This window comes from Microcebus murinus, chromosome 16, assembly GCF_040939455.1.
Source record: "Microcebus murinus isolate Inina chromosome 16, M.murinus_Inina_mat1.0, whole genome shotgun sequence".
Taxonomy (NCBI): Eukaryota; Metazoa; Chordata; class Mammalia; order Primates; family Cheirogaleidae; genus Microcebus; species Microcebus murinus.
The window spans coordinates 56,469,677-56,611,171 of record NC_134119.1 but is presented as its reverse complement, the minus strand read 5'-3'; the positions used below and the strand labels follow the sequence as shown (position 1 = coordinate 56,611,171).

Here is a 141,495-nt window from a genome sequence, read left to right as displayed (position 1 = left end):
CAGAAGGGGCGGCGCTGGACACCAGGCAGGTCACAGGAGGGGGAAGACGGAGCAGCCAGTCCGCTGCTGCTCCGCTCCAGGTGAGTCGGACAGGTGAGCTGCAATCTGCCCCTCTCTGCTCCTCCGGACCTCAGCCGGCTGACACGACCCACCGGGGAAAGGCCCGTTGTCAGCCCAGTTTGGGAAGCACCCCTCAATAACTGTCTCTCACTGAGGTTGCACCAGGGCAGGTGACAACTGCCCTGTACTGCCTCTGCCAGGTCCTCTTTGTGAGGTTTCCAAAGGTGACCTCGCCTGGGGCGACAGAATGCAAGCAGCGGGTCTGGGATTCCCGACCCCATCCTACTGCAAACTAAACCTGCGTCTCTTCTCAACCCCACAAACAAGGGCCGAGTCCGCACAGATTAAAGGCTTAGATGTCAGCACCACGACCTGAGAACCGGTCCGAGTTGTCTACTGCTGAGTGACAATTGTCCCAATACTTAACGGCTTTAAAAGCAACATGCATCTTCATGCCCAGGGCCAGGGCCGCCGTGCAGGTCCCCCCAGAGTTTCTCTCCCGAGCTGCAATCACACGGTGTCACCCGGAGCCCCGGTCATCCCAGGACCAGACTGGAGAAGGCTCCACCTCCATGCTCCGGTGATTGCGGGCAGCACTCAGCTCTCCGAAGGCCGCCGGACCTCAGTTTCCCCGAGGCCGTGGGCTCCACGGGGGCCTGTCCCGCACGGTGGCTCGCTCTGTCAAAGAGGGCGAGCTCGGAGTGGCCACGGAGTCCCTAGCAGGCTGGAAGTCACAGTCTTTCGCAGGCTACTCGTGGAGGGGACTCCCGTCATCGTGGTGTCGAGCAAGCCCTTAGGTCCCGCCTCCCCACAAGACGAGAGGATTTCACAGAACACCAGGAAGCCGGGGTCTCTGATGTCTTCCCACCCCGGGACCGTGCGACCGTAGGGAAATGAGAATTTCCATTTGATGGAAGGTACCACGGACAGTGAATAGGCAAGGGGTGTGTTTGGAGGAGACACCTGGGATATTGCAAACTGATGAGGAATCCCTAAAACTCAACATAGGGAGGTCAATAAAAAAAAAAAAAAAAAAAACCACCAGAAAGAAAAAGATATACGGAGCTATAAATAGGCAATTTACAGAAGAGATTCAGAAGGCTAATGAATGGGCACATGAAGACAGGTTCCCATTTATTATTGATTAGAAAAATGCCATCAAAACATGATAGTGGCCGGGCGCGGTGGCTCACGCCTGTAATCCTAGCACTCTGGGAGGCAGAGGCGGGCGGATTGCTCAAGGTCAGGAGTTCGAAACCAGCCTGAGCAAGAGCGAGACCCCGTCTCTAGTATAAATAGAAAGACGTTAATTGGCCAACTAATATATATAGAAAAAATTAGCCGGGCATGGTGGCGCATGCCTGTAGTCCCAGCTACTCGGGAGGAGGCTGAGGCAGGAGGATCGCTTGAGCCCAGGAGTTTGAGGTTGCTGTGAGCTAGGCTGACGCCACGGCACTCACTCTAGCCTGGGCAACAGAGTGGGACTCTGTCTCAAAAAAATAAAAATAAAAAATACAAGATAGTGCTTTATACCCTTTAGATTGGCAAAACAGATAGCAGCTGATATTAATGCCACATGTGGGCAGGGGCGTGGGGCTCTCGTCACTGCTAGTTCGAGCGTGGAGTGGACCGGGCAGCAACCCCGGGAGCACGTGGCACCGCCTGGTCACGTGTACTATACACGCATGCATGCCACGGCCGGCAGGTCTGCTCACGGACACGTGCCCCACAGAAATCCTCCTGTGTAAAAGGACGCTCCCTGCCGCATTGCCTTACCCGGATGGGGAGCAGGACACAGCCTGGGGCCCTCCCCTGGGAGAGTGGGTGGCCTTGGGGAGCACCGTGGGGGCCAGAAGCAGCAGACTGCATGCTCACATGGAGTGACAGTGCGGGCACGCGTGACAACACGGCAAAGCCACGGATTTCGTGGTCGCAGAGCGACCTGAGTACCTGTGAAAATCGCGCTGCTTCCTGAAACAAGGAAGGTGCAGAATGAAATAAATACCACAGGGTCACTGGGGCAAGTTAGAAACACGTGCAAAAAAATAAAACAGAAATGCACGTTAAACGGAACTCCACGGTGTCCTGTGGGAATGGGGGGCAGCGTGGGAGGATAGAGTGGAAGAGGCCACCCAACTAGGAAGGGGCCACGTGAGGACCGGTGACAACAGAGTCCTGAGGAATGAGCGATATGGGAACTTAGCTCTGGTCCTGAGTGGGGAAAGCTCAGGCAAAACCGCCTGCCAAATCCTGCAGTCCATGTGCTACTCTGATTCGGGCAGGCGTCCTGTCTTGTTTGGCTTAACTAGATGTCCTGCCTTTCATCCGATCACGGCACTCTTTCCACGGAAGACCCGCCACTAGCAGAGTTCCTGCTGCTCCTCACGTGCTTTGGAAAATAGAGCTTTTTTTTTTTTTTTTTTTTTTTAACGGACGCGTTCGTTTTGCAGCTCTGGGAGCTCTGCGTGTGTTTCTGCTTGTGTGAGTGTGTGCATGGGAGTCACCAAAGGGTGTTGATCTCTCCTGGGAACTGAAGATTCTGTGCATTGGTGTCTTTTTCAGAACTACTGGACGGGTTAATTCAACTAGACACAAACTCTTACCGTGGCTTAAAATGACCCGCTTGAGATGCTGGAATATTTTTCTTCTTCTTATTATTATTATTTTGCCTTTTCCCAGTTTCTCAAATAGCATCCCCCAGCGATCAGGAACTGGGCGCTCAGTAACGACACTTTCGGTCCCACTCACGAAGGGACGGTGTGGGGGCTGATGGATGGGAAGACGCACAGGCATGTGCCTTCCAGCTTCCCAAAGAGATTCCAGCTTCAAATACTATCAGCACCTGGCAGGACACGACCATTTTATGTAAATGGGTTCATCATTATTAATTTCTGCCGGTGCTGAGCGATTTATGAACTGCTTTTCGGATGCAGAAGGGCGGTTCATGAATCAGAAGGAAAAATGTTCCCCAAAAACCGGCGTCGATAAATAACGACTTTTATTCATGGATCCCGCCCGTGGTGTCTTTTAGCTTCAGGAAGGATGGAAGGAAAATTACAGAATCATTGTGGGAGGGTGGGGTGGCGGAGGGGGTGGGCAGGCACAAACAGGGAAGCCAAGGTAGGAAAATTGGAGAGGTGGCTCCCAGACAGGTGTGACCCGGCTGTGATTTTCTTCCCTGGACCCCTCCCGTCTCCCTCCCTTCTTTCATTCTTAGGTAAACACTTGCTGGATCGAAGCAGCTTCTGACTTTACCGATTGCAAATGAAGAAGTTTAGCGGGTACCTGATCTTTTTAGAAGTCTCTGTCTGCCAGTCATGCTTCAGCTCCTCATTCCAAGATGGACAGCAGCAGCTCAAAGCCCTGCAGAGGTGAGTGACAGCCAGCGCTGTTTGCCTCCAGGCCCTTTTGTCCAGAAATGCTCTTCTGGAGTAAGGACAAGAGTTTTGCGGACTCTTAGAATAAATACTGCTTGACTTCACGTTTCTAGCACCCTAAGCCACCAGCGACAGAGGCTCTTCGGTCCCAATGTGACAACGTCATTTCCAGATTCCGCCAGTTTCGAAGAGTCTTTAAATCCTGCCGCACGGCTGCCTTCGATATTTCAGGTTCGATGACCGGCAAAGCAAACGAGAATCTGGGACGGGACAAGGCATGCCCGGTGCTGGCAGAAAGCGGGGATTCTAGAATGTTCCTGAGACCTTGCCGAATGGCTGCCTCCTTCACCCTGGAGACAGATATCCGAGGGAACACTCTCCTCCGCTCCTTCCACGTGGGACCACGGCCAGAGAATCCACCCCAGGGAGTTGGAAGTCCATTGACCGTCAGCTCCAGAGACGCAAATCAGTCGCAACACGTGCCAAATAATCTGGGGCAGCCTGAAGCTGCAGGGGAGTTGGGGCTGTTGTAGGAAGGCACAGCTACCTGTGCCCACCAGGGCAGGATGGGGCCAGAGATAGGACAGCAGTGGTGGAAGTACCGTGTTTCCCCGAAAATAAGACAGGGTCTTATATTTATTTTTCCTCAAGAAGACACCCTACGGCTTATTTTCAGGGGATGTGTTGATTTCTTTCTAAGGACAGTACAACCATCTACATTGATTCAAATAGAGTGAAGTCGTCTTCCTCTGGAACATCATCCTCACTCTCCAGACCCCGAATCTCATCCTGAATGTCTTGCGACTCTGTTTCCTTTAGAACCGTCGGCCCCGATCTCTCCTGTGGAGCCACAGAGCTCTCACGGGGCGGATGAGAAGGGCTGCTCGTCTTCTTTCCCGCCCCACGACGACTCGCACGGGTCGTGCAGACCCGCTGCACAGCCACGCCCCTCGCTAGGGCTTATTTTCGGGGTGGGGCTTCTATGGCGCAAATGCCTAGAAATCCTGCCAAACTTATTTTATGGGTGGATCTTATTTTCCGGGAAACACACAGTATAGACTGCCCTACCTGCCAGCTCACTCGATCAGATTTGCCCAGAAATAAACATAAAAGGGGAACCTTGAATCACAGTCCCTTCTGGAGCTCATTCCCATGTGTGTTTCCTTGGGTGGCCGTCTCGTTGCATGTTGTTTGAGTGCTTTAAAACATTCATTTTTTAATACAACTACTTAATCTCGCCTCGTGTTCGGCTGCGGAAACAGAGATCTGTCTCAGCAGCGGAAGACAAACTAGGAAACTAGCTGTTGGAGCCCCGAAAGCCCACAAGGCCGTTTCCAAAGGTGTGCCTTGCAAACCTGGGTGTGGGCGTCTCTCCCTAGGTAAGATGCACCTCGCAGCCACGGTTAGCTGCTGTTCCACGTTTAACAAACGCTTACCTCTTCATCCCGTTGTGAAGAATCCGGGAAAAGTACTTTTAAAGCAAACAGGCATCTAGATGGCTTTATTTCGTTTTGTTCTGTCTTGTCGCACAATGAGTTCACCCGTGCACCATTTCTGGGCAGCGAACGAACACCGCTCCTCTTATTTAAAGGAAGGGGAACTAAGACACAAAGATGACAGTTACGCTGGGAAAGACCCGACGGGAAATTGGAATCGAGTCAAGACGATCGCTTTCTGTTTCTGAATCTTCCTCCCGGAAGCGCATCCACTCGGGTTATGGAGATAGCCTCCCGTGTGCCCAAACCGTGCCGGCCACAGGAATGCGCGCGCGCGCGCGCACACACACACACACACACACACACACACACACACACACACGACACGTTCACGGGACACAGGGAGCTGGCCCCGGGTGTGGCCAGGAGGAGAAGTATAGGAAGAGGTGAGCTCAGGAAAGCAAGCTGAGCTGCAACAGGTGCCTACGGCTTCTCGCAAGGAGTTTGCATTTCATTCTAAACGCCGCGAGCAACCAAGGAAGGTTCGTTTCAATTACTTTATTGCCGCGGAACTTCATCGAGGAAAACACACTTAAGAAAGAACGGGAAGAAGAAACATATTTTTCTCCGTGTATCGGCAAAGCCAGTCCTTGAGGAGAAAAGAGTGGATTGGCGGTCGTCAGGGACCGAGTAAATCACCTGTCACCTTCAAATGTCTTCTCAGGTGTCGCTGTCCAACGTAGGCCAAACCTCTTTGCTACTTAGGACCCCAAAGCCTGCTCCACTTCGAAGAAGTAGGGGTCGGAAGAAAGGGCATTTGAGAATTAAACACAGACGGCTTCCACCAGTTGAACTTTTATACAGATTGACTGCAGTGAAAAATTAAAGCTTTGTGTAATCCAATAGAGTAAAATCAAATGCCCCAAATAAATACATAGTTGTCTTTTTTTATGAGCTCTCCATCACCCCGGGATACATTTGTGTGTTACATTGTGTCACCTCTCTCTTCATTTGCAATGTCGCCTCTGAAAACTGTTCTGTTTATTTGAGCTCAGCAATCAGACTTAAACGTACCAATATATATATTGTTCTAAAGCGTATATTTCTCTGTCTACCAAAGACATAGCGGCTACTCCCTTTTATGGGAAACCGGTTATTAATCCAGTACGCCTGCATGAATCAATATCTTCGTGAAATGACACCATGTTGGAGTTATTTTACGTTATGTTGATGGTTAGCTAATTTTTTGGAATGGAGACATTTCTTTTTAGAAACAGACATAGTATAATTTAGTGGTGAAAACGTCAATCACCGTAGGGTTGTACATCTTTGTCCGGGCAGAATCGGGCAGATTTATTGGAGGAAATGCAGCTATATATATCCCTTGCCACACTCTGACCCGAAACATCCATTTCGCTTATGATTTTGTTTGGCAAGATGACATCAGCTGCAATCGCTAAGAGGAAGAAGACGGCTCGGAAAGTCATTGTTCCGGGCTTTTCTCTCTTACCGTCTCTCTGCAGGATGACAACGCTAACAACTTCAAAAAGGCACCCCGGGCATGATGGTGTTTTTCTCTGTTGATGGTGATCTACAAAGGGGAATCTGCACAAAACCAAGCAAATTTGTGAGTGTAGTCTCCAAAACCGCATTGCAGTGTAACTACTTTTCTCTCGAACCTAACAGCCCACAGGGAAGCGTGTGGTCCACGGATCCTTCAACCATCCCAAAGATGTCTTCCTCTTCCCCGGGACAGCTCTCTTTCCCCTGCCCCGCTCACCCCACTGGGGATTTAGGGCGAGGCGAGGGTACGGGAAAGAGATAAAAGGGAATCCAAGGCACACAGGGAGGGCAGGGACAGCGAGGTTAGAGAATATCAGACCCAGACGTTGTGATACCTGCAGGCGAAGGAAATACGTAGCACACCTGGACTGGCAGTCATGTTGGCACTGAGCTAGCCAAAGGGCTTTCACTGAATTACAGGTAAAACGACAACCCGGAATGAGACGAGAAAAGCACTCGCTGAGCCAACCATCAACAGCGAAATTAACAGTGGAGTAATGACAAAGGCACGTGTGGGAGATCGTTCCACGAACGGCCCCGGTGAGTCAGACTCCCCACCGTCCATGCTCCCCGGTCTTGGCCCTGGGCTTGCTGTGGCTACCAGCTCATCAGCAAACCGACACAAGCACAGATTTTTGTACCTTGAGGCTGTCCTGTTGGATCATTGCTGGGGGCTTGTAGGAAATCCATCCTGGGAAACATTTAAGCACTCTTTCTCACACAAAAGGTGACAGCTTTTTTTTTTTTTGTGGGTTATCTCGAATTAATGACTGTTATAATACCCATTTTACAGATGAGCAAACTGAGGCACAAAGGTGCAAAGAAGAAAGTGCCCCCTTGCCTGAGGTGGTCACACAGTTAGCGAGTGAACGGGCCAGAGGTGGACAGGGCTGGGATGGGGTTTGAGTCCGGCCAACCTGCCGGAAGTAACCTGGGGACACTTTGATGAGCCTTAGTTTACTCCCGGACAATTCTCCTGGCCCTATGCCACCCGGACGGGCAGGGAAACTGGAGGGCGTTTCCATCCTCCTGGACTCTGTTGTTCCCTGGGGCCGGATTCCTGCCGCCCCCAAAGAGCCGGTCACAGCGTTGTTGACGAGGGGAGACTCGGGGGGTGGGCGGGCTCGTGTGGCTGCAAAAGGCAAGGGCACGAAGGCTTGACGTCTTGCCCGGGAGTCCTGAGTTCTAAGTTCGCCCAGACTTTGTAACCGGGAGATAAAAGCTTTTCACGTTCCGCCTCACACGACCTACTCGAAAGAGGCTTGGACACATCGGAGCCATCGCCCAGAGCAAACACCTGCTCCTGGGGCGGGGGGGGGGGGCATGGCCCCCCCGGGGGACGCTGGGAATTCGGACACCCCCATCTCCTCTCCAGACAGAAGGGTCTGCTGCACCTGCTCCCCAGCCGGGCCCCGCACCGCCCACACCCCCTTTTGTAAGGCTGCCAATCAGCTCTGGGGGCTCCAGAAACTGGGGACGGCCACCTGGGGAGGGGAGACAGCAAGAAAGGCGTCCCGTGGACATGTGCGTGAGTGGGGGCATGGGGGGGATGGGACGGGGGGCACAGGGTGGCCTGTCAGCTGTCTTTTAAGCTCAGAGGGTGGACGGGGTGAGGGCACCCTCCCCACGACCGTAACCCTCACTGCCTCACGTCTTTCCTGCTGACAAAAGCCTCTCCCCGACTTCTACGGACCGGTGGTGCCCATCCCGCCAAAGAGATGCTGAGAACAAATGTCGCCTTCGGGGGGGGGGGGCGAAGCATTCACTGCCGACACCTAGCGATTGCGGGGCAGGGCGTTGGCAGGTGGTGGAAGGAGCTCAGGGAGCCACCCTGGGTGGGGGCCGGGGCCGGCTTCCCTCCTCTCCGGTCCTGTCCCTATCTGTGGGGCACAGGACACCTTCGTTCCAAGTTGTCCAGGGTCCACGGACCAAGACCGAGACCCAGGGCGAAGTCAGAGATGGAACTCGGCTGTGAGCTCTCAGCATCCCAAGAGCTTTGTCTCAAGCCCGAGCGTCTCCGGGACCCCTGACCACCTCCCCAGATGCCAACCGTGCCCTGGAGCAGGTGACGTCCCCCAGGGTGGGACGTGGAGATGCTGCCCCGGAACCGGCACTGGTGGAAGCCAGTCTCCCCTCACAGCTCCCCGCACCCCCTCCCCAGGCATCTGAAGACATCCGGCCACCCAAAGCCACCTCCGACCTGGAGCGCTGACTCCTCCACAGCCAGCAACTGGGGTTTCTTACCTGCAAAAAGGTTTCTCACCTGCAAAAAGGTTTCTCACCTGCAATAAGGTTTCTCACCTGCAAAAAGGTTTCTCACCTGCAAAAAGGTTTCTCACCTGCAAAAAGGTTTCTCACCTGCAATAAGGTTTCTCACCTGCAAAAAGGTTTCTCACCTACAAAAAGGTTTCTCACCTGCAATAAGGTTTAGTACCTGCAATAAGGTTTCTCACCTGCAAAAAGGTTTCTCACCTGCAATAAGGTTTCTCACCTGCAATAAGGTTTCTCACCTGCAAAAAGTTTTCTCACCTGCAATAAGGTTTCTCACCTGCAATAAGGTTTTGTACCTGCAATAAGGTTTCGTACCTGCAAAAAGGTTTCTCACCTGCAATAAGGTTTCTCACCTGCAATAAGGTTTCTCACCTGCAAAAAGGTTTCTCACCTGCAATAAGGTTTCTTACCTGCAATAAGGTTTCTCACCTGCAAAAAGTGTCCCCCTGGATTCTCCAGGCCACTCCGAATCCCTGCGGAGGTGGATCCCTGTGTCCCAGGAGGCCTGGCCCAGGCTCCTTGACGCCAGGCAAGGGCCCAGTTGGAGGCGGGACTGGGAGAGGCGTCTCTCGGGCGCTCGCCTGCTTCCTGCCTCACCTTTTCGTTCCTTTAATGAAACCTTCCCCGTCCCAGAAAACCATTTCCCTGCAAAATACAGAATCCGTGGCTGAGCTCTGCGACGAGAATTAACCTTGATTACTGCGCTAATTTACTAATCAAAACTGGAGACCTGCTAATCAAGCTGGAATTGCCAGCTGCTCGATTTTTTATAGTAACATAACCAAAATCGAACGTTTGGTAAACAAGGGGCGCGGAGCCCGGGACGGGGTGCGGGGGGAGGGCAGGGCCACCCGGGCTGCAGGGAGCGGACGGACGGACGGACAGACAGACGGGGGCTCTCTGCCCACCGGGCAGCGGGCACGGCGGGAACGTATGGACGGGAACGCAGAGACGTCCCGGGACGGGGACAGCCACGGAAACACACGCAAGGGTGAGTGTGTCTCACCATGCGGCTCCTCTCAGGCTGGGTTCACGGAGAAGCAACCCTCAGACTAGGAGTCTTAGCCTCTGCCTGTCTTTCCACGGAGATATCCATCTTTTTCTTATTTACTCGTAGTTTTATTATGTTTATACACACATGTTTATACAGACATACATACTCTTTCTTGGTTTTATTAGGCTGCAAGGCATGGAGATTTTATTTTTCCTCCTCCTCCATCTTTTCCTACTTTTTCTTCTTGGAAAAAACACCCAGACAATGATGAAGATAGATGCTGAAGAACCTTCCGGGAGCTTCTTTCTCATCTTACCTCCGCAAATCCCCACGACTACCAGGTGCTGCTGGCGGAGCTGGGCGGCTCTCCTACTCCGCTTTCAAGAAGGCTCACGATTCTTAAAAGCCACGAGCCCTGCTTGTCCCAAGAGGCAGGAGTGGCCACGCCCTGCACACGCCCACGCCTGGTCCCTGGTGTGCGTGGGAGGCATGGCTAACAAACAGGCCAGCAAGCTTGGGGATGCATCCTCAGAATCCTTCCTACCACTGGCGGGCCGCCGCGGCACAGCCGGAGTTGGCCTGTATAAGGAAATCCATGTGCTGCTGCTGCCTCAGCTTTAATCAACCGCATTTTAATCATCCCAGTTAACGGGTGGGGGGTGGGGGGTGGGGGTGTGTGTTTCGAAGCCTCTCCACCGTGCCATGATTATCTCATCAGAATTTTTCATTAAAAAGAAAAGCTCAGCTAATTGGTTTGACCTCCCCATTCAGGAGAATGGAAATGACGGCACGCTAACATTTATTGAGTGGTTACTATGTGCCAGCCAGCCTGCGAAACGCCTCCTGTGCATTTTCTCACTGAATCTGACCGATTCCATGAGAATGGTGAGCATGGTGCCACGTCATGGGATAAAGGCAAAAATCTGTCCCTCTCGGCCGGGCGCTGTGGCTCACGCCTGTAATCCTAGCTCTTGGGAGGCCGAGGCGGGTGGATTGCTCAAGGTCAGGAGTTCAAAACCAGCCTGAGCAAGAGCGAGACCCCGTCTCTACTATAAATAGAAAGAAATTAATTGGCCAACTGATATATATATAAAAAAAAAAATTAGCCGGGCATGGTGGCGCATGCCTGTAGTCCCAGCTACTCAGGAGGCTGAGGCAGGAGGATCGCTTGAGCCCAGGAGTTTGAGGTTGCTGTGAGCTAGGCTGACGCCACGGCACTCACTCTAGCCTGGACAACAAAGTGAGACTCTGTCTCAAAAAAAAAAAAAAAAAATCTGTCCCTCTCCCGAGATGCAAGACGCCAGCGTCCCTCCCCCTGTGCCGTTATTCCCCGAGCCAGTTTATCTTCCGATATGTTCGAAAACGTACCGAGGGGGGTGGTTCACTCAGAGAGTCACCCCATCCTCATGTCCTCGTGCTCTGGACGGGAGATCTCGGCTCAGCGGGAAAACGGTAGGATGAGGTTTCACTGGGGCAGTCCTGCCCGCCTGTCCTGTCGGTAGTAGTGCCCCGGCCGGCCGGGCCACCTCGCTGGGCTGTGGCACACCGCTCCCTCCGGCTGCTGCCGGCCGTGGGTTGCGACAGGTGCGCGAGTCTCCTGGGAACTGCCCCCCCGCTAAATCCCGGGGAGTAGCCCCCTCCCCTGAGCAGGCCCCCAGCAGGCCGGAGATGGACGCGCGCAGGGACACGGAAGCCCAGACTCCCCGCTGCAGACTCCCTAGCTCCCCACGGAGCGGGGGCCTCGAGACGAGACTCCAGCTATACCTGTGTCTTTGCCTGGCTTCTCCCTCCTCCATCCTCTGTGGCTCCCTCTTTCCCCCACCGCACAGGTTTCATCAGCGAGCCCACTCCTCCCACCCGCCCATCAATTGCACGAGGACCCCCATCTCTGGTGATCTGACCTTGGACCTGGCCCCAGAGGACCCCCCCCCTCCTCCAGCCTGGTCTGTAGCAACAGGACGGCCACCCCCTGCATCTCCGATCGATGCATCGAGTCCACCCTGGAACACCCGGTGGAAAGGAAGCAGGATCTCACCTCCCCGTTCGAATGCAAGACTCGCCAGAGGGGGTTCTTGGTCTTCTACGTATCTCCGAAATGCACTTGCTACGTTTCCATTCCTTTTCCTAAAATCAACAAAGCATATCCAAAGGGGAGCGAGCGAGACGCACACCGACTATAGGTGAAGCGAGTTGTGTCGTTTTGGCAGTGGCTTCCTCAGGAGAGTTTTGTTGCTGCTGTCTTTTTCTTGCTGCCACGGTTTAGGTTTGCAAGCACTGGGTGAGTTATCAGTGTAGGATAGATGGCGATTTGGAACGATCTTAACCCAGTGGCTTCTCTTGCCAGACTGGACGGAAGTTCCAGAGGCCACCAAACACTGGCCCCAAATTCTACGTGTCCGCCTCTCCCGGCAGCTCGGTTCGCTAGACGCCCAGCCTGCTGCCTGGCTGGGGCACTCGTGTTCTCGGATGCCTGAGTCTTTCTGCTTTTCTCTGGCAACCTCAGGCTTTACCTACACAGCATCCTGGGAAGTGGTCATCTCAGTAGAGCAGAAGCCAAACCAAACAAAAACCCGACTGCAACAACCACCGACACCCGCCTGCCGTGTTTCCCTGAAAATAAGACACGGTCTTATATTTATATTTTTCCTCCAGAAGACACCCTAGGGCTTATTTTCAGGGATCTTTTTTTTTTAAGTACGGTACAACCATCTATATTTATTCAAACAGAGTGAAGCCGTCTTCTTCTGGAACATCATCCTCACTCTCCAAACCCCGAATTCAATCCTGAATGTCTTGCAACTCTATTTCCTTTAAGAACCACTGGCCCCGATCTCTCATGTTGAGCACTGGAGCTCTCATGGGGCGGATGAGAAGGGCTGCTCGTCTTCTTTACTGCTCCACCACAAAATGCATGGGTTGTGCAGACGCGCTGCGTCACTGCAGCCACGCCCGTCACTAGGGCTTATTTTCGGGGTGGGGCTTCTATTGCGCACATGCTTAGAAATCCTGCTGGGGCTTATTTTATGGGTAGGTCTTGTTTTCGGGGAAATACGGTACTTGCGCCTAAATTATTCGGGTACTTTTTTCGTCCAGCATTGAAAAATCTGCATATCTCTGTTTTAAAAGCTATTGTGCTTTATTTTGTTATAAATTACCCAGATGACCACGCCCAGTTCTCTCCTTTTGTTTCCTGTGCATACACATAACCTTAATGCCAGAAGAAATGTTTTTCTCCATCCTCAGAAACCCCTGTTAAAAGCAGGAGGCAAAAGGCATCAATCAGAGCCCTTTGCGATATGGAAAAACCAAGTCACAGAGAAGGTCGTTGGCCAGAGAAGTCTCCGTCAAGGAAATATCACAGACCTCCTGATGTCTGAGTTGCAAATACATTTCTCAAGCTGCTCTTGAACTTCGGTCTGAGCCTTGCTCACCCCTCCCTGGCTTCCCCGGGGTCAGAAGTCAGCGCCTGCCTAGTACGACAACCGAGAACCACCCATCTCAGTTCTGTTGGGGTCATCTGGGACTTTCTGGGCCCTGCCTTTTCCTTGGGGGCTTCAATGTCCTGCACCCCAGGAGCTAGGTGAGCAGCAGGTAACTTCTGCTACCTCCCCCGTTCTTAGCTTTCGGGGTGCCTCGGGGACAAGGCTTTGTTTAACCCACCCCGCAGTCTCCGGGAAGACTGGGGAGTCTGCAGGACAACCTCAGGGCAGGGCTTGAGGTCACCTGGCCCCCATTCCTACCCCTAGCTTTGGGGCAAGGTGCCCTTTTTGGAATTTCGTCTGGAGGCTGCAAACCAGCTAGAGGTTTGCAGGTGAGAAGTCCTAACCAGAGAGCAATGGATCCAATGGAACCAAACAAAACTACAGTTGCTCTATCCCCTTGGCATCTGCATTTGGGACGATGCCTCTCTCTAGGGAGGACATCAGAAGAGCCCCAGCGGCCAGAGCTGGGGTGCCAGGCTGCAACTTCTAAACGGGAGAGCTCGGGAGGGGAGGACAGAGGGACAGTTTTCCCGTTGCAGCAGGTGGTTTGCAGGTTTGTGCCAATCTATTCCATGACAGAGGGCGCCCCGCCATCATTTTGCCAAATCGAGCACAAAGGTTCTCTGCCCTTCCTTCACCCCACAAGAGACGCGGTATAGCGAACGCCGTTTCCGCGTCACCACGAACCAGTCTCATCGGAAAAAAACGTATCGGGTTTCGGTAAAACAGAAGGATCAGACCCCCAAAGGGGAGGAAGCCAGGGGGCGGGGGGGAGAGGAGACGGCGCACCAAGATTGACTTCTGAGTGCTACAAAACACCGGACTAAAAATAACATTAAAGATGAAATTCGTAATGAATCTCTAGCTGCTGAATTCCCCAAGGCTGAGTCTGCCAAAGGCTTCGCTGCAATCCTCTGTTCTTGCCTGTCTTTATTTAAATATTTTATACAGTTGTCTATGCTTCTGTGCGGGGCGAACTGTCATTTATATTTCAGTCCACTCTAAAATGGATCTCAGGCCGCCTCAAGCTGAGCGCCGCCCGCCGCGGGTCCGGGCTGAGAGGTAGGTTGGAATAGGGGGGGCTGCAAATGAAGACGGATGTTTAATGTACTTTTTTGTGTACTTATAGCCGGCTGTCATGTTTTCCGCCTTAAACCTGATTTGTAATTCTATGGGTTTTGTGACGTTATGATAAGATGCGATGCGCGGAAGGCTCCCATTTAGCGGGGACCTTGATGGGCATTTGAGTTAGAGAGAGTGGCTGGCGGGGAGAGAGGCAGGGTTCGGACCCCGAGGCTTAATGCTCCTCAGAGCAAATCGGAGCCGTCCGGAGCCCCAGTATTTCATGCTTTCCTCTACATTAGACTTTTGCCAAAGTGAACTTTTGCAGGAATAAAACATTTCCAGGATAAATTCAATTTTCCCCGGCTTTGGACTGAACTTCCTCCGTCACTTCGTGATTTACGGGGGTTTGGGCGGGAGAGCTAGTGAATTTGCTCCTTTGCACACCAAGGGGGGAGGGGCGGGAGGGGCCGGGGAGGCCAGGTGTGGCGGGGATAAAAGGGGGGGAAGTGGGAAGTGTGGACGCCTCAAGGGGGGGACCCCCTCCGCCTCACGCTTGTCACAAAAAGGCCTTGCGTGTGCAGAGCATGAGGATGGGTCCCGGATAAGCCTTGCATTTGGAGGTCACGGCAGGGCAGAGGTGCGTGGCCCAGGTCGTGCGGAGTGGGGGTGCACACACAATTCTGGGGTGACTGGAGTGCAGTGGGGACGGGGCTGTCCGAGGCCCCTGCTCCTTGCCCAGACCTCCCACCCGTTGGCGCCAGGACTCAGGCACGCCGGCCTGGCACCTGGTTCTAGGCGTGGAGATGGGGTGAGATGGGGGGATGGGCAGGGCCCCCTCCTTCCTCCCCTCGGATTCCAGCCCCCAGAGCCTGATTGATGGGTCTTCCTGGGGTAACCGGGCCTGGCCAGGCCCGTGCCCAGCAGGCCCCCGAGGTCTCTGCTTCTCTGCAGTGACTCGAAGACTCCACAGATAACAGAGAGGGCTGTGTGGTTGGGGTGGCGGGAAGGGTCTTGGATTGAAACTTCAACACCCTGTGTGTGTATGAAACTCTCCCCCCAGGCCCCTGATGCCCAGGGAGCCCCACCAGTGTGCCCTGAGCCTGCTGGCACGGTGAGCCCTCTGGGTGTCCGGACCCTCAAGCCCCCTGGCACCCCGAAGGAGGCCAAGGCTTGATGTACCGTGTTTCCCCCAAAATAAGACAGGGTCTTCTATTTATGTTTCCTCAAGAAGACACCCTAGGGCTTATTGTCAGGGCATGTGTTATTATTTTTTTTTAAGTACGGTACAACCATCTCCATTGATTCAAATGCAGTGAAGCTGTCTTCTTCTGGAACATCATCCTCACTCTCCAAACTCCGAATCCCATCCTGAATGTCTTGTGACTCTGTTTCCTTTAGAACCATCAGCCCCGATCTCTCCTGCCGAGCCACAGAGCTCTCACGGGGTGGATGAGAAGGGCTGCTCATCTTCTTTCCCGCTCCGCGACGACACGCACGGGTTGTGCAGACGCGCTGCGCAGCCACGCCCGCCACTAGGGCTTATTTTTGGGGTGGGGCTTGCAAATGCTCAGAAATCCTGCTAGGGCTTATTCTATGGGTAGGTCTTATTTTCTGGGAAATCCTGGTATCCAGGAAGACTAGGGCGGCCTTCCTCTCCCTTCCAGGCATAGCCAGGCTCCGCCCAAGCCCAGGTCATCAGGCCCAGCTCCCAGCCCGGCAAGGCGGCACCTCACGGCACCTCACCGCCGGGAACCCCTCAGCCGGGCTCCCGCGGCGCCTTCCGCACCCTCTCCCCGCCTGCATGCTCTCTGGGGCCACTTCTCCTCTCTGGACCTCAGTCTCTCCATGCGGGAAATGGGCATCGTCCAGCCAGGCCATGGGTGGCCCTGGGCCTCCCGTGGGGGCCGTGAAAACAGGAGTCTGCAGGCGCTGCAGCCGGAATCCGGTCACGACGCGGGGTCCTTTGGTTTGCTCGTTCTGAAAGCAGAGGTTCCACAGGTGGGTGTGGCGTGGAGCCGCTGGAACGCATGAGGGGGGGACTCTGGGAATGGCCCCCCATCCCCCGTGCCCCCCAGCCCCTCCCGCCCCCCAGCCCCCAGGCCCCCTCTCCCCCAGCGCCCCCCGCGCCCCCCAGCCCCTCCAGCCCCCTCGCCCCCCGCGCCCCCCAGCCCCCTCGCCCCCCGCGCCCCCCAGCCCCCACGCCTTCCGCGCCCACAAGCCCCCCCCAGCCCACGCGCCCCCCGCACCCCCGCGCAGGGCGGAGTCGGCACCGGGCGGGCTGCAGGCCGGGGCAGCCTGCGAGTGTGGCTGGAGCTCCCCGGGTTAGCTCCCCGAGGGACGGGCCCGCCCTGCCCCCTTTGTCCGGTCACCCCTTTGTGTTTCTGCAGTGACCCCGCGCGCGCGCGCTTGACTTGTGACCCTCCTTCTGTTCGCAGAACACAGGCGTGAGTCCGGCCGCGGATCAGGCCTCAGGCTGCGGAGCTGCACGGTGACGGCTAGCGCCGGGAGGGGGGGGCGGGGCCCTGCCTCCCGGGAGGCCACAAAGCCGCAGCCCGATCCCTGCGTGACCCGGGGCTTTCCCCGACCAAGGAGGGCACGTGTCCCGAGAAGGCCGCCAAACAGTGGCAGGAAGCGTTCAAGTGATCCTGCGTGTGTGGGGCGAATGTGAAGGTGACGTCTGCAAGGCCAGCCCCGACAGGACCGAGGAAACCTTGTGTGGTGGGCGGAACACCGCCCGGAGACGTGGGGTCCTAATTCCTGGAACTGTGACCGTCACCTGTGGGGAAAAGGTAGATGTGACTAAGACAAGGATCGAGATGGAACGATTGTCCTGGTGGGGCCTAAATGGGATCCCAACTCCCCTTGCAAGAGGGAAGCAGCGGGAATTTCACACTCATGCACACACACGCACACATGCGTGCAAATGCATACACACATGCACACATGTGCACACACATGCAGACACATGTACACACACATGCACACACCTGCATGCAAATGCATACACACACGCACACATGTGCACACACATGCAGACACACGTACACACACATGCACACACGCACACCTGCATGCAAATGCATACACACATGCACACATGTGTGCAAATGCATACACGCATGTACACATGTGTGCATGCACACACACGCACACACGCATGCAAATGCATACACACACGCACACACGTGTGCATGCCTGCAGACACATGCACACACGTACACACACATGCACACATGCATGCAAATGCAGACACATGCACACAGACACACACACACATACACATGCATGCACTCGTGTATACACATGCACATACATATATGTACATGTGTGCGCCTGCACAGAGACCCATGCACATGCACGCACATGCATGCACACACATGTATGCATGCACACATGCACACACATACACATGTTTATACACACACAGAGGTGAAGGCCGTGTGAACATGGAGCACAAGGAGACGTGAAGATGCTGTTCTTGAAGAACGGAGTGACCCAGCCATGGCCCAGGAAGGCCAGCAGCCACCAGGAGCTGGAAGGGGCAGGAAGTGGATTGTCCCCGGGATGCCCCGAGGGACTGAGGTGACACAGCCCTGCCCTGGGGCCCAGTGATGCTCGCTGGCTGCGGATCGCCAGCCCCCAGCACCGGCAGCGAGGAAGCGTGACGTCAAGCTGGTGCGGCAGCCACCGGGGACCGCAGCCCCCCGTGGGGTGGACCCGTCTCCCGAGAGAGGTAGTGACGGCATTGCCCGCACAGCACCTGTCCCCGAGCACTTGGGGGGCCCTGTGCTCCCACGTTGCGGGGACTGGGGTCACACCGAGACTTGCATCGCTCCCTGCGTCTCTTCCAAGCGTCGTTTGTTCTCCCAGCTGGATGTGACCTCCGGAGGCACCACGGCCACACGCCGGGCACCGCCGTCCCCTTGACTCGGCCCAGCGCCTGGCACAGAGGAACCGCCAGGCGGGATTATTCGGGAGCCCTCGGCACGCCGAGGGCGCTAATGATCAGGGAGTCGGGAAATGAACAGAGCAGGGTCTGCCATATGGAATGCAGATGTCTCCTTGCATCGTCTTAGATTATTATGTTTCCTGCATCTGATAAGCCTTTTCAGATATGCACCTTGCTTCCCCAACAAGCCTCCCACTCCTTGAGGGGGGACCTGCCCCCTCACGGCAGAGACCTGCACAGGGCTCGGCCAGCAGTAAATGCTCCTCCAGGGCCCGCTGACGGAGTGGCCGGCGGGTGGACGGATGTCTGGTAGAGAAGGGACAATCGTCTAACAAAGACTAGCATCCACCATGTGGCCTCGAGCGGACAGGACGGTGAGTCTTATCTATTTTATTTTATTATTTTATTTTATTTTTTGAGACAGAGTCTCACTGTGTTGCCCAGGCTAGAGTGTCGTGGCATCACTAGCTCACAGCAACCTCCAACTCCTGGGCTCAAGCAATCCTGCTGCCTCAGCCGCCCAAGTAGCTGGGACTACAGGCATGCGCCACCATGCCCGGCTAATTTTTTCTATCTATATAGATTTTTAATTTCTTTCTCCTTTTTAGTAGAGACAGGGTCTCGCTCTTGCTCAGGCTGGTTTCGAACTCCTGACCTCGAGCAATCCTCCTGCCTCGGCCTCCCAGAGTGCTAGGATCACAGGCAGGAGCCACCTCACCCGGCCAAGTCTTATTTTAAAAGGTAGCGTACACGCGTCTCCAACTCCGGGCTCCGTGACCCTGGGGAGGTCCGGGCAGGTGCATTTTCATTAGGGTCCGAAACAAGGGTCAGGGTGCAAGGCTGCCCACGGGAGGGGCTGGCAGGGACACCTGAGGTCGGACAGCTTCCCCGTGGGCCAGCTGTTGGCGTGGAGAATTTGCTCTCCGCGTGAGCATAGAAGATGTCGTGATTCGAAGCATGCGGGAGGGCAGACACAGAATCACCCAGCTCCGTGTGCGGGGAGGAGCCCAGCCGCACACCACGCGGGGGCTGTCTGCCTGTGATGACACCCCACAGCAAAACCGACGGCTCAAGATCAGGCTTGGGCCACAGCGAGGAGAAAATCGCAGCTAGGCACGGAGGGGACTCGGGGCGGACACACGGAGGAGTTTGGGTGCAAACGCATCGTTTCCGAGGGGGGCTGGCGATTATTTCTGAAAATCACAGATTCCCAGCGTTTGCTTTGGTGGAAGCAGCTGCCATTCCAAGAGCCAAGCTCCGAGCCAGAAAATGCTATGCTTTGGGCCGAGTGTTCCCATCTCTCTGAGACAGAGCGGGGCTTCCCCCCGGCGGCCCAGCACCTGCCCGGCGCGCCTCGCCTGAGCCTCTCGGGTTTCCGGCGTGAGCACCTTGCAGTGGAGCCTTTGGGCTCACGGCGCCTCTTCCTCCAGGGCAGGGCAGCGACGGCCCTGATTGATCTGGGACAGGCTGCAACACCGCATGTCGGCGGGGTTGGGCACACCGTTCGCCTAAGAGCTGACGGGGTGGACGGCAGAAATACTGACATCACCGAGGGAAGGCGTGGGCGTGGGAGTCAGCAGGCTACCCCAGCTGCAGGACGGCTCCTTCTCCTCCCCGGCCCATCAGCCTCCCATCTGCTAAGTGGAGAAGCTTGACTCCCTCCGTCCGGGACACTTAACGTAGCACATGAGCAAACTGGCCCCATTGCAGTAAACACCGTGTCAGACATTTGCCCATTGTTTCATTCTCTCTCTCCGATCCCATCCAGGTAGAAGTCAAGTCGCATTTTGGTGCTAGAATATCTTTTTTTTTTTTTTTTTTTTTTGAGACAGAGTTGTACTCCGTTGCCGGGGCTAGAGCGAGTGCCGTGGCGTCAGCCTAGCTCACAGCAACCTCAGACTTCTGGGCTCAAGCGATCCTCCTGCCTCAGCCTCCCGAGTAGCTGGGACTAGAGGCACGCGCCACCTCGCCCGGCTCATTTTTTTCTATTTTCAGTTATTTGGCTAATTTTCTTTCTATTTTTTTTAGTAGAGACTGGGTCTCGCTCTTGCTCAGGCTGGTCTCGAACTCCTGAGCTCGAGCAATCCTCCCGCCTCGGCCTCCCAGAGTGCTGGGATGACAGGCATGAGCCACTACGCCTGGCCAGTGCTAGAATATCTTTAACGTCTTTCTCACATTCTGCTCATCTTTTTCCCCCAGAAAAGGAATGGACCTAAGGCTCAGTGCTGCGGGCAAGCACAAGTACCCAGCTAGCATCTAATAATGCTTTCTTTTTTCCTTTTTCTTTCTTTCTTTTTTTTTTTTGAGACAGAGTCTCGCTTTGTTCCCCAGGCTAGAGTGAGTGCCGTGGCGTCAGCCTAGCTCACAGCAACCTCAAACTCCTAGGCTCAAGCGATCCTCCTGCCTCAGCCTCCCGAGTAGCTGGGACCACAGGCATGCGCCACCATGCCCGGCTAATTTTTTCTATATATATATATATTAGTTGGCCAATGAATTTCTTTCTATTTATAGCAGAGACGAGGTCTCACTCTTGCTCAGGTTGGTTTCGAACTCCTGACCTTGAGCGATCCTCCCGCCTCGGCCTCCCAGAGTGCTGGGATGACAGACAGGTGTGAGCCACCGCGCCCGGCTGCTTTCTTGTTTTCATTGTAGTCGAAGCAAGTGATGGTGGTCTCACATCCATGGGAGCGATAGAAAGGCTCCTTTCTAATAAATGTGGCTGAGTGACAAGAACAAGCCCAATGGAATTGGAATAAATGCGTTAGGTAAATACATACACAGCTGTTAGGTAGAGGAGAGTGTTATCGGATGCCTGGTGTTTGAGGGGGCTCCTCTACCCCCCTAACCCTAAGACCCCTTCCAGCACACCTTTCCGTAAGTTTTTATAAAGAGCCGTCACAGCGATCTCACCTGTGCCTGATTCCCATCTCAGAGCTAGACCTGCAGTGACCGGGGACCGGCAAGCACAGTGGCCGCCTCTCCATTCTCTCTCCAAACCTCCGCCCTGCAGCTGCGGAACATACCTCGTTAATTCCCGCCACCGACGGCTGCGGCATCTCAGCCTCCCTCGACACTTTCAGATTTCCATCAAAGGAAATATATTTGGGTGTGTGTGCTACATTAGAACCTAGCGAGTTTCTCCTGCTGCCTGTTTACATTAAAAAAAAAAAAAAAGCACACTCATTACAATTCAAATTACTTTCAAATTATGCTCATCTGGATTTCCGCACTTTATAAAGACTCCCGTGCCTGTCTCTTTCTGGGGTTATAAGTTAAAATATTTTTTATTATGATAGAAACCGCTTTAAAGGTTCCACAGACATTTGCTAAAGTGTGGATAGTACAGCTTCCTGCTTGAACAAGTCCTCTCCCACAGCCCCCTCCAAGGGAAGGGAAACTGAGGACAAGGGGAATGCAAATGAATGCCGCTTCTAACATTAACTCGGGGTTCTCTGCGACAGTTCTGGTGGTGCATGAAGTGCCTGCGCGCACACCACAATCACGGGTCAGCTCGACTCATCATTAGCAGCGTGGAGGAAACCTCGAGCATTGGTCGCCCTCAGTAGGAATGCCTGCCTTCTCCAATGTGCACCAGCAAATAAAAGGCATGGGGGAAAATGCATTTTAGGGACACTCAGATTCTCCCGCAGGGAGATGGGCTGACTTCAAAGGCAGTGGACCTCAAGCCTCCACAGGAGGACTCCAATCAGAGACTCGATGGCCACACCTGTCTCTGTAAAAGAGATGTGAGCGTTGGATTGCAGCCCCGTTCAGCCTAGTGTGTGTGTGCACCGCATGCTTGCGTCGGACACCTGGTCTGGTGGCAGGTGGGAGACACCCAGCTCAAACCGGATCAGACCAACTATATCGGCAGGCAAAGGGACGGTAAGCCCAGGTATAGCTGGACCCGGGTATTCCAATGACATCGAAAAGCTGTCTCTCCTCTCCCTCCTCCCTGATGTCTCAGTAGCTTCATTCTGCAGGAAGCAGCAGAGGAGGCTTCCAGATGCTTCCAGCTAACATCCTGCCAGCCGGGCAGCCTGACCCGGAAAGAGGTTCTTTCCCAACTGGTCCGACAAAGGTCTCAAAGTTGTCCTAAGAAAATGATCAGAGATTCACAAAAACCTACCTAGAAGAGCATTCACTTGCATATACTTTCTTTTTTCTTTTTTTTTTTGAGACAGAGTCTCGCTTTGTTGCCCAGGCTAGAGTGAGTGCCGTGGCGTCAGCCTCGCTCACAGCAACCTCAAACTCCTGGGCTCAAGCGATCCTCCTGCCTCAGCCTCCTCCCGAGTAGCTGGGACTACAGGCATGCGCCACCATGCCCGGCTAATTTTCTATATATATATTAGTTGGCCAATGAATTTCTTTCTATTTATAGTAGAGACGGGGTCTCGCTCTTGCTCAGGCTGGTTTCGAACTCCTGACCTCGAGCGATCCGCCCGCCTCAGCCTCCCAGAGAGCTAGGATTACAGGCGTGAGCCTCCGCGCCCGGCCTGCATATACTTTCTATTGCAAAATAACTGAAACAACTTAAGTGTTCAATGATGAAGAACTGGTGAAATAAATAGTATAAATCCAAATAGTGGAATACTATGTAGCCATTACTTTGAGAGACTAGCAATGATACAAAAATATTCTTGATACAGAAGCAAACAAATAATGTCACAATAACAAGGTAGTATTCCATGAGAAAGTTGGAGGAAAAAAATAATAAGGTCATAACAATGTTGTGACAAAATATTTATTAATAAATAAACCGGGTGCAAATACACCAGTATATCTTCTCTAAGTAGAGTGATTACAGATGGTATTATTTTTAAATAGATTTCTTTAATTTTTAAGTTTCTGATGATGAATATGTATTATATTACTTTATATACTTGGACAAAGGTAACCAAATATGGTTTGAAAACCTAGAGAGCTGGGTAGTACCTGTGTTTCCCTGAAAATAAGACCTCCCCATAAAAAAAAAAGCCCTAGCAGGATGTCTAAGCATTTGCACAATAGAAGCCCCACCCCAAAAATGAGCCCTAGCGACGGGCGTGGCTGCGCAGCGCATCTGCACAACCCGTGCGTGTCGTCGCGGAGCGGGAAAGAAGACGAGCAGCCCTTCTCATCCGCCCCGTGAGAGCTCTGTGGCTCGACATCAGAGATCTGGGCCGATGGTTCTAAAGGAAACAGAGTCGCAAGAAATCCAGGATGGGATTCGGGATTTGGAGAGTGAGGATGATGTTCCAGAAGAAGATGACTTCACTCTATTCGAATAAGTGTAGGTTATTTTACTGTACTTAAAAAAAATAATAATAAATAACACGATCCCCTGAAAATAAGCCCTAGGGTGTCTTCTTGAGGAAAGCTAAATAGAAGACCCTGTCTTATTTTCGGGGGAACACGGTAGCCAAGAAGAGGATCCTCAAAGTGAGGCAGCAGAAGGGATCTTAGAAGCTGCTCTTCTCTGACCTACAACTGCGGTAATCCTTATGGAATGTAAGGGCCAAGTCAGGAAGGGGGCAGGGCTCCGCTTGCTTCTTAGGTGAGACAACAGAGAGAGCTGGGCCTGCAGGCGTGCCGGGAGTGCATGCCTGAGGGCCTGCAGGTGTGCTGGGGCCCAGCCCCAGGTACTCCCGCCACCAGTTGCTGTATCAGCTTGGGGGTGCTTGTACCCTACCCAAGAGACGCCATGCTAGGCCACAGTCAAAGGTCTCTCTTTTTTTTTTTTTTTTGAGACAGAGTCTCACTTTGTTGTCTGGGCTAGAGTGAGTGCCGTGGCGTCAGCCTAGCTCACAGCAACCTCAAACTCCTGGGCTCAAGCAATCCTCCTGCCTCAGCCTCCCGAGTAGCTGGGACTACAGGCATGAGCCACCATGCCCGGCTAATTATTTTTATATATATATCAGTTGGCCAATTAATTTATTTCTATTTATAGTAGAGACGGGGTCTCGCTCTTGCTCAGGCTGGTTTTGAACTCCTGACCTTGAGCAATCCGCCCGCCTCGGCCTCCCAAGAGCTAGGATTACAGGCGTGAGCCACCGCGCCCGGCGAAGGTCTCTTAAATGTGGTCATTCCAGATAAGTAATGAGATTCTCGTATATCCTTGTATGTGCACATGCGTGCACACACACACACACACACACACACACATACAGCTGTTCCTCCCGGCTACACTGTTAAACCAGGTCGTACATTCAATACAGATTTATGCACAGGCACTTAGACCCTTGCAGGCCTCCTAGGTGTCTCTGAGAATGCCCTCCGTCCATTTGACATCAGGGCTCCCTAGGAAAAATCTATATTCCCCTCTCCTGGTATAAATCAAAATGCATCAGTGCGTCGTTTTCTGCCCAGCCCAGGAGGCGCGTGGGTGACAGGGGCTCATAGTACCCAACCTGCCGCAGGGCGAACCCCAGTACCGACTGCTCCTGACTGCAGCCAGGGTCCTGGGGCCGGGAGGAAACCCCTCCATTGCAAGAGGGCCCGGGGCTGCCATCATTCCTATCCCTGCCTCCGAGGAGACAGAGCTTAGCAATGCTGAGGTCATCTGGGAACGGCGTCTAGGAGGATGTGAGTCGTGGCCACGTATCTGAGGCCAAGACTTGGCATCAACAATGGAAGAAAAAAGTGCATGAGAGGGCCGGGCGCGGTGGCTCACGCCTGTCATCGTAGCACTCTGGGAGGCTGAGGCAGGCGGATCGCTCAAGGTCAGGAGTTCGAAACCAGCCTGAACAAGAGCCAGACCCCCATCTCTACTATAAACAGAAAGAAATTAATTGCCCAACTAAAAATATATACAAAAAAATTAGCCGGGCGTGGTGGCGCATGCCTGTAGTCCCAGCTACTGGGGAGGCTGAGGCAGGAGGATCGCTTGAGCCCAGGAGTGTGAGGTTGCTGTGAGCTAGGCTCACACCATTGCACTCTAGCCCGGGCAACAGAGTGAGACTCTGTCTCAAAAAATAATAATAATAGTAAATAAATAATGACAATGCACTTCAAAAAAATTCACCTGTGAAGTGAGACTTGAGATTTTTCCCATCCTTCGTGCTCACATTTAGCCTCTGCTCGCGTTTGCTGTAGGAACAGCTGCTGGCCTGCTCAGCGCCGTGTTGGTTGGCTTCCCCGCCGGTGCCTGCCTGCCCTGTGACTTCAGTCGCACCCCCGGAGGGTCCGACATTAGAGATTCTCATCAGAAGCGAGGGCCTTTGGGGGGGGGGCCTCTACCCTGTGTTCCTCCTCCCGACTCTTTGCCGAGGACAGTCTGATCAGTCTCTCACGAAAACAGGGCATTCCTCTCTCTTTTTGGCTCCGATACCGGGTGATATAATCTGGCTCTTCTCCCTTCTTATAGAAATATTTATGATATGTCTGCTAAATAATGTATTTGAGGAAGACGGTAGGAGTGCACGCTACGTCTGCGTGGCACCGGGCTGCGAGATCTTAAACGACGGAAACATAATTAGACTGAAAACCCTACTCAGCGGCCCCAGTTTCAGGTTCCGCGCTGGAGGTACGTGTTTCTCGGGTGGGTCCGGCCAGGTGAAGTCCGTCCACGCCTAAGAGTGAAAGGTGTTAGGTAAGGTGGGCTTTTGGATTTTGTGAGCTTTCCTTTCATGCGCGCGCACACACACACACACACACACACACACACACACACACACACCTATTCAATGTTTAATTTCTGAACGCGTAAAAAACTGTTAGTAGAGGCCGGGCGCTGTGGCTCACGCCTGCCATCCTAGCACTCTGGGAGGCCGAGGCGGGCGGATTGCTCAAGGTCAGGAGTTCAAAACCAGCCTGAGCAAGAGCGAGACCCCGTCTCTACTATAAATAGAAAGAAATTAATTGGCCAACTGATATATATAGAAAAAATTAGCCGGGCATGGTGGCACATGCCTGTAGTCCCAGCTACTCGGGAGGCTGAGGCAGGAGGATCGCTCGAGCCTAGGAGTTTGAGGTTGCTGTGAGCTAGGCTGACGCCACGGCACTCACTCTAGCCTGGACAACAAAGCGAGACTCTGTCAAAAAAAAAAACAACAAAAAAAAACTGTTAGTAGGTTTGAGAGGCACCAGGCACGTGTGGGTAAAATACCCCCCTTTGGGCTGGCGAGCTCTGGGGTATGGAACCCGGAAGCAAGCGGTCGGGGAGCGTTACCTTTGCAGGTTGAGAGTGGCTATGAGGTGGTCAGGGCAAACCTTCCCCTGTGTGCTCCCTCTGCCCACCTCCTCCGGGGAGGCCACCTGTCTCTCGGCCCCTCCGCCCTCTGCCTCCGGCCCAAAGGCCCGGCTGGCCGGTGGTGACTCATTCAGACTCACTGCCACGGATCGAATGGCAGCAAACTGTTTCCGGTCGCCAGTCTCCTGTTTTCCGCCCATCTTTCCGTCACGCGTCTCCGCAGACATTTGTTCTGCGGTTCACTTTCCGAGCAAAGGCATGGATCCCTTGCCTAGAAGCCACCCCAGAGGCAGCTGTTTGCCCGTGGGAAGCCAACATCCGGGGACTGAGCCCGCGGGACGGGGACTCCGGAATCCCAGTTTGCCTTTGGTCTGCCCTCGTTCTAGAAGGAGAAGCCCCAGGGCGTCCGTCCTGCTGGACTGGGAGCCAGTTCTGCGCTACCATTTCTGTGGCAGGTCACTCTGGACAAGCAAAAGGGCCTCCTGCTAAGAAATCTGTCCTCCACTGGCTTGCCAAGGTGCCCGGAATGCCAACCCTGTGGCTCTGCTTTGGCTGAAGATGCTGCCATCGGAGGCTCCAGGGAAAGTTCCCTTGTGTTGCTTGGGGGCAGCCGTGCGTGAGCCAGCTTGCTCTCATTAAACCCCCTTAGAGAGCCCTTCTAGAGCAGGTTCCTCAAATGGGATTACAGGGAACCTTAAATGGATGGGCTCTCAGGATTTGGGGACTTACCTGATTTTGCAACAACTTGCAAAAAAGAACATAATTTCCAATAGGCCCTGTGCTGGGCATTTCTATATGCCTCATATTATTTAATCCTCAAGACCCTACCAGGAAGGCAGAAAAGAGGACACAATCAAAGAAGGTCATCGTGAGGCAGACACTTTGGGCTGGGGAAGGCTTCAGGCTTGATGGATCAACCCCGCTGGGCTTTGCAAGACCGGCAGGGTTAACCTAAGCGGGGAGGAAGAGGCCAGTGCTAAGGGGGAGGGAACAACGTATAGGAGGGTGGGGGAGACTGGAATCCTGGGGTGTGATTCTAATGCATGGGTCTGAAGTTGAGAAGAGTCGGAGATGTGAAACCCAAGTGAGTCCCAAGCCTTTCTCGGGGCTCTGGGGTCTAAACCAGATACCTCCTCCCCCGGGGGAAGGGCAGTGACCTCAACAGATGGGCACCAGGCGTCTCGTAAAGCCCAGTGCCTAAGAGGGACCCTGCATACCGTAGGTGCTCAAAGATGCATGTAAATAGAGGTGGGAATAAGTTTGAAGATGATATCCGTGATCAAAATTCAAACATTTTGCTTTATTAAAAAAAAATCAGTTAGGCTGGGTGCGGTGGCTCACACCTGTCATCCTAGCACTCTGGGATGCCGAGGCTGGAGGATCGCTGGAGCTCAGGAGTTCGAGACCAGCCTGAGCAAGAGCGAGACCCCGTCTCTACTAAAAATAGAAAAAAAACAATTGGCCATTCAACTAAAAATAGAAACAAAAAATTACCCGGGCGTGGTGGCGCATGCCTGTAGTCCCAGCTACTTGGGAGGCTGAGGTAGGAGGATCGCTTGAGCCCAAGACTTTGAGGTTGCTGTGAGCTAGGCTGATGCCATGGCACTCTAGCCCAGGCAACAGAGTGAGACTCTGTCTCAAAACAAACAAACAAACAAACAAGCAAACAAACAAAACCAGTTAAAGGCGTGAAAAGACAAGGTCTAGATTGAGAGAAACTCTTTGTAAATCCCCGATTCATTGAAGGACGTGCATCTTTAATATGTAAAGAACAAACTTCAACAGTAAGAAAACAAACAGCCTAATTTTAAAAACGGGCAAAAGACGAGGAGGGACACTCTTCAAAAGCTTGTAAGGACGGCAGAGGAGCCCGAGGAGAGTGTGCGGCACAGCCGGCCGTTAGGGAAAGGCAGCTCTGAGCACGGACACCTCTGTGCGCCTTCTGGGAACCCGCAGGCCTCCTGGCCGAGGCAGGCCCCGCGGCAGCTGCGGCTGCGTCAGGAACCAGGCGGGACGCTGGTCTTCCCAGCCTCACACGCCTCACCCCGACCTCTGCCCACGGCGGTCACATCCGTGCAGAAATCCGCCCCATGGCGCCGGGCGGGTGGGCGGGCGTCCTGTGTCATGGAAACTCATGCACCCGGTGCCTCAGTCCCGGAGCAGGGCCGCCGGTCCCGGGCTGGGCGGTGCAGGGGTGGGCCGCGGCGGTGAGCACGGGTCTCAGCAGGAGTGGCAGAGACGGAGCCCGGAGGGGAGGAGCTTCAGGAAGGAACAGAGGCCGGGTGAGCTGGAGGTTACTCGGAAAACAGCTCTGCAGATGATGACGTAGTCACGGGTGGCACGCACATGCACCCCCACACACACGTGCACATGCACGCACACACGTGCACACACGTGCACACACATGCACACATGTGCACATGCACACACACACATGCACACATGTGCACATGCACGCACACACATGCACACGTGTGCATGTGCACATACAGACACACGTGCACACAGTGAACACACATATACAGGTGGACACACATGCACACATGTGCACATGCACCCCCCCACATGCACATGCATGCACACACGTGCACACACATGCACACATGTGCACGTGCACATACAGACACACGTGCACACAGTGAACACACATATATACAGGTGGACACACATGCACACCCACACGCACATGCACACGTGCACACATGTGCAATGCACACGTGCACACGCACACGTGCACACATGTGCACATGCACATGTGCACACATGTGCGCATACACACATGCACACGCACACGCACACGCACGTGCACACCCAGGACCAGGAGCCCTCCTCCCCGGGACCCCTGCCTCCTGCCCGCGCTGTCTTGCCACCCAGACACCTCCCAACTTTGTTCCCTTCAGAGGAGCAGCTTGCTCAGGATTCCCATCCCCTGATGTCAGGCGGCGGCTGCTCCAGTGTGGCACATCCCAGTGGGGTAGCACAGAGACCCCTTCTAGATCTGTCCTCAAAACAGGTCGAGGCTCCTCACCTGCCACCGCCGTTGTCACCACCCTGGCCAAGCCACTGCAGTGCTTTGCCCCGATGACAAGCACAGCTACTCACTGCGCCCCCCAATCCTGCCCTCCGTCCCCCCAGGTTAATTCCCCACCCAGCAGCCTTTGCTACCTTTTGAAAATGTAAACACGATGGTGTTGATTCCCTCCTTAAGGTTCTCCCTCTGCTTCCCGTTCCCCCGTTTCTCTAGTCCCTTATCCTACCGTGTTTCCCCGAAAATAAGACAGGGTCTTCTATTTATTTTTCCTCAAGAAGACACCCCAGGGCTTATTTTCAGGGGATGTGTTATTCTTTCTAAGTACGGCACAACCATCTACGTTTATTCAAATAGAGTGAAGCCGTCTTCTTCTGGAACATCATCCTCACTCTCCAAACCCCGAGTCCCATCCCGAATGTCTTGCGACTCTGTTTCCTTTAGAACCGTCGGCCCCGATCTCTCCTGTCGAGCCACAGAGCTCTCACGGGGCGGATGAGAAGGGCTGCTCGTCTTCTTTCCCGCCCCGCTACGACGACACGCACGGGTTGTGCAGACGCGCTGCGCAGCCACGCCCGTCACTAGGGCTTATTTTCCAGGTGGGGCTGCTATGGCGCACATGCTCAGACATCCTGCCGGGGCTTATTTTAAGGGTAGGTCTTGTTTTCGGGGAAACACGGTACGCCCTCTCCTTCCCATCAGCGATTTCGGCCCATAATCACACTGTACCCTCAGCCATGCTACGTCATTATTTGCTCTGTCACTGGAAGGTGGGGTCTCTCGGGGAGGTCGCTTGCCCCCCTCCCTCCTGCGTCCCAGAGCCCAGCAGGCATGCTCATATTTACCGATGACACGCGGTCTCTTTAAGCCTCAGTTTCCCCAGCTGGCAAAAGGGGACAATGAATTCCGTGCATTTCGTCCCCTAGAGCTTTGGGGAGGATTAAACCAGAAAACGAGGTGAATCGCACCCCGCAGTCTGGGCTCCTCATTAGCACGGCTGCCCGGAGATTCCAGCTTTGCAAGATGCTTCTCCCGCCATTGCAGTCCACAGTTTAGGTCGAACTGCGGCATCTCCGCTAGAAACCATCGCCACGGCGCTTCTCCCGGTTGAGAGACCTGGGAGTCCACTGAAAATAAATTAGTGATGCCTTATTCTCGATGAAAAAAGTCCCGGGGATATTTATACTTTTATTTTTTCCATGGAATAGCATTCATCGAAGGGAGCAATAGTGCACCTTGCGTTGTGACTACCCTGACCCTCCTCAACCTCTGCCGATGTTTATCTCATTTTCGTTTAACTTTATACACCGGAGTTTAATTGGAGAGCTGGTGGAGCAGACAGGGATGTACAGGACACATCAGGTGCAGCCGAAATTACCCTGTCCCTCGTGGGGGGGGGGGGGCTGGAGGCTGCAAGGGGAGTCCCGGTCCTGTTTCAGGGGGTAGGAGAGAAATGGTGCAATTTGCTCCTTGCACCCCTTTGCTCCTTGCACCTGGGCTCTCCCCACGCATCTGCCTCTCCTTTGGGCCAGGTTCGAGGCGCTCCCGAGATTTTTGTCCACAGAAAGCTCGTGTGTCCCCCAAAGTATCGGCCGCTGTGGACAGCATCATTTTTGGAACCAGAAAAGAGTTCTCTTAGCATTGATTTTTTTCCCTACTCTCTCCATGGGGCTGTCTTCTCTGGGGGGGAGGGTGCCCAGTTGGCGCGGTCGTCTGGCCCCAGAGAACGCTAGCCCTGCCTCCCTGACCGTCCACATCAGAGCCCGAGATGCCCCGGGGCACTCAGTGAGGACCGATGCATGAACGCATGCATGCATGCATGAATGAATGAATGAATGAATGAGTCACCCTCTGTGTCCTCATTACTTCGATGCTCTGCTGGCCTCCTGTCTTTTTTGGAGACTGTAAACACCAACCGACACACTGAACCCAAGACAGGACACCTGGTCCATCCCCGAAATTCCCCAAATGCATCTTACAGACACTTGGTACCAGAAGGGGCCGTGAGACCTTCTTATCCCGCCCTCACCTGTCCCATGGATGTCCCCCAGGACAGCTGGCCAGAGACTGGACCACCTGTGTTCAATACCGGAACGGGGTGTTGAACACCTGTTCAACAGGTATTGAACACCTGTTCGGGGCAGCCAGGCAACCCGTGAGCTGGAGTTAGTGTTTTTAAATGTGTATTTAAATGTGCGTTTTCCTCGTAGCGCTTAGCCACGGTTTGAAACTGCGGACTCGCGCGACGATCTGATTAGAGTCTGCGTCCCCCACTAGACCCTAAGAATTGCCCACAAGTTCTGTAATTAAATGTTACGAGAAAGTCCTGTTTGTTCACCTGTATCTCCAGGGCTTAACACGTAGGAAGCGCTTGGTAAATATCTCTGAATGAAGGAGCAGCAAACAAACCTGGCTGGAGGGAATGTCCGTGACTTGCTACTATCAAGGCAGGAAGGAGGAGGACAGGTGAAAACGCCCAGTATGGAAGTCAGGTTACACCTGGCCGCCTGGTCCACTAGCAGCCCAGAAAGCCAGGAATGGGGTTTGGGGAGGCATTAGGAGCTGGCTGGATTTGGGGGCTAGGTGAAGATGCCAACAGTGGCATCTATTTCTGGTAGTTTCTGGCAAATGTTTCTGGTAGTTTCCTTGCTCTAGGCTTCCACTGGCCAACGCGTGTGTGGCCACTGAGCGCTGAAAACATGGCTGGTCTGAATTTGAGATATGTCGTGAGTGTCAAATATATACCAGATTTCAAAGGCTTCTATGGAAAAAAAACAATATCCAATATCTTATTAATAATTTTGCATTGATCACATAAAAAAATTGAAATGATAACATTTTAGACACGATCAGTTAAAGGACATGTAGTATTAAACTTAATTTCACCAGTTTCTTCTGCTTTTTTAAAATGTGGTTACAATATAGCATTTAGAGCTGCCTGGCTTGGGGGCTGGGCATGGAGGCTCACACCTGTAATCTCAGCGCTTTGGGAGGCCAAGCGGTGGGGACTTCCTGAGGTTAGGAGTTGGAAACCAACCTGGGCAGAAGAGTGAGACCCTCACCTCTATAAAAAAATGTTTTAAAAATTAGCCACTCGAGGTGGCACATGCCCGTAATCCTAGTTACTTGGGAGACTGAGGCAGGAGGATTGCTTGAGTCCAGGAGTTCGAGGCTACAGTGAGCGGAGATCATGCCACTGCATCCCAGCCTGGGTGGCAGAGGGAGGCCTTATCTGGAAAGAAATAGAAAGAAAAAAAAAGAAAGGAAGAGAGGGAGAGAGGGAGGGAGGGAGGAAGGAAGGAAAAAAGGAAGGAAGGAAGGAAGAAGGGAGGGAGGGAGGGAAGGAAGGAAGGAAGGAAGGAAGGAAGGAAGGAAGGAAGAAGGAAGGAAGGAAGGAAGGAAGGAAGGAAGGAAGGAAGGAAGGAAGGAGGAAGGAAGGAAGGAAGGAAGGAAGGAAGAAGGAAGGAAGGAAGGAAGGAAGGAAGGAAGGAAGGAAGGAAGAAGGAAGGAAGGAAGGAGGAAGGAAGGAAGGAAGGAAGGAAGGAAGGAAGGAAGGAAGGAAGGAAGGAAGGAAGGAAGGGAGGGAAAGAAAGAATTGTATGTCTTGCACTGTATTCTAGTGCTGTTCTAGAGGAGATCTAGATCTTGGGGGCAGTCATAAACTGGGGGACACCCTCGTATGAACACTCACCACCGCACATCAACAGCAGTACCTGAAGTCGTGTCTAGTCCATCCAGGCTTGCACGGTGCTAGGGATTTTACTCACTGCCTCCTCGCTTTACTTTGGAGCATCACTCTAAAGAAATAACCTGAAATATGGAAAAAATCCCTCATACACAAAGCGACTAATTATGGCATCCTAGAATACGAATGAAAACCAGACGATTACCTAAACATCTAAACCATAGAAGAATGGTAAGATAAACTATGCTGGCGTGCATGCAACAAAATATTATGCAACCGTCCAGAGCTCCGTTTGCCAAAGATTCGTTATAACATGGCAAAGTGCTAGGACCACGCTCAATCAAAAACTCAAAATTCACAACTGTGTACATGGTGTCACCTAATTCCAGGGGGAAAGCTCGGAGGAGGGTGGCTGGGAGGAGTTCACAGTTGTTGTGGTTGGAGAATGAGATGACAAACCAGTTATCTTTTCTTCTTTCTATTTGTTCAGCTAGATTTTATTTACTACGCATTTTTTTTGAGACAGGGTCTCACTCAGTTACCTGGGCTAGAGTGCCGTGGCGTCAGCAATGCTCACAGCAACCTCAAACTCCTGGGCTCAAGCGATCCTCTTGCCTCAGCCTCCCGAGTAGCTGGGACTACAGGCATGCGCCACCATGCCCGGCTAACTTTTCTATATATTTTTAGTTAGCTGATTAATTTCTTTCTATTTTTTAGCAGACACAGGGTCTCGCTCTTGCTCAAGCTGGTCTCGAACTCCTGACCTCGAGCGATCCTCCCGCCTCGGCCTCCCAGAGTGCTGGGATGACAGGTGTGAGCCACCTCGCCCTGCCCAGTTCTACCCCTTCTAATGGCCAGGATACCCATCGTGTGTTCCTTCACCTCCCAGACATTGCCTTCCTCATCTTCAACTCGGGGCAAGAACACCTACATTTCCTGAGTATTGTGAGGATTAAATGAGAGAAGATGCCGGAACTTCTTGGTGTGAGGCCTGGCGTGAAGCATGAGCTGTCACTGCCATTGCTGTCATCGCTGGGGCTGCCTCACGAGTGAAAATGCACCCCCTGCAGACCAGGACTTCTGGGGACACACGGGAGGGGGCCCTAAATCCTCCCTGCACCGTCCCCCACGGGGGCTGCAGAGACTGCAGGGAAGGCCCCTACCCCCAGCCCACGCTGTGCCTGCAGGCACTCTGTGCACCCCGGCACACAGGAGCGGGCTGTTCACTGAGCAAGTGCAAGGATAAGAAGCAGCAGGAGATGAAGTGCACTTTGAGAAAATCACTTGTTTATTTAAATATCGCACTTATGAAAAATACCAGAATGAGAAAGAAACACGAGCATTTGTGGTAATCATCAAACAAGGGAGAGATGAAAAAAAAAAAAAAACCCAGAAATACATTATCCGAAAATACAGGAAAAGGATCATCACAAGGCATTTGAAATAAAAAAAAAAAAAATCTGCACCTTTAAAATATCTGTGTTGTAGCCTCAGAACGCGTGTGCATCTCTTAAAAGCTCTTGGAAAAACACTTCCCCACTCCTCTCTCTCTCTCTCTCTTTGTGTCTTTTCTCTTATAAACGCGTCTTCTCTTTAAGTCCCTCTGGGAAACTTCTTATAAATGAGGATTTGGGTCTCAAGGGATTCCTCCGGTTAGGAAAGTGTTTTATTAAAAAATATATGTTTGCCACAGAATGCGGAGCGATATAATTAGCTGGTCCCTTCTGTTTTGTTTAAAAAGGCTGCACGGCCGGGTTCTAATTAAACACATTCTCAGGACGTTGGAGACGCGAAGGTGCCCAGCAGCGGGTACCGGAATGGGAAAAGCGGGAGCTCAGGGAAACGCACGCCCAGAAAGCCACATCTCTGGCCGCCGCCACTCCTGTGTCATAGAGCATGACTGCCGTGGACTGACACTCCTGTGCCCGGGGCCACCAGACCGTGGCGAGCCGCCCTGCGTTCTGGGCGGCCACGCACGGGAACGAGCTGATCTCGTTCCGCCCAGGGAGGGTGGGGCGGGGGGAAAAGGGGGCGCCAGAAACTCGGAAAGAGCCCTGGGCCGGGGTTTCTGGGCACCTGGATATGCCACAGGTCATTGCCAAGGTCACCCCCAGCCAGCCCACGCGGCATTCGGGTCGCGTGATCCGTTCGGATGTATCCGTTTGCCTCGCTCTTGCCGCAGAGCGTAAAGGTGCTCCAAAGGCTCACGTTTCCGTTTCACTCTACCGACTCAGGGACAGAACACGGGGTTGTGCAGCCCCGCTAGCGATCGTGCTACGCAAGGCCAGGCTGGCTCGACCCCACGGAGGCGGTGCTGGGCCCTCCTTTGCACAAGGGGTACAGCGATGCTGACCCGGCTCCCCTTTGGAGAAGCAAATGGCCCGGAAATTGGGGGTCTTCTGGTTCCCATTCGGAAGCATGCTCTGGGACCCCACACAGGAGTCAGGAGTGTGGACAGATGCCTGGCTTTGGAATCAAGGCGAGAGTGGCTTCGCAGAATGAGTCAGAAGAAGGACACCATCCTTCCTCCCAATGCTGTGGAATAATTTCTGTAGTAGAGGTGTGGGTTCACTTTTGTGTGTTTGGTAAAGACTCTGAGGTGTTAGCCATCTGGTCCGGGACTTTTCCCGTTTGGGGAGGTTGTTAATTACTGCTCCAATTTCTGCGCTCGAGATGGGTCTATTTAGGAATTCTGTTCCCTCCTGGGTGAACGTAGGGAGGGTGTATGAATCCAGGAGTTGGTCCATTTCTTCCCCGTTATGTAACCACAGAGTTAAAACAAAAACAAAAGCAAAAACAAACATTTATTGGGGTGTCGGGCAGGTGGGAGGAGGAAGGAGGGGATGGGTGTTTACATGCATAGTGAGTGCCGTGTGCACCGTCTTGGGGATGGACACGCTTGAGCTCTATTTCGAGGGGGAGGGGAGGCAAGGGACATGCACGTAACCTTAACGATTGCACCCCCATACTATGCTGAAATAATAATAATAATAATAATAAAAAGAATGAATAAAAGGGCAAACACAGAAAAAAATAAATAAAAGAGTTTAGAAAGACCCCCAGAGAATTCTCTCACCTGGGCCCCTCACTGGGCACCTTTGATCTTGACAAAGCACTTTCCTACCCATCCATTAGAACGTGGGAGCAAGCAGAACTCCGGTTCCCTGCCGGTGGGGACACAAGACAGTAACACCTACTTTGGCAGCTTCTGGCAGAACGAGGCATGCTTTTCCCATGTGACTCAGCCATCACACCCCTAGGTACGGAAACCCAGGGGAGGGGATGGAAACTTATGTTCCCACAGAGCCCGCTGTGCACGTAGATAGCGGCTTTGGCGATAACTGCTCCGCACTGGGAATAACCCCATTTGTGTCTTTCAACTGGTGAAGGGACACACAGACGTTGGCACAGCCACAGAAAGGACTGCCTCCCCGCAGTGATCAGAGACAAACTCACTGGTGCACTCAGCCATGGGGCTAGACCCCAGACAGGTGCTATGTGCCAGGTGAAAGACACCAGACTCCGCAAAAAGGTGGCGTGCTATGTAGTTCCTCCCATGCTACATCCTGGAATAGGCAAAACGGCAGGAAGCCGCAGGGATGGAGACCAGAGCCGGTGGTTCCCTGGCTGCTGCTGGCGTGTTAACTCGGAAGTTAAAAGCAGGTGGACAGTTTGACTACCAAATGGCAGCACACAGGAGTTTGGGGGAGGAGGGGGCGCGGGGGTCATGGAACGGTTCCAGATCTTGGTGGCAGCGGTAAGCTGCAATTGCTTTGTATATCTGACAAAACTCAGAGAACTGTGCAGCAAAAGAATGCATTTTACTCTGTGCAAAGTAAAAAGTAAATTAAAAACACACACACACACACACACACACACACACACATACCTACAGGCTTGGTGGCGTTTGAGGCTGACCTCTCCTCCCCATGCATACTCATTTTATCCTGCTAGGGTGCCGAGTTAGCCACAGGGCAGGGTGGACCCTGAAAACTGAAGGGGTGACCTAGATCCCATGGACCAACGACGAATTGTTCTATTATTCTCTTCCCTGTTGGGTTCGGACAAAGAAGGAACGAGTGGCACTCACCACTTGTGTGGCCCCCTGCAAACCAGGAGATAAAACACCTCGAGGACGAGATGTCCCTGGGCACAGAGGGAAGAGGGAGGACAGAGAAGACTGCTTTCCTGCTGATGTAACTAAGCCGGCACCCACCCCGGCCCCTCTCCTTAAGCCCGCGCAAGAGCGGGTTGCATGGCTCACAGGCTACGGCATCCCCGGAGATGCTGTCTGGGGTCTCTCTCGGAAACATTTCTGATTTGACCCACGGTCCCGAACCCAGATCGGAACAGACTGGGCGATAAAGGACTTTAGGGCACTCATATGAAGCATCTGTCCAGCAGATAAGGGCAGAAGGACCTGGCCAGGCCCCTCACAAAGAAGGAAACCTGAATGACCACAGGCAAAATCCAAAGGTGCTCAAACTCCCCAGTCATCCTGGAAATGCAGACTAAACACAGCAGGAGGCAGCAACCACAACCGCTAGATGAGGAAACGTTAAAAAGAAAAAAAAGGAAAAAAAAGAAAAAAAGCAAACCATACCAAATGCTGACCAGGACGTGGAACGATGGGAACTTCAAAAACTTTAAAAAATCACTTTGGAAAACAATCAAGAGTTGTGGATATGCACACTCTACAACAGAGCAATTTCCTCTCTACGTATAATAGAGGAGATCTTTGGCATGTGCACTAAGGCCCACAAACAAGCATGTTCACGGTGGCATTTTTCATAATAGCCACAAACCTAGAAAAACAGAGAAACCTAATATATTGCAATGCATTCGTCGTCCGGGGCTTTGGAAATGAGCCAACTACACACGCCCGCGTCCTTAAGTCTCACACACGAGAGGCTGAGCAGAAGAAACAGGACATCAAATCGTTTATCCAATATCGTTTCGCTGATGAACATGTACAGGGATGCATGTCTGAGTATTAAAACCACAAAGCAAGGCAAGGAAGGGATCTCTATAAAGATTAAGGATAGAGGTGGTCTAAAGAGAGGCACCTTGGATTTGGGAGGTGTCAGGGGGGGCTTTTGGTGATCGAGTGGCATGTCTGCAGGTGTTGGCTTATAATTATCCTTCAAACCATACACACATGGTTTACACATTCTTCTGTGGTTTTGAAGAAATACAGGGAGACAAAAATCGGATCCCAGCGGGATGCAGAAAACCCAGCCTGAGCCGGGCGCGGTGACTCACGCCTGTAATCCTAGCACTCTGGGAGGCTGAGGCGGGCGGATTGCTCAAGGTCAGGAGTTCGAAAGCAGCCTGAGCAGGAGCGAGACCCCGTCTCTACTATAAATAGAAAGAAATTAATTGGCCAACTAATATATATATAAAATTAGCCGGGCATGGTGGCGCATGCCTGTAGTCCCAGCTACTCGGGAGGCTGAGGCAGCAGGATCGCTTGAGCCCAGGAGTTTGAGGTTGCTGTGAGCTAGGCTGACGCCACGGCACTCACTCTAGCCTGGGCAACAAGCGAGACTCTGTCTCAAAAAAAAAAAAAAAAAGAAAACCCAGCCTGGAGGTCGAAATGTGCAAATGAATGAATCTAGAAACAACACCGATTCCAGAGGCCAATTTAGAGGATTCGGGCCCCAAAGAAAGACTATCCGGATGGTTCTGTATAATGGTCGCAAGCTTCCCCATTTATTAATACTCTGACCAGAGACCTCGTAAAGGCGTTTCCTTTTAAGTAAAAGTTGTACCCTTTCAGAAGTGTCACTTCTGTCTCAAGTTCAACGTGAGTGTTACTCTTAGAGAGAGTACTCACTGATTGTCACACAGCGTAGGCCAGATTTATTCCTTACACGAGCCTGCTGAGACTGGCGGGGAGCTATTCCACCCAGCTTCCTCCTTATTTGCCTGGACATATTTCAATCTGAAAATCTCCATCACCAGAGCAAGAGATCCAGGGCACACCACTCCAAACGCCTCTTGAACAAGTAAAAATGCGTGTCGTGGGGTCCAGGCACAAACTTCACGCAGTTTCCTTGCAGAAAATTCCTTCGTGTTCTTATCTGAACCTATTAACTCCACTTCCGCTTTAAATACACATCGAACATGCCCAGCCATCTATTTTCCGAGAGCACATCAGCTGAGAAAAGTGAAAATGAGGGAGGAAGAAGGGCCGTGCTAGCCAGGCACAGTTAAGAAGCTGGCGCTGTATAAGAAGACAAGGAAGAAAAAAAAAATCTCAACGCTGCTAGGCTTCTGGAAGCTTTTATTGCAGGTAGGTACAGGAAGGAAATGTTAAACCTGAAACCGGCTGAAAAATCAGGAATGTTTAGCAAAACTTCTCATCCAAAAGGATAAGCTATACAACTGTATTAACTCCCCTAAAAAAAAAAAAAAAAAAAAAAAAAAAAAAAAAAAAAAAAAAAAAAAAAAAAAGGATAAGCTATATATCTCTTTTCCTGTAAAGAAGTTGTAAGAAAGCTAGAGAGGTTCATCGAAATCCACGTCCCCGTGTGCCTAGATACACGTATGTAAGTAAATACACGTGACCATGCGGGATGGGTGCATGGATGTACATAGGAAACATTCATCTATATTGTGTGCGTGCGTGTGTGTGTGTGTGCGCGTGCGTGCGTGCACCAGTGTGGTCTGGCTCCCATTAAGGAATTCAGGATTTTGGACGGGATTTCACCCTGATAGTCGAACAATTACGGAACAGCTGCATCTTCCGAACGAAATGACCTTTTCATCAAGTTACAAAACATTAAAGGTTAAAGAACGTTTGAAAGGAAGTTAATACTTTTTAAAACATCGGGGAAATTGCCATCCTTTCAAAGTCCTCACCAACAAAAAAAAAAAAACACGAGAGGGACCTGCCGGGCGGCCTTTCCGAGCGGCACAGGTGGCAGCGCCGGGTCCGCTCAGAACCGGGAAGGGACCCACCTCCACCTCCTCCTCCTCCTCCTCCTCCTCCTCCTCCTCCTCCTCCTCCTCCTCCTCCTCCTCCTTCTAGGGAAGCACCACCAGGCGGGGGACCCGAGACGGGCGCAGAGCACGGAGCTCAGGAGAGGAGAGGAACCCTTTAGCAGGCTGGCTCCTAATTGCAATTTTGAAGTCGAATTTCTTCCTCTCAAGAGTGGCGGCGGTGACAAAGAGAGCAAATCAATGAGAGTGTCAGATTTTTCCCAGCTTCTATTTTCCATCTGACCCGGACGGCGGTGCCAGTTCCAGCCACCGCCACTAACAGGGAAAATAGAAATAGCAGCGCGGCTCCTCACCCTACTACCCCTTCCGCTAACGAGCCCGCAGAAGGGCCTGCAGGAACCGGCCTAATCAGCCCCGCAAACGCCCCGCTCCTCCGGGGAAGGCAGGAGGCCCGTGCCTTCCGTACCTTCTGCGACTCTCCCCTTTCTTCCTTGGTTGGTCTCTTCCAGGCACCTGCTTGTACCCGGCCTCACACACACACGCACACACACACACGTGTGCCTTCACCTTCCGTGAGGTCTGAGCCTGTAGCCACCCTCACACCGGCTTGAGGGAGGACCCTTGATCGCACGGCTGCTGGGTACCAAACGCTTCCCAGGGCACCGACGCCCATCACCCAGGTAACCCTGGGACGCGGACTCTCCTAGGACTTGACCGCAGGCACACAGATGGGCCCGGCGGTAGTGCCCCTTCCAGACCCTGGCCTAACTCTGCAAGCTCCCGGGAGGGAGGCCAAAGAACCAAAGGTTTCAAAGAGCATCTCCAACTGCGATGGACTGTTTCCTTGCTGAGGCCCTCCTGGGTGAGACGGACACAGCTGTCCTGTTTTGGAGACGGGGACCACATTTCGCTGTCTCCAATGGCCAGAAATGCAAGTTGCTCTCTCTGTCTGTCTCTCTCTATCTCTCTCGGAGGCTGTCTGTCACCACAGCCCAAGCTCGCATCTCCTGCAATGTTACTGCTAGACGTGTACGAGCGCGGAGCGGACCCACTGCGCGCAGAGCAGACCTACTGTGTGCGGACCCTTAGCGTTCCTCCTCGATACTCATCGGCTCAGACACACTGACCGGCCTCACTCCCTCATTCCTTCCCGAATCATTCACTCCCTCATTCTCCACGTGCAGTTCGGTCCAGGTAGGAGCAGGTGCCGGGCGGGAGGGGCCTCCCTCTGCCCTCAGTCCGTCTCCCTGGGGGCTCCAGACACAGCCTCCCTAACAGAGAGCAGCCAGCAGCTTGCATTTCAGGCCGATGGAGACAGCAGTGTCTCCTCGCCAAATTCTACCCGTGGAGGATGACTCTGGCCCATTTTCAAGTTGCATTTTTCCTGGCCGACAGGGGAGGCCAGGGCAGGAAGAGGAGGGAGGGCAGCTCGACTCGGCCAGAGAGGAAGGGCCTGCTCCCTTCTCAGCCTTCTCTCCTGGTGGGCCCCCACCCCCAGGCCCTCAAGCCAACGGGGACAGAGGCTCCTGTAGAAACCAGGGAAGCCCCTTTTGCACCTGAACCTACGTTTGTCACCAGCTGATTCCCAGGTGCATTCCCAGACCCTTTCTTTCGGCCAACACACTCCCAAGAACCCTAAATGATACAAAAGGCTTCTTATGAATTAATCCTCCCAATCGGGCAATGCACTCTGAAAGCATTGGTGGTATCTATAAAGTGATGGAAAGTCAAAATTCACTCTCTGTCCGATCTGTATTCAGTGCCTCTGACTTTTGCTGCGTGCATTCACAAGCAGTTGGTGGGCCAGGCTGCAGCAGGCTCTGGGAGGTCCTGCCCCCCCACCCCCCCCCGGGGGGGTGTCCCTTGTGGACAGGCAGGGAAGGGCGGCTGCAGATGACTGACTTGCCTTGAGTGTGTGGGCCGGGGTCGAAGGCCCGGAGGGCTGCAGGACTGGCGCTCAGACCACCTCCTTCAGAGCCTTCTGGCTGGGAAGAGGGGTGGGGATGGAGCACCCCGAGGGGCAGTTAGCTGGGACCCCACTTTAAGCCCTGATGAGCCAGGGAAGGAACAAGGTGCTCCCTGCTCTGCAGCAGAATGGACTGGAGACACAGGACGCTTAACCTGCAGGGGTGGTCCAGCCGCTGTCTACAAGGTGCAGCCTTGGGGTATCTGGGACGAGATGGAAGATGCGGGGTGAGGGAAGAGATACTCACTGGGCCAGAGATGTCCCCTGTTCCTTGGCTCCTGTGCAGAAGTGCCTGCTGTGAGGACCTCCAGGAGCTGGCCGGGTGCCGGTGGATTCGGAAGAGGCACCATCCCAGAGCCCGTCCCCTCCCTGTGCACTGGCTCAGCATCTACACCCCAGCTGGTGCCTTACACATGTCTCTCCTCGCCCACACTGTGTGTGCAGTCTCCTCTGGAAAGCACTCTCCCGGGGCAGAGGTTCTGCCTGCTGAGGCTCAGGGCGGGCACACTGGCGCTGCCCGCTCTGGCCTTCCCCATGGTCCAGGCTTTGGCCTTCCCCATGGTCCAGGCTTTGGCCTTTCCCATGGTCCAGGCTCACTGGGCTCAGCCGGCGGGTTTGAGACTCCAGGCAGGCGGGGTGCACACCCCGGAGACCTCCCCCACCCCCAGCCTAGCGCCAGTCCTGAGCATGCCGGCCTGTGGGTGCTCCGGCAAAATTGGACACATCTGCTGCAGAATTTCAATATTATCGGACGGGTATCATGGTCTGGGGTGGGCAAGGGTCTTGGCGTTAAGTCAACAAGAGCAAACACACTATTTTAACTTAACGACTGGGTTTGTTGCGGAGCCTAGACAAGGGGTTTGGGAGCAGGAGGCTAGAGCCTTCCCTGATTACCTCCTTGGAGTCTCCACGTGCTTCTGCAGGCCACCAAGGCTCCCCTCAGGTGCAAGACGCATTTAGGCAGAGACCCTGCAAAGCGCCTGGGGGCCTGGGCCAGCCAAAGCCTCCTCCTCCTCCTCAAGCATTCAGAGCCCAAACCAAACCCCTTCCCCCGCCCAGCCCCTACCTCGCCTGCGGGGCCAGAGCTGCCGCCCCGCGCCGTCCCGCCTCTAGGGGGTGCTGACGGAGAGGTGGCACCGCCAGATCCCGCCGCCAGCTCAAAGGGGGGAGCCCCAAGGACCGCACCCCTACCCTCCCTGGCCTCATTTGAATATTTCATTGGCTGCCGCCAGTCTGGTCAATTTATCATGCAAATGCGGGTGCCCTGCGCGCCGGCGAGGAGCCACCGCCCGCGCTGCAGAGTGGCGCCCGATTGGTGGCCGAGACAGCGGCATTTGTAATATTTTTCTTTGGGCATTAGAGCCATTTACCAATGCCATCCCCGCCACTCCAGGCACTGAATCACAAGCCACTTAGAGGGTTTTATTGGCAGCTTTGAAACTTCTTAACATGCTCTTTTGTTTTCGACCCGTTTCTGACCTCCCTCCCCATCCCCCTCTACCCCCCAAAAGCTGCAGAAACTACAAACTACTTTCCCCCCCAGGAGACCTGGGCGCGCAGGTAACCTCCCTGCCTCATCCCAGGGAGGATGCAAGCTCTCTGGGGCTGGCACTTGGTAGACCCAACATAAATGACGCTTGGGAATTGGAGGAGGGACTGGGAGCACAGAGAGACCACAAAAAGAAAGCCGAGAGGAGGAGGAAGGAGAAACATCGGAAGTGAAAAAGGTAGGGAAAGAGAAGGGGCAGCAGAAAGGCAAAGAGAAGGGCTTCCCTGCAGGGAGGAAATCCTTGGGGTTTTCAAAGCCCGGGGAGATCAGAGACTACCTGCATGTCATATAATCTGACCCTTGGGGTCACCGCGTCCCCAGCAACCCTGACCCACCTCTGGTCGAACTGCAGGTGACATTCAGTCCAGTGTCAAGAAATAAAAATGAGAAAGAATGAGTCTCCAGCCCTGGTTGTACCTGTCTCATATCTGCCCTCCTGAGCCTCGGACTTAGGGGTTCCGCGCCTGTAAATTTAGAGACAAACATAAACCCCTAACGCCCAGGCAGATGAGCCAGCGAGGTAGGAAAAAGGAACATGGAAGCGGGATTCTTCACGGTCAGTTAATGAGGTCACCGGCCGCCGCGGAGAGCCGGAGAGCCGGGCTGTCTGGGCTGGCAGGACCTGGTGGTTTGGTTCCTGGGACCTCCTCCTCCTGCTGCTGCGGGGTTCCTGCATTCGAAGAGCCGGGGTTCCCAGCGCCCCACGCAGCGACGCAGACACTTGCGGGCGCCGGGCAGCCGCGCACCACGGCCGCGGGAACCCATGCGCGCCAGCCGGCCACGCGCTTCGCCAGGGGCAGAGCCTGCCGCGTCTACCTTTCTTGCAATTTTTTTTTTTTTATCTCTGTCCAAATGGTTTCCAAAATTTCACCCCAAATGGGTTGGGGCTGGGAGGACCGCGCCACCTTGGAGCGAGGAATTCAGGACATTCCCCGCGCAACCCGAGCTGGGCGCGTGGGACTTGATCGAAGGGCATTTGGACGGTAGCTGGGCCTTCCGAAATGACTTTAATGTGCATTCGTCCTCGTTAGACCGAAATACAAGGACTTTTAATTTTCTTTATTAAAAATGCGGTCTCTTAAAAAAAAAGTTTTTTGAAAGTTCGGCAAATGATTTGAACGAAGGAGGATGAAGAAAAAAGGACGCGTAAAGACCAGCGACCTCCGGCGCAGGGTAGTGGGGGAGGGGAGCCGGGCAAGGACATCCGGGACCTGTCTTGGGAAACCCTAGAAAGTGGCGGGTAGGAATCGCCCAGCCAGCGAGCAGGCACCTGGGTAGACCGTGTTTCCCTCCCCGCCCTCTCCCGGGATAACTGCATTCCCTCCCTCCTTCCCTCTGCTAAATGTATATATTTGTTTGTCTTTTTTTTTTAAAGATGTTATAACTGCCTGGAAATCCTGAATCAGAAAAAAAAATTAGGCATTGGAGAGGGGCACTTGCGGGCCCTGGCTCCCTTGGGGGTTAGACGACCAGGTAGGTCTGCTTCCACCCCAAATTCTCCTGCGCCCAGTTACGCCCAGGAGTTAGGAGGGTGGCGGGCCCAGCTCCGCTCCGCCCGCCCGTGCAGACTGAGGCCTCCTTGGTCTCTGCTTTCCACCTTGTCTTCCCCGTGTCTCCCCCGGGGAAGATCGCTAACCCTGTCCTAGTACTCCTTGGCCTTTGGAGTCGCGTGGTCCTGGCGAAAAACGGCGGGCGTGCCATGGGCACAGTCCGCAAAGTTGGGCCACACCTCTGCGCCCCAAGCCACAATCCATTTGCAAAGTGGGAAGCCCAGCCTGGCGGGGGAAGGTTGGGAGGGCGCGCGCGCGCACGTGTGTGCATATGCGTTGGGAACGTGGGTGGCGCATGACACTTCCAAAACCCAAGTCTTGACCTTGCGCTTAGAGAAGCCCCTGCTCTCCTTCAAGGTGCGCGCTCCCGCCCCCCAGCTCGCACCCAGGCGCGCCCCTTCGCAACTCTCCCACCCGAGGCCCCACAGAAGTGGCGTTGATATACCGCTCCGACTTCCAAGGTTTATTTCACGTCAAAACTGTAAAAGTTCTTGGGAGAATTTACAGACAAAACATCTGGTTCGTTCAAACAAAGCTAGGGGAGAAAGAGAAACAAACTTAGCTACCGTGCGAATGCACTTTTAGCAAACAGTTGACCGCCTGCGGGGAGGGCCTGGCCCCAGGGCTCCAACCCTGTGCGCTGTGGCGAGGCCAGTTTGGGGTCCAATTCCTGGTGGAGGTGAGAGCAGATGGCAGGATTCTTGGCTTCCAGCACACTTCCTCACCGCTGCATAGACCACACCGCGGGCGTGGGGAGGAGCGAGGAAGGCTACAAGCCGCCATCAGCCGTCCAGGTGAGCCCAGGCAGGAGGACACCTGGTGCCACCTCCCCCGCCCTAACCCGGCCCTGGGCTCCCTAACAGCCCACACCTCAGGCAGAAGCCCGCACACTGTGAAATGGGATGATGCTTGCAAGCTTCCAGAGAATGCTACCTGGCACGCCCTGTCCCTCCAGGTGGTCCATGGGTCCCTTGGGAACAAAAGGCAAACCCTCTCCAAAGTCAAGGCTTAGGCCCTGGATGCCTGGGAGGGGAGCCCACCCTCACCCCGCCACCACCATCCTGGAATGGCAGGCTGGAAGAGGCCTTATTCCCCCCAAATCATTTCTCTCGGTGGTGGCCACTCCAGACAAGGACACAGCTCGGCCTTCTCCGGGGCCAGGTGGGTTGTCACCCATTGCCCCTAGTCTCCACCTTGAACGGCAACCTCGGCCGCCTCCCAGTGGTGGCCCGGCTACGCCTTGCCCACAGGGACTTCACGACTCCTGGGTGGTGTGCAGCCGCTGGTCAAGCCCCTGTCCCTTGCCCCCTGCACACCTGTTCCTAGACACACCTGCATGTGACTTCTTTTCTTCTTCCTTTTCTCTGACACAAACTCATCCAAGTGGGGCTCAGGTTAGCCAAGGTCACTAATGTTGGGGGAGGGGATAGACCCCCACAGGTAGGCCAGGGCTCCTTGAGTTGGGAAAGCTAGAGTCGGATTTCTAACCCCTAACGGGAAGAGGCGGCATTTGGTGGGAGCTTTTCTACTGAATACGCCAGGCCGCGGAGGAGTTAGGTCCCCTTGGGCCTGCGGTGCGATCTTGGGAGGTCAGTGGGATCTTGGGAGGTCGAGATCGCAGTTCATGACCCCTGGGAATGCTACTACCACCCAGCCACTAGGTGAGCCACCCGGCCCGCTGTGTGAGTTGCCACCTTTCACTTATGAGCGTTCGCCACTGGATGTTGTTGTTGTTTTTTTTTTTCTTCGTGAGTGGTCCACTGCCCTCAGCCCATTTTTTTCCTCCTCCTATTTTTAGGGGTCTGAAACATTATTCCCGGAAACGCGGCACCTCCCAGAGGCGGGTGCATCTCACTAGCCGGGGAGTTTACTTTTCAGCGCGAGACTCACGCCGATGAGAAGTTACCAGGAGCGCGCGCGCGCGCGCGGGGCCGAAGCCTATTGCTGGTCTGCGGAGATAGCCGCCGCAACTCTTTGAAGAGTGGGGTGAAAAGATTTCAATGATGCGGTGTAATCTTCTGCAGAACCCCAGCTCCTCCGCCGCCGCCGCCGGGCGCGGGCTTTTCCGCCCTCTAGTCTAGCTCGCAGACAGTTCGGCCACTGGATGCGGGTTGCGAAAGCCCGCGCCCCCTGGACTGCGGTCCTTCCTCCCAGCAGGAAGGAGCCCCGGTAGGCGCCGCGCAGCCCTCCTCTGGCCTCCTGGGGACCCGAACTAGCTCCTCTGCGCTCGCCTGAAAGCAGCTTCTTGACCCTTCCAACTCGCGAAACGCAGAGGAAGCGCCGCTGCGCGGGTTTCCACCCGCGTGGGCAGCTCTGAGAGGGCAGGGCTCACCAGGCATGGGGACAGGAGTCTGTGCAGTAAGAGTAGGGTCGGGCTAAACGCCAGGCGCAGCCGCCTCGCGCTGGAGCAAGGGTCCAGTCCCTTCCCTCAAGTTCTTAGGGAGAGGACCGGAGAGGCCCTTTGGGCCCAGCAGGACGGATCAGGGACCTAAGTGCAATCCTTTACCCTCACGGACAGTTGGGGAGGGGTAGGGGGGAGGGGATGCACGAGGCAAAAAGCAAGAACTTGCAGGCCCCCCGCCCGAGGCCAAGGTCATCCCACTCTGAAGATGGGTGCGGGGACTCTCCGAAAGCTCTGGCTTCTCCAACACGTGGCCTTGCCCTTTCTCACCAAGTCGACAAGGTGAATGGCAGACTCAGTGCCACCCAGACACCACTTCTCCCTAAATAGCGCTGAGTTCTCACTGGGACCTGCGCCTCCTCCTTAGGCCGGTGCCTCGCAGGGCCCCCCCTCACCCAACCCCAGGCGTGGCTGGAGAAGTTTCAGCTTTGAGACCTGCCCGGCGACCTCGGTTATTCAGCCTAGGCCCCGGGTGACCCGGGTGAAGCCCCTGCACTCAGACAGCTTCCTGGTCTACAGTGTGCTCTGTGCGAATTGGGGACGCCTCCCTTCCTGCTCCCAGCCACACCTAGCCCGCAGAAGGGGCAGAGGACCTCCTGAGTGGAATAAAAGGACCAGGTCCACACCGCCCCTTTCCCTCCACCTGTCCCATCCCTGCCCCGGCCTGCAAAACTATTCACGTTTTGGGGTCCCGATACTAGGGTCTGGGGAGAGTGCGCGTGGCTAAACGAACGGAGAAGAGCAGGGGGCCAGACTGTGTCAAGCCGGGCAGGAACTCTGTTGGCGCGTCCCGGGCACGGCAGTGCGGTGGCGGCGCGCACTCCGCACAGCCCGTGTTGTGCGTGACGGGCTGTCGCCGCAATGTGCAGCCCAGTGACACTGATGGATGCGCCAATGGCTGGACGGACAGATGTTGGGGCGGATCGCACAGCGCCAGGCGCCCGAGCGGGGGAGGGCTAGGCAAGGATCCAGCGGCGGCGGGCGATGCGGGACCCGAGCTCAGGCCACTGCCCGGCCCGCAGGAGGAGGGGGCAGAGGGACCGGGGTTGCGAGAGCTTCCAGGGAAAGGAAAGGAGGAGGGAGGCACCACTAGGGCAAACTCCCAGCCTGGTGTGCGCGGCGCCCCGGGCTGTCGTGCGCACCCGCATCCCGCGCGCTAAGCGGGCGCCCGGCCGCTGGAAGGTGACCAGAGGCCGGCAGGAGCCGACCACGCGCGGCTAGACCCTCCTCCGGGCGACAGGAGCGACCAGGGCGCCCGCGGCATCTGCCGACTCACGGTTTCCTCGTTCGCGAGAAGCGTTTCCTGCCCCACGGCCGCGTCTCCCCGGCCTGGAGGGGTCGCCAAGCGCGCGGCCACCCGCCCCCGAGCGCCGCACGCACCGCCGGCCCCGCGCCCAGCCGCAGCCCGCCTCCGGCTCCGGCCCGCGCCCGCAACTCTGAGCGCCCCTGCGCGGGAAGGCGCTGGGGGCGGCCTCGTGGCCGGGGGACCGCGGGGCGCATCTGTACCGGGGACACGTCGGGCCGCGCCCAGCCCGCAGGCCGGGGGCGAGCGAGACTTGATCTTACCGTCAGGGTGAGACCACGGTCTCCAGGTCTAAAAGGAAAGAGAGCGTGCTGTGAACTTCTGAAACAAACTTGCAGAAACAAGCAGGAAAAATAAAAAGGAAGCAGGGCAGAAGAGGAGGGAGAAAGTGAGTGGAGAAGAGAGGACCTAACGAGAAGGACAGGAGGGAGACGAGGAGAGAGCTGGCTGCCGCCCGGGCTCTCGGGCAGCCGGGCCGGGGCGGGGGCGCACGCCCTGCCGGGTCTGCGGCCCAGGGGCGCGCGAGCCTCGGCCCAGGGGCGCGCCCGGGCGCAGCGCCGCCTGGGGGACCGCGGCCCGGCGGCCGCCCCCGCCCCGCCACCGCCGCCCGCAGCGCCCGGAGCCGGCCCCGCCGCGGCCGCCCCGCTCCCGGCCCAGGGAGACGCAATCGAGCCCGCAGCGCATCGATGCGCCGCCGCCCGCGCCGCTCGGGCTCGGGCTCTCGCGCCGCCGCCGCCGCCCGGGGGTCGCCCCCCTGAGTCCCAGCCCACCGCACTGCCGCCGCCGCCCGTGAGTGACCCGCGTCGCCCCGCCGCCGACGCAGCCCGGCCAGCGCCCCCTCCCTGCGGCCCGCCCGGCGCCTTGGCGACCCCAATCACCCAATCAATAATCAATCCCCCAGTCCAGTGCTGCCGGCGGGCTGGGCGCGGGGCGCGGCGCGGTGGCCCCTCCTGGGGGCGCCCTGGGCGGGGGATGGGCAGGGGAGCCCGATTTCCTCCTCCCGCCCCCGTCCCGCCCTCGCCCGTGTCGCGCCGCGGGTGGGGGTCGCGGCCCTGAGCCCGGGGGCGAGGGGCGGGGTGGAGGGACCCTGATCGTCCCAAAGTCGGGAGAGGAAACTTGGAGACGCCTCCTCCCGCACCGACCCCCTGGACCAGCCCAGGAAAGTTTGCCCCGGGAAAGAAATCCGGGGAAGTGGCGGCGGCGGGTCCCGGGGGAGGAGCCCGAGCGGCGGGGGGTCCGGGGGTGCCCCCGCCGCCCCAGCTCGCGGCCGCCTCCCCCTCGGAGGGCGCGGGCTCCCGTCTGCCGGCCTGGCATCCCCTCCCCGGGGGGCGCGGGCCGGCCCGGGGCTGCGCCCGGGGCTTCGGACGCGCGGGCGGAGAGGAGTGCGGGCCGAGCGGGCAGCGGGGGGCGGCCGGGGGCGCACGCGGGTCGAGAAGGGGGTGGGTGGGGGGAGCGCGCGCCCGGGACAGGCTCGGCGGGACCGGCGCCGCTCCCCTGCATGTGCGCTCGGGGCGGGGGCTTAGGGGCGGCACCCGCGTCCCCGGACTGGGCGGGGGTCCTGGGCCGGCCCGGGGCTGGGGGCGGGGGCGCGGCGCCCCCGCGGGCGGGCGACTGACACGATCATCTCCTTTTCCTTTAAGCTTGCCTGTTGCCGTAGCCGCCGCTCCAGCCGCGCCGCGGGCAGAAGACTGGACCGCTGCGCCCCGGGCCGCGGCAGCGGCTGCGCGTACCCCCGGGTGCCGTGACCCCCCAGCCTGGGGGCGGGGGCCGGGGCAAGACCAGCCCGGGCCGCTCCCGCGCTCCTCCCCCCACGCCTCTGCCCGCCCTCTCCGCCTCTCCCCACCCCCAGCCCCGAACCCCGCGCACCTCGTCTGGGGACGGGGCGGGGGGGGGCAGGGCCGCCGCTCCTCCCCGCCCCCTCCTCCTCCGGCCTCTGGAGCGATTTGTCAAACTTCCCATTCCGCCGGCAGCGCGGTCCTCCTCCTCCTCCTCCTCCTCTGCTTCCTCCTCCCCCCGCGCTCCTCCCTCCCCGCGCCTCCCTCGCCCGCCCTCCTTCTTCCCTCCGCACGTTCGGGGCTCGCGGCGGAGCGCGGCGAGGGGGGGACGCGAGAGTCGGGGCGCAGCAGCATCCTGCGGGCGGCCGCTCTCCGGGGGGGAGGCTGAGAGCAGGCCCGCCTCGCCCCCCCGCGGCCCGCCGCCCCTCCCTCCCTCCCTCTGCTCGGCCGGCAGCGGCGGCGGCGGCGGCGGCGGTGGCAGTCGCCGGAGGAGCATCATGCCGAGGAGGAAGCAGCAGGCGCCCCGGCGCGCAGCAGGTACGAACCGCTTCCCCTTCCTCCTCTCCTCCTCCTCCTCCTCTTCCTCTCCTCGCCCTGCGCCTCTGGCAGGCGGCGACCCGGCTCGCCGCCCCACTCCTTGCCCCTCTCCCGGCGCCCGCGCAGAGTAACTCCCGGCGCCCGGCTCGGGCGCTGCTCCCCTGTTTGGGTGCGTGCGCCCGGCTCGGGCACCGGCGCCCCCGGACGCCCCGCCGCGCTCTGCCCTCTCCGCTCTCGCGCCCACTCGGGGAACCGCTCTCGGGCGGACAGAGCCGGGCTGCCGGGTCCCTGCCGGCTCAGTGCTCTGGCCCCAGCGGGGATGGGAGGCAGCCCTCGCCTGCCTCTTTCCGTGGGGGGCAGGCGGGGTCACCTGAGTTCCCCGGGACACCTTCCGTGTCCTCCCGCGGCCGGCCGGCGGGGACAGCCCGGTGTCCGCCCGGGGAGGCGAGAGTGAGCGAGCCAGCGAGCAAGACTCTACTATGGCCACCTTGCTGCTAATCCGATCGAGTCTTTATTTATTGGGCCCAAACTGGGCACAGCGGTGGAAACCAGAGCGCATGGGGTCTGGGCATTGTCAGATGACTGTCAAGTCAGTGCAGGATGCTGGCGTCGCCTTCACCCCTGTTCGAGCTCTCTGGCCCTCACCCCTCCTTCTGCTGCGCCCACCCGCATCTCCTCCTAGCACTTAGTTGTGGGACATGTCTGAGTACTTTTTTGTTCCTCCTTTTTTTCTTTTTTCTTTCTTTCTTTTTTTTTTTTAACCAGGAGTGTCAACTCCTTTTAAGACTGAGCCAGTTTTTTTTTGTTGTTGTTGTTGTTGTTTTGTTTTGTTTTTTGGAAAAGGCATCACAAAAACCACACACACAACATTATTTTGCAATAATGTCGGTTGGGGGCATGTTGCCTTGAAGAAGGGTTTCTGGCCCGTTGCCACCCTTGATTTGATGACTGATTGATCGCCCGTCATGCTGCTGCCTTTGATCTATTCATTCCCAATAAACATCAATAAATCACTTGCAGTGGTGAGGCCGAGCTCTGTGACGTCAGGAGGGCCCTGTCAGTGCAACTTCGGAGATCTGGGGCAGCCTGCAGGGAGGACCACATATGGACTGTGATGTATTTTGATATAAGTAACACTCAGATGTGCAGAGGTTCAGATGCTGCCTGAAGGCGAAGGTTACTGGGGAGTTCATGTCTTCTCTTCTCTGCACTTCCTTTCTCTCACTTCTCTTCTTCTCTTCGGATGTCCCTCCCAGGGGAGGGCAGAGGGCAGGGTCAGGGCATTGGCTGGTGCCCTTTTTTGGGTCAAGGTGCACCCGTGGTTCCCCGGGTGCCCTTAATCTCCATCGTGCCAGCGGGCACCTCGGCCAGTGGACCTCACACAGTGGCCGCATTCTGGGCTCTAGACCCCTTTGCCCAGGGTCACAGACAGGGGATGCTATTTATTCTTCCTTCTCCCAGAAATGTACCTGCCTGCTAGTGTCTGAAGAAAAACCTCAGAGGCAAACAGGCTTGGCGGAGGGCTTGTGATGCAGGTTTTGCTGTGTTCTCTCAGTGTTGCCTAAATTTAGAAAGTTTGAGGATCCCAGTAGTGATTGTAGGGAGAGTGCCGCCTCCCAGCTCACCTCCTGGCTGGTGCTGTTTGCCCATCCCACCTTCTACTTTAAATTCCAAGCTCCAGCAATGAGCTTATCTACCCAAAATAAACTCTGAAACTTTGGAGGAATCCTTCACAAAGTTGGGTAGTAGGAATGTCTTGGGCTTCTTCCAGACTTTGAAAAAAAAAATTTTTTTTTTCCCTTTCCTTTTTGGATACACATTTTAAGGTATCTGTACGCCTCAATCAAACGGACCATATGTGATTACATCTTTGCATTTGGTTTAGTACTTTCTCTACGGTTCATCTTTTCTCTTGCACCCTGCCAACCTGAGAGAGTCTTGTTATTCCATAACTTCCTTCAGAAAATGCCAGAGCAAGAGGAAGCGTAGAGTGTTGGTTTTATTTATTTATATTTTAAAAAGCAACCTGTTCACTAACCCTTTTTTTTTTTGTTTGTTTGTTTGTTTGCTTGTTTTGCACCTTTTAAAATGCCAGCCAGAAAGTCTCAGGTCAGTTAAGAGAAAAAAAAAATTCATTTATATAAAAACTTGACTGCAGGACTAATAGGAGATGGAAGAATGGTTTTGCTCTATCAAAATGACCCGTCAAAACGACTTTGTTTCATATTTGATTTAATTGTCTCTCTTCTGACAGGCACATTCATCAATAGCTTAATGGTCAATCAGAAGTTGGCAGCGTGAGTGCTTTCTTTCTTTCCCATACCCTGGTTTTGGATTTAGTTTATCAGAATGCCTCTGCCTAATGGACGTGTGGAGGAGGGGAGTGAAGGCTGGTTGGAGAGCTACTTATTTAAGAAGAGTGCAGAAAAAAAAAAAAAAAACCTGCACATTTAGGCTGGTGATAAGTATGCACAGCCCAAAAAGTGAGTGGCGGCGTAAGGTCTTTTTGTTTTGTTTTTGTTTTTTTTTTTGTTTGTTTGTGGGTTTGGGTGGATAAGAAACTTCCCATTTTTTTTCCTCTTTTTTTTTTTTTTTTTTTTTTTTATAGTTCTCACAACTGCCAGTGAGAAGGCTCTTGCCTGCTTTTGTGGCCTGCTGGGAGCCAGGGCACATTGATTGCTTTGTAGGGAAGAGTGGGAGAAAGAAAGATGTCTGTGGATTGGTAAACTGGAAATCCAGTCCCCAGCAACCTTGAGAATACTCCAGAATTTTTTTTTTTTTTTAACCACCACCACCCCCCCACTCCAAACTGAAAGGTCCGCTCAGCCATAAAAAAAGAAAAGTTGTTTTGCCAGCTTCATTAGTGTTCACCTAATTAGCTGTAAACCTGATGGATCCCTGACAGCTTTAATGATTGGAGATGACAAGCTCGACGCTGTGTCATCCAGCAGAATTAGGTTTGCAGCTAGTTTGATGTAATCAAGTTGATATTACACAGTCCTGGCTGCCTTTAGTTGTGCATTAACTCAATTTTCTGCTGCAGGTGACAAATGGGCTTTGGTACCTGGATAATCATGTCATAGGAATTAGGGCCCTTTTAATGGTCTGGGGTAGAATAACAACCACAAAAGGCCGGGAGCTGTGCAACGACGTTGTGTAGACGCGGCACCCAGGTGCACCCGGGCTTTCTGTCTAGGCCGAGGGCAGCCCTGCTCTCCGGAAGGCCCAATCGGCCTCCAAGAATCTCTGAAAAGACATATTTCTGTACTTTAGGATTTTTTTTTTGTTTGTTTGCTTGTTTGCTTGTTTGATAGAAAATCATGCATAGCTTAGTGCCTTTTCCTCAGGGAGAGAGCAGATTCTTTACCTGCCGAAGGAAGAGAAACCTGGGTGGGAGTTGCCCTTTTTGAAACCTGTGCTGTCCAGGGGTGGCGTGTGTTTGTGCTGGACAGATGTTTTTTACTGCCCGGATAAGGTCAGAGACATGGGGTCAGGGAAGGACAGTGTCCTTCGGGAGAAACGACCATTGTCCCTTGCTTAAAATGGGACTGTCACCTATCTGTTGTGTTTGCTTTTGAACAAGTAGTCTCTGAAAAGAAAGAAAAAAAATAAATGAGCGTAAAATACTTACTGGCAGATAGTATTTTGCCCATTCATATTAATTTTCTGGAGGAAAATGTGAAATCATAAAAGGCCATTGCCTAACCTTCCAAAGGGGGATTAAAAAAAAAAAAAAAAGAATCCTCAATGAACAACAACTTGGCAGTGACCTTTTGAGTTTTGTTCGCTGGAAGAAAATAGCCTTCCATGGAGTTCTTAGGGGGTGGCATGGGAAGGTGGATGGCCAGGCATCTTGCCTTCTGTGAAGGTGACTTGGGCCCCTCGGGATGTGCTGGAGCCACAGAACACGGCAGGTCCCCGTGGGACAGGCAGAGGGGGCTCAGGTAGACAGGGCATGCCTGAGAGGGGGCCCACCTGGTGGCCTCCGGAGAGCACCGTCCTGAGTCTGGTCCCCACATCCGGCAAGCTCCAGAGAGAGGAGCTTTTCCCTGCTCTTGGAAAGCACATGGAGCATTCAGAAGGGCATTTCGGCACCAGCCTTGGGAATTTATTTGCTCTCAAACCTGCCATTTCCCCTTTGCACAGACTTAGCAGCTTTCCTTGCGCAGGTATCCTATCTGCTCTGCAGCAAGGAGGCAAAACCACTGTTTTTTGACCATTCTGTGCATTTCCTCCCCATCCCTTACCCCATTTGCTACGAAATGAGAGACATGAGAGGAACAATGCAGATTTTAAAGAGGAAAATCAGGAAGACGAAGGGGGAAAAAAAAAAAACAAAGGGGATGAGGGGCAAGGCTATTCCCCTGGACATGCACACTGGGAGGGAAGAGAATCTTCCAGAATCAGCTGCCGTGCCCCCCCCCCCATTATCTTGACACCTGTCAGTGAGGGCTTCAGTGCTCTCCAGGGCCACACTTGATTGTGAGCGGTTGATGTTGTCATTTTGTTCTCGGTTTTGCCTTGAGCGCGCTCATAAACGGGAGCCGGGTAGTCAATAACTGATGTATCAGCAGTTATCCCCGCAATTGCCTCACCAAGCCTGCATTTTTTCACCCTTTTTTTTTTTTTTTTTTTTTTTACTAAAGATTGTTTTTGCAAAGTGATTAAAATGAGAGGTGACTGCTCAGGGCCGTGGGAAATGCCACGGAACCCAGGTGAGTTTTGCAGAATGATAACCGTTCCTTTCATGCCCTGCCCCTCCACTTTGGGGATCTCTGGAAGGAGCAGGATCCACCTTCTGGAGGGCAGAGTGCCTGGACCTTCCTGGGTGCTCGCTCTCTCTTTCTCGCTTGCTCTCTCTCTCTCTCTCTCTCTCTCACACACACACACACACACACACACACACACGTGTCGTGGCAGAGCCAGGCAGGGTGACGGCTGCAACACGCAAGCAGCCAAGGAGGCAGGAGGCAAAGGAGTCGGGAAGTCCCTGGTCCGGGTGTGCACCAGCCATGTTTAATCCAATAATGCCACCAGCACTGCACAGTTACTTCAAGTGCAGTTTGGGAGGCTTTTCCTACCGGCCCATTTTTATTCCTGCCTGTCACTGGACTGACTGTAAAAATAGCTCCGGTCTTGTAGTAGATTAAAAAAAAAAAAAACATAATAATAATAATAAAAATAAAATAAAGCAGGGTGTGTGTCTACCCTTGTGTGCTAGTGTCTAGCTCAGTTAGGTGGCTGAGTCTTTCAAAAAAGCTGTTTTGCTGACACCCCTGTAGCACCCCTCCCCATGGGAGGGGAAACAGGACAAAAGACAGAACAGTGGCATCACTTATCCTAAACCCTCTCAGGTGTTCTCTGTTTCTCTCTCTCTGTGTGTGTGTGTGTGTTTTAGTTATGCTCCAAATTGTGGTTTCCCTGTCTGGAGTTTAAAAAATGAAAGGTGAATACAATATATTGTATTTAGTAACAATGATATGGACTGGTACATCCAGACAGATAATGCACAGCTGTAATTAGACTCAATAGACAGGCAGTCATTTTTAAATTCTTTGACACATGCATAAAATAGTCATATAATAAGATAAGATGACAATTTTATGTTAGGTTGATAAAGTGTCCCGATACATGCATTTAAATGTCTGTAAGCCTTTTTTTTAAAAAAAAAAAAATCCAGACAGATTAATTCTAGTTTCCAGTATTTGCAGTTAGTCATTAAATTAATTTTTTAAATCCTTACTAAACAATGACTATCAATATGCTTTTTCTCACCCCGCCTCTTTCTGGATTTTTTTTTTTTAAGAAAACGTGAATTGTGAAGGAATGGATACACAGACATAGCAGTTTTTCTTAATTTTTCAACATTTGTAGAAATTTACGTTAGATGTGGACTTAAAAATTCAGGTCACTGTTTGTGAGTAGAATAACGCTATGCATTTTTTGGAAGGGGAAGAAAAAGACAATAATGAACATAATCTGCTTATGACCACTTGCCCGGACAACTGTCTTACTCCAGGTCTCAAAAATCTTTGTTGGAAAGATTATACAGTGTCCTTGACCAAGTCCTGAATGTTTCATAAGCCCCGTTTTGAAAAAAAGAGAAGACATTTGTAGCACATGCATTTAGTTCGATCAGCATTTAGATTCTTGGGTGGAATCACTTTCAATTCTGCGAATTGTTTTAGTGGTTCGACAAGGATGGTCTGAGACGAGTACTGGTGGTTGGTGGGGGGGGGGGAGAGTTTCGCTAAAGGCCAAGTTACCTGGACTTCTTGCTCATCTCCTCCCCGTATTTTCTCAGATACGCAAAGGTGTGGCTCTTGAAGAGTAATTTAGATTTGTTTGGGCTTAATGATAAATTATTAATTCATACTGTCAGGACACATGTTATTAATTATGACTGTGTTTTCTTCATCCAGAACAGCTGTTGGGAAAACAGGGGTAGGTTCCTCGGGAAGGAACCAAGGCAAGAAACTTACTAACTCCTTGTCATCGTGGTATTGCTGGGTGCCCCGGCATTGAGGATAAAGGATTGCAGGGGTGAGGGGGTAGGGGGACGGAGAGCCCTGTAGTTCCAGACCACGATGGGCACTGGCAAACACTAACTCATGTACATTTTTTAGAACACAAGCCTTACTGTCAAGGCCTTGAGTCCACTCGTGATACCTGCTTTATTCCGAAGCCGGTTTTGTATTGGCTGAGCTACATTCCACCAATTTCTCTTGTTTTTTTTTTGTTTTTTTTTTTTCTTTTTCCCTTTCCCTCCTTCTTCTTCTTCCTCGGTGGTAGGCCAAGAAGGTCATGTTCACAAGTTCATGGTAGCAGAAAACAAAATACTCAGAATGCTTGTTTGTTTTCCAAACTGGAACTCATCCTTCATGGAGAGCTCAGGGCTGCTTGGTGATCTACGTGAGATGACTCAGATTCATTTACTTTTGATTTTCCATCCTCATCATTAAATCTAAGCCCTATGTATTCAGTTTCCTCCGAGTTCTTTGAGAAATGCATGTTGCATAAAATAGGCAATTTTTAATGAACAATTTAATGTAAATGGGTTTTGAATTTAAATTAATATTAATGAAGCCTTGAGTGAATTTATTTTGCATACGTAAAGACTTGTAAGTCTCTCACCCATGTGCTTTTCTCCTTTATGTAGTAACATTGGTTGGGTGGATTAACCAGCCACCTTTAAACGATTTACATTTAAAAAAATTAAATTGATTTTTATATGTCCACCAGTGCCGGCGTATTATTAAGGCAAAAGCGTTACTTCATTTTAAGGAAAAAAATATACCTCATTTTCTATAAACCTCCTGGTTTTCACTACTCTGCAAGCTGCTGTGGGTTTGGCACTGCTGTGGGAGAAAGATGAATCCCAACAATAGTTACTACAATCAAGATGTTTTCTTTCTTTGGCTTAACTCTAATACATTATGTATCTTAGAGTGATGGGAAGTTCTGTAATTAATTCTGTTAGATGTAATTGCTATAATCACTTTGATGTTACACATAATAAGGGTAATATGGTAAGCACATAAAAAAAAAAAAAAACATAAACACCTTATTGTGACAGGGTTGCTAGAATTCCTTTCTCGTCAAGTCTGGTTTATGGACAAATGTCCCTGACTATTTTTGGGCCCAGGTGACAATTTATTCGAGCCGTGTTCATTGATATTCCAGAGGAGAGGCATTTATTGGAAAAGATGGGCCTTGGCTTGGAGAAGGGTCCGCAGGCTGGTTGCCTAGGAGTCTCAATGCCGGATTTTCTGAAAGATGTGGCTAATTAATAAAAGGTGACCATTATCTTCCGTGGACCAGAGAGGCACACACGTCAGAAGTGGCCGTGGGTTGAGGGAAGCGTGTGGCACGGGAGAGGGTGAGGGGCTGGGGGGAAGGATAGGGCTCAGATCAAAGGAAGTGCTGTTCTGTGGGTGTTCTCATGGCGTGGGATTGTGGGAAGTGCCGTGTGCGTGCGTGTGTGTGTGCGTGTGCATGTGTGCGTGTGTGAGAGAGACAGAGAGAGAGAGAGAATGCAGGCATGTGTTTACGGGGAAGCAGAGAAGGCCACCTTCCTGTAGGAGTGCAACAAGGGAAATAAGATGCATGCTCTTTGCTACATCATTATTATCCTGCACCTTTCGTGGGGGAGGCAGGGGGCGGTGCCTAACTGTTGCATGACGTCTTGGTTGCCGGACCGACACCTGAGCGGTGGAGACCCCCCACCCACCCTGGATCCAGGGCCCCGCAGGACAGGACACCAGGGAAGTTTGTCTGAGACCCCGAGCACACAGGATGCCAGTGGGATGTTTCTGTGAACCCATGCAGATTATCCTTTGCCAGTGCAGCTTGCAGGAGGTGGGGAGGTGGTGGGACAGGAGACTTAGCATGTCACCTTCCCCTCCAGAGACCCTGCCGTCACACCAGCCGGGGGGGGGACCCGTTAAAACGCCCACAGCGAGCGGCGCCCTGTCCCCAACACTACGGAGGTCTGCAAGGCCCCGTGAGCCTCCCGGTTTCAGTGTGCACTGCCCACACGTATGTTGCATTTTCTGACGTGTTGCGAGCGGTCGTATGCAGACGTACAATGAGAGAGTGCACGTGCGGGAAGAGGATGCTCGGGTGTCTTTGGAGGAAGCAAAGGTGTGCTAAGGTGATGGAGAGAGGGAAGGTGAAGCGCCGTGGTTCCCTGGCCGGTGCCCAGGGCCTGTGGAGCCCAGTCTTGCTGCCAGCGTCACTGGGCTGGGAGCAAAGGGGCTGGGGAAGCAGGGCCTGCCTCCTGGCCCTGGGGCCTGCATCCTGCTCTGAATGCCAGGTGAGCAAGGGCAGGAGGAGGAGGAAGGTCCTGGCCTGGTGCTCTGGGCCTGGGCTGCAGATCAGACCTGCAGCAGCAGCCGCTGGGACCACCAGCCCTCACGCGGCCGCGGCGGGGACTCCCAGAGTCTGGGTTTGATGGGCCGCGTGATAAAAGGTCCGAGGACTCCTAGGCCCCAGCCACCAGGGCCCGGGCTGCTGACATCCTTCTCAACTTTGACAGCTCCTTCCTTTTCTCTCCTCACTGCCAAGGTTTTCTCAACCGAATTTCCCCGCCCTCCCGCTCCCCTCCCTGCCTGCCGCCCACCCCTTCCCTCCCTCTCCTTTCTGTGTGTGTGTGTGTGTGTGCGTGTGTGTGCGTGTGCGTGTGTTGTTTCTCTCGTTTCATGTTCTTGATCAGTCTCAGATGCTGGGAATTATTTTTTTCCGGGCGGGAGGGGGAGTGTTGCTTTAGGTTTGTGGGCTGGGCAGGTGTGAGAGGAAGTCTGTGTGTGTGTGTGTGTGTGTGTGTGTGTGTTTTTTTCTTTTTCTTTCTTTCTTTCTTTTTTTTTTTTTTTTTTGTACTGTAGGCCTGTTGCTAATTAATGTTCCTCCATAAGATTCTGTCGGAGTTGAGTAATGTTTTTGATCTTTATGCCTGATAACTGCATACTTAATGAGATTTCAAAGCTGTGAGTGCAGCTCCCTACAATTATTGACAGATGCCTTTTCTTTGCCATTGGGTTCAGCTTCATAAATCCTCCCGCCGTAATGAGGTTCAGCGGTGCCACCCTGGCAGTGAGCTAATGAAAGGGGGAGGGCGCGGCGCTCATGGCTGTCTGACACATTTTTTTCCTTTAAAATTTACTATGCAGATGTCAAGCTGTGGGACGATTACTTCAAACATGCTAATTTTTATCTTGCTTTTGTGTCAGCCCTTTGCCATTAGGAAAAAAAAAATAAATAAATAAAAAAAAAAAGGACTAACCTGAGACTCCCATTTCTTTTCTTTTTTTTTAAGTGGCATTTTTTTTTTTTTTAATGACCCGTCACGTGTGACTGCTGGGGACTTTGACACACGCGTGTGTGGCCTCTTGCGGGTGTCCGGCGACCGACCGACCGACCAACCAACGGGGTTTGGTGCTTTTTTTTTTTTTTTTTTTTTTAATCTCTCCTGGCCCCGCCAGCCACTGGAAGGGCAGGGGGAGGACAGAGTGCCATTTCCCCAGCCCGCGCCCGCCCGTCCCCTTCCTTCGTCGGCCCGCCTGCCCTGAGTGTGCACTCGAAACGTGGGAGAATTCATTTCGGAGTTCTGAAACTAAATCCTGGTGGAGAGGAGCCGCACCGTGCCAAACAGTCGATTTCCTTTTCAGCGGAGTCATACATCACTGACCCACCCTTCCCTCCTGACAGAATGACATATGTCATTTATCATATGGGCCCCGGCCAGACAGCAGGGAGGGGAGGAGGGAGGCCGGGCTCCATGTGATGCTGTCTCCTCCTCCTCCTCCTCCTCCTCCTCCTCCTTCCCCGGTGGTGCTGCAGTGCCTGGCCCGGTGGGGCTTGCAGGAGAGAGCTCTGCTGATTTGGCAAGAGGGAGAGGGAGGGGGGAGAGGGGAGGCAGGGGCGAGGAGGGGCGTGCAGGATTGGCAGAGGCCCGGGGAGAGGTTATGTTCTTTCCTATTATCTGCTAAACCACGCTGTTCCGCCTTTGACTCTGTCCTGACTTTTCCCCTCTGTGCCCCCCCCTTCTTTTTTTTTTTTTCTTTTCCCTGCCTTTTTTTTTTTTTTTCCTTCTTTCATCTAGGAGGGAGGGGGGTTGGGAAAAAAAAAAAGAAGAAGAAGAAGAAGAAGGCTGACAGCTATCAGTCAAGCCGCCCGGCTGGGGAGGGGTACTGTAAATGAATCTCAGGGCTCCTGGCTTCGCATGATTCAAACGTGCCTTATTGAAGATGGATGTCCCCTAAAAAAAGATTGATGGTGGGTGCCGGGCTCCGGGTACCATTTATCATTCTGAATATTATTTAGACTTGCCGGGTAAACCTGTAACTTGAGAGTTGGTCGAGCAGGGGGCCGGGGAGAGGCCTCTGTGTGTGTTTCTGTCGATCGGCCTTGAGCTCTCCTTGCTGCTGGACAGGCACAAGCCTCCCATTGACAAGAGAGAAGAAACCCCCTCCTGCCTCCTTACCCCCACCCCCCCCAAAAAAATAAAGCTTTGGGGGTGGGAAGGAAGATTTTAATTTTGAATAATTTCCAAGGACACAGGGGGGAAAAAAAATGAAGTATCTCTGATGTACACTCAAGCTAGCAGGCAACTTTCTCTCTGTCTCCCTCCCTCCCTCTCTCTCTCTCTCCTTCCTCCCTCTCTCTCTCTCTCTCTCCTCCTTCCTCATGGAAGCACTCACGTACAAAACATTAAAATATAAACAGAGCTGGAGTTGCTGAAGCCAGAGCCCTTGCCTGATTTTTTTTTAAACTCTTGTGTCATGCTTCTGTTTTTTTTTTTTTTTCATCTTCTTCTTTTCCAATCTGTATCTGAAAGGCTTAGCACAATATAACTATTAAAAAAAAGAAGAAGAAGAAGAATTCTGGTTGGCTTGGTGAGGAGTGTGAGAATGAAGAGACGATGTAAAGACTTCCAGGTCTGGGGGAAATATTTCAGATTTAAAAAAAAAAAAAAAGATGTTTTGCCGGTCCCTGCTCCCCCTCCCCCAGGCTCTGGGCAGCCCCTCCCCTTTGTGTCTGCACTCTGTCCCCCTCCGCCCGGCCCGCCGACCCCCGCCTGGACTGATGTGCACAGCTGTTTCCAGGCCCTGCCAGCCAGTCCCTTCTGGTTCTTTTGCTCCCTTGAGCGCTGTGCACCCGGACACCCCCACCTACTGGAGGTATTTAGAGACGCGTGCAGGCCGGCTTAGATGGAGCCCCCAGCTGCTGGGAGGATCCTGCAACCTCTTCTCCTGCAGCAGAAGCCTTTTTGGGGCCTGGTTCCCTGGTGGGAAAAGGAAAACCAGAAAACAAACTCTGCTGGCCTTCCTCCTCCTCTTCCTCCTCCTCCTCCTCCTCCTCCTCCTCAGCCTCCTCTGTCCACCAGGAGAGCCCCGATAGTCCCACGTAACTGGCAGGGATTCTATGAGATCTGTGACTTTATTTGGGTTTGCTAATGAAACAGAACGCTTCTCCTATGACTTAAGGTGTGGACATTCATTTTAAAATAGGATGGCAGAGAAAGTTAGACCAGAAGAGTTTTGTTGTTGTTGTTTTTGTTTTTGTTTTTGTTTTTTTTTTAAATCTAAAGAAGGTGACAATCTCGAATTTGTGAAAGGGCTGGAGCGTTCGTATCTTGCCGCTTCCGGGACAAACTTTCCCCTGACGTGTAAAAAAAGCCTGCATGTGCCCTGAACAGGAAAGGAATAGAGATGCTACGGGTTCGCTCAGTGACTCCAGGCAACTTTGTGTGTGTGTGTGTGTGTGTTTTGAAATAAGTTTATTAGCAGTCTAACACTTTGCACGGCACGCAAGCATCACTTAGGATTCACGTTTGGTGTCCCCCAGCTGCTTGCCCCAAACCGGGTAGCGTCAGATCTGTGCCCTTCCTGGGCGCCCGGAATCCTATCCAGCTGAAAAAAAAAGACGATATTGTTCTTTGCTGTGACTTCTCGGAAGAAGGCAAAACTTTGGTCGCCTGCCCTTGCACCTGGGCAGCGTTGGAGGTAATTGGAGTACAAGAGTCCATTTGCAGGGACGATTGTAAACACCTTCGCTACAAATGGCATCGTCCCATTTTTACTGATTAGAAAAAAAAAAACAACTTTGCTATTAATAGGTGCAAAGTCCATTTCAGGTATAATTGGTGAGGAGCTGAGTGCACTCATGGGAAGAAAGCTTGTTTTGTTTTTTGTTCGCTTTTCTTCTTATCCCCTTTTCTCAGTTTTATGGCTGGAGACATGATTTATTGCAGCCATCCATCTTGGGGGTTCATCCATCACATCCGGGTTGCTAGGAGATCGTGGCAGCAGCTGTTTGCTCTGAATCAGACAGAAAAGTTGTCAATCATCAAAGGCAGGTGAATAGCATTAGAAACACGCTATTGTCAGACGGAATAATTAATCAAAGAGAGAAAAGATAATTAAAAAGATATGACCCCTTGCAAGTACTTGCTCTGGGTTGCCTGGAAGAAGAAAAAAAAAAAAAAAAAGAAAGAAAGAAAGAAAGAAAAAAAAAAAAAAAGAAAGAAAAACTGCCTGGTCTTTTCTAGACACTTAAGCAGCTGAGGGCTGATAAAATATGCACTCCGCAGTGCATAGTTTTTAATTAATTGAAAAAGGTTCAACATTCAAAGACGGTGCTAGAGAAGAGTCTGATTATGAGCAGAAGTAATATTTATTGTTTGCTTGAAGGGCTTGACACAGAGTTCTAACTTTCTGTTGCAAACCTCTGGCTCCCGGAGGGGAGGCGGGCTGAGGTCTTTAGGTGGCCCCGTGGAGCCCCGAGCCTGTTCCCTGCGCTCTTCCTGGGCTGCTCTGTGTAGTCTCAGACCTCGAAGAACCGGAGTGGGACCCTGCTAGCCGGGGCTGCACCCCCGTCCGCGGTTCTCTTGCATCTGAAACCACTGAGTTCCTTAGAGAATAGGATTTCCTAAAAAAAAAAAAAAAAAAAAATGAGGGTGGGAATCTTGGAGGACATGTGGTCCACCTTCAGGGTCCAGGGAGTGAGCTCTGTGTCACCTCACCTAACTGGAACCCTCTCTAGGCCCCCGGGGACGATGTAGAAGGCATCTCGGTGTGGCCCCGCCGGGCACATCATACGGCCGCATCCTGAGAGTGACAACCTGGCATCGCCTTCTGATAAGAGGCACCCCACCAGCCCCCCAGTCGTGGTCCAGAGATAATTCGGGGTGCTCGTTTCAGCCTCTGGAATGTATTCATGGATTAGGAAGTTCGTTCTTGCTTCTTTTTCTCCGAAGCTAACATATTCTGGGGGAACTGGAAAATGTATTAAAGACTAGATAGAAAGTGGCGTGTATGGAGTTGCTTTTCAGTTAAATATGCTGCAAACCCTGAAACAGATCTACTCTTTTATTTTTGGATACTATGCTTGATTTTCACACCATTCTCTTCCCAAAGAATAGCAGGACTTCTAAAATTAGCAAGAGGAAAAAAGGCTTGAATATTAGAATTCATGAGAAGGGAAAAAAAAAAAGCAACAGTTTTTTTTTTGTTTTTTTTTTTTCCAGTTGGGACGCCGGTTTCAGGATGCACCCGATCAGGGCGCCAGGGACTGTGTTTCTTGCTCCTGACATGTAGCAGCTCTGGGGACCCATTGCCAGGCGTCCCAAGGGGGTCTCTGGCGGCCCTGCCTCAAGGCGTGACATCTGTCTTCTCCCGTGCTATGCATGGAGCCCACTGGGGGTGACAAAGTTCTGACCATTCGATGACAAAGTTCTGACCATTGGACATCTCACCTGTTCAGGTGGCTGGAGGGAGTGTTCCCTAATCAGAACGTGTCCACCTCCGGGGGACGAGAGTGACTTCGAGTCACTGCTTGGGTTCTTGAGCCAGAAGCTCCTGTCCCGCCTTCTGAGCTTTGGAGTCAGACCCAGAGGCAACCGGGGATCTCTTGCATTTTCTGGCCACCAGGTAGCAACCGCCCTTGACGTTTGGCGTTTTCTGGGGCGGTGCCCATTCTTGACCAGCAAGGCGCTGCGCTGGCTGGGATGCCTGGGCTGCCAGGTGACACCTGACGGAGAGCTCCGGGTGGCCGGGCAGAGGAGGGGGCCCTCCCGCTCGCTCCCTGCAAGACCTGGCTGTTTGGCGCGGGGCCGCAGGAGTCCTTCCGCTCGGCCTTTTTGAAGGACAGCCTTGTCTGACAGTTGCCATCTCCCCTTCCCAAATAACTGCTGAGAAAGCACGCCGCTTCGTGTCAGCCAAAGCAGGCCCAGAACGTGGCGGTTCACCAGGGAAGGACATGGCAGGGGAACTTCCCTGCGAATCATCTACGGTAGATTTGCGAATTCACATGTGGAAAAAAATGTCAGCCAATGAGACTGAAATTCGCTTCCTCTTAAAAAAATAAAATAAAATAAAGGAAAACCCAGCAAAGGTGAAGAAAGGGAAAGGTCTTTAAGTTTTGAGAAGTGGGTGCAGGTCGTTTTTTTTTATCTGGAGGCTTGAAGGGGATCTGACACTTCTTGTCCCCCAGGTGAGCCCTGGGTGCTGTTTTTGGGACTCACCGCGGGAGGGAGGGAGGGTGGGCCGGTTGCTCTTGGGAGCAGCGGTCCCCAACCTTTTTGGCACCAGGGACCGTTTTTTTTTCATGAAAGACAACTTTTCCACTGACCAGGCCGGGGAGGGGGAATGGTTTTCGGGTGAAAAAAGTGCATCACGTTTACTGTGCACTTTGTTTCTACTATTGTTACATTGTAATTTATAATGCAATAGTTACACAGCTCACCGTGGGTCGGGGGCGCCTGCTTTAGCGGAGGTTTGGGGTGTGTGTGTGTGTGTGTGTGTGTGTGTGTGTTGGCCAGGATTTTAGCATCTCTGTCCCTGGATTATGGTTTCTTTGGATGTCGAGGGGGGAGAAACACAAGCCTCTCGTGTCTCGGCGGGTTGGGCAGGGTGGAGCGCTCAAAGTCCTATTTTCACGGTGGCGAGAAGACCTAAGCCTTCGCGGACCCCGGCGTCAACCGGACACTTGAGTGTTTTTTTTTCTCTCTGAGAGACGTGGGTTTCCCTCTAGAAGTTCAGGGAGACAAGGTCACCCTGGAAGCCACCCTGGTGGTTTTTCCTAACTCGGCTGCCGTGGCCGAGGAGCGAGCTGAGCCCCAGCCCTGCCTGCCGGCTCCCTCTGGGAGGCCACGGAGAGGAAGCTCCGATTGACCCGTGTGAGTCCCCCTGGGCGAGGACATTCTGAAGCCCTCGCAAGAGCTCTGTGTTTGTGCAAGATGCAGTCGTCATTTCTCATCTACTCATTTTCCTCGTGGAAAAGCACCTCGGAGAGGGCAGAGGTTCACGGGTTGCAGGAGGAGAAGATGGGGTCACCCGTGGGTTTCCACGGGGTGCAATGCCCCCCCCCCTCCTTTCCCCACGTCCTCTAGTTCTTGCCTTTGCTCCTGCAGCCGGGCCTGTCCTGCAGCGGCTCCTTGCTACCTATCAGTTAGCGAGTGCCACGTCCCTGGGAACGGGAGGCCGTGGTTGGCGGCGCTTTCTCTTGCTTTTCCGCGTAAAACAAGGAGGCCGCGTGGGCCCCGCTACGTGGCCGAGGCCCCCACTGAAAGATGGCCAGGCGAATAAGTAGTAGGACAAACACGCCATCAGCCGGGTCAAGGAAAAATAAATAAAATAACAGCCTGTTCTCGGTTCTCGGAGCCCTGCAGCGCGAGCTGGTCCAGACCCGGTCCTCCAGCTCCCAGACTTCCTGATGCCGGGCGGGTGGGGAGGCAGAAAGTCATTATTTGGAAACACCCGTCCTTGTTGCTTGTGTGGAAAGAAGGGGAGTATTTTTTTTTTTTTTTTTTTTTTTTTGAGACAGAGTCTCGCTTGTTGCCCAGGCTAGAGTGAGTGCCGTGGCGTCAGCCTAGCTCACAGCAACCTCAAACTCCTGGGCTCGAGTGATCCTTCTGCCTCAGCCTCCCGGGTAGCTGGGACTACAGGCATGCGCCACCATGCCCGGCTAATTTTTTTTTATATATATATCAGTTGGCCAATTAATTTCTTTCTATTTATAGTAGAGACGGGGTCTCGCTCTTGCTCAGGCTGGTTTTGAACTCCTGACCTTGAGCAATCCGCCCGCCTCGGCCTCCCAAGAGCTAGGATTACAGGCGTGAGCCACAGCACCCGGCCAGAAGGGGAGTATTTTAACATTTCTCCCCGGGGGGGGGGGGGGGGAAACACAACTTTGATTACTGGACGTGTTCTGGGGGTAATGGTTTTTCAGTTCAACAAACAAGTCCTTATGAGCCTGCGTGCGGGCACCTGGTGGAGGTGGGTGGCAGGGCCATTTTTAACGGGAACTTTTGCCGGCCACGGTTTGGGGTGGGGGTTGGGGGGGCTGGCTGGTCCAGGTGGTCGCCTGGCAGGGTGGGGGGGGGCGGGATACTCGCTTGGCACCAAGAGGCGACTCTGGGATGGACCCTCGTCTCTCTCTCTCTCTCTCTCTCTCTCTCTCGGAGCCCCATAACTGCGAGGGTGTGCGTGTTTGTGTTCTGTTGCAAACGGAACATTCCGAGGCCTTCCCTCGGTGGTTTAACGTGGATTTGCCTGGAGAAGATAGCGCGCTCTTCTGCATGCCGAGGGGTTTGGCTGAGGATTCTTCTGGTCGGATGGCCTGTTTGGGTGACAGATGATAAGGGGGTTAGAGAGGCGGATCAAAGTCCTGTGTGCGGGGTCTGGCTATTGTACAGGGGGCTGGCTGCAGGAAGGAGAGCTCAGGCGTGGGAGACCAGGGGGTGGGCTGGGGTGGGGCTGCCGTCTCCCCCAGAGAGATGCTGCCCCAGGACCCATGCATGCTCTCGGCCACATCCTCCCGGCTCTAGGTGTTGGCGGGGAAGGGCAGCCGCCTCTCTCTCTGGGCCTTGGACCTCCTCCACGTGGGCTTAGAAGGAGGAGAACGTACCCTACACGCATTGCGGTCCCACCTCCGGGACCCTCAGGGGTGGACCGTCACCTTGCTTTATTTTGCCCCGTTTCTTTTCTTCCTTCAGCTCCTGTCTTACTTAGCCTAAGCTCCAGTTGCAACCCCCTGCCCTAGATGGCTTCCCTCTGCTTCACGTGACATTTGTGCCGTGGTGTCCGTGACGTTGGAGTCCATGAGCTGCGGGGCTACTTAGTAGCACGGGGACTCACCGCCGTCCTCTAAACCGGAGTCCCCACCCGAACGGGCGGGTGACGGCTCCCTGCCAACCCCGCCACCAGCCTCAGCTCCCAAATGCAGCTGGTAGCATCGGTGGGTCGGAACCCCTGGTGACATCACGCTCGCTCCAAAAAAAAAAAAAAAAAAAAAAAGCATGTCATCTCCTCGTTCGTCCCACGACAAGGACGTTTGGTCCACCACCTGGAGCTCCTCTGGGGCTCCCGGAACCCCCTTGCTGTGGCTCCCCTGCCCCGGCGGCGGGGCGCGGGGAATGCGGCCGTCAGCTCTGTTTATGCATTCCAGGAGCGCTAAGCAGCTAGGTTACTGGAATCTCGGCAGAGCGAGTGGGAGCCGAGCCTCTGTGATCGGTTACTGAGCCTCTCGTGAAATTCCAGACGCAGCAGCAGCAGCGTTTACGACGGTGGCACGGTGGGTCGGGGAGGCTGGGAGCAGGACACCTCGCTGACCGCGGCGGAAGGGGCGAGAAAGGAGCAGCCAGCGTGCCGGTCACGTTGCAGTCGGGACGTCGGCTGCTCCTTTCTCGCCCCTTCCGCCGTGGGACCGAGGGTCTTGGCGTGGGAGGGTGGGTTTGCCTTCCCCCTGGCGGTTCCGCGAGTTTTCGTGGATGGAAACGTGCGTGCTTGGCGTCTCAGAGGCAGCGGGAAAAGTGAGAGGGTGCGAAGGGAACGCCCTGGGCTTGGGCCCCATCCCCCGCCCTCCCGAAGGCGCCCGCCCGCCCGGCAGAGACGGCCCCCGGGGAGGTGGCATCTGGCATCTTCTGCAGCCCCCACCACTCTGCCCTTAGGAACGGCCCTCCTCTTTGAGAAGGTGCAGCGGGGGCTCTGGTGTGCAAACGCAGACTGGACCTTCCAGCAAATTCAGTGGGTTGCCCCGGCTTGCCCAGAAACCACGGTGGGTGGCCGTTGGTGGACACGCAGCGCCCTTGGCGGCCGCCCTGGACGGCGCGGGCGGCCACTGGCCTGCCTCCTTGCCTCCATTTCTAGTTTCCCCTCTCTGCGAACCCGTGACAGCTTCCGGAAAATGCGCCTTTCGGGAGAGGGTTTGACTTTAACCTTCCCTCGTGGCAGAGCACATGGCCAGCAGGGCAGGGCCGCAGCCCTGGCGTTCCGGGCCACCTTTTAGCTGCGTCCACCGGGCGCGGTTGTGGCCACGATCGATCGTCTCCGTGCTTGTCGGGACGCGGAAACGTCGAAAGCGACAGCCACGGTCCGCGGCGGGTCTGCCACTCGCGAACGGCAGAGACACAAAACGACCAATAAGGTGTTAAACGTTAAACGTTCGAGCCACGAGTGGTCCCTTTCGTCCAGGCGTGCCACAGACATAGACGATACATTGCATGCTGCGGGACGGTTCTACTGACACGTGTCCCGAGGTTTCTGGTACAGGTGGCCTCAGCAGAGCTGCGTGTCACCCTGCCCCTGCTCCCTGAGCCAGCTCTGTTTCTTGGGCGCCCTGGCTCAGCTGCAGGGATGCACTTGGGGCAGGGCTACCTGCATCCCTGCACCGTCATGTGTCCCTCCTTGAGTCCCCGGAGGGAGGGAGGGAGGAAGCCGTCCCCCTCTGGTGGCTCACACCTGCGTGCTGTTGGGCACAGCGGCTGCCGTGCGGAGGGAGCTTTTAGGAAACCCCCAAATTAGCCGGGCAGGCCCCGTGTTTCCCGCTGGCCTTGCACCTCCACCGTGGTGCTCGGGGGAGATGTCTCGGGCCTTCGGGGCCCAGCGTGCGTGGAGCAGGCGGGTGGGTAATGCCCCCGGGTGCAGCCCTCCCTCCCTAGATAGAGCGAGTCCCTGCCCACGGGAACCTCGGGGAAAAACACGCGTGAGCACCCCCGTCTACACCTGGGGTCGCCGGCCACGCGTGGGCCGCTCCGTGACCCCTGGTAGCAATTCTCCACGTTTTGGGTTTTTTTTTTCTTTCCCCTTGCAGTTTTAAGCAGCACTTGGCTCCCTGTTAAAAGCTCATTGATGTTTTGAGTCCAAAGGGAGATGTGGACCACACGGCGCGTCAACAACCTACAGTTTTTTTTCTTTTTTCCCTCTTCCCCATCCCCTGACGGGAGGGGGTGGGGAGGAGGAAACAGAAACAGAGAGCTAGCCCGTGGGGGTGACGCCGGCGGGAAGGGCTGACCCGGGGCAGGCCGGGCTGCTGCGGCCGCTGTGTCCCCCTGGAATTCACCCGCTGGCAGCGCCGGGGTCCGGCCTCCGTGCCGGTCAGGGTCAGGCAGCAGGGAGACCACGGCTGCCGAGGCCTGGGCCGCAGCTCACTCCCATCAGCCCCTGCTAGAGGTCAGAAGTTTCCGGAAGACCCGAAGGCCAGGCAGGTGATGGGGTGGGGGACGGGGGCTTAAGGCCCGCTCAGGGCAAAACTCTTAAACTCTGCTGAGAGTTTTGCGTTCCCTTTTCGCAACCAAATTTAAAGCCGCGGTGGAAGGCAGAGCTGTTGCAGAGGGAAACCACCCCTTGTGTAATCACAAAGCAGCTTTTATGAATAATAATAATAAAAAAAATAGATCTTGACCCTATTTGAAAGGAAATAAAAAATAAGCCAACCCCGTGTAAGGAAAACAAAAAAAGCTGATATCACAGTTTTCATGATAACCCATATCCTAAGACTGAAGCTCAGGGAAGCCAGTTATAATGGAATTTCATTTTTTTTCCCCCTCTCTTCCTAGTGTTTGTCCAATTTGCTCTTTTCCCCATTAGAAGGAGGCATGGCTTGTATTTGGTGTGGAAAAAAAAAAAAGTAAGAAACAAACATTTTGGGCGTGCGACCCTTGTTCTCAGTTGACTCCAGGCTGATGGGACTGAAGCTGTAGAATTAGATGGCCATGTAATTAATTCTCTAACTCTAAACGGGGGGCTGTGGAGTGAAGACAGAGATAGAGCTATATACCAGGCGTCCTCAAACTATGGCCCTCGGGCCACATGTGGGCCGCCTGGCACATTTGTCCGGCCCTCCGGGTGTTTTTGCCGCCGCTGCCTGTCCTGCTTAGCAGCCGACTCGTCCCGGGCCCACAGTGCGCACTCTCCAACGGTCTGAACAACAGTGAACTGGGCCCCCTGTTTAAAGAGTTTGAGGACCCCTGAGCTATACAGTGGGGTGTCCCTGCCTCTCTCCCCAGAAACACTCTACTCTCAGGTGCTGTACCCAGGTCTCCCCCAGACTAGCTTTGATTGACACCAGCCTGTAACAGAGGCAGCCAAACCACGGAACAACGACCCTAAATAATTCACCTTTGGATATTCAGGAGTGAAAAATCTAAAGCCATCTAGTGGTTCATTGTTATTATCAGTAGCCGCTTGATTAACACCATTTTAAAAAAATAAAAAAAAAAATTTTTTTTTTCTATTGCTATTCGTGTGCCAGGTGTCAGTAACAGTTCCCCAGGCCCCCTGGTGTGAAAGGAAGGTGACCAGGTGCAGAGAGACACCTTAACTCTGCCGAAATGAAACAGATGTTTGTGCAAGCAAACTTAAGTGTGCCAGGGTTGCCAGGGCTGACTTCTTGCTCTGGCCTGGAAGATTCTCACGGTGGTGACGTGATCATAAACGCGAACGTTAGCTCTGCGTACACGGGGCGCCCCAGACAGCTTGGCACCTTCATCTGGGCGGTAAGAAATTGCCGTTTAGTCTCTGATTCCTTGCTCCCAGCTTAGGTGGCCAAGCCAGGAAGTAGTCGCACGATTAGGGGTTGACAGAGCAAGTTCCTGTAGCTTTTCTGCTCCTTAAGTTCGGGGAGCTTGTTTGCATTTCGCATTTTCTGTGCCCCTGTCGTTAGTAACGAGACACCCGTTTCTGTGGCCGTAAACGTGCCAGCGAAGACTGGGGGGCTCCTGCAGTTTAATCTGGAAACAGGGCCTGTCTGTAAAGGCGGCTCTTGCAGGTTTAAAGGGAGGCTGAGGCACTGACACGGGCCCTAGATATGGGAAGTTTGACCATCCGGAGAGATTGCTGGGCAGTGTGGACGCTACTCCCACTTAGGTGACAACTAAAGCAAAGATTTTTGGAAGACTATGCAGATACGTGACGTGGCTTTATCTGAAGGGCTGCCTTTTGCAAGCTATGTCCTCTTCCCATGGCTCTAGATCATTCTCTATCCTTAAACTGCAGTATCTGCAGTGTGTATATGGCATTATAATTAATTGTCACCGATTGAAAATATAGGCTCCTGCTTGGAGGTTTATGTACCAGGTGGGCCTGACTCTTGCTTAAAGAAGAAAAAAAAAAAAAAACCAGCACAATTTCTCCCTTTTTGTTTATTATTGGATATGAAAGGGGAGAGAGAGTTTGCACTAAAGAAAGGTGGGCCCGTTCAGATTGAACCGGCCATTGCTGGAATAAGACATCCTCAGAACCTGTGTTCTAGGGCCCGCTGATTACGCAAACATGACATGATGGCCAGAAGCAGGGCTAGGCGGAGAGGCGAGCATCCCACAGGTTGGCCCCAAGTGTCAGGGGCTGGACCTCTGAAAGGGGTCTGTCCTGCTGCCATTTGTCAGCCAGGGGGTCTCTGGCCGTGGCTGGCGGGTCCCCACTCCTCTGCGCACCTGCTGTCACCCCCGTCTGCACACACCCAGGCCTTCCCAGTGCTCTGGCTCAGACAGACGGCTTGCAGGTGCCACCTGCTCTCTCTCTCTCTCTCTCCCCGCGGAGGCCGAGCCGGTTTACCTGCCTGCCGGGGCCAGCACTTCCAGCAAGGGGTGTTGTTGGTGTGTTAGGCGGAGCCCCGTGTGAAAGGAACTCTCGGTGGGCGCCCGGGCAGAAGTTATATTGCCTCTGATGACGGAGTTTATAGCAACGTTTTTCTTAATTATTCTTGATGTTTTGCCCATTATACCATTAGCTTCTTCAGAGGACAGAGATAAATCGCTGGCATCCACAAGAACAAAGTGTGAACCGAATGCATTTAATTATTGATATCTCAGTAACTAAAGGCTCTAAAATGATGTTGTCAAATGCCCTGGTGACCTGGGAGCAGGCGCAATGGTTTGCAGATCCGACTGCGGACCATGTCCACGGAAACTCTGCAAAAGGAGGCCACCAAACAGATAAGAGAATATAGTTTCATTATTTTTTTTTGCCCCCCCCTTCCCAATATAATTAGTTTCATTTTGTGCATTGACTTTTGAGGCTTAGGTAATATGCAGGGTATTTTTTTTTTTTAGGTATGTGATGAGATAACAGATCGACTGTTTACTACGGTACTCTTGTCTTCAAGTAAACCGCCTAGCTCAGTTACATGTATTTGTGTGTTTATAATGTTCCTGTACACGTGCACGTGTGTACATGCATGTGCACCACCTATATACACATATGTATAGTGTATATGTGTATATAGCCCAGTTGCAATCAATGTTTTTTTGCCATTTTATCTTTACCAGAGGGATTTTAAAAAACCAAGCTGATGTGCATGTTTTCGAGGGTGAAGCAGAACGCTAACTGGTTACATTTCCCTTCCCTCTCATTAGCTGTTAAGTCCCTTTCATGTGTACGAAATTAAGGATTTCAGGTATTCGTCCTGACGTGTTGACATAACTCACCACATTTTCGGTCATCTCACTTTTTTTAATTTCGCTGTCTCTAAAACGTAGACTGTGATTCCCAGGGTTTAAAACATACGTGGCAACCTACAACATACGTGGGAATCTACCACCGTGCACCAAACACGCCGGGGGGCTTCGAGTCTAGAACCTCAAGCCACAGGTCTCAGGAAACAAGGGCGTTGGACGAACATATCAGACATCGCTGTGGGGTATTTTTTTGTTTGGCCCACAGTGCTCTTTCTTCACCACGATCATGTTTAATTATGTGTTGTTGTTTTTGTTTTTTTTTCTAGTGGCTTTTACTCTTTTGCTTTTTTTTTTTTTTGGTTTGTTTGTTTATAAAACAGAAAGTCGAGGCCCATTGGCTGTTTGATTGAGTGCTATAAGGAATGTTCTGGAAGGGTCACTTCCGTTTAGCATGCCGTCTCTAGAGCTCCCACCATGCAGCTAGACTCATGCACGCACTTCTACGTAGCTCTGGCCCGTGCAAACCGGTCCACGTTACGTAGGGCTCCGTCGGAACTGAGGGCTTGCGTGAGATTTGGGGAGAATGTTAAATATCTGAAGTTGCACCGATGTTTACAGTGGGGGAGACCGAGACGTGGACACCCACCCCGGGTGCGGAGCTGACCTTGTGCAGAGGAGCTGCCTTTCTGGGATGTGCTTTGTGAGCTTGGTTCTCCCTAAGAGCCACAGGATGCCGCCTCTTACGGCTGCTTGCCCGAAAATTAAATAAGAGATGTTCACCTCACACTGTGAGATTTCACCTCCACGTGAGAAAGTGGCTCGCGGGGATAGACCAGGGGGAAGGCTCAGAGCATCTGGGCATGGGCGTGCCCGCGTGTACGTGGACACACAGACGCTGGCACGCACACACACAGGTGTGTGCACACACACAGTGCACATGCGCCAGGCTCCCAGGGATTCCAGGCCGCTCCATAGAAGCTGTGGATATAAAGCCCTGAAAGGTTGGACAACAGCTTCTTGTGAAGCTAAATAAATGCATTTTGGTTTTTAAATGAAAAGCAAGAATGCACCTATATATAGGACATCCAAGAGAACCAAAGGGCGGACAATTAAAGCAGAATCCTCCTTCGACCCCAGGACCCGAGTTCTCCTCCCTAGGGTAGCCGAGCACCGCTTCTGGTTTTCGGTGTGCCCTTCCAGACCTTTTAAATCACAAACATGCATGCCCACTCTGCCTGGTGCCTGCGAGTTTTCAATTAAAAACGTGCTTTCGAGAGCTGTGGCTCACTTTGCCGTGCATCCGGAAGTCAAGATCGGGGGATGGATAGATAGATGCGTGCATGCGTGATAAGCTAAGCAAAGCAAAATGCTAACAGTTCGCGGTGAGCTGGTGAGGATGCAGGCAAAATTATTTAACCTTTGCTGTGTCTTTCGTTTTTTCATAAGAGAAGGGCGGGGAAACAATGTCTCTCAGTCACCATGCCATGTCGTCGTATAGGTTGATACCGTAACATGCCGTATCTTAGCATGCAGAGCCACCTCCTGGTTTTTAAGGGCCGCTTGTCACCGCAGTGACGATGAGCCACCCTCCTGATGGATGTTCAGGGTGCTCCTAGCCCTTTCTTTTACAAGCAGTGCCCCACAGCGAGCAGCCTGCTGTATGCATCTTTGCACGGTGACACCCTGCTGTATGCATCTTTGCATGGTGACACCCTGCTGTATGCATCTTTGCATGGTGACACCCTGCTGTATGCATCTTTGCATGGTGACACCCTGCTGTATGCATCTTTGCATGGTGACACCCTGCTGTATGCATCTTTGCACGTTGACACCCTGCTGTATCCATCATTGCACAGTAACATCCTGCTGTATGCATCTTTGCACGGTGACACCCTGCTGTATGCATCTTTGCACAATAACATCCTGCTGTATACATCTTTGCATGGTGACACCCTGCTGTATGCATCTTTGCACGTTGACACCCTGCTGTATGCATCTTTGCACCGTAACACCCTGCTGTATGCGTCTTTGCATGGTAACAGCCTGCTGTATGCATTCATCTTTGTGGGATGCAGTCCTAGAGGCGGAGCCTCTCTCTGCAAAGGTAGGTTCAGGTTAACACAGTGATAAATATCCAAGTTGTTCTCTAAAAAGCCTGCACACATTTTCCTTCCCACGGCCGTGTGGGAGGGTGTGCGTGATGTCCCTGGCCGCCGGCGCTTAGGTGGGACAGAATGGCAGTCGGCGGCCCCTCCCCCTGCTCCGCCGGGGCTCTGCCAGTCTCCTTGCGTCCAAAGGGGGACGTGGATGTGCCTGCACCCAGCCCCGTGCTAATCTCAGACCTTTTCTGCCTTTTGCATTTAAGCGTTTGGGTGACAGCAAATAGGTGAACCCCTAGGAGCAGTGACACCCCAAACGCCGGTGCGCTGACAGCCTCGTCGGATGGGCAGGAAAACTGAGGTCGGGAAGAGGGACGAGGCCAGCCTGAGGTCACGTGGTCATTTCCTGGCCGACCCCGGCCGGCAGAGGCAGGGGATGATTTCAACCTGGCCCCGTGGCTGGACTGCGGAGGCGTTGGGGTTACCTGGGGCTGCTCCCGTCTCCCGGCGCCAGCCCAGAGAGACACCGTGACCGCACGTTACCCGAGTTCAGCTCCCGCAGAGCGCGGCAGAGGTGGCGGGCCTCGGCGTGTGGCCTCTTAGATAACGACCCCTGCAATACCGAAAACGTCCTTTCCGGTTTTGGCTGAACAATATTTAAGGATTTTCGAGACAGTGACTTAATTGCGTTTTTATGTAACTGATGGCGTTGTGTCGGAATGTACTGAGCCTCCACATCAGCGTTTTCCTAACTGTCCCTCGGAGAAAAATAGGCTCATATGAAAATGGTTCCTTCACTTTCCACTTACGGAATTGGGAAAATTAAAAAAATAAATAAATAAATAAATCAATCAATCATCGGGCTTCCATGAAATCACAGTGCCCAGAGATTCTTCAAAGTGTTTTCCCCTCCGGACTTGGCCTCGATCGTGCCGGGGTGCCTTGCCCTCCCGAGCTGGGCTGTCCCTTGGTTTGGAAGCCGTGGACGTGGAGGCCTGTCGCGTGAGGGTTGGGTGCACGAAGGTGTCTGGGCGGGTTGCAGGGCGGTTCCGCGTTCCCACCCGTGAGCTCGCCGCGGGCCGGAGGCCATGGGCCTGCACCCCTGGAAATGCCCCTCCAGCCCCTTTTCCTCCTGGCTTTATGCCTCTGCTTCGGGTTTGGAAGGCGGCCGAAGGAAGGTCCCCTCGAGACGCCACGCGGGAACAGCGTCCCTGACGGACGGCTGGGCCTGAACTTGGAGCCCGCGTCATTTTAAGCTGGCACCGAAGTCGCCCGGACGGCTACGTACATTATATTAGTTGTCCTCGTCTTGACACGGTTGTTTGCATGGGGTGGGGTGGGGGGGGAGGTTTAAGCCAGCCGTCCATATCCGTTTGGTTCCGAATCTCGCCGCCTAAGATCTCATTCCGGAGAGTCGGACCGTAAACGTTAAAAACAAAAAATCGTCGCACGACGGACCGGCACTCAATTATAAAAGGAATGACGGCGATCTAGCGCCCCTTCTGTTTTCCTGGGCGGAGCTTGAGCCCATCCTCCCGAGTGAGGTACCCCGAGAACTTCGGAAGGATAGGCCCCACACGCACCCGCCATCAGACCGGCACTGGCTGATGGACACTACGGTGCTCACAGGGCAGTGAAACTCCCCAGGGATCAGGGGGTCTGGGGGGAGGGCGTGTGCAAACTCTCAACGAATGGACGCGGAGAGCATTGTGGAGGGGGAGGGCACGCCTCTGACCCTCGCTCGGGCCAGGCAGAGACATAAAATGCAACCAGAACGTTTGTGCCCTCATCATATCCTGAGATAAAAAGGAAATTAAAAAAAAAAATAAAATAAAATCCAAACAGTCCATTTTCCGACCGTGGAAAACTCACAGGTCTACTCCATTTTAAAAATAAATAAAATAAAAAATAGTAATGCCCCCAGAGCGCCCCTGGCTGCCTCTTTGGCGGCGGCCCGGGCTCCCTGGGTTGCTAAGAGGAGGCCGTGCGTGGTGCGACCCCACGCTCGGGGCGTCTGGCCACCGCAAGCGGACGGACGCGGGGGCCGAGAGCAGCGTCGAGCTGTGTGCGGGAGAGACGCCCTCCTCACTCCTGTGTCCGGGGGTGACGGTGTCCCTCCTGGCCTCCGACCCTCCTTGGTGCCCCCTCCCCCCGACTTGCCGCGGGAGTGCGCCCCACTTGCCACGCACGGAGGGGTCACCCTCAGAAGACACCTCGGGGGCGCCCCGGGTGCGTGGTGGGCGGGGAGGTCCAGGTGCGTAACAGCGGCCGCTGCCGCCGCCAGGTGGGAGAGAGCACCTTTTCAAGCGAGTCTGGTGGGCAGAAGCCAGGCTCCTCCTGTGGTCCAGACGTGGACATTTCTCGGGGCCTCGTGTGTGTGTGGGGGGGTCTGCTGTTGCAAAGACCTCTGGGTATCCGCAGACCCACTGTGCGCCCCTGAGGGCAGAGACGGAGCTCTGCAGAGTCCCACTTTGCAGAGTGCCTCCACGTTGAATCCCGACAAAAGTGAACGGCGAAAACCGCAAAAGGGGGAAACAACAACAAAAAAAAAAAAAAAGAAAGAAGAGTGCACCTTGAGGGGATCACGCTTTGTCTCCGCTTAGATGGCAGAGGTCGTGGGTCTTGATGTCTGGCATGAACGTGATGCTTTGTAACTGAGCCTGTCTACAGGAGCTCATCACCGACTCACGGCGGCGTTCGTTTCCTGATTTTTAAAGGCCTCCAGATCATCGTGGAGTCGAGATTGCCGGACCCCTGCAGCGGAGGCTCAGGGGCAAACTCTGCTCCCTGGAATTAGGGGTAGACAGCGGTCCCCGCGGTCCCGGGCTGGGCTGGGGCAGCTCCCCGCCGGGAGGAGGGAGACCTGGCCTTCGGCAGCTGATGCCGCAGAAATTCGCCCCGTTGGGGTGATCTCAGCACTTGACAGCAGAAGGCTCGTTTAAAACAATTTCCACGTGAGAGAAACGTTCTTTGCTCAGTGTTAAAGCGGAAAAAGCAGGTTGCCAAATACAACACAAACCCAACACGCTCACACACGCACAGGTTACAGGAAAAAGAAAGAAAAGAAATGAGTATCTCGAAATCAAGTTCTTTTCTTTTTCTTTTCTTTTTTTAATTTCAGCATATGATGGGGGTATAAATGTTAAGGTTACGTATATTGCCCATGCCTCACTTCCCCCCTCTAGTCAGAGCTTTAAGCATGATCATGCCCCCGACGGTGCACATCTCACTCATTGTGCATGTATATGCCCGTCCCCTCCTCCCCCTCCCACCTGCCCGACACCCGATAAATGTTACTCCTGCATGTCCACTTAGGTGCTGATCGGTTAATACCGATTTGGTGGTGAGTCCATGGGGTGCTTGTTTTCCCATTCCTGGGACACTTCACTTAGTAGAATGGGTTCCGGCTCTACCCATGAAAATAGAACCGACGCTATGTCTTTTCGTCTTCTTATTTCCTCTATATTCCTTTTTTTCCCCCCAAATTTTCAACAATAGACATCGATTGTTAATGGTTGGACATGATGTGGGTAGTGTCTTGCGTCAGAGAGCTTTGTGGCCAGGCAGAAGGTAACTGAATAATGTGTTTCATTCATTCATTCATTCATTCATTCATTCATTCATTCACTCGGTGCAATCATTCATTCATTTATGCACAAATCAAGTACTGCCTTCTTTTGCTCCTGGCCCCAGGGCTTATGAGCGCTTGCTCTCTTGCTCTCTCGCAGCCCAGAGGGAAGGTAGTGATGTTCCCATGGCGCCCCCGTTGCGGGTGACCAAGAGGACAGATGACCAGCGTTGGGCGCCTTTGACCCGCGGCCTGACTCCGAGTGAGCCCCCTGGGTTTCCTGGTCCTGAGTCTGCTTCGTGCACTCACCTTGGCACAGGTGGCCTTCCGTGACCTCCCCAGCAGAGCCTGAGGCTCCAAACCGGGCTCGGAAGGAGTCATCGGAAGTACATTCGCAGGGCGGGGCGTTTAGAGGGAAACGTGGGCAGGTGTGTTTGGGCGCCTCGGTGGCGATGGGCCGGAGGGTCCCATGGACGTGCGGGAGGCCACTGTGCAGGGGTGAGGCAGGGCTCTAGCGAGAGAGCCATCTATCGGCGTCCCACCTGCTCGTCCCCATGGCAACGACCTTTGCTTTCTCAGCACCGTCATTACCGTGTCTCCCCGAAAATAAGACGGGGTCTTCTATTTATTTTTCCTCAAGAAGTCACCCCAAGGCTTATTCTCAGGGCATGTGTCATTTTCCCCTCGAAGCCTCAGCTCGCAGCACGCACAGGGTGGCCGGGACCCGACGGGGGGAGCCGACCTTGCTGGTGGGGCTGCCCGCACCTTTCCGGTCACCTCTGGGACAGCAGCTGTCACGACGGGGCAGATGAGAAGGGGATGTTTTATTTTTTTTTAAGTACGGCACAACCATCTCCATTTATTCAAATAGAGTGAAGTCTTCTTCTGGAACATCATCCTCACTCTCCAAACCCCGAATCCCATCCTGAATGTCTTGCGACTCTGTTTCCTTTAGAACCGTCGGCCCCGATCTCTCCTGTGGAGCCACAGAGCTCTCACGGGGCGGATGGGAAGGGCTGCTCGTCTTCTTTCCCGCCCCGCGACGACACGCACGGGTTGTGCAGACGCGCTGCGCAGCCACGCCCGTCGCTAAGGCTTATTTTCGGGGTGGGGCTTCTATGGCGCACATGCTCAGACATCCTGCCAGGGCTTGTTCTATGGGTAGGTCTTATTTTCAGGTAAACACGATACCTACCCCTACACCGGAACGGTTAAGCGGATTCAGAGGATGATTTCGGAGCTAGCCCCAGGGGGTGGGGCGCTAGGAAAGCAAATTATGAAGCACCGTATTTTGGTTGCATGCTACTGCATCCTTCAACACCATTTTGCATTCTTTATATACTGAGAAGTGCAAGCCAGTACCCTGACGCTTGCTGGGCTGCGATTCTGAACAGGTGAGGCAGACGCTCTATGGAGAACACGTCATGAGACGCCGGCCCGACGGCCTGTCCTGACACCTGCTGATCATCGCTGCACCCCGCCTCCCCTCCCCCAGTCAGGAGCGGGAACCCTGCCTCCTCCTTCTCTCGTCTCGGAGTTCAGTCATGCATGCCCACACTCAAGGACATCTGCAACCAGGGACAGAAGGGTTCCCCCCAAAGTTCCACAGGCCTGTGGCTGAACCTGGGACGTCTTAGTCTCATGCACCATGAGTCACCATGAATTGCAGGTGGTGCGGCCGCTAGTGCCGTCTCTGGGGCTGCACCTGGCCATGTCCCAGTTACGACCACCTGCAAAGGCTAAGGTCGGTTGTCTGGGTCATCCTGAGCGGGCGCCCCCTCCCCAGCAGGAGAAAAACTGCAGATAGCGTCCCTTCGCGGCTGAGCCCAGGGCACAGAGCAAACCTGTCATTCCAGGTGTCAGGGCTCAGATAGCCTTCTTTTTTATTTTTGTTAAGGTTAAATAAATAATATTCACACTATGGTATATTATAGAGCTGTAGAAACGGAGGAACCCCAAACACCAGGCCACAGCAGGGGTGGATCTTGGAGACAAGAGTGGAGGAAGCAAATCAAAGAAGGAGAACTCCATGCAGGGCAGCAGCTGCTTTTACAGAGCTCGGAAGTGAGCACGGACGTACTGCTGTCTGGGGGTGCGTGCGTCCGTGTGCTGGACAGTCATCCCCTGCCACCCGCCCGTGGAGGGGCCCGGGGGTCGTGCGGATTCTCAAACTGGGTCCCAGTTCGCAGGCATTTGTTGCTGTTACTGCCCTGAAGAACCTCCATGCATGTTGCGTGTGATTTCTGTGTGTATCCGATATCATAAAGGCGAAAATGTTTCAGGCTGTGACCTTCCTGACTCTCACGGTCATTGCCAGCTCTTTATAAAAGCTCCGGTTTGGACCGGGCGCGGTGGCTCACGCCTGTCATCCCAGCTCTGTGGGAGGCCGAGGCGGGCGGATCGCTCGAGGTCAGGAGTTCCAAACCAGCCTGAGCAAGAGCGAGAGACCCCGTCTCTATTATAAATAGAAAGAAATTAATTGGCCAACTAATATATATAGAAAAAAATTAGCTGGGCATGGTGGCGCATGCCTGTAGTCCCAGCTACTCAGGAGGCTGAGGCAGGAGGATCGCCTGAGCCCAGGGGTTTGAGGTTGCTGTGAGCTAGGCTGACTCCACGGCACTCACTCTAGCCTGGACAACAAAGAGAGACTCTGTCTCAAAAAAAAAAAAAAAAAAAAAAGCTCTGGTTTTGAAGCCACGATGGAGCAGTTCTGTTTCAGTTTGGGGAGATTTGGTGAGAAACCGTGCCTCCTCTCTAGCAGCTGGTTGCTTTGGAAAAAGAGTCGGGCCAGGGAGGACCGGTCACCACTGTCTGGGGCTCACACTAAGAGTCCGTGCCTGTCATTCTGTCGGTGAAGCTGCCCTGCCCACCCTGCCGGCTTATTTTCAGCAGAAAACGTGTTTCAGGGGTGCTAGTGCTTTTAAGGGTGAGAAAGAGCGTGTTGGGAGTGGTGTTGACGTGGCCACCTCCTCCCTTCTTCCGGGTCCTCTGAGCAGAAACTTGCTCTCTGCAACGGGGCACTTTGAGGGGCTTTGAGCACGTGGCGGGGGGCGGCGTCTGGGGGGCCCTGCGTCATGCCTGTCACCCACGCACAGCCCCCGACCCCTGACCCCTGCACAGGTGTTCTGTGGCTCAGGTGAGCTGCTCTAGCGTGCTCACCTGGACACGCTCATGGCTTCACATCGAGGGTTCAGCCACTTCTTCGGCGTGGTTCCATTGTTTGCGTCTCACTCGGCACCTTTCATGTATATATACCTATGTACCTATATTCATATATATACCTATATATACCTATGTACGTATATTCATATATATACCTATATATACCTATGTACGTATATTCATATATATACCTATATATACTTATGTACCTATATTCATATATATACCTATGTACCTATATTCATATATATACCTATATATACCTATGTACCTATATTCATATATATACCTATATATGCCTATGTACCTATATTCATATATATACCTATATATGCCTATGTACCTATATTCATATATATACCTACATATACTTGTGTACCTATATTCATATATATACCTATATATACCTATGTGTATATATAGGTATATATAGGTGTATATATAGGTATATATAGGTGTATATACAGATATATATATGGATATGAATATAGTTTTTAGATTCCCAATGGATTACCTATATATAGGTGTATATATAGGTATATATATATAGAGATATGAATATAGTTTTTAAATTCCCAATGAAACCTTGAAAATGTTTATTAGAAACCAGGATGGATGTGAAACATTCTTAAAGAAGGGGGAAAGAAAAAAAAGCAAAAGCAAAATACTTTTCTCTATTCTCGAATGCAAGGCTTCTGTGTTTACAGCGTCCCTCTTTCCTCTGTAGCCGAGCTGGCAGCTCTTGGCAGGGGCTGTTCGTAGCGGGCGTGTTTCTGCGGTGTGGCCGAGTTGTTAGGTGGTGGTCCACACCCTCCCTTGCGGTCTTGTCGTTCTTTCTCTGCAGGGCGACCGACTCTGTGACTTTTTTTTTTTTTTTTTTTTTAGCAAGCCACGGTTTGGGCCGGGTGCTCTGGTTTCCAGATGTACTCGCCCAGGAAAAGCAGTTTCTCATGCCTCCACTCTCCGGCTCGTGGCATCGTCGGAGAGACCGAGCTGAGATTAATTAGCTGCTTTTAGCCCTGGCACCAGGCTGGCAGGAAAGTCCCCCAGCCGCGGGAGGGGGCTCCAAAGGAGGCACCAGAGATCTTATAAAGCCTCACTCTTGGGACTAGGTGTTTGCTGCAGTATCTGGTGACCAGATTGTTTCCTTCTGATAATGGAGATCTATCGTTCAGAGACGAGGGCAAGCGAAGATACCTTTATTGAATGAACTTCCTGCGAAGTTTCCGAGCCCTAGTTGGGTTTATGACATAATTGCTCTCTATGTTGATACCATCTTTTACCGTAATCGTTTTTCATTGTTTTTAATAAAGGGATAAAAATAATAGGAGACATTTTAGAAAGTGGAGGGTTTTTTTTTTTTCTTTCTTTCTTTTTTTTTTTTTTTGTTCTTTTATGCATGATACTAAAAATTACCCAAAATAAGATATTTTACAGAAAGGGATTTTGTTCCAAAAGTGACTAATTTAAATCAGTTTATACAATGAACTTGCTAATGATCCTCAGTCTAGAGGAGTGTGGTGCTTTTATACTGTTATCATTTTTTTTTTATGAATAGAATTATACAAAAAGTTCCTATTGTGTTGTACAGTGAGTTTCACACAACCAACCCTTTATCAACAGATGGCAACCGGCACATGAAAAATAATTAAAAAATAAAATGAAAAGAAACCGAGAATGAATTAAAGTGCTTCTTTGCGTTCTGATCTGCATTTTTGGTTTAGAATTTTTATGGTGAATTGCCATATTATCTGTTATATCAGTTCACAATGAGGCTCCTATCAGACATAAAACAGATTTATAATACCATTAAAATACAATATCAAAGAATGAATAAGCAATTCAATAAAATTACAATAACACAAAGATAAAATGAAAGCCTTTTCAATAACAGTTTTATGCAAGAACATTTTGCAGATAAATATGTGTTTATAGATCTTTTAAATGTACATTTATTATACTGTTCCTAATAGAGCCACAGGGGTTAATTTTTCCTGTGTGTTGTCTTTTATAAGTGGTTTAAAAGCTAGCTGCAAAACTCTTCAATAGATTGTTTTGAGTCTTGGAATTGATTTTGGTGGAGGGAGCTTTTACCGTCTTTCGGCCCAGGTTCACACGGAAAGCGAGTCAACCTGGCCGAGCCCCTTGCGGGGTGGGGGTGGGGCTGCAGGAGCCCCCAGGGCCACCTGGGACCCGGCGTGAAAGACACTTGGGGGGGGGGGAAAGTTGATACATCAAGTTCGATCTTGTGCTCTTCCCACCCCGGATGTTTCGGGTCTGGTTTCCGGAAGGGGAGTCAATAAAAGCCCAGGATGACAAGAAGCCTCCCTTTCCCGGGAGCCAGGCAGCAGCGGGGCGGCGGGGCAGCCACGGCAGCTCCGTGGGCTGTGTGTGCACGCACACACACACACACACACACACACACGCTCCGCTCTGCGTCATGCCGAGGTCCCCACACCTGGCCCGCTGCGTCTTAATTACACATCCTGTTTCCTTCCTTTGTCTTTCACTGGAGCAGAGAGCTCCCCGGGGCCTCGCGTGGTCCCTGGCTGCAGCGCTCGGCCAGCGGGGTCAGGGTGGCAGGACATTTGGGGTGAGCCTCAGGGGAGGTTCGGAATCCCCGGCAGGCAGGGCCTGGGGTGGCAGGGTGACGTCGGGTGCCCCTGGCTCTTTGCATCTTTCTTCTTGAAGCACACCTGCCACTGAGCGCCCCTTGTCCTGATGTGGTCGAAGGGGCTCACGCCCTGGCCCTGCAGGAGCTGCCCAGAGGTGGCCGGGACACCAGACCCTGCAGCGCAGCATCACAGGAATGCCGCCCTCCTGGGCAGCCGGCCGGCTCGGGCTGCGTGCGGCTGGGGGCTTGCCCAGAGAGCTGGATGGTGGAGGGGGGCAAGGGGGGAGCTTGGATTCTGTTGACAGGTGGGAAAAAAAAACCCCACAAAACCTTGAAAAGGGAATTTTGTCCCCAGAAAGAAGCCTCCCCACGATGCCACGTACACTCCCCGTGGTCCTTTCTTTGTTGCAATTCCTCTGCAAAATCACTGGCATCCTCTTCTTCCAGACAGATGCAAGGTGCCAGGCCCTTATAGATTGCTCCACACACTGCAGGAACTCCTGGTCGCGGCGAAACATAAAAGCAAGCCGAGGATATTTGGCCAGAGCATCTGTGGCTCCAATAATGGAGAAATAAAACGGGGGGAAACGGCTGTGGAGAGGCGGTTGGGTGGCACAGCTTTGGCGTGTGCGGCGGCGGCGGCGTGCCGAGGTGGGACGGGGAGGGGGGGTGGGGTTGGCCGTCCCCCCTTCCCCACGTCGAAAGCAGAAGGAACGAACGTGCTCACGTGGCTTTCTCCAACAGCCCCCTCCCCTCCTCCTCCTCCTCCTCCTCCTCCTCCTCCTCCTCCTCCGTGAAAATTTAGGATTTTGCTTTTTTACTTTCTTATTTCCTCTCTCCGTTCCAGAAAATTTTAGTGCACGGCACACAGAAGCTGCTGCAAATAGCACTATGTCCCCAGCCCAGGCTGTTTGATTGCAAGAGGCTTGATTGTGTCATTAGTCCTGAAGTGCTGTGCTCGCTGGAACACAACAGCATCTCGGACATTAAAGTGGCGTCCTGTTGTGCGTGCGGAGAGGCCCTCGCACACGCCACTTCATCTTGCAGACCTGCCTCCTCCTCCCCAGAGCCTCCGGGTGGCATTAGGTAAACAACGGCAGGAGGTGACTTTGGAGGCGCCCCGGCTCCCCCTTGGATGCGTGCCAGTGGGCATCCTAGCCTACCTGCGGCAGGGGGACACAGCGGAGTTCTCACGGGCAGGGAGATCGAGGCAGATTATCCCCCCCCCCGTTGGAAAACGGGAGAGGCGTTGGGAGTAGCAGGGAACTCCCGCCTCCTCCCCGCCCAAAACAGAGCTGCGTGTCCCGGTGCCATTTTCATCCCCGAAGAAGACTTCCAGAGATGCTCCCGAAATTCGGACTTTTCTTAGGGGGCGCCAGACCTTTGCCGTCTGGCACCCGCATTTATTTGCCCGGGTCCTGGTGCACCCACCAGGGGGAGGGGGGGTGGGAGTCCGATTTTACCTGGCGGTAATTATTGCACCTTGCCACTCTTCCCTGAGTTGCCACTTGATTAGTGCTGAATGGGTAAAAGTGACTAAACCCGTCTCTGTGGGCAAAAAAAAAAAAAAAAAAAATGGTCGATGTCTCTTTAAAGTCTTTGTCCGGCTGGTTATTTTTTATATGAGCTCAGCTCACATCACTTTTTATTAGCTTAATAAATCACCTTTCTTGTCAATCAAGCAGCAGAGAATAATTGGATATGGTTGAAGCCTTGCGTGATGGATTATAAATCATTCAAGATTAAATTAAAAGATAATGCACAAACTTAATGGTTTGTGTTTTGCAGTCTAAATTGCCTTCGAGCACTGCTGTTTTCAGCTTTATTGCCGGCCGTTTTTCTTTTCACAAAACCTTTCTGATTTTAGTCTCCCCTTTTTTTTTTTATTTCTGTTTATCATAATTCCAATTGTATTTCTCATATTTACCTTTTAGTGCCTTTCCCAGCCGAGCCGGGCAGCCGGTAAGGGACCCTGGGACGCGGCCACCCCCAGGGTGGCGTCCTGAGCCCCCTCTGGTGTGACCAGTGGTGCCACCTGGCCGTGCAGAGGAGCAGGCCGCCCCACCCCCAGGACCAGAGCTTTCGGGGGTGCCCCCCCCACTACCCCCTCCGAGCTTTGCTCTTTGGAGGAGAGACGCACCTGTCAGTCCCAAGTTAAGAGCAAGCCGGGGGTGGGGGGAGTATTTCAGGGCAGAGGCGGGGGTCTTGTCTATGAGAGGCCAATACTGTCAGAAAGTTGCATGCCTGACTTGGGCCCCGGGCCGCTGTTATCTCAAAAGAGAAGGAAGGAGAAAAAAAAAAAAAAAGAAAAAAAAAAATTGAATATCATAGTTAAAGGAAAAGTTGCCTTGGTCTGCATTATTTTGAGGTAGCTCCCAAATTTCTGCCGGGTGCTCTGGGCCAGCCTAGGTGATGGGCGGCTCTTGGCTTTGCAACTACTGTCTTCTCCTGACCTGTGCCCGGGACGGAAGCGTCCGGTCTAGCAACTGCGGGATTCCCTGCTCACCATCACGTTGCCGTCGGGCCTGCCTGTCCAGCCGGCATCTGCAAAGCATAGAAGGGACACGAGGAGCGTGGGGGACCCGTCGGCCTTTCCTGTGGAAGTGGCACCTCCCGGTCCCCAGGAATGTGGCTCCTCCAAAGAGTCTTTTTCGTTTTATTTATTTATTTATTTTTGAAACAGAGTCTCACTCTGTCGCCCAGGCCAGAGTGAGTGCCGCAGCGTCAGCCTCGCTCACAGCAACCTCAGACTCCTGGGCTCAAGCGATCCTCCTGCCTCAGCCTCCTCCCCGAGTAGCTGGGACTACAGGCATGCGCCGCCGCGCCCGGCTCATTTTTTCTATTTTTTTTTTTTTTAGTTGTTCAGCTAATCTCTTTCAATTTTTGTTAGAGACGGGGTCTCGCTCTTGCTCAGGCTGGTCTCGAACTCCTGAGCTCAAGCGACCCTTCTGCCTCGGCCTCCCAGAGTGCTGGGATGACAGGCGTGAGCCGCCTCGCCCGGCCCTCCAAAGAGTCTTGAGCTGAGCCTTCCACTGGAGCCGTCCCCTCCACCTTCACCTCCATCTCTTTCTTCCGCTTCCAGACGGCCAGAGGGACACGCACTTGGGCCCGGGAATGACCGAGATGGCCGGGCAGCAAGGTCCGTCCCCCGAATGGTTCATCTTTCCCATCCTGGCCGCTGAGTTAATGCCATCTAACGTGTCTCAAGGCGAAAGGACGCACTCAGAGACGCACACAATCCTGGTCCTTTGCAAACGGCGGAGAACGGTTCCCGATCACTCACATTCCAAGTTCCGCCGGAGAACGTAGCCTCACGAGGGGCTGTGAAGTCCCCTCGTTAGAAAAGATTCCAGATGCATGAGAAACCCGGCCCAGAAAAGGGCAGGTGGGAGGAAGGGAGGAGCCAGACACCCCCACCCCACCCCAGGCCCCCGGTTCCCCCGCTGCCGAGATGGATTTGTGCTGGGACCGCAAGGCAGGTAACACGCCGTCCGTGCCCATGTTGTTTGTCCGGATGGTGCACGGAAGCTCCTTGCAGTGCCGGCCAGCTGTGCTTTACGCGGCCTGCCCGGAGAGACAGCCCACCCTCGCTGCCCAGCCTGGGCGCCGCTTGGCAGACAGAGCAGGCGTGGCCGAGGTCTGGCCTCAGCATCTCTGCTGCAGACTGCTGGGATTGAAGGGTTCTAGTACCGGCCTTTTTTTTTTTGAGACAGAGTCTCACTCTGTCGCCCGGGCTAGACTGAGTGCCGTGGCATCAGCCTCGCTCACAGCAACCTCCAACTCCTGGCTCAAGTGATCCTCCTGCCTCAGCCTCCCAAGTAGCTGGGACTACAGGCATGCACCACCATGCCCGGCTAATTTGTTCTATATGTTTTTAGTTGGCCAATTAAGTTCTTTCTATTTTTAGTAGAGACATGGCCTCGCTCTTGCTCAGGCTGGTCTCGAACTCCTGAGGTTGAGTGATCCTCCTGTCTTGGCCTTAGAGGCCAGAGGCCTCCTTCCTGGTTCTCTGGGAAGCCGTGGAGGCAGGCCGGCACTATCATCTCCTCTTTATCCACTGAGCACCCTCAACAGCCCCCCCCCAGAGGCAGGCACAGGGGGTCCTGCTGTGCACCCCCGGATGTGGGCCCAGGGAGGAGGGCCGGGAGAAAGGCTCATTGTGTGGGCACCATGGGAACAGTGACCCACCTGAAATGAAGGTGTCATTACCTGATGGACAGGTGACACAAAGGTGCCATTACCTGATGGACAGGTGACACAAAGGTGTCAATACCTGATGGACAGGTGACACAAAGGTGTCAATACCTGATGGACAGGTGAAGCCCCCGAGATGCTCCAGACTGCATGCCGGTGAGCGTGAGGGTCAGGGCTGCGAAGCAGCTGTCCGGACTCTCTGCTGGACCCCACTTCCGGTACCGCCTGGCTCAGGGGCCCAGGCTGGGTGTTTCCAGCCCCGGGGCCGGGCGGGATCCTCCAGGTCCTGGGATGTCCCGTTGTTTCCTGGATGGCTGCGGCCACCCATCTCAAGGTGACGTTCATCAGCCCCGTGGCCGGTCAGCCCAAGGTCACGGCAGGTCCCTGAGTCGCTGCCGGTTGGCTGGGTGTCCGGGAAGGTTGGACCGGGGACCACCCTGGAGGAGGCAGGGGCAGAAGCGTAGGGACAGAGAGCATTGCCACGCCGACAGGCAGGTGGTGTGCGGGGCCAGGGATGTCTCTGCCCACGTCCCTGCCACGTACCGGGGCCACGGGTGGCACGCCGGTGTCCTGGACTCTGCGGTGCAGGCTCGACGTGCACGGGAGCCGGCGTGCAAAGGTGAAGCGTCCCACCTTCAATGGATAATGGTTCACTGCAAATTTTACGCCCGTATTGGAATATTCATTAATATTGAGGTTTAATAATAACTACTGCCCCAATCTGGAAGTTCGGAGGTTTGAATGGGAACCCGCCAAATTCACCTGCGTGTCTCGGCAAATGCCGCCGGCAGACCAAGCCCCTTCCCTCGGGCCGAGTGCTTCCCTCTCGGAATGCCATCTTCCGGAACCTTCTGTGACTGTTCTTAGCCCCTGTAGGGGACTCAGCATCCCACGCCCCAAACCCGCCACGCCGCTTGACTTACCCGCACGCCGCAGAGGTGCTGCCTGAACGGTGTTATTTACACACGTTTTAACTCAAATAAATTTATTTTTAAAAGGAAAGTGTGTCACTCCTATAAACGAAGACCTAGAACCGCTTGCCATAAAGAGAAAATAACCATAAAAATAAATGCCGTGAAATCAAACAATGTCATTAAATTCTAGCTGGATTCTCCTGCCTGCCTACTACAGCCGGAGTCTGATGCCTTATCTTTCTTCTTTAAAAAAAAAAAAAAAAAAAAAGAAAAAGAAAAAACAGAAAAGGAGATTAGCAAGTGTTAGGGTGGTGTTAAAGACCGATAGCACCCACTGGCTGCTTTCTCCTCGAAGCAATCGGAAGAAGAAAGACGGAAGTGACAAGGGAGTCATTTGTCACTCTGAGTCAAGGTGAACCCCCTCATATCAACCACGCGTGGCTGGTGGCTTCCTGCCACCCTGCACGATCGTCTGGGTTTGAGCGAAGTTTGACTTCTGTTGGCTTCTCACCGGGGTCCTCGGCCCCCCGAAAGGGTGAAGGACTATTTCCGTGGGCAAAGATCTTTCCCAGAGAGGAAGGGGGAGACATTTTTCCCAGAGAGGAAGGGGGAGACATCGGGGTTCAGGGTGCAGGAGGGAAAGGACCCTTCTCCCAGCCGGTGTGGCAGACGGACGTCTGCTCTTACGGACACGCAGGTGTTCTGCTCTGCGCCGCCCGGTCCGGCGGCCACCGGCCCCCGGGCCGGGAATGGGACGAGCCCCACTGAGGAGCTGCATTTTAAACGGCATTTGACCTCAGTTGCTTTAAACTTAGCGAGTCTCGTGGACAGTGCAGCTCTGGCTCTTTCTCTCCTGGTTCTGTGCTCGGTTTCTCTCACCTAAGTCGGCTGCCGGTGGGTGGTTTCCAACCGTGGGTGGGAAGGTGGGCTCCTCCGGCGTGGTGGTGCGCACCCCACTCACTCACGGCAGCCCTGGGAGAGGTTTAACGCCACCATCACCCCATTTCACAGACGGGGAAACTGAGGCTCGAAGGCGAGGAGACGGTCGGGGAAGCCAGGATGCAGGGAGGGGCGGCTCTGCCCGCAGGTCTGACAACCTGTCCGTGCACGGACCTCACACGGGATTGATTCTTACCTCCTGGCCCCTGTGCCGTGCGCCGTGCCCACCGCCCCCACCTGCACCCCGGGCTTTGGCGTGGAGCCCGCCAGCCCCCCAGAGGAGCAAGTTCCTTTCACAGCTCTGCACCTGCTGGCCTCCGCTCCATCGGACATGTCCTGGGGGTTCCGGGGGACGAGGCTCTCTCTCTCTCCCTGCAAGGAGCAAACCTGCGTAATTCCGGGGGCCACGGACCAGCCCTGCAGGGGACCCGCGGGTGGGGCGGGCAGCCAGGGCACACACAGCAGGACTGCGGAGCACCTGCCGTCTGGTCCCTCCTTTGTCCTCACCGCCTCCCCCACCTGCCCAGACACTAATGTCATCGCTCTGCGGAGTGGTGCGCGGAGTCGTAGCCAACGAATAAACCCACAGCCCGAGTGTTAGGTGGATTCCTGTGTAAGCCCCCCCGTCTTCCTACCCCCACCATCCTATCCCAGCCTGCACGAGGTTTATCTCCTGCGTATAAAGGGTAGCCACAGCAGGGCAGGCTCAGCCCGGAGTCTAACCGACTTGCCGCCGGCGGAACCCTTGGCCAGAGATGGGGACGTGTCGGAAGGCTTTGTTTTTTTTTTTTTAGATGCCACCTTGCCAAGGCGACCCCCGCCTTCTTCCCTGGGCCCCAGAGGCCGAGCTGATCGCACAAGCAAGAGTTTCCTGGACGTCTGCTGATTCTTCGAGCTGCTGCCTTTGTCGTTGCCGGGATTGTCCTTGTGCCGATGGAAAATTGCCACCTCCGTCACCAGAAATGGCCGTTCTTCACTGAACGCTCGCCACGTGCTGGGCATGGAGCTTCCTGTGTGTGGGTCCGTGAGCTGAGACCCTGCAAAGAGGGAGCTTCTCTTCTCCTTTTGAAGATGGAGCAGCAGAAGCTCAGGGAGGTTCAGGGACTTGCCTGAGTGTCCCGGCGGCTCAGGACAGAGCAGACGGCACACCTAGCCCTGTGCGATCGTAGCGTCCTTTTGCGCCGCGCCGCGTGCACCACCAGAACCGCCAGCTTGCTCGGCCCTCTCCCCCGGCCCCGAGCACTGGGCCCTGAGTCATCCGTCCGTCTGTCCGTCTGTGCAGCAGATACCTGCAGGCCACCCCGGGGAGCCGGCGCCTGGGATCCGTGTGCTCCACGCAGAAGGAAAAGGAAAGGCGTGCGGAATGGCCCCCGGGCCCCCCGGGCGCTCACTTCTGCTTGGGAAGAGACGCAGGCTGCCGGTCTGTGTGGCCCGAGCCCCACACCCCTTCCTCCGTTTACTCCGATCTGCATCTTCGACTGTGATCCCGCGGCGTCCGAGAGGCGGCTGGCGGTGCAGAGGGAAGCGGGGCTCGTTGTCGGGGGCCAGAGAGGGGCAAAAAGGCACGAGCAGGGCCGGGCACCCGGTAGAGGCTCAGCAAACCGCGTGTGGAGTGAGGGCGTAAGGAACGGGACCCGCAGCTCCAGGGGTGGGGACGGAGATGTTGCCCCAAGTTCGGGGGGTAGGGAAGCGTGCTTGTGTGCGTTTTCCCGTGAGCACGGGCTCCTCGGAGGGTACCAGGTGCTTGGGGGGGGAAGGGGAGCGTTGGGAGGATTTGAGCCGGGCGTGTATCGAGCTCAGGCGGGAGCCGGCAGGGGCTGGGTCATCAACATAGGCAGCCTTCAAGGAGGTCCGAGTGCAGGGGGGCAAAACAGCCGGAGACACGTGGTTCCGACGTGGACGCCATGTCTGAGCCGGGCGTGCGCAGCGTGGGAACACAGAGGAGGAGGGTGCCTCGCTCACCCCAGTTTGGGGAAGGGCGGCTTCCTGAGAGTGGAGGACCAGTATGCCAACAGCTTCTTCAGAGCCATCTTTCCTCCTTGGACCACGTCATCTACCGCTCTGCAGGAGAGGCTGTGTTTGGATGACTAAGGAAGTAGTACCACGTCTTATACCCTCTTTCATTTTCCTGCCTAGGTGTCCTGGGTTGGGGCTGTTTCCAGAACTCCCCTTGACCCATCTGCCGGTCCCCCTCACGTGTCCTTGTTGACTTGGTGGTTCCCAGAGCCAGGGGGGTCACTCAGATGTGTCCTTCCTCCAGACGAGGCCACGGGTTGAAGTCAGAGAGTCTTGATCCCGGCGTCCCTGCCTCCCCCGGGGGTGGTGGTGGGGTCCAGCTGCCTGGCCTTGGGCTCTCGCACGTGGGAACCAACCTGTCCACCTTCTTGCAGAAGATCCGGCACCACCAGTTTACTCCCAGCTGGAGGACACGATCCTCCTTCAGGCGAGGAGTTTGGGGGTCCGCTTTCTCGCTCCCTCCCATCCTTCTTTTCTCTCACCACCATGCCCTTGCCTGCTCTCCCTTGGGGGTTAGTCCAAAAACTGTCACCAGCGTGGGTGCACGGTGGCATTGAGAGACCTCAGGGACCTTCCGTCCTGAAGCTGCGCCCACGACCTGGCGAATCTCCATGTCCAGCGAACCTTGAGTCAGCCCAGGCTGGGCAGAGAGCAGCAAGCCCCGTGGACTAACAGCGCCATGATGGGCATTCTCACAGAGGGGTGACAGCTCTTGGGCCAGGCTTGGAGAACATGGCGGGCTGGTGGCCCATCCCTGCAGGTGGGCGGCTTGGAATCTGGTCTCAGCTGTGCGGTGGATGCAGTTGATGGCTCCTGGTGCTCCAGGGTGGTCTTGGCCCTCCCGTTCTCCTCCGCCGAACGGACTTGGAACCGATCTGTGAGATTCCTGCCACCTCCTTAGCTCTGGGACGCCGCTAGGCCTCTGAGCCAGGATTCCAGCAGGGTTCTTGGGTGGTGTGTCCCCGCCATCTCTTTCCCCCAGCCAAGAGCACTGGCTGGGTGGGCACCACCGAGCAGGGCAGCTTCTGGGCACACGTGGAGCGTGGAGAATGAGCTGCCTCTGTCCACACAGGGGCTGGCTGGCTGAGGCTGACCACGGAGTGAGTTCTCTCTTCACGTTATCCCCCGTGTGACGCCGGTGTGGCTCTGAGCAGCTCGGGGAAGGGTGCACAGACACCCCGGGGGGAGCGCCCACACTCCCATTTCCGGAAAGGACCTCTGGAGAGCTCGCCGTACAAGTGGAACGCACGGCCGTAGGCTCACACCGTGGAAGGCGACAGTCCGGCCAGCGTGACCCCAAGCCAGGGTCGACTCACGGGTGACGAGTCTCCAGCTGTCTTCCTTCCTCCTGCCGGGTGAATGTTCCCTCTGCACTTCTCCTTATTGCGACTCGATTAAGGACACACACAATAAACCCTTGCCTCGATTCTTAATCTATTTGCAACCCTGTCTCTCCGCTCTGATTTCGGAGGATCCGCTTGCTTCCAAACCACGGGACAAAGGACACGCTCGACGCCATCGTTCCGTGCCTGGCCCACGCGGCCCCAGCCACCGTCCTGCCGTGGACAGACTTGAGCTGCCGGCCACCACACCTGCCCGGCGCTGCCGCGAGAAAGGAGGCCCCGAGACGGCCCGGGGCGGGAGGCGGCGCGGAGCATTAGGCATTTCAATTCCGCTTTATTTCCAACTTGAGATGGAGGAAAACAGACAAAAAACAAATAAGAAAGCTAAACAGTTGCGTGAGAGCTAGCAATTTGCTGGGCTCCCGATGACAGACACTGCATTATCATAATTGTCTCTTCTACATGATAGGACAGAAAAATAATAATGTCATTTTATTTATAGCCGGGGTGGCCCCTTTATGAGAGTCATACAAGTTTCTGCCGAGTGGAGTAGGTCAAATGACATCTTTTGATCAGGGCTGTCCAAAGAGATCAAAGATGAATGGCAGGTAATGGATACCCAATGACAAACCAAATCTAAAACAGAAATAAGCCTGCCAGAGCCTGCCAGTTACGCATTAAAGGCCCGCCTAAGCCGGGCAGGCTGCTTGACACGTTGGCCGAACACCTAAATCAGCCAGGCGCCGGCGCTAAAATTGTGTATTATCATTGGAAATGGCTATTATTTCCTCGGTAACATTTCTGTTAGGGCCTTTGTTTGTGTACGGCTGACCCTCTCGCAGGTGCGGGGTCCGAGGTGGGCACGGCCGGCCGAGGGGACGTGCGGGGGACCCCCCTCGGCTCTGCCCATGCGCCGAGGCGCTGGCCTGGATCTCGGGGGTCCCCGACGGATGGAACCCCACCCCCCCTGGCTCCGCGTCACGCTCCGGGGAGGGAGGGGTTTTGGAGGTGTGGTCTGTGTCCGGCGGGAGGGGTGGGGGCGTCGTCCTGCAATTTCTGTGCACCCCCTGGCATCGCCCCACCTTCCCCCGCGTCTCTCCAAACACACGCAGTTGGCCCCGTCATCGTCGGCCACGCAAAGCCTCCCGGAACCTTCCGGAACACGGGGCCCGGCGGGTGGGGCGGGTGGGGTGGGGAACCAGGCAGATGGAAGGAAAGAAAGGCAGGGGCACCATGGCAGTCTCCCACCCAGTCTGGGAGGAGAGCAGTATGGGCATTTGGCTTTTCCTGGAGCCAGTGCTGTCTGCAGGCACAGAAATGGGGAGAGGCAGCTTCCAAAATCACTCCCATAGATACGATTTTGTGTGTGTGGTTTTTTTTTTTTTTTTCCCCTTTCCCTCAAGCCCTTGAGTTATGTAATTAGATCGGGCTTCGTGGAGATGTTATTTAACAGGCTTTGGCGGGGAACAAAATTTACTATCTTTTTTTTGTTGTTGTTTTGTTGTCGTTGTTGTTGTTGTTTTGGCTTCTGATTTGTGGGGGTGGGAAGCGGGGGAACACAGAGGAATGTTTAGGAAGGAGGGCTCCCAGCCTGCGGGGGAGAGAGGGGGCCCTGCACGCTCCTGTCCCAGCCGGCACACACAGGTGGCGTGCTGCGGGTAATTTTTTATTCCGCGGCGCGTGCCGGGACGTTAAAAAATATTATTAAACATTGAAATGAGTGTACTAGTTAACTAATTAGTATGTTTCTCCTTCTTTTAATAATCCCGGTGCGTTTTCTTTCTTTCCTGCCTCCATTTTTAGACACGTGGCAAACCCTAAAGAACATATTTAGATGCGTAATTAGTTGTAATTAGAGGCAAACAAACCCAGTCCAGGGTACCTTCGATGTATTATAAACCATCGCAGGTTAACCGTTGGAGGTGGCGGCGGAAACCCAGGCCCGTTGCTGCTTGGTGAGAACTCTGGCTTGACTCACGCACACGCGTGCACACGCGTGTTTTCGCGTGCACACGCTCCCACACGCCCGCGCGCGCGCCCGCTCCGGATAAGAAGAGCCGGAGATGGAGGCCGCCGCGTCCCGGCTCTCAAAAGTTCTGCAGACCTCACGTGCCCCGATCACTCCGCATTAACTCTGCCTGTAAGTAACCGAGACACCCTGTCACAGCCGGAGCATCACTTCTCGGTGATGAGAAGAAGACAGACACTTGACTGTTAGGCCTCCTGGCAGGGAATTTGGTAGCGAAGTCCCATCCAATTTGTCAGGCTCGGCGTCGCGGGCCCCGCTCCCGAGGAAGCTCGCAGCCCGGCCCCGAGAGAATCACCTGTCTGGGGAGAGTCCCTGCAGCCACATGGGAAGTGACAGGCTGCATATGCAGGGCCCGGCCCCTGCAACGAGCCCACGATCTCTTCTGTCATCGCACGGGGAAGGGGTACCCCGACCTGCACACCACTCCCCGGCGGGCGGGCAGTCCGGCGCTCACCTTTGACATTTAACCATTCCCCCCCCCAAAAAAAAAAACAAACAAAAAAAACAACAAAATACCTCCTATCCCCTTTCTGTGGCTTCCACCTCAAACTCCTATGTAAATGAAAGTTTAAACAAATCTGTGATCATGCTGGCTTTCAAGTGAGAAATTTTTTTTTTTTTAAATTTCTCTTGAATTATGTAAAGATGCATCACAAGATATTTACGATTTTTTTTTAAAAACAGATATTCTTTTTATATACTGATAAAATTGGAAACTTGGAAGCATATTTGGCAAGTGTAAACAGATGGTTAAAGATATTTGCTGGGAAGTATCAGAAACAGTTATTCCTGACTTGCCTGCTTGGCTAAACATTGCTCCGAAGAAAAGTCAACTCGCGGGGCACGAACCCCGGCTTTGCTCTCTCTCTCGGCCGGGCGGGAAAGGGCGCCGGTTTTCTGTCCTCTGTGGCCACGCTGTAGGTAAAAACCTGCCCATGGAACGTGTGCCCTCTTCTCTTGTCACCCACAAACTCCACGAGGGGTTCTGTAGCAGCCGAGCGAGAGGGCTGCCGCGTTGTCTGCCTAATTAAGGATGCCGGCTGCAGGGAGCTCGCTCAGAGGAAGCCGGGCACCTTTACCTTTCTCCAGCTGAGGTATGAGATCAGCGCTTTTCCTTTGCTCCGGGGAAAAGACCACCTTATTCATAGGTGCTCCGTGCTCGGAGGTTTGCTGTCCCTTCAAAGGCAATGGCTGTAAAGTCGCATAAAGGAAATTATAGGGAAGAAAGAAACAAGAAACTGACACGCTGCCTTTTTTCTTTCTTTCTTTCTTTTTTTTTTTTCCCCCTTCCAGATAGCAGAAAACGCACCACACAAAACATTTCCAATAACGAAATCAACAGTTCAGAAGTGATGTAGCAGAAGAAAGCATAGACTTTCATGAAATGTTCTAATAGATTTTTTTTGGGGGGGGGGCAGATATTTTTTTTTTTGTGTGTGTGTGTGTAGAGGTGGGGGGCAGACTGGAGATTTGGGGTGCCGAAGATGACGGAGGGAAGCTGCTTATTTTTCACAGGCTGATAAAACACAAATGCTCGTGGCACTTGCTAATCCGGAATGCTTTTAGTAGAATTGTTCAGTGGCAATAATCTGTCAACAGATTACAATTTTGCTTAATTTTAATGTGGCTAACTTAAGATGGTTGTATAGTAAATTTATGCAACTGATCACAGTTATTAAATTACTGCATCTGCAAAGGAAGCAATCAAACCTCTTATTACAGTTGCTGTGAGTGAATGCTAAATGTCAAGGAGTTACCAGTGCGCTGCAGGGAACCAGGCTCCAGTTAAAGATGCATAAAATATCAGCACTTTTTTAATGCTTGTGCATTCAACAAAGACTCCCATCATAATTAACTGGTATGGAAATAAATAATTTTTACAAACTACCTTGGAAACAGTTGTGCTATAGTTTTCGTCGGAGTCTGCAGCTCCAGGGCGATATCGAAGCCCTCAGACGCACCTCGCGCCCCGCTCGGGTATGCCATAAAATATTTAAATCTCACAGAGAGGTTTGGAAACGATATTATAAATCCGACTCTCAGCGCTAAAAAGTAATTTATGATGATTAATTTAATTATACGTTTTTAAAGGTTTTGCTATTTTAAAAACCCGAGATTAATTTTTTTTTTTTTTTTTTTTGGTGATGGTCCCAGTCTGACAGTTTGGGGAACGGGGGATTCTTTCTGTAAACAGCCGAAGATGCAGCAGGCGGGGCCGGGGGGCGGCCGGGAGGGTGGAGACGGAGGAGTTACGGGCCGTGGGAGCTGCCCGCAGACGGCCAGGCCCGAGTCCAGGCCCCGCGAGATCCGTTCTGTCCCCCTGAGCACGTTTCCCAGAGTCCCCATCTGTGAAATCCGAGTCCCGAGAGCGTGCGCCTCTGGAAGCCCTTGTGCGGTACGCGTACTCGGTTTTTTTTGCGCCGGAGGGCCTGGAACACGCCGCACCTGGCCCTGGTCAGGACCCACCGAGTTTCAGCCGTTGTTTTGACTCTGAACGCCTCCACCTGGGTTCTCACCAAAAGATCCGTCCTTCTGGATCTCGTTGGTTTTCGCCGGCATACGGGCCAAGAGCTCGGTCCGTTGCAGACGGAGCAGAGGGCCCCAGCGGACGCCTTTGCGGTGTGCAGGTCCGGCAGCGGGCTTTGGGGTTTGGGAAACCGGAGCTGTGAGGCCCTGGGGCCCTTCTGGGTGGGAAGTGCCTGGCCGGGAAGAGGAACAAAGGCAGGGGCGAGTGACCGGCCGCGCCAGCGTCCCCCGGACGGGGACCTTCACCCCCAGAGTGGACTCAGTCCACTCTGCAACCCCAGGGGGACGGGTCCGGGTGCCACCTGGACCCCAGGCAAGTCAGGTCACCCTCGTGCCCTTGTGATCAGAGCCCCTCACCCTGGTGACTCTCAGCACCGAGAGAGAGGGAGCCCTGTGGTGAGCCAGGACCGTGAGGTCCTTTCTGGGCGGCTGCTGGCTACTTCCGTGCTGCGGCGTGACCGGCCTCAAGGCCCAAACCCAGGCGTGTTCCCCAGCCCTGCGGCGAAAGCCGTGCGGCAGCTCTCAGGACACGGGGTACGTGTGCGGCTCAGCGGCCCCTCCATGTCTGATCCCTTCCCCGAGAGAGGCAGGGCGACTGGCCAGAGTGGACGGTCACGTGTCGGGAACCGTGTGTTTCCGTAGCAGACTCTGCCCGTGTGCGTGACGCCCTCCTGCCTAGTGGGCTCCTTCGGTGTGAGCTTGTTTGCCGTTGTTTGGCCGAGTGTATTTGAAGGATAAATCTGTCGGGCAACCAGAGGCATGCAGAGGGCCATCGAGCATACGTGGGCGGGTGTGGGCATGTGCGTTCATGTGTAAGCGTGCATGTGTGTGTGTTTGCATACATGTGTATTTAATCTGTGTTAAAAGGGAAAATGAACCCAGACCACGTTACTTATCCGTGACATCAAGCGAGCAACGGGGCACACGGCGCCCACCCCGAATTCTGGCCGTGCTAAACTGACACCTCTGGCTCCTATGTGCTCCCGTCTGGACCTGTGGTCTCTGCAGTACAGATCTCACTTTGGGCATGGACGTGCAGTTTGAGGATGCACTTTGGGCATGGACGTGCAGTTTGGGCATGGACGTGCAATTTGGGCATGGACGTGCAGTTTGGGCATGGACGTGCAATTTGGGCATGGACGTGCAGTTTGGGCATGGACGTGCAGTTTGGGCATGGACGTGCAATTTGAGGATGGAATTTGGGTATGGACGTGCAATTTGGATATGGACGTGCAGTTTGGACATGGACGTGCAATTTGGGCATGGATGTGCAGTTTGGGCATGGACGTGCACTTTGGGCATGGGTGTGCAATTTGAGGATGCAGTTTGGGCATGGACGTGCAATTTGGGCATGGGTGTGCAATTTGAGGATGCCGTTTGGGCATGGACGTGCACTTTGGGCATGGACATGCAATTTGAGGATGCAATTTGGGCTTGGATGTGCGATTTGGGCATGGACACGCAGTTTGAGGATGCCGTTTGGGCATGGACATGCAGTTTGGGCACAGATGTGCACTTTGGGCATGGGTGTGCAATTTTAGGATGCACTTTGGGCATGGACGTGCAATTTGGGCATGGACATGCAATTTGAGGATGGAATTTTGGTATGGATGTGCACTTTGGGCATGGGTGTGCAATTTGAGGATGCAGTTTGGGCATGGACATGCACTTTGGGCATGGGTGTGCAATTTGAGGATGCAATTTGGGCATGGACGTGCAGTTTGGGCATGGGCGTGCAGTTTGGGCATGGGTATGCAATTTGAGGATGGATGTGACATCTTTGCGTTATTTTTTAACTTGTACACCCTGGTGAGAAAAAAAATATATATATATGCACGTGTGTGTGGTGTGTGTGTACTTATACATATATGTATACACGTAATATTCAAGTATTTTAAGGTAAACGTTAGCACACACGTTGTAAAGGTCAGTTCGGGAAATATTGTCCATTTGCCTGGGAAGGAGGAAGAGATGGATCTTATAGCTCGTGAAACATTCAGAATGTAGAATTTCTCGAAAGGAATGCATTTTTCTTTAGATTGCCATTTTTATGCCGCTTTCTGAAGCGACCACGGATGTTTGAATCCCCCGGACTGGGTGTTTGCGGAGAGGCGTGAGTGCTTCTTGGTTCCCCGCGTGTCCCGTGGGGCGGGTTGGGCGGGCTGTGGGGTCTCCTGTCTCACCCGCACAGAGTGCTGTCCTCCTCCTCGTTCCAGGACTCCAGCGTCACGTGCAGCACGGAGCTTTCCGGGGCCCCAGTCACGAAGGCCAGGGGTCAGCAGGGTCACTCTCGTGCAACCCAAGCTTCGAGACAGCGTGTGCGTGGCCACCCGGGTGGCTGAGCACTGTGGCTTTGCCAGGTGAAGGCCGGGTCGAGGTTTTGCGACCTTTACCCTCGGGACCCCTCCGAGTACAAGGAAGAGCCATCCGGGGCTGCCCGGGGCTGCGTCTCTTGGTGTCCGGCTGACGATCGCTGTGCCTGAGATGTTGTTCCTGGCGTGGAGAGCATAGTAGGGGCCCAGGAGACCTGAGTTCGAATTCCGGCTTTCCACTACACACAAGGGCCCCGGCTGTGAAGTGGGGAAGCAACCAAGCCCCTCAGGGGGTGGGGATGAGGGGAACAGGAGGCGGCGTGAGTTCAACGTTCAGTGGAGTCGCAAAAGTAACGTAAAACATGGAAACGCCCTGGCCACCCTTGTCACCGTGGTCACTCTGATCGCTGTGCCATGCAGAGCAGGGCTGTCCTGGGGGTGGCTGTCCTGGGGCATTGAGATGAATTTTTCTGGGCACCCTGAGCCCCTTCTGAGCAGACCCTCCATCACCTGCAGGGGAGCCCTGTGGGTGGGCCTGGCAGTGTCCCTCTGGGCGGGAGGGGGTGTCCCCACCTGCCGGGGCCTTCCTGCTGGACTCATCACGCTCAGTGGGACGGGCCACCCTAACAGGGGCAAGACAGTGTGACCAGGGTGAGGTGTTTGAGACGTGTATGGTCCCGGCCGACGCCATATAAGTTGTTTGTTTTTTTTTTTTTTTCTGAGACAGAGTCTCACTCTGTTGCCCAGGCTAGAGTGAGTGCCGTGGCGTCAGCCTCGCTCACAGCAACCTCAGACTCCTGGGCTCAAGCAATCCTCCTGCCTCAGCCTCCTCCCAAGTAGCTGGGACCACAGGCATGCGCCACCACGCCCGGCTAATTTTGTCTATATATTTTTAGTCGTCCAGCTAATTTCTTTCTATTTATAGTAGAGACGGGGTCTCTCTCTTGCTCAGGCTGGTCTCGAACTCCTGAGCTCCAGCGATCCTCCGGCCCTGGCATCCCAGAGCGACGGGACGACGGGCGTGAGCCACGGCGCCCGGCCGCCATATAACCTTTACTTCCCGGGGTTGCCCCGTGCGCCTGTCATCATCCGCCTCTCGAGAGGTGACGCGATGTCAGCCTTGCGGCGGGACTGGCCACCTCAACCAGGAGGAAGGCGAGCAAACGCCGATTTCCGTTTGGTAGGGGAGCTTTCGGCGGGACGAGAGAGAGAGAGAGACAGAGACAGAGACAGAGACAGAGAGCGAGAGCGGGCGAGCCCCGGCATCTGCCCTGAGACGTGAAGCGTGGCGGGACCCCCATATCTGAGTCTCAGGGAGCAGCTGAAACCCTCCCCCCTCGACCCGTTCCACCCACCCCGCCCCCACCCAGCCTCCCCACCCATCCCCCACGTGGGGCTCCTACCGTAGCCAAGGGGGGCGAAAAGAGCCGATGTTTAAAGATCCGCTGATGGCAACGAAAAATATTCTGATATAGCATTAAGGATTTTGCTCCCGAAATGTGTTTAATGTAAATATGCTGTCAGAGACCCTTCAAGTAATTGACACGAGCAGATGATTAGCAGCGTTCTCGACGGTGCTTCTGCATAATCTTGCAGTTTGACAGAACCCCTCAGCCGCGTTTTATCGTCAGCCCCCGCCATCAGTAGGGTCTGCCTCCCCTGCGACATTTACCCGGTCCTTGTCCATCTCGAGCACGTGGGCATTTAACCGGCTTTGGCGTGCCTCGGGGAGACTCATTACGGGCTCCTTTGGGGGGTAGGACTTCCCCGCCGAGAAGCCCTCCCGGAAAAGTAAACTTTTTTTTTAAGACAGAGTCTTGCTCTGTTGCCCGGGCTAGAGTGAGTGCCGTGGCGTCAGCCTCGCTCACAGCAACCTCAAAACTCCTGGGCTCAAGCCATCCTCCTGCCTCAGCCTCCCGAGTAGCTGGGACTACAGGCATGTGCCACCATGCCCGGCTAATTTTTTCTATATATTTTTAGTCGTCCAGCTAATTTCTTTCTATTTATAGTAGAGACAGGGTCTCATTCAGGCTGGTTTCGAACTCCTGACCTCGAGCAATCCGCCCGCCTCGGCCTCCCAGAGTGCTGGGATTACAGGCATGAGCCACCGCGCCCGGCCAGAAAGTAAACTTTTTTTCCGAATTGGGAGAAAATCACAGGAGCCACTTAGCAGTTCCGACCCCGGACGTGTGGGGCAAGGGGGCGGGGCGGGCAGGGCACCGGCTCTCGTGGGACCTGGCACATGGGGGCCTCGATGTCCCTGTCCCCACGAGAGGGGCTGGGCTGGGTCCACCCCCCGGGGTCCATCCTCTGGGAATCTCGTTGCAACTGACTTTCCAAGCCGAGTTGTTTTGTTCTTTCTTTCTTTTTTTTTTTTTTCGCCGTGTTGAATCGAGTTCATCTTTGGCGATATGAAAAAAAAAAAAAAAAGAATCGGTGTTCAATTATAATCATATCCAACTGCCCCAAATTAAACTGCCCTGATCCATAAACATTCATAACGGCGTACGGTTAAGTTACATTAATAGTCAATATCATAAACCTTCACCTTCATTGAGACTGCTCTTGTCTCTACGGCGGTTCTTTAATCTGTCTCCATAGATTTCTGGGGTGCGGCGCGGTATGGATCTGGCCAGTGACACGGGTTAGAGTAGTCTTGTAGAACATTTACTTGTAGCTCTGAAAAGCCCACATTCATCAGAGGCCGGAGTCGATCGGATTGTTCTGGAATCAATGGGAGGCTTGTGGGATCCCTCTGAGCCTGGCAGCGGGTCCGCCCCCCGTTGGAGAGAATCCGCAGGCTCACACACACACGCACGCACGCATGGCCCTGTCTCGAAGCCATTTATCTCTGAATGTCAAATTGTAATAATTAACCATTATTGATCTCAAATTCAATTAACTTCATTAACACAGGTCATGATGAGGGTGCTTGTAAGGGAAAGGCATTTGACAAGTGTCTCTGCTCGTGTGACATCGCGTGTTCGCGGCGGCGGCTATAAACCGTGCATGCCGTCCCCTTGCAGAGGCGGCCGGCGGAAGGGACTCCCCGCGGCGGGGGCTGGGCGCTGGGTGGGGGGAGAGGCCTGCAGGGCGCTTCTCCTGCTCGGTCTTTCCTGGGACTTTGCACAGGGGGGGCTGAGGCTACAGGGCGACATTCGAGCCCTTGTGAGGTATGGACAGGTGTCCCACTGCACGTGTGGACATGGAGTCCCATGCACGTGTGTCCCATTGCACGTGTGAACCTGATGGGTCCTGCTCAACGTGTGGACCGGGGTCCCCTTGCACATTTGACCATGATGGGTCCCGCTGCACGTGTGGACATGGGTCCCGCTGCACGTGTGAACATGGGTCCCGCTGCATGTGTGGACATGGGTCCCTCTGCACGTGTGGACATGGGTTCTGCTGCACGTGTGGACATGGGTTCTGCTGCACGTGTGGACATGATGGGCCCCGCTACACATGTGGACATGATGGGTCCTATTGCACGTATGGACATGGGTCCCACTGCACGTGTGGACATGGGTCCTATTGCACGTGTGGGCATGGGTTCTGCTGCACATGTGGACATGGGTCCCTCTGCACGTGTGGACATGGGTCCCTCTGCACATGTGGACATGGGTCATGCTGCATGTGTGGACATGGGTCCTGCTGCACATGTGGACATGGGTCCTGCTGCACATGTGGACATGGGTCGTATTGCACGTGTGGACATGGGTTCTGGTACACGTGTGGACATGATGGGTCCTATTGCACGTGTGGACATGGGTCCCGCTGCATGTGTGGACATGTACACGTGTGGACATGGGTTCTGCTGCACGTGTGGACATGTGTCCCTCTGCATGTATGGACATGGGTCCCACTGCACGTGTGGACATGGGTCCTATTGCACATGTGGACATGGGTCCTGTTGCACGTGTGGACATGATGGGTCCTGTTGCACACGTGGACGGGGTCCCGCTGCACACGGGCGTGTCCATCTGCGGGGTCAGGGGACACTGCCTCGGGGCACCACCCGCTGCTCTCCCAGCACCCCGGAGCCCTGCCACAGGTGGTGTTCACGGACTACGTCTGGGTTTTGCTCAACCCAGAAATCAATCGTCCCCTCTGTTTGTAGTTTGAGATTTTCCCTCCTGATCCAGGGGAAGAGGGAAGAGCCCAGATCCCACCATCGGGATGAGAGGAGAGCGCGGGCACCCCCGCCGTGTGACGCTGGCTGCTTTGACCCCCAAGCCCGTCTTAGGTCCCACCCATGCCCCCTCGGCAGGGCGGCACCACCCCACTTTGCCAGTGGGGAGACCGGGGCCCGGAGACACGCAGGGCCAACACACCACGCCCCTGGGAGGCGGCACGGCAACACTCCAGCCCGTAACCCTCTGTGGGCTGAGATGGGGTCGTGTGCGCACCCCTGTTAAAGAATCAGGGGACCTTCCCTCCGTTTCTTCCCGTCAGCAGGACAGCGTGCCTGTGTGTTCTCGCGCGGGGCAGCAAGACCAGCAGAAGCTCCGGCTTCCGACTGCCTGTCCTGGTCCTGCGTCTCAGCCCCGATTTCCGTCCCCGAGCCTGAGCCTCTTCATCCCGTCCGTGGCGTGCAGCGAGTGGCGGGTGGGCTCGCCCCTGCCCGGCCCCAGGGAGGGCGCCGCCGCTCCCAGCCTCCCAGCTGCAGGTGACCGGGCGGCTCCTGAGCCTTGGTGACCGGTGGCTGCTGGGTCTTTAATTCTTCATGGAGACGATGCCGCTCTCTCGTGCTGACGGGTCGTCATGAAACCAACCAAACGAACAAACGAGAGGAGCAAGGTGATGTCCGCCTTCCCTACTTGTGACCCCTGCTCATTTGAAAGTTTGATTCCATTCAAAGAGCTCAGTGGCGCCCCCAGTCTGCAAAGCGCCCTGCCTGTCCTGGGGGCTCCTTGCCCACCCAGCGCCCCTGCGGAAACAAGGGACGGCAGTGGCCGCGGCGTCCCCGAGGGCTGGGGCACGCAGGGGCAAGAAGGACTGGCCTGGGATGGGGCGGACAGCAGTGACCTCCCTTGGGCTCACCAGGGAAGCGGACACGCCGGGATCCCGAAGGTCCCTGAGAGTCCCCTGAGGAGCGGCAGGTGATCTAGGAGACACGGGAGCTCCACACGGCTCCGTGCAGAGGGCTGGGTGTTCCGGGAGCGTGATTCCGGTCCTATAAGAACGCCTTAGGGCAGGGGACGGCCAGGGAGGCAAGTGGTGGCCAGGGGCGCAGGGCGGACTCAGATCTCGGATTGATTTGCGTTTCTTGAGCTCCCGTGTGAGAATCTGAAAATCCAGGCCCTGGAACCTTCCGTGGGTCTTAGGAAAATGGCAGGGAAGAGGTAGCAGGAGAATAAACCACCTTAGGGAAGACTCTCTGCACTCGGTGGCGATCGGGATCAGTCCTCACGGCAGCAGAAGGGTGGCCCAGAGAGGTCTCACCGCACATCTCTCACCTGTGACACAGACACCTGCCACACCTGCCACGTCATCCTTGGGGACGAGGAGATTCGGTGAGGGGACTGCAGGGAGGGTCACCTCAGCGTCGGCCCTGCAGGGACCAGGCTTGGTGCCGAAACAGAGGAACACACCTGCGACCTGTTGGTTCCCACAGGTGGGGACGGGATCCCACCTGCAGTCGGGGACGCCGTGGCCCTGGGTGCTTGGGTACGGCCCGCAGCCTTCCCGGCCTGGGGGAGGGTGGCCCCCCCTCCTTCCACTGAGGTCAGTGGCTGCAACGTGGAGTCTACTCATGTCCCTGTTTTCCCATGGTCCGTTGTCACTGTGGGTGGCATTTGCACCCAGAATGCCACCTGCAGAAGGAGGCAAAGGCCGGGGGGGGGTCTAAAAATGCCAGTGGCCCCTTGGGCGTCCCAGAGAGCTGGCCTCTGAGTCCTCGATGGCTTCGTGTCCAGCTCCACACGTGGGACCTAGGTGTGTGCTCCTTGGACACAGGGGCTCTGTCTCCCCGCCCCCCAGCACAGGCGGTGCATCATACAAATACAGTTGCTTTTATAACTTTTTAAATTCCACAATATTTCCCTAATGCATGCTTGTGAAATTTTCCGGCGATGCGGAAGAGGGCCCCTTTGCGCTCCCTGCTGCCAGCTCACTACCTAGTGACCCCCCCCCTCCTACTCGAGCAGGACACCTGTTGACCTCTAGGCTGGACTCTTTCTCAGGTTGCACACACACCTGCACTCACCTGCACACACCTGCACTCACCTGCACACACCTGCACTCACCTGCACACACCTGCATTCACACAGACTCCCTTGCGTTTCTGAGACCTTTTCCCCCCGCTTGCCAGTGTGTCTTAGAGAGCTCCCCACGTGGGAATTTAGAGAATTACCTTTCTTTGCAAACTTTTTATGCAATATAACGACAAAGAGGCCAGCGTACAAATACACAAAGTGCAGGTCAATGAATTTCCTCCAACTGAACACACGCATGTAACCAGGGCCCGGACCCAGACGTAGTGTTTCCCTGAAAATAAGACAGGGTCTTATATTTATTTTCCCTCAAGAAGACACCCTAGGGCTAATTTTCAGGGGATGTGTTATTTTTTTTTTTTAAGTACTGTACGAGAATCTACATTGATTCAAATAGAGTGAAGTCGTCTTCTTCTGGAACATCATCCTCACTCTCCAAACCCCCAATCCCATCCTGAATCTCTTGCGACTCTATTTCCTTTAGAACCGTCGGCCCCGATCTCTCCTGTCGAGCCACAGAGCTCTCACGGGGCGGATGAGAAGGGCTGCTCGTCTTCTTTCCCGCCCCGCGACGACACGCACGGGTCGTGCAGACGCGCTGCGCAGCCACGCCCGTCGCTAGGGCTTATTTTCAGGGTGGGACTTCTATTGCGCACATGCTTAGACATCCTGCCGGGGCTTATTTTATGGGCAGGTCTTATTTTCGGGGAAACACGGCAGAACATTTATGGGCCCCGGGCGTTCCTGGCTGGGCCCCCTCCTGGTCACTGCCTCCAAAGGGTGCTTTGCTCGCCTGACTTTAGCACCACGGATCAGTTTTGCCCGATTTTAAAACTTTTATAATCGGATTCAAAACAACATGTACCCTTTTGTGTCTGGCGTCTTTCATTTAACATCACGTTTGTGAGTTTCTTTCGTGCTGTGTAAAATGATAGTTGATTTTCGCTGCTGTGTGGCATTTGGTTGTGCGGACCTGGTGCTCTGCATGTATCTATTCTATTGGTGGGAGAGGCTTGGCTTGTTTCTAGTTGCTTTGCTACTGTGAATAAATACTGCCTCAACGATACTGTCGCGCTGGTCTTTTGATGAAATACATGCGCGTTTCCGCTGAGTATCTCTCCCGGAGTAGAATGGCTGGGTCACAGAGTATGTGCGTGGCTTTAGTAGATGTCGCAGAACGGATTTTCTAGGTGGCTTTGATGGTCTCCGTTGCTACAGTCGTGCACGAGAGTTCCGGTGGCTCCATGCCTTTGCTAACACGGGTGTCTCTGTCCCATCACCCTTGTCAGTTGCTGCACCATAGTTCATAACATGGGTGTACGTTAGTTGGTTTATCCACTTTTTTGGTATTGTAAGAAATGTTGATGAGAGCACCTTTATTTTTTATTTTTATTTTTTCTTTTGAGACAGAGTCTCACACTGTTGCCCAGGCTAGAGTGAGTGCCGTGGCGTCAGCCTAGCTCACAGCAACCTCAGACTCCTGGGCTTGAGCGATCCTCCTGCCTCAGCCTCCTCCCAAGTAGCTGGGACTACAGGCATGCACCACCATGCCCGGCTAATTTTTTCTATATATATATATGTTAGTTGGCCAATTAATTTCTTTCTATTTATAGTAGAGACGGGGTCTCGCTCTTGCTCAGGCTGGTTTCGAACTCCTGACCTCGAGCAATCCGCCCGCCTCGGCCTCCCGGAGTGCTGGGATGACAGGCGTGAGCCACCGCGCCCGGCCAATGAGAGCTACTTTAAACAGAAAGGTTTCTCTTGCCCCGTGCATGCGTGTTACTGTGGTATAGATTCCTGGCACGGTCAAAGAATGCACATATTTTCAATTTTAATATATACCAAGAAATTATCCTCTATAAAAGCGCAATGGCAAGCAGTGCATGAACCAGTTAGAGTCCTTCTTGCATTATTTTGTTGGAAAGTTAATTGTTTTCTTTTCTCTGTCTCTCTCTCTTTTATTTGTTGGATGCTGAGATATTGAGGGTTCCTGATGTCAGTATAACTTTATGAGACAGTCCGTAGATTTAATGTGTATGCTGGTTTGGGAAAAGCTGTTTTAATAAATAGAAATGAGGTTCAGCATACAGGCATTTATGTGTCAGTCATAATTATTTTAAAAATGGAAAAAACTGAGTCATTTGTCTTTGTTCTTTTAAATAGGCTGGAAAGATTTTATCACCATTCGTCCAAATGGTGGTCACATGTACTTGGGAGGCCTGGGTGCTTGGTAGCTGAGTGCTGGCTGGGTATTGTCTGAGTGCTGGCTGGGTGCTGGGTCAGTGCTGGCTGGGTGCTGGGTCAAGGCTGGCTGGGTGCTGGCTGGGTACTGGGTCAAGACAGGCTGGGTGCTGGCTGAGTATTGGCTGGATGCTGGCTGGGTGCTGGGCCAATGCTGGGTCAGTGCTGGCTGGGTGCTGGGTCAATGCTGGCTCAGTGCTGGCTGGGTGCTGGGTCAGTGCTGGCCGAGTACTATCTGGGTGCTGGCCGCGTACTGGCTGGATGCTGGCTGGGTGCTGGGTCAATGCTGGGTCAGTGCTGGCCGAGTACTGGCTGGGTGCTGGCCGAGTACTGGCTGAGTGCTGGCCGAGTACTGGCTGGGTGCTGGCCGAGTACTGGCTGAGTGCTGGCTGAGTACTGGCTATATAATGGCTGGGTGGTGGCTGAGTACTAGCTGGGTGCTGGCTGAATGCTGGCTAGGTGCTGGCTGGGTACTGACTGAGTCCTGGCTGGGTGCTGGCTGAGTCCTGCTGGGTGCTGGCTGAGCACTACCTGGGTGCTGACCGAGTCCTGCTGGGTGCTGGCTGAGCACTACCTGGGCACTGACCGAGTCCTGCTGGGTGCTGGCTGAGCACTACCTGGGCACTGACCGAGTCCTGCTGGGTGCTGGCTGAGCACTACCTGGGTGCTGACTGAGCACTACTGGGTGCTGACCGAGTCCTGGCTGGGTGCTGGCTGAGCACTACCTGGGTACTGACCGAGTCCTGCTGGGTGCTGGCTGAGCACTACCTGGTACTGACTGAGTCCTGCTGGGTGCTGGCTGAGCACTACCTGGGTGCTGACCGAGTCCTGCTGGGTGCTGACTGAGTACTACCTGGGTGCTGACCGAGTCCTGCTGGGTGCTGGCTGAGCACTACCTGGGTACTGACCGAGTCCTGCTGGGTACTGGCTGAGCACTATCTGGGTACTGACCGAGTCTTGCTGGGTGCTGGCTGAGCACTACCTGGGTACTGACCGAGTCTTGCTGGGTGCTGACTGAGCACTACCTGGGTGCTGACTGAGTCCTGCTGGGTGCTGACTGAGCACTACCTGGGTACTGACCGAGTCCTGCTGGGTGCTGGCTGAGCACTACCTGGGTACTGACTGAGTCCTGCTGGGTGCTGGCTGAGCACTACCTGGTACTGACCGAGTCCTGCTGGGTACTGACCGAGTCCTGCTGGGAGCTGGCTGAGCACTACCTGGGTACTGACCGAGTCCTGCTGGGTACTGACCGAGTCCTGCTGGGTGCTGGCTGAGCACTACCTGGGTACTGACCGAGTCCTGCTGGGTGCTGGCTGAGCACTACCTGGGTGCTGACCGAGTCCTGCTGGGTGCTGGCTGAGCACTACCTGGGTACTGACCGAGTCCTGCTGGGTGCTGGCTGAGCACTATCTGGGTACTGACCGAGTCCTGCTGGGTGCTTACCGAGTCCTGCTGGGTGCTGGCTGAGCACTACCTGGGTGCTGACCGAGTCCTGCTGGGTGCTGACTGAGTCCTGCTGGGTGCTGACCGAGTCCTGCTGGGTGCTGGCGTGGCTGCAGGCCTCAGGAGGGCCCTGGTCCGTGGGGCGGCCACGCAGGCGCTCTCTCTCCAGGTTTCCTTGTGGGCATAACGTGAAGAACCTCCCGGCCCTGCCGCGGCCCGCCGTGGCCCTCGCCCCATCCGGGGGTCCCTGCGGTGTGAGAGGCCGCGGCCCCGTGAGGAGGCGTGTGGGTCCGGGGGCAGTGGGGCTTCCCCTGCACAGACCGCGGTGCCCACGGTGACGCCTCGCGCTTTTGAAGTCACTCTTCCAATTTGTCAGGTCCATCATGGATTAGGATTTGAGCTTGCGGATTTTGTGGAACAAAAGGCAGAAAGGACACGGGGAAGGGTTCAGATCCTGACTCGATCATTCCGGGCGGGCGGTGAGCTTGGAACTGTACCGAGCGCGGAAGGAGGAGTGGGAACCCGCACCCACGGCAAGCGTCCTTTATGCCCTTCCCCACTCCGGCGGGGGCTTACCCCGGTGCCTGGACGCCTCGTTTCTCCTGGGAGAATGTCAGCAGCCACCAAGCTGAGTGGCGTCAACCCAGGCATGCTCCCGCCCACGGGGCCAGCTGCGAACCATGGCTGTGCCCCGTCAGCTCCACGGTGGATTAAGGCGACTTCAACCCCAAAGCTCTCCAGGACCCTGGGGGGGGGGAGACGGGGTGTAGACGCCCAGCCAGAGCTGGCACCTGCGGACTCCCGCTGTCGATTTGCTGCCCGGTTGGGTCACAGGTGCTCGGGGCCAAAGACAGCAGGTGACTCAGACAGTCCCCACACCTGAGTGTTTATTTACTCTTTACCATCCGAAGCTTTGTCTGAGGCAGTTGCATTTGTTGCGTGTGAGTGTGTCCTTGATTTTTTTTTTTTTTTAATTTTTTCTTTGCTGTGGGGTTGGAGACCAAACTGTCGTGGAGCAAGCAAGCCCCCTCCGGGAGTTATCGGAAGAGTGTCGCTTTAGAGACGGGGAGGCCGCCTTCCCTCTCCGGTCTGGGAGGACCTGCGCCGTCTGCTTCAGGAAGAGAGAGCCGGGGAGGGGAAGCCGGGGAAGGGGCTTATTCCGGGCTACCGAGACAGCGTCACGGGCTATTTTATTGCGACCGGACTCCAGAGAAGCCTCGGGCAAGTGCCTGTCTCAGCCTCAGGTTTGCCTTCTGGAGGCTCCAGCCTCTTGTCTCCTGCCTCCTCTGCAGGATGCCCAGCCTTCAGAACAGGCCGGGGTTGCCGGCAGCGGGCATGCGCACCTGCCATTGGTCCCCTGGGGGGGCAGCAGCCGTTCTCGGCCCGAGCGACCTCTGGCCACCCCGGCTCTGCTGAAGGCTGGCGGCGTCACCCGGTTCACCCCGGCTCCCTCTCGAATCGGCTCACGCCGAGCTCTTCTTGGCGAGAAAGCGTTGCAGCTTCATTAACACGGCGACACCCAACTGAACAAGCGTTCATCTCGCACATTACATCAAATTAGCGTGTACGGAATTAATATTCCTGACCTCGCTAGTGGGAAGAACGATCCATCTAGAGCAGGCTGTCATCCTGGCGTGGCCAGCCTGCCCGTTCCAGCTGCGGCCACGTGCCCTTCCCCCCAGAGCCCTTCCAGCCCCTCTCGCCTGGCTCTGGACTTCGGGCGCTCCGCTGGTTTCTTGGGGGGCTCCGGCAGCCAGCAGGGATGCCTAGAAGGAGGGACCCTGCTCTCCCCGGTCCTGTTCAAGCATGCCGCTCTCTCCTTGTCCCCGGAGGCTGTGACCTCTCTTATCCTACATGGCTCGGGTAGCATCTCCAGGTGGCTCCAGGTGTGGATGGAGAGAGAAGAGTGTTCTCTGCTGAACTCCCTGGGTGCCAGGCGTACGCAATGCCTCCTCTAGAACCAGCTTTCTCTCTCTCTCTCTGCCTGTCTAACAACCAGACAGAGGCCCAGCACGCGGTCTGAGCACCCAGTAGCTGAGCCCCCTCCACTCCACGCCTCCCTTCCTTCTGCCCTGTCCTCTTTTTCTCTGCGCGAAAAGCAAGTCCCACCGCGGCAGCGCTGCTCCGAACCTCCTCCCAGGCAGCAGCCTGCAGGATGCACCTCTGTGCCCACTCTCACCTTCCAGGAGGCCCCCAGAGCCAGGTGCTGGGGTGGCCTGGAAGGGTGACCGTCCAGCTCTGAGCCTCCTCCCTCTCCACCCCTCTTGCTCTCCAGGGCTCCTGGCCAGGCCTGGGGACAGTGGGTGGCTTCCTTCGAGCAGCCCGTTTTATGGGATCTCGGGACACTCGGGGCTAGCTCCGGGCCCCAAATCGGGTGGCCCTAGACAGGGCCCACGTGCAGGTGTGGCTGCGCTTACGAAGACTCGCCCTTGCACTTCACAGCAAAGTGTGCAAGGAGCCTTTATAGCGAGCACGGTGTGCATAAGGCACTTACACACGCCCTGCGTCAAGCAGAAATGCCTGTGTCCGATGCACCAGCCCGTGCGGACTGACCAGGTGGATCTAGAACACGGTGCCATTTGGGTGGAAGTGACTCAAGGCAGAAGCTGAACGGATCAGATCCGGGGACTGGGCTTGGCCCACAGAAGCTGGCCTGGCCGGTGGCTGGAGCTGCAGGGACACAGGGAGGCAGCCAGAGCCAGCATTTGCGGTGGCCTCCCCAGCCCGCACCCTGCCACGGGCGCTCTGGTTCTGCGCCTGTCCCTGGGGCACGGGGCATCTTGGGTGAGGTCTGAGCAGGGGTTGGGTGGGGCTTGGTCCACGCCACTTCCTGCTTCCCTCCTGCAAGTCCTGCAGGCAGGAGAGCCTGTGCTGGGTCAGGAACGCCCTGTTGCAGTGTTGGTCTGATGTCGTCTTGTCTTTTCTTTTTTTGAGACAGAGTCTCACTCTGTCACCCAGGCTAGAGTGAGTGCCGTGGCGTCAGCCTAGCTCACAGCAACCTCAGACTCCTGGGCTCCAGCGATCCTCCTGCCTCAGCCTCCCGAGTAGCTGGGACTACAGGCATGTGCCACCACACCTGGCTCATTTTTTCTATATATATTTTTAGTTGTCCAGCCAATTTCTTTCTATTTTTTTTTTTTTTTTTAGTAGAGACGACGGGGTCTCGCTCTTACTCAGGCTGGTCTCCAACTCCTGACCTCGAGCGATCCTCCCGCCTCGGCCTCCCAGAGTGCCAGGAGATGTTGTCTTTTCTTTTCTTCGCCTCCTCTCCTTGGCCTTTGTTTCCCTCCCTTCCTCCCTCCCTCCCCTTCCTCCCTGACCCTCCTCCTCCTCCGCCGCCAGGGCCCACAGCTGAAGGCCAGCAGAGGGAGAAGACGCAGCCCCCAAGCCCCCCGTGGGTGGGTGGCTGTGTGGGTGGGGAGCTCTTCCCAGACCCCAGCCCCCCCCTTCCCCGACAGGCGGCAGGGCAGAGGGGACCCCTGGAGACTCCAGAGCGGGGGCCTTTGGGAGAAGAGGGTGAGCCCGGCGGCCACCGCCCGCCCCTGCTACCCAGACGCTGCACACTGGGAGCCCCTGCACCCCGGTGCGCGCGGGCAGTCGATGCATCTGTGCTTGCGGACTCCCCTTAAGGCGGAGGCGTCCCTTGTGCTCATGCATTTGGAGGCCCTCGCTTGTGTTTGAGCACCTGGGAGGTGTGCGTGGCCGACACTGTCCCCTCCCTTCCTCCCTCCCGTGGACACCGAGGCTCACAGACCTCGAGTGCATCCTCACAGCACGTGCCCGATCCGTGGCAGAGCAGGGGCTGAGACCCGGGGCCTCCCTGTCTCTGACATCACACGGCTCTGCGGGGGAAAAAAAAAGAAATGCAAAACAGGAACAAGTCGCCCTCCGTGGTCTCCAGAGGGCAGGCCCCTGCCCTGCCCGACACTCTCCCCGTCGGGCTGCCGTGGCTTCCAGACCGTGCCCTGTCTCCTCCTCCTGCGGTTTCCTTGTGGCTACTCTGTGGTGGGTCTAGACGTGAGGGGCGCAGGGCTGTGTGGGGTTCAGGTCAGGCGCGCTCAGGGCGCCCTGGGAGGCTCCTTGGCGTTTTCCCTGGTCCGGGCCCATGGCGCCCAGCCTCCAAAGGGGCGCACGCAGGGCCTCGCCGTGGCTCAGGGCGTGAACGGGGCTTGTGACTCTGCAGGGCAGCCCAGGCTGTGCGGGGTGGGCGGGAGAGGGCTGCATCAAGGTCCCACAGAGCTGCCCACTGCAGCCTTCTGCACACGCAGCCCCGGTTTCAGAAACGCCCCCCACGTCTTCCGGACGGTTCCCCGTCTCTGCCGTGTCCATGGGAGTGTGGGGCTCCCACGAGAGGGACTCCTGGAGGTTTTGCAGAGGCCGGCGTGGGCTTTTAGCGCCCGTCCCTCCTGGGGTTTCCCTGGCCACCTTCCTTCCTTCTCCCCCCACACCCCAGCAAACCCTGCCTCCCCCGACCGGCCCACCCAGCGCCCCCGCGGCCGAAGAGCGCAGATCCGAGCCTGACACCCCATCCCCACCTTTCTGGAGAGATTCCTAACAGTGCGGCGAGCACCATTCCCATCTGCCCAGGAATGACGCCATCGTGCCCCAGCTGACTGCTCTATATGTACATCAAACGGATTAATTTCTTTTCACTGAGTGGCTGAGTTTGGTTAACATCCATGGTGTACATATTAAAGAGGGAGCTGCCGCCGTCCGACCTCCCGATCGCCACGGGGGTGCCGGCTGATCTCTCCCTCCTTGGACACGCCCGTCCCCTCCTGCCCTGGGATGGAAAGCCACCACCTGTGAGCTCCTCCGGGGCGGGCACCTGGGGCTCAGGTGTGCTGTCCCCCTGCGGGGCGGGCACGGGCTCTTCCTTGCAACCGAGCACGCGTCCTGGGCAGGACGCACACGCCCCCATGCCTCCCGAGCCCCCCAGGACGCGGGTGCCCGGAATCGGGTCACGTTTCTCCTCTTCCTCCATGGACTCCTCCCCAGGGCTCCCGGCAGAGAGGGCTTGCGGGTCAGGACCGGCCCCCGGGGGCAGGTGTCCCCTTGTGGCTTTTTGGGTCCCCGGTCTCCCTGTCTGCAAGAAAGACAGGGGTGGCTTCGTCCACCACTCGGCAGAGAGGGCCGGATGCAAGGACGGGGAAGGTGCTACCTGCACTTCGTGGGCAGGGCCACCTGTCCCCATCGCTTGGTCCCTCCGTGGCCGTTGGGCCGTGGAGCCGCGTAGGCAGCTTGTATAAGCTCGGGGCGTTTGTCTCTCGAGACCGTCTCTGCCCACGAGGAGTCCCTTCTGGTTCTGGGCATGCCACGTTCTCCAGTTCGCGTGGCTGTCTCAAGGCGTGTCCTTGTCCCTCGGGTCTGCAGAGGCCGGTCTCTGGCTTGCTGCGTGGAGCGCGTTCGTCTGCTGGGCGAGGGGGGTGGGGCGCGTGCGGGCAGGCAGGGGCGGCCGGAGCGGGCAGGGGCTCCCGTCTTGGAGAGAGGCTCTTGCTTGCGACCGAGCCACTTGGGGGGAAAAGCAAAAAGTAGTCCACCCCGTCTGCCCCTGCCCCCCACAGTGCCTGCTGGCTCTCGGGGGTTTCTTTGCGCCGTTGGCAGCTGTCAGTCTGGTTTGCATGAGACCGTCCTCCGCTCCCGGGCCAGCCGCCCCTCCTGGGTCTCACCCATCCCTGTTAACCGCTCCGGCACGGCGCCCGCCGGCCGCGACGCCTCGCCCACAGCCGGCACTCGCGGTCCGCACGGCGGTCTGTGCTGCGCATGGACGACGCGTCCGTCTTGCTCTTGTGCGATGAGGGAAGCTCGAGAGCACCGAGAGCTTGTTTCACTTCACAGGCGGCTTCACTTGTCATAAAAATCAGAATAGGTGACATAGACGTGTGTGTTTTCATGTGATTTTTAAATGTTCACAATTTTATTTTGCTAAATGAGAAATTAGAAAAGTCGTATCACGGCTGTCGGCTAAAGTCGCCGTGCGCGTCCACCTGTGGCTGTCGACTGTAGTGGACGCCGGGCCGTGCGCGTCCACCTGTGGCTGTCGACTGTAGTGGACGCCGGGCCGTGCGTGTCCACCTGTGGCTGTCGGCTGTAGTGGACGCCGGGCCGTGCGCGTCCATCTGTGGCTGTCGACTGTAGTGGACGCCGGGCCGTGCGCGTCCACCTGTGGCTGTCGGCCGTAGTGGACGCCGGGCCGTGCGCGTCCACCTGTGGCTGTCGGCCGTAGTGGACGCCGGGCCGTGCGCGTCCACCTGTGGCTGTCGGCCGTAGTGGACGCCGGGCCGTGCGCATCCACCTGTGGCTGTCAGCTGTAGTGGACGCCGGGCCGTGCGCGTCCACCTGTGGCTGTCGGCTGTAGTGGACGCCGGGCCGTGCACGTCCACCTGTGGCTGTTGACTGTAGTGGACGCTGGGCCGTGCGCGTCCATCTGTGGCTGTCGACTGTAGTGGACGCTGGCACTAAAGTGGTTAAAAGGAAAAGAGCACGGTGATGCATCTGGAAGGTGGATATTAAGATGCCAGGAGACCACCCTCGAGGGCGTTTGCCCCCTTCTCCCTCCATGCTGGGCGCTGTTGTGCCGTCCAGCCCAGAACACCGTTCCGCAAACGCCAGCCGCCCTCGGACAGAACTGACCCCGGAAGCACTTTGGATCTCGCCCCGGCACATCTGCTTTGCTCTGGGACCGGCTGGAGCCTGGATCAATCCGAAATGTCTTGGCAACTATTCAGGAGTTTGGAAGACGCCGTCCGTGAGGTTCCGGCATTCATTCATCCATCATCCATTCATTCATCCCGCGGACGCGTGCCGAGGGGCCACGTGGAGGTGGCCAGTAAGGGCGGCAACAGGTGTCAGGTGTCTGGGGCAGGGGGCGTGGCGGTGGGGCTGGCCCTGCCACGCAAAGCTTGCGGTTTGTCTGAGCACCTGGAACACCTGTCAGGCTGCCTAACGGGCCGAGTGACGTTGGAGTGCTTCGTGATGGGAAGGAAGAGGGCGTTAGGGCCGGGGAGGCAAGAGCCGGGTCCCCGAGAAGCGGCCTTTCCCCTGGGGGGTGGGGAGAGGCAGGTGGCTCCGTCCTCCGCCTCGTGGCCTCCGCTCTGGGGTGTCTGCTCCAGGGCAGAGGGGGTGGCGGTGGACAGTGAGGAGTGGGAGGTCGAGGTGCATGCCAGGGGCTGCGGGGGGCCTGGGCAGGGGGCTGGCCAGATGGCGGAGGACTTCGGGGCTGCTCTGAGGAACTCCTGGGTCCGAGGGGACGTCCCTGAGGAGGGTGTTAGGTGGAGGAAGGTCATGACCAGCCGCCGTTCCGTGACAGTCCTGATGGCTTCTGCCCAGTGGGGACCAGATTGAAGGAGCTGGAGCCGGAGTCAGGGAACTCGGGCAGGGGGACAGTGGGGGAGATGCGAGCCAGGGTGGGCGGCACAGAGAGCAAGGGCGGACCCTGTCGGCCACCTTGCTGCTGCAGGTGACCTCCAGCTAGCTTCTCTGCAGATGAGACAGCCGGCGCCCCCTTGCTGCCCTACTGTGTGCGGGGTGAGGCTGTGGGGTCCTCCTAGCACTTAGGGAATTCAGGCAGGAATTTGCAGAAAGTTGAATAGTATAAAGGACTCAAATATCTCTTTTTTTTATTATTTCATCATATTTTGGGGGTATAAATATTTGTTAAGGTTACATATATTGCCCTCGCCAGCCCTGCCCCCTCTTGAGGTCAGAGCTTCAAGCGTGTCCATGCCCCAGACGGTGCACATCTCACTCATCATGTGTGTACACACCCGGCCCCTCCTCCCCCACCTGCCCCACACCCGATACATTTTTTTTTTTTTTACATTTTGGTTACATTTTATATCTTTGCCTCTAGGAAGGGTTAGAGGTATGCCCTTTTCCTCCCACAATGGTCGCCACATCCCTCAGATGTGGGTCTACTCCCCCAACCCCCAATCCCTGGTGAACACCACCACATCAAATAACTCTTTTTTTTTTTTTTTTTTTTTAAGACAGAGTCTCACTCTGTTGCCCAGGCTAGAGTGAGTGCCGTGGCGTCAGCCTCGCTCACAGCAACCTCAAACTCCTGGGCTCAAGTGATCCTCCTGCCTCAGCCTCCTCCCGAGTAGCTGGGACTACAGGCATGCGCCACCATGCCCGGCTAATTTTTTCTATATATATTAGTTGGCCAATCAATTTCTTTCTATTTATAGTAGAGACGGGGTCTCGCTCTTGCTCAGGCTGGTTTTGAACTCCTGACCTCGAGAGATCCTCCCGCCTGGGCCTCCCAGAGTGCTGGGATGACAGTTGTGAGCCACCGTGCCCGGCCCATGAAATAACTCTTTAAGACAACAGGGGAGCGTCCCAAAGCCATGCACGCTCCACTGCCAGGTCCGCGCGGTGGCCGGTGCCTGCGGTCGGGGCACCAAAGGCCAGCGTCCTGCAGAGAGTGACCGGAGACCCCCAGGCTCCCCTCCCCCACTTTGCCCGATCCAGTGTGTTCACCAGGGTCCAGAAGTCCCTCCGTCTGTCCGGCCAGGGACTTTGCACGTCAGGGCCAGTCCGGAGCGGAAAGGACGAGGGGCCGGCTTGGCCGCTGGGTGTCGGGGAGGAGGTCGTGCTTGCAGAGAACGGCCGGCGTGAACGAGCTCGCGCCTCGGCCCTTTACCTTTTTCTCAGAAAGGCCGTGGACCCAGTGGAAACGTAGACGAGGAAGAAAGCACCTTTACGGATCATTCCTCCAGGGCCCTGCACTGCTCAGATAGGGAAACCGAGGCCCAGAGAAAGAAAGCGAGCCGCTGCTCGTGAGCTGCAGCAGTTCACGCGGGTGGCGCGGTGCTCAGCGTGCGTTTGCGGGATGAGTGAGCGCTTCCGTCCTTTAATCCCCTGCCTTCTCACCGGGCCCACTTCCACGTTCTAGAGCAGGGGCCCTCGAACTTCTTAAACTGGTGGCTCACGCCTGTCATCCCAGCACTCTGGGAGGCTGAGGCGGGAGGATCTCTCAAGGTCAGGAGTCCGAAACCAGCCTGAGCAAGAGCGAGACCCCGCCTCTACTAAAAAATAGAAAGAAATTAATTGGCCAACTAAAAATATATATATACAGAAAAAATTAGCCGGGCATGGTGGCGCATGCCTGTAGTCACAGCTACTCGGGAGGCTGAGGCAGGAGGATGGCTTGAGCCCAGGAGTTTGAGGTTGCTGTGAGCTAGGCTGACACCACGGCACTCACTCTAGCCTGGGCGACAGAGTGAGACTCTGTCTCAATAAATAAATAAACAAACAAACAAACGGGGGGGGGCAGCTCACCATCCCTCAGACCATCAGTGCGCACTGTGGGCCCGGGACGGGTCGGCTGCTAAGCAGGACAGGCAGCGGCGGCAAAAACGCCCAGCGGGGCCGGACACACGTGCTAGGCGGGCGGCACGTGGCCCCCGGGCCGTAGTTTGAGGACGCCTGTCCTAGAAGAATGTCTGAAGTTCGGTCCTGGAGAGCGTGTGCCCTTCTCCAAGAGGAGCATAATTGTTGCACAGGGTGATGGTGGTGGTGGGGAGACGCGGCCCCTCCCACTCCGTTCTGAAGTGGAGGGAAGAAACAGTGGGCGGAAGTCTTGGGCTCCACCCGAAAAAAACACCTGTCCCCTTTGGATCTGGAAAGCAAACTTTGGCTTAGTTTTAACCCTTTGCACCCGCTCGCTTTCCTGCCATCGTGCCCTGGGCCTTCTCCGCACCCGACACGCGAGTGCAAAGGAATAGGGTGCACGAGCCCCCCCGCCACGGCGGTGCACGGCAGCGAGCTGGTGGAGAACCCCCCGGAGACCCCGGGGAGGCCAGGGGCGGGCCGTGCAGGGAGGCCGGGCCTTCCCGAGACTCGGGACATCTCGGCAATGGAGCGTCTTAACTTTCTTCGAAGTCCGGTTTTCGTCCCCACCGGGGAGCTTGGCCTTACTTCTCTCCCGGAACTCATTTCCTCCTCAGCCATCGGGACGATTTGCCGTGCAATAATGGACAACCCACAGTGGGATGGGGGCGGCCACTTCCGTGACGGTGCAGGTGGGTGCTCCGGATGGGCTGCCGGGCTCCTGGTGCCGTGTGGACGTTCCCACGCTGGGTGCGGGCAGGAGGGGGGCGAGGGGAGGGGGAGGCCCCGGCCGGGGAGAGCCGGGCTGCTGCCGGGCGGAAGGGGGGCAGGGGGCAGGGGGGCGGGGACCGGCAGAGCCCCGCTGGGTTTGCTGTCCCAGCTGGTGGCCTTCGTGCTGCAGTGCCCTCCCGCACGTCCACTCTCGGCTCCGGGTTCTTCTGGCTGCCCGGTGTCCTCCCGTGGCAGCCACCGTCTGGCCGTGTCTCTCCCGGACCTGATGTCACGGGGGCTTGATGTCGTAGGAGAAGAAGGCCCAGGGTGTGAGTTCCTGCTACGGATGGCCGCTCCCAGGGCCCCCCCCAGGAGAGAACGGGGGGCTTTGACGTCCACCCGTTTCTCCCAGGGCCAGGCTTTTCCTGGGGTCCACACTGCAGGGGCCCAGGCCACGTGGTCTCCTCTCTTCCAGCCTGGCTGTCCACGATAAAGGTCCTTACCGTGGAGACCTCATCCCCTCGGGCAAACCAGTGCAGACCGTGAGCTGCCTCTGCCTAAACGCAGCCATAAGGACCCCCACCGGGGAGGTCTCAGGCCCACGTGGAGGCCCTGGCCGTGGCCACACTGTGCGCCCCAGCCGGGGCCGGCCCACCGCCATGCTCCAGTTTGCCCAGGACCCAATGGGTTCCTCCCAGGCAGGACTTCCGGTGAAGAAACCAACCGTGCACACTGGGACCCATGGCTGCTCTCCCCCAAGCCGCCCTCCCTCGGGGGCCTGCCACCTTCTTGGGGTTTGTGCATCCAGATGTCTAGAAGGTTCTGCAAACTGGGGAAGGTTCTGGGAGGAGAGCGAGGGGTCTTGGTTTTCTTTTCCTGTTTTCGTTTCCGGCTCATGCATCCACGTCCTTCAGTGTGGCCAGCAAAAGGGCCCCCTCCCTCACACCCCCCCGGCCAGCACTGTATTTCCCTGCTCATTCGGGATTAGGAAAACAGCTGCCGTCATTTTAATTTGTCACCTCTAAGCGCCTGACACAAACGTGAGGGTCACTACAGGGCATAACTCCTCAGCCGACCGGTGCAGGCAACTTTCTCCTGGTGGCTTGTGAGGGACCTTCGGTGGCTCTCATGCAAGATCCTTCCTTCAGCGTTTGCACATGATCCGAAGAGGCCCCTGTCCCCGTGCGCACCTGGGACGCCGGACCCTTTTACCAGGTCACGGGACGTCGGCATTGGGGCACAGCTGTCGTGTCTCAGCTGGGAGACCTTGGCACTCAAAGTGTGGGGCTTACGGAAAAAAAATAACCAAAAACCTTGCAATTGACCTGGAAGGAAAGACACAGAGGGAGCATCTCTTTGGCCTCAAGAGAAGAACCGTTTCACTGTTTTCATTTTTTTTTTTTATTTTTTTCTTTTCTGATGTGAAATTGGCCCGTGGCACATCTTGGAAGTTACCAGAGCGAATTCTGCAAACAGAGCGTCCTCTCCTTAAGCCGAGCGTTTATCGTTTCAACCGGCATCTCGCACCTAGCACCGCGCCATCCGGCCACCTTCCGCGCTTACCCGCCCGCTGGCGTTTGGACGCAGGCGAGAGCGTTTGGGAGCTAAAAGGGAAGAGTCCCTCTCCCCCCTTCTCCTCTCCTCTGCCTTGAAATTGTTCCTCCCCTCCTGCCCCCCACGGGGCGGGCGGAGCCGAACTGTTGAGGAGAAGACCCACATCAGTTGGGAGGAGGAGACTGAGTCACCGAATGCATGCGAGAGCCACAGAACGGGTTCCGTGACACCTGAGCTCTCCGGGCTCCGCTTCCTTGCATGGTGCATCCTCTAGAACCCCGCGGCTGCGGGGACCCTGCCGTCCACCTGCTCCGGGAACGCACGCACGCCGGATTCCCAGCCCGGTCAGGCGGCTTCCAGAAAGACAGGATCCCTGTTGGATGCCCATGCAGCTTATGCTGAGTAAATATTGACAAAGTAGTCTAAAGAGCAAACACTTTGACATTTGTAAGGTCCACTGGAAGGTCTTGTATATATTTATACAGCGGGAATGAGCACAGCATACCAATTCCCCTGAACTCGTTCTGACATAATTCCGCCCGGCTGGTGTGTGTGCGTGCCCGGCTGGCTGAGGGCACGCGTTGGGGAGGGGGACAAACGGGGGCCGGGGCTGGAGGTCTCCCCAGATACTTGTCCCTGGGAAGGGAACTTACTCTGGGCTTTTAGGAGACCTGCTTTTCCAGAAGGAAGAAAGTGAAAAAAAAAAAAAAAGCCACAAAACCTTGTTGTGGTCATTGTTGTTGTTTTAATTTATTGCAATGGATGTGCTTTCTTTTTACTTTGTAAAGAAAAAAAAAAGTATCGATGTTTTTGCACTTTTTATTAAAGATTGAGCCTCAAAAACGTAATGGGTAAAAAAAACGCTCGCTTAATTTAAATTGCGAATCTGTCTGTTACGAGATGCATTAGGGGTAAGGAGAAGCCGAAGACGTATTAATTGACAGACAGGAACTGCTGTCTCTGAGGTTGATACAAGTAATTTATTACTTTAGAAATGAATGCCACCTCCAGAATGTGCTTCATTAATTTCAAATTTAGTTTTAATTTCAAGCTGTTGCCCCTTGAGAAGAATAAGGTGCAAATTATGTTTGAAGAGCAGATTTTTTTTTCTTTTTCTTTTCTTTTTTTTTTTTGCTCCAAAGAAACACCACATTTTAGCTGTTTGGTTTTACAAATCCATGTGCCCATCTAGTTTGCTGTGTTTTCCTGAGAGCCAGGAACCTATTCTCTAAGTAAGAGATCCATACTTACTAATGCTTTTTCTCTCTCTCTCTCTCTCTCTCTCTCTCTCTTTCTCCCCTTCTTTCTCTCCTACCTGCCTCGCTTTCCCTCCCGCGACCACCCCGGCAGCCTACGTTTCCGACGAGCTCAAGGCCGCCGCCCTGGTGGAGGAAGACCTGGACCCGGAGGGGCACGCTGCAGATGGAGAGCCCTCGGCCAAGTACCTGTGCCCGGAGAAAGAGCTCGCGAAGACCTGCCCCAGCTACCAGAACTCCCCGGCGGCCGAGTTCTCCAGCCACGACATGGACAGCGAGTCCCACCTCAGCGAGACCAGCGACCGCATGGCCGACTTCGAGAGCGGCTCCATCAAGAACGAGGAGGAGACCAAGGAGGTCCCCGCCCCGCTGGAGGACACCACCGTGCCGGACAGCCTGGAGCAGATGAAGGCCGTGTACAACAACTTCCTCTCCAACTCCTACTGGTCCAACCTCAGCCTCAACCTGCACCAGCCCTCCTCGGATAAGAACAACGGCAGCAGCAGCAGCAGCAGCAGTAGCAGCAGCAGCAGCTGCGGCAGCGGCAGCTTCGACTGGCACCAGAGCGCCATGGCCAAGACCCTGCAGCAGGTGTCGCAGAGCCGCCTGCTGCCCGAGCCCAGCCTCTTCAGCACCGTGCAGCTGTACCGGCAGAGCAGCAAGCTGTATGGCTCCATCTTCACGGGGGCCAGCAAGTTCCGCTGCAAGGACTGCAGCGCTGCCTACGACACCCTGGTGGAGCTGACGGTGCACATGAACGAGACCGGGCACTACCGGGACGACAACCACGAGACGGACAACAACAACCCCAAGCGCTGGTCCAAGCCCCGCAAACGCTCCCTGCTGGAGATGGAGGGGAAGGAGGACGCCCAGAAGGTGCTCAAGTGCATGTACTGCGGCCACTCCTTCGAGTCCCTGCAGGACTTGAGCGTGCACATGATCAAAACGAAACACTACCAGAAAGTGCCTCTGAAGGAGCCCGTCACCCCCGTGGCCACCAAAATCCTCCCCGCCGCCGCCGCCGCCGCCCGGAAGAAAGCCTCCTCGCTGGAGCTGGAGCTCCCCAGCTCCCCGGACTCCACGGGCGGGACCCCCAAAGCCGCCCCGGTGCCGGCGGACGCCGGGGACTCGCTGCAGAAGGGCTCCAACCCCTACATCACCCCCAACAACCGCTACGGCCACCAGAACGGGGCCAGCTACGCCTGGCACTTCGAGGCCCGCAAGTCGCAGATCCTCAAGTGCATGGAGTGCGGCAGCTCCCACGACACCCTGCAGGAGCTCACGGCCCACATGATGGTCACCGGCCACTTCATCAAGGTCACCAACTCGGCCATGAAGAAGGGCAAGCCCATCATGGAGACGCCGGTCGCGCCCGCCGTGGCCACGCTGCTGGACGAGAAGGTGCAGTCCGTGCCCCTGGCGGCCACCACGTTCGCGTCCCCCTCCGCCACGCCCGCCAGCGTCTCCCCGAAACTGAGCGTGGAGGTCAAGAAGGAAGCCGACAAGGAGAAGGCGGCCGCGGCCGTCCCCGACGAGAAGCCCAGGGAGAAGGGCGGCGAGGAAGAGGAGAAGTACGACATCTCCTCCAAATACCACTACCTGACCGAGAACGACCTGGAGGAGAGCCCCAAGGGGGGCCTGGACATCCTCAAGTCCCTGGAAAACACAGTGACGTCCGCCATCAACAAGGCCCAGAACGGCACCCCCAGCTGGGGCGGCTACCCCAGCATCCACGCCGCCTACCAGCTCCCCAACATGATGAAGCTGTCCCTGGGCTCCTCGGGGAAGGGCGCGCCCCTGAAGCCCGTGTTCGGCAACGGCGAGACGGGGACGCCCGCGAAGACCCCGGCGCTGGTGTCTCCCGCCGGCAGCCAGACCTCCCCCATGCCCAAGGCTAACTTCCACGCCATGGAGGAGCTGGTGAAGAAGGTCACAGAGAAGGTCGCCAAGGTGGAGGAGAAGGTGAAGGAGCCGCCGGACGGCAAGCTCTCTCCGCCCAAGCGGGCGACGCCGTCCCCCTGCAGCGGCGGCGGCGGCGGCGGCGAGCCCGGCGAGCCCGTCAAGATGGAGGCCTGCAGCGACGGGGGCTTCGGGAGCCAGCAGGGCAGCCCCAGCCCCCAGCGGGACGGGGCCAAGGAGGGGAGCCCCCCGGCAGAGCCGCTGGAGAACGGGAAGGACCTGGGGAAGCCTCTGAGCGGGGGCTTGAGCGGCAGTACGGCCATCATCACCGACCACCCGCCCGAGCAGCCGTTCGTGAACCCGCTGAGCGCCCTGCAGTCGGTCATGAACATCCACCTGGGCAAGGCGGCCAAGCCCTCGCTGCCCGCCCTGGACCCCATGAGCATGCTCTTCAAGATGAGCAACAGCCTGGCCGAGAAGGCGGCTGTCGCCACGCCGCCGCCCCTGCAGCCCAGGAAGGCGGACCCGCTGGACCGCTACTTCTACCACGCGGGCAGCGACCAGCCCATCGACCTGACGAAGGGCAAGAGCGGCGACAAGGGCTGCCCCTTGGGCGCGGTGCTCTTGTCACCCGCCTCCGCGGCCCCGGCCACCTCCTCTTCCTCCTCCTCCTCCTCCTCCGTGGCGGCCACCGCGGGGAAGACCTCGGCCGTCGTGTCCTTCATGTCTAGCTCGCCGCTCCGCGAGAACGCCCTGTCCGACATCTCCGACATGCTGAAGAACTTGACGGAGAGCCACGCGTCCAAGTCCTCCACGCCTTCCAGCGTCTCCGAGAAGTCCGACGTGGACGGGGCCACGCTGGAGGAGGCGGAGGAGGCCACGCCGGCGCAGAAGCGGAAGGGCCGCCAGTCCAACTGGAACCCCCAGCACCTGCTGATCCTGCAGGCGCAGTTCGCCGCCAGCCTGCGGCAGACCTCGGAGGGCAAGTACATCATGTCGGACCTGAGCCCCCAGGAGCGCATGCACATCTCCCGGTTCACCGGGCTCTCCATGACCACCATCAGCCACTGGCTGGCCAACGTCAAGTACCAGCTGCGGAGGACAGGCGGGACAAAGTTCCTCAAAAACCTGGACACGGGCCACCCCGTGTTCTTTTGCAACGACTGTGCGTCCCAAATCAGGACTCCTTCCACCTACATCGGCCACCTGGAGTCACACCTGGGCTTCCGGCTGCGGGACTTGTCCAAACTCCCCACCGAACAGATCAACAATCAGATAGCACAGACCAAGTCTCCGTCAGAAAAGCTGGGGACGTCCTCCCCGGAGGAGGACTTGGGGACCTCCTATCAGTGCAAACTTTGCAACCGGACCTTTGCGAGCAAGCATGCCGTGAAGCTCCACCTCAGCAAGACACACGGGAAGTCCCCCGAGGACCACCTCCTATATGTCTCCGAGCTGGAGAAGCAGTAGCGTCTGCTTCCGGCCGGGCGCGGCGGCGGTTTGGGCGGAGGGAGGCAGTGGCGGGCGGGCGGGCGGGCGGGCAGGCACCTTAGGGGCCCCTCTCTGACTTGATCTTGGCACATGCTCTTATTTTAACTGCAGAGGGTCATTCCGGGCTGGGCGGTTTTGTATTAACTGTACAGTGTTTTAATAGAGGTGCATACTCAGCTGTTGTTACTGGTAAACTATGAAGGTTTTAAAAAAAAAAAAATGCAGTGGTTAAGTGTCTGGAACTTTGTGTACATGGGATTTAGTTGTGAACGTCCAGCGGGGATACTTCGAGCTGCATGCATTAACAGACAGTTTAATTAAGCATTTATAACGGAACCGGGCGCACTTTTCTCCGCGACGCTCGGGTGTGCCCGCATTTCCCACCCTCTCATCTTTAGCCCTCTGAGTACTTTGAAGCACTTTTGCATTGATTTGGTTAAAAAAAAAAATAATGATAATAAAATGAAATGATAATGATGTATGAAGCTCTGTTTTTTAAGGTCCTGACCAGCTTAGTTATAATTAATACTATGAACCTCCATTTATGCAGGTCTGCAGGGGTATGTATACCACGCCTTGAAATTTAAAAGAATATTATTTTCACATTGAAACATAGATGTATATATTGTATAGATTTCAGACTCTCTTATGGAAAAAAAAATGTGATTGTGGTTCAAATGACCTTTTTTTCTTGCATTTATAACAACAGTGTTTTTTTGTATCAGCTATGCTCTGGGCATAAGCCGTGCCTATGTATAGTGTATATTTCTTTTACTTTACGTTTTTTTTTTTTTTTTTTTTAAGGTCTATGGTTTTTTTTTTTTTTTACATGCAAACATTGTAAATTATACAAGAAGATAACCACAGATAGCATTTATAAAATATACAGAAACATTATCTGAAAGCAAAGTACGATTGTTTGTTTTTGCTATACAGTACATCTATATTGATAGAGGTTCCATGTTTAAATTATACATATTTATTAGCATCCTCTTTATCATTTGTTTCGAGCAGTCTGAATCAACGAGGCCGGGAGAAACACCCCCTGGCAGGCAGCAGCCTACATGACTATTTTGCACATGATTTTTACGAAAAGGTATTTATTAGAAATCAAAGAACGCTCAAAATGAACTCAGTGCTCAAAGGGTTAAGTCTATTTGAAAAGGAAAACTGGGGGGCGGGGGGAGGGGGGCGAAGACAACAAAAACAAAACAACAACAACAACAAAAAAGAACTTGTACTGTATTTCCTAAACATTGATAAAGCCTTTAAAAATGTTTGTACTGTAATACTTTGCTTAAAAGTCACAAGGCATTCTGTGGTACAACCTGTCTCACTTATTTATAAGCCCTCTCGGTTGCTCTTCCAATACTGCCGGATGCCTTTTCGTTTCGATTGGTAACTTTCTGTTTTGTTCTTCCTAATTATCCTCCCAAGATGCCACACTGCACAGCTTTATCTTTAGGCTCATGAAAAAGGTAACCCGTGGTTACCAAGCTCTCCGAGCGGTTCTGTTCTCCTCCATTTCTGGCAGTTAATTTGCAGAAGTAACTGACAGCTGACACCATATACGAGAACCTATGTATAAAATATTGGCATGTAAACAGCAGAGACACGCGCTCCTCCGTGCCCCGTTTCGTTGTTGACAATGAAGCTCCATTATGTGACTCTTCCTTATAACCCCCTTTTTTTTTTTTCCTACGGCAGCAGCATTAAAATCGTCTCTTTTTTTTTTTGCTATATAATTTTGTGGTTGCGTCTCACGATTATGTCTGAAATGTGCTCCGGCTAACGAGCGCATTAAAACGGAATTGTGTGCGATGTGTTTATGGCGGAGCCGGTCGCCGTGTCTGCCAGGTGCTGGCGGTCGGAAGCCGCGCCGTAAATCAGGGGAGTTTCAGTGAACTTTGGCGTGGGGGGGGGGAGCAGGGAGCACTGCACCCGGAGTTTGGATTTCCACCAAGAATTAAAAACGTTAAGGGAAAGGAAGCCGTGTACCTGAGCTTGGCTCTGCGGAAAGGGGATGAGATAAGATACTGAGTGTCGTCAGGACTTCCGGTCACACCTGGTGGCCCTCGTGGGGGGGGGAGGGGAGCGGGGGTGGGGGGGGTTCCATCTCCCTTCTGGGTGCAAAGCAGTTGGGAGCCCCAGACTGTTCCGGAGCCCGATGGGGGGGTGGGGGAGCGAATGGGTCTTCGGAAGGGCGATTCCTTCCTGTCGACTCAGGATTCTCGGGTCTCAGAAAGCAGAACCGAGCTGGGCAGGAGGACTTTGGGAACCACGGAGGGCTCTCTCTCTCTCCCGTGCTAGGGACCAGAGGCAGGAGGGGGGTTGCGGGGGGGGGGGGATGGGAGGAGCCCGCGCCCATCCATGGGAGGAGGGGGAGCATTTATATGATAATCACACGCTTTTATTAGCCTCGGCAAATCATGCCAACAAAACGCTGGGAACATCATGTAAAATTGTAAAATACCTTTATTACTCTATTCAAACTCCTCTTGCCGTTGTGCGGAATTGTAGCTCCTAACCTAGAATTATACAAATGAGAGATGTATTACATCCGTGTAACACATAAAACACCTCGACTTTTAAAAAAAAAAAACACTCTTTTATTAAAGATTTAAATGAAGCCCTTTCAGAGGCGTTCGGAAGCACACCTACGGTTTTCCCCGCTGGTACCCGCCCCCTTTTGTCAAGACGAGTCCAATTTCTCTGTCTCCTCTCTTCTCCCTCTCCCTCGCTCGGTATTCCGTCTCCCTCGGGGTTTTTAGAGAGAACCTCACGGGAGTGTCACCTGGGTTTTGGGGGGGACTGGAGTGTTGGAGTAGCCACGCTCTCTCGCCTAGTGACTCGGGCCGGGTCGGCGGGCAGTGAGGACCGCACCTGCCCTCCGGAGTCTGCCTCGTGCCCACCTGCTCCAAGGCCCGGGTCCCCCCCTCTGAGCAGGTCTTTACCTGGGAGGGGCTGACGGCCGCATACACCCCGTGGGGGGCCCTGGCTCCCCCTCCACCCAGGACCTGGCTCGGGGGACACAGACACCCCCTACCTCCCGTGCCTTTCTTCACATCCCGGAGCCCAGATTTCCACTCTCGGATTTCTTCACAGGTTAAATATAGCATCGGTTTATTAGAATCCAAAGTCCTGCATCGAACAGATTAAACTGACAACACTTCCGTCACCACCGGGGGCCGCGTGGCTTGTAGGGAGGCGGGATCCGTACGAGTCACGGCGGAACCTCCCCCAGGACGGTTTGGGAGAGGGGCCGGGCGCGCTGCCCGTCTGCTCCTCACCTCACTCCCAGGGTGACCCGCTGGGCTTTTCAGTGCGGGGGTGACGGGTGACCCTTTACAGTCAAGGTAAGGTGGCAGGTTCGAGGCTCCTTTGACACACCTTGGGCTCCTGTAGCCAGGGAAGGGCTGGTCACATTCATGGGGTCCAGGAATTTATGTTACCTCCGGGGAATCCCAGGACCTGGGCGGTTAGTGGGGGCCCCAGACACAAATGCAAACCTCGTTTTTGCAAAAGGACTATCCCCTACTCCAGGAGTCCTCAAACTTTTTAAACAAGGGGGCCAGCTCACCGTCCCTCAGACCGTTGGGGAGCGCGCACCGTGGGCCCCGGGGCGAGTCGGCTGCTAAGCAGGACAGGCGGCGGCAGCGGCAAAAACACCGGGAGGGCCGGATGAATGTGCTAGGCAGCCCGCATGTGGCCCTCGGGCCGCAGTTTGAGGACGCCTGCCCTAAACCACGTGGCATGGGTTGTGTGTGTGGCTGGTTGGGGTCCTAACACTACTTGGAAATTCAGAGCCGTTTTCTCCTGAGGTCGCCAGACCCCCGCCTGGCTAAAGAGTGTGTGTGCTACTGCCTGGAAGAGCCTTCCACCCTAAACCAGCATGGCCCCGATTTCCCCGAGATGAAAACGGGGAGCTCTAGAAGTACACCCCAAGTCTATTGTAGTTGTGCGCAAGTTCTATGGCTGATGTTAGCAGGGAATGTGAGTGGTGGGGGGAAGGAAGCCGTTGTCCAAGGCAGGTCTCTAGATGGGTCCAGGGGGGAGGAGGGGCATGTTGCTATGTGAGGGAAGTTTTAATCCCAGGTGTGCAAGTGACCCTCACCTCACCCCGCCCATGCCCGGGCTTGCTGTATGTCTTCCAGCCATCACATTTACGTAGTATCTTAAAATAACATTTGTGATAAATGTGCAATTTTAACTAATTTATGGTGCTATGATGTGCTCAGGGCTACATGCAAGATGAAAATCTTAAATGGAGCTTGAACAGCTCACTTCACAACAAGAAATCAATATGCCACATCTTAGCTATTTGCTGCAGTCAACATTTAGCAAAAAAAAAAAAAAAAAATCAGTGATGTATCTTTAAGTTTTAGGGCAGCACACGGATGCTATAATTATCCCAAAATCTTAACACGTAAGTTCGAGGCGATTGGCTACAACAAGGACCCCAATCTTCCCGGCATCTCCGTTCTATTTTCATTCTGCAATAGGGGAAAAAAAAAAAATATATATATATATATATATATATATATATATATTGATAAGCACCAGACAGCCCTTTCTCCCTGGGGTACCCTGCACTCCTGGTGGAGGTAGTTGTCCAGGCAGAGCTGAGGGAAGCAGGAGGCATCCCTGGAAGGGTTCCTTCCCTCAAGTTCTCAGCAGTCCAGCCAGGTGGCCTTCACTGCCCCCAAACTGACCGCCTCCCGGTCCCCAGCCTTGGTGACAAAGCACCTGAAGAGAGAAAAGGCTGCCCAGCTCCACCTTGAGAGAGCAGGATTCTGAAGCTGGGAAACGTGAGGCTGGCAGAGACACGGGGGCTGCTGGGAATCGGGCTGCACTGTGAGAACTATTGTCTCTGGAGATTTCCAAGTCATCTGATAAAAAAAAACAAACCAAAAAAAAAAAAAAAAAACCTCAGATGATTTTATTTTATTTTATTTTTTGAATGCATCTCTGCAGTTCTTTTGAAATCGGAAAATTGCAATCGAGTTTCCTTCTTTTGACTACGTAGCTCGAAAACAATCTACTTTGTATCGTGAGTAGCAATCATAAAAAGACGAAAACACACAGACCCCCAACACCGTGCTTTGCTAATAAATACTTTAACTTTAAAATAATAGCTATTATCCTCGTAGCTAATGGAGAAATTACCATTCTTGCACTGCCAGACAGTCATTCTTTTGGTAATAGAAACACTAACCCTCCTTCTCCCTAGGGATTTGTGAGCGAGGCACACGTGCTCTTTGGCAAAGGAAACCTGAAAATGCATTTCCCCCGGGGGCCCGCCCCCGTGCCCGTCCCTGCCGCCGAGCCGCCAGCCGACCTCGGAAAACACGGACAGGGTGCTCGGGGGCTCCCGCCTCCCCGCGATGCCAGGGCTCGTTGGCCTTTGCAAAATACTCTGCAGCGAGCTCCGGAAATAGTCTCCCTCGTTTGGACGGGGCTCCGGCTCTGTCTCTCAGCATCAAGCTTCTGGAAGAAGAGCTCCTGTCTGACACCACAACCACACCTTGCCGAGCCCGGCCCGGCGGCTCAGCCAGGGGCAGGATTCCCGGTGTCGCTGCAGAGCAGCAGTGAGGAGATCAAACACGGGGTTGGGTTTCCAGGGAGTCTGCTTATTTCCCTCGCACTCACTCCGTGGAGTCCCCGCGAGCCGCAGAGAGAGGCTGTCTGACTCGCAGACGCCATGTTTATGTCCCCCACCCCCCTGCCAAAAAAATTTGACAGACAGCGACCCCCTGGGGAGGACCTTGAGGGCAGGTGACCCCTGTGACAGGTGGGCATCCGTCCCAGAGTGCCGTGGGATTTGGGACCACGCTCCCTGCCCTGCCAAGACGACGACGCGTTTGCCAAATTGCCGGTTAGCAGCCCGGCAGTCCGTGCAGACGGGAACCGTCCCAGACAGCCGGGCCAGCGGTGGGTGGCGGCAGTCTGGACATCGGGAGGGAGACCCAGATCGAAGTTCACAGCTGCCGGAGTCTCCACGTTTCGGGTGTCAGGGGCCCCCACCTCTGGTCCAGGAAACCAGGTGCTTTCAAAATTAAACCCTCATGAGAGGAGGTCACCAGGACTGCTCTCTCCTCCACCTTTGCATCATGCCGTGTACTAATATATTCTGAATAAATCGTCCCCACGATGATGACCGTGATAAGAAAGGTGACCCCTTTCCGGAGATGAACATGCACAATTAGCTAACTCGGGAATAGAGGTGCACTTGTTGTTTGCCGCCTCACCTGTGCTGTCTGACACAGTAGGCGCCAGCCACCTGGGGCTCGTCGAATGCAAACTAAATCACACCGAAGCTTAGTTTACCGGTTGGGCGGATGGGCCACGCCTCAAGCACTCAGTGGCCACACGTGGCTGTGAGCTCCTGTCTGGGACAGCGGATTAGGAGGAGCGTCCCACAGCCGTAGAAAGTTTGACCGGACGGTGCTGTCTGCACTGAATTTTGCAAACGGCGCAAACTATTTACACAAAGCGGTTTCCCAAGGCAAGAGCTCTCATGACGTCAACGCACTTCCAGTCCACGGGCGTTTCTAAGAATCCTCACGCTGCCACAAATAGGTGCAGAAGGCAACGTTCTCACACGCTAACATCCCTGATCAAAGTGCAGGACAGAATATAGTTCACCTTGGGCATAAAATCGTAGACGGAAGTGCAGGCATCGGGGTACGGAGTTGGGCGCCATCCCCGCGCTCCAGGCTTTAACTGGGCTGCAAACTCCAAAGCACGAACGGTCGGATGGCTGCGGCCGTGACCTTGCCCTGCCCTTAGCGGGCGATGAATCAGGCCATCCCCGGGATGCTCTTTGTGCCCAAGGACCTGGGGACTCAGGTGTGTCTCCGTGGCCGGCGTGGCTCTCCCCCACCCCCCTACCGAACTCGTGAGTGCCGGGAGTCCCACCCGGCCTTCACCCCCTCTTCCTCTGCAGCCCCGAACCGAACCGCAAGCATCAGGGGTGGCCCGGCCTGCCCTCTTTTTTAAAAAATTATGCTATATATAATAAATGGGACTTCGGAAATGACTTCTTAAATTTCAGGGGGTGGGGGAGGGGCGGTTACGTTTTCAGAAATTATCACGTTTCCACATTTCACTTCCGTTTCTTTTTTTTTTTTTTTTTTTTTTTCCCCTCACAGCGAGATTCCGGGGACACATTTATGGCCGTCATAATCGTGAGTTAGGGATCTCCCAGGCCGCGTGAAATGAAATTACGAGAAACCGAAATCTGTTTTAATTGGAGCATTTATGGAAGAAGGAAGTCAGGGTGGGTGGCTGCCCTTTTTTGCCTTTACGCGACAGATTCGTGGCCGTCGGATTCCGGGGCCGTCCCTGCGTCCGGAAACCGGGGCACACCTGGACCAAGGCGGCACAGCTGGGGGGGAAAGAGGGAGAAGGAGGCAGGGGCGATGTCGGGAAGGAGTCATTTTCTTAGCACTGAAAAAAAAAAAAAAAAAGCAAGAGACGGAGGTGCCATCGCCGGGGTTCCGCCCCGGTGACCACGAAACCGCGTCGGCAAAAGCTGAAGGACCGGGGCCCTGAAAGCCTCATCAGGGCTTGTCATTGCTCTAATGAATATCATTTAAATTGCTTTGTATATTGGTGGAGTTTGGATGTCGATTTAATTTGTGCATGTGTTTGAGCTCTTCTGCTTGGCTAGGCTAACAGAGAAGCAGCCGCCTAATGAAAACTGAGTTGGTGACAGTGTGGTGCGGCTCAGCCCAGCCGGATGGGTTTGAAGGGCTGCGGTGACAGCCCTTCTCGGGAAGAAGGACACACGTGGCTGGCGGGAGAGGCGGGGGGCTCGTTGCTGCGGCGTGCGTGGGCCCGGCCGGCCGCAGGGGCGGGCGGGGGGCCTCTCTCTCTCTCTCTCTCTCTCTCTCGGCCCAGGCTGCCCTCAGCCCGTGGGCACCCAGCTTGAAGCACAAGGGACTGTGTCTGCTCGGTGGGGTGCGGGGGCGTCTCGGGGACCCTCCCCTCCCAGTGGTGAGATGGCACATGGATGGGATCTCTTGGGGAGGGGGCAGGGGCAGCCACCGGGAAGGCGAGAGTCAGAGCCCACCTCTGCAGCAAGGGACCTGCCCCCCCCCCCCGTCCCGCTGCCCTCCCCCAGGTACCCATGCTTTGGACGCCTGGCGGCGAAATCCTCCTCCCACCTTGTGCTCAGCCCGAGGAGTCCCGCCGGGGAGTGCTCCCCGAGGAGCACGGCTCCCCCATTTCCCCTGGTCTCTGTCTCCCCAGCGGCCATGCTGGGAGGGAGCCGGGCTGGAGTCCACCACCACGGGGCCACTGAGCGATGAGCACCCCCACAACCCCCACTGGAGGGGTAGGGGCCTGGGCTGCTTGTGCCAGGCAGGGCGGTGGCTCAGAAGGGCTGGAAGCAAAGAGTCTGAGAGACGAGGTCTCAGGTCTCAGGCAAGACCTGAGGGAGGCCTGGCAGCCGGGTCTTCCTGGGGGTAGTGCATCAGCCGGGGGGGAGGAGGGCAGGGCCAGGTGGAGAGAGAGCACAGAGCAGGGGCCCCTCTGCCCGCTCTGCACGCCCCTGTCCGCCCACGCTCCAAGGTGCAGGTGGTGGGCACTGTCCCTTTGTCCCGAAAGGAGCCACAACCCCTAAAAGGTCCAGGAGCTGTGACACGAAGCCCCAGAAAACCCCCCGGGTGCAAAACACTGGAATAGAACAAGAAGCACCTATCGCTAAAAAACAGTCGCGACAATATTCTGTTTTGCACAGTGCGATCCTCAGGGGTGGGACGGGCTGAGCCAGCCCTTGGGCCACCATCTCAAAAGACAGCCACGACAGATGCCCGGTGACCAGCCTTCCTGCCTTCCTACCCTCTGCCCTCTCACCTGCACCCCGCATCCCCCGAACCTCATCTGTGTCCCCCTCGCAGATGAGCCCGGCACCGCGCCTGCTGCAGAAGTGCTCTGGGAGCCTGGCCACTCCCCCTGCTCTCTCACCCCCTCCACCCACCTCTGCCTGACTCTGTCCCAAGAGCCGGGGGGGGGGGGGAAACAAGCCAAACAATCTGTGAAGCCCGGTCAAGAGCTGGGTCCCCTCTTCCAAGTCAGGCTGAAGTCCCAGAAGCGTGAGCATCCTCCGGAAAGCTCCTCCTCTCTGCCTCCCAGGATGGGGTTGGGGAGGGGAAGGAGACCCCTGGGAGGAGGAGACCGGGCACCGGGGAGGCTGGGGAGGGGAGGAAGGGGGTGGGTGGGGGACAGCCCTCCAGACCCCCAGGGAGCTGGTCAAGGCAGAGCCTACAGGGGACTTTGCCACCACGGCGTTTGGGTGGCAGAGGCTGGGGTTCCTAAACGTGGGGCACACGGTTTTGTCCTGAGCGAGAGTCCATGCACAGAGCTTCTGTGTGGCTGGGACAGGCACACCGGAGACACCAGCTTGTGTCTCCCTGGCCCCCCGCGTGACTCCCAGGAGCCGGCGAGCTCTCGTCCCATCTACAGGGCCTGAGAGCTGCCCCACGGGCCACGCACCGGCTCCCCGAGAAAAATCCTAAGACCGGGCTTGGCCTCTAGTAAGTCTGGAGTCCAGCTGGAGGGAGGAGAGGCCGATAGGCCCAGCACAGGTAGCGATGGGTAAGTGACAACCTGAAATAAGGAACAGACGAGATGGGGCCGAAAGCAGAGTGAAGTTGCAAGGCTCAGACGCTGGGACTCGAGGTGCCCTGGCCAGGAGCGGTCCCCGGGGGAGGACAGAGGCCGCCCTGGACGATGAGGCGTGGCCGCCAGCTGCACCTGCAGAGAGGGGAGGGCCCGGGAGGACGGGAGCTCTCCTTGCAGCAAACCGCAGGAAGGCTGGTCACCGGGCATCTGTCGTGGCCGTCTTTTGAGATGGTGGCCCAAGGGCTGGCTCAGCCCGTCCCACCCCTGAGGATCGCACTGTGCAAAACAGAATATTGTCACAACCGTTTTTTAGCAGTCGTTGCTTCTTGTTCTAGTCCAGTGTTTCGCACCCGGGGGTTTTTCTAGGGCTTCGCGTCACAGCTCCCGGACCTTTTAGGGGTTGTGGCTCCTTTCGGGACACAGGGACAGTGCCCACCACCTGCACCTTGGAGCGTGGGCGGACACGTGCGTGCATTTGCATGTGTGCGAAGGCGGAGGTGGGCTCCCTGAAGCCCCCTTAGTGGTGGACCCCGATTAACAGACGCAGCTCTCTACAGCCTCCAAGACTTGCAACCCACAGGGTACCCGTCCCTGTCCGGGCTCGGGGGCCACAGGTGCTCACGGAGACGCTGGCCGCAGGGATTGGCCCAGGATCCTAAGCAAAGAAAGGGATTTTGGCTCATGTAGCCGAAGTCCACGGACAAGAGGCTTCAGGCACAGCCGGACGTGGGCACTTAGTGAGGCCACCAGGAGTCTGTCCCGCTGCTCTTCTCGGCTCTGTCTCTGTCACTCCTTCCCGGTGTCTGCTCCAAGCTCAGGAAGTTTTTCCCTGTGAGGCGTGGACCTCTGTTGGCTCAGCAGGCTCGCGGGGAAAAGGCCTTCCTCCCGCAGTTGTGAGGGCCAGAGCTCTACCCGGTGGGTCCTCACTGGCCAGGGCTGGGTCCTGTCCCCGGCCCTGAACCATCCGCTGTGACCCTGGGTGCCGGCTCAGCCCGAGCTGCCCCCAGGCCAAGAGCAGCGGGCCTCTCTCCACCCCTGCCTGGCTGGAGCTGTGCGCTTGGACCTCCAGGCCGGGGCTGCAGGGAGACCCACGGACGGATTGGAAGGTGTTCTTTCTTCTGTGCACCTTCAATAATGTCTGGCTTCTGCCAGGCGCGGTGGCTCACGCCTGCCATCCTAGCTCTCTGGGAGGCCGAGGCGGGAGGATCCCTTGAGCTCAGAAGTTCCAGACCAGCCTGAGCAAGAGCGAGACCCCCCGTCTCTACTAAAAATAGAAAGAAATTAATTGGACAACTAAAAACATATCTAGAAAAAAATGAGCCGGGCATGGTGGCGCATGCCGGTAGTCCCAGCTACTCGGGAGGCTGAGGCAGGAGGATTGCTTGAGCCCAGGAATCTGAGGTTGCTGTGAGCTAGGCTGACGCCACGGCACTCTAGCCCTGGCAACAGAGTGAGACTCTGTCTCAAAAAATAATAATAATAAAATAAAATAATGTCTGGCCTCCGTTTGCTGGTGGCAGACCGGCCTCAGTAGGAGCTTCTCAGACTCCCCCAGAAGTGAATCAAGGGACCTCAGTTTTCCAGGCATAAGTAGGGGGGAGGATAAACCCAGCTTCAGGGCTCCTGCAGGCCCCCAAGAACAGGTTCTCCTGATGGGCTGGGCACTGTCCCCTCCTCCTTGTCCCGGGGCTGTACTGGGCTGGGCAGCGTCCGCCTTGGGAACCTCCTGGCTTCTTCTCAGAGTGTGGCTGGGGACCGGCACCCCGGTGGGGCCCAGAGTGGGCGTCTCTGCCCCAAGACTGCTGGTCCTTTCCGCCGCCACTTCCCAGCCCCTGCCTTGCCTGCAGAGCAGAATCCACCAGAAAGAGGGACCGTTGGCCCAGTCTCTTTGGCACCTGAACTGCACAGCAAGTATCCACCCGGCAGACAGTCCGGGAAACGTGGCCCGCAGACTGAAGGCGACCTGCGGGTCTGTCTGGTTTGGCCCCGCACGGCTGGCGGAGAAAATCACAGAGCTCGAATTGATTGCCAGGCTTTGAAACCTGGGCGGTGTCATGCTGCAGTCAGAGGCCACCTTCCTGAGTGGCAGCAGGTGGTCAGAGCTAAGTGTCGGCTGTCCTTTTTGTCTTGTAGGTGGGGCTGCCCCAGGTGCTGAGGCGAGGAGTTGAGTGCAGGTGCGTCCCTGGACAGGTGAGCCCAGAAAGCACCGTTGGCCTCGGCGGAGGGAGGAGGCGTCACACGGGAGATGAAAGGAAGCCAGTTCCCCTGGCAACAGACTGCCCCGGCCCCGGCAACGGGGAGACTCAGCCTCCTGAACCTCTTGTAGGGTCGTGCGGGGAGATCTTGCCTCCGAGTGACCCCACCCGAGGGGCAGGCAGGTGAGGACCCACCAGCTCCAGTCTGTCCCTGTCCCCATGCATGGGTGGACCGTGCCCCCATGCCCGTCGGGCTCAGGGTATGGTGACAGTGAAGTTGGGGGTACGTAGGGAGGTCACCCACCGGGAGCCTGCCCAGCCGTCCCATTAAACCACCCCTGTTCCTGTACCCCCATGTGCTCCTACAGGCACCTCTCCAAGCCGGGCTCTCCCGCCCAGCCGGGGAGCTCCCAGCCAGGAGGGGTGACTGGACTGGCCCAAGGTCTCTCTCTGTGTCTGCGGCAGAGCTTGAGCCCGGTCGGAGCTCGGGCTTCCCGGTCCTCCCCCCCCCCCCCCCCGTCCCCGTTGAGCCTGCTCAACCCCGGGGAGACCAGAACCCTGTGCACCCCTCTCATCCATTGCGCTGTATTCAGTTATTTAACTATTTACTTATTTATGTGTTGATTACCCAGCTAGTCCCACTAGTTCCAGAGATAACTTAAGGCTTCTCCACAGCTCATTAGGTGCCTCATTGCTGGCTGGGAAACAGGGAGACCGGCCGAGAGGGTGCGGAACACGAAGAAGAGTGGGGGTCCCCCCCCTCCCCAGGAGCTGTGCGGCTCAGGACTGCGGCAGCTGGCTGCAGGGGTTGGGGGGGACCCCCTTCCACCTTCTCTCTCTCTCGTGCATGGCTCTCTGAACCGAATGACACCGTGCAGGAGGAAGTGGCTGCACTCGGGAAGTCTCTCCCACGGGAAGTGGCAGGTACCTCCGGCCCTGACCGGCACAACGGGGCAGCTCAGCCGGGCAGAGAAGGCTCAGAGACGGCGATGTTCCTTTTCACCCTTCTCGGCTGCCAGGGGGTCGCACGCGTGGGGGGCGGTGGGTGACAGCAAGGTGGCGAACCCCGGGAAGGGGAGGCCCCCTGGGACTTTGCAGAGTATGAGACGATGGTCACCCTGTGCCCGCACTCCCCAGCCGCCCGCGTGGCATTTCTTAGTGGGAGCACAGGGAAGACCTTGTTTCGAGAAAATGACCTGCCATGAAGTTAGCGTCAGAGTCCACGCGGGCTGTAATAGAGTGAAGGCGGGCGCAACTGCCTTGGGGATTTGGAGGCGAGCTCCTGACCCCCTGAGACTGTGGATGGGGGGAACCCCCACCTCGGCCCCCCAAGCCGTGGCTGGGCTCAGGGGCTGCAGTTCAGACTCTCGGAGGGAGCAACCTCCCCCCGTGCCCTGCACGGTGCCGCCCGCCCTGCCCCGATCCCTGTCGCCCCGGACGTCCACCCCAACAAATATCCCCGAGCAAGGGACAGAGAAGGGGTTGCAGGAAATTAATTTCCCTTGGGTTCTCTCCCCCGAGGCCCTGCCTGGCGA

At 55.1% G+C, this 141,495-nt stretch overlaps 1 protein-coding gene across 1 annotated transcript; it reads left to right on the top strand.

Moving 5' to 3' along the window:
• The first annotated feature begins 50,866 nt into the window (after window positions 1-50,866).
• Window positions 50,867-129,881, top strand: TSHZ3 (teashirt zinc finger homeobox 3). The gene is made up of 2 exons (XM_012775191.3): window positions 50,867-51,106; window positions 124,843-129,881. The coding sequence occupies exons 1-2, from the start codon at window positions 51,067-51,069 to the stop codon at window positions 128,115-128,117; spliced, it is 3,315 nt and encodes a 1,104-aa protein (XP_012630645.2). The 5' UTR covers window positions 50,867-51,066; the 3' UTR covers window positions 128,118-129,881.
• Window positions 129,882-141,495: the final 11,614 nt, after the last annotated feature.

Excerpts from the sequence above, each read along its gene's own strand:
- TSHZ3 (XM_012775191.3), top strand. The coding sequence starts at position 51,067 with ATGCCGAGGAGGAAGCAGCAGGCGCCCCGGCGCGCAGCAG. Across the intron at positions 51,107-124,842 it reads GGCGCCCCGGCGCGCAGCAG|CCTACGTTTCCGACGAGCTC; the intron begins GTACGAACCGCT and ends CCACCCCGGCAG.